The following is a 129,026-nucleotide window of genomic DNA, read 5'->3' on the forward strand; positions in this document are numbered from 1 at the left end:
CACAACTCTGGTTTTCTTTGACAGGAATGTACCGGCAGACCTGTCTGGCCCACGGCTCTTTGGATGTTTGGATGCTTTTCCACTTTGGATCACTCCAGAACCAACTTGAACATGAAAAAAACGCTTTCAAAGGAAGACGCTCAGTACTGTTTTTTATTTATTTTGAGATTAGTAGAAAACAATAAATCACCCAAGAAGTTCTTTGACTGACTATCAGCATAACACGTTAGGATCCTCCATACAGACACTCATGCTGAAGACTCAAGGTTTGCATAAAAAAACATCCTCCAAATATGTTCTCAAGATCATATCACCACCAGCCCTCATTCAACAGGAGGGCTGGCGGGGTGAAATCCCAAGAGGAAATTATTTTAATAAAGACTCATAAGATCTAAGATCTAACTAAAATCTTTGTCTTCTTTTTTTTGCTTTTGCTCTGGTTTATGGTTCTTCTCTTGGTCATCAGATTAAAACTGTTGAGAAATGATTTGAATGGGGTTTGAAAGATTTTAAATAAAGAGATGGTTGTTGAGTTTCAAAAGCTTTTTAGTCATAGCAGGGTCGTGTAAAGTAAAAAATGCAGAAGTTTGAGAATTAGTTGGCACATTAACCCCAAAGAAAAAAGTCTTTTGAGAAAGATTTAGCTGGGTTATAAACTTGCGGCATAAAGTGGCAAAACAGAAACTCAACTGCAATATTTCATGAAACACATCCTTTTCTTCCAGCCTGCAGCAGAGCTCCATTTTCAAGCGACAGAGAATTGAAATTCCAAGATGCCTTCAGCCAGATCTCTCAACCTGGTGAAACATTAGAGTAATCAGATTTGGAGATGGCTTTTTTTTTTCTTTCTTTCTTTTTTGAGGAGAGCAAGATCCCGGAGAAAGCGGGAGCCCCTGGTGATGACATGAGCTGAGCAGATTGGACAAGGAGCACTTTTTCCTGACTGACAGACAGTTTCAAACAAGGCTGCTCTCTGAGGGAACAGAAGCAGGGGGGGTTAGGGTCTCGTCCTCAGACACGATCCCTCCAGCAGCTCAGCAGAAAAAAAAAACTTTGAGGAGGAAAAATGGAGTTCTTTGTGGATCCGAGGACACGTCCGCTTGATTTGTGGGTCTGATAAGGGGTAGAAGAACTGGGAGGCTGATAGATGAATAAATCTTGGCAGTTTCTGTTTAATCACATCTTAACATGCTTGTTTGTTGTCTTTAAGGTCACTTCCTTTCTCTGTAGTAAACGTATGTACATGCACTCTATTACACGTTTTTTTGTGGCTTGTTGTTGATGTTTGTATTTCTTTTATTTTCTGAATTTCAAGACATCAGGAGTACAAATAGCAGATTTCTTTATTTTTTATTTTTTCCTAAAGCAAGTTAGAAAACTGAAACATATCTGCTGCCCTCTCTGGCAAAACATCGAGACATTTGAACTGTGGCTACATTTTCACAAAGAACAAGCTGCTGTCACTTAAGTCGGCCACTGACTGCTCATGCTGTTTAGCAGTGACGTACATTTATCTGTAGAGGCTTAATGAAACGTGAGATCTGTCATGAATGGGCAATGAAGCAATCAAAGAAGTGACTCATACATCCCAAACAAAACGTGTTTGGACAGGAGAGTTTGAAACACCAATTATGTTGCTCTATTCAAAACATAAAAGTTAAGAGGCAAGTTCGCACCAAACGTCAGGAGTTAAATTGCTTACAAGTTATTAGATCTGTGTTCGCCTTTTCTTAATTAAATTGATTGTTGTTAGAGAGCTGTTATTTATTTTATTTAACATTTTATTTTTGGGATATTTTGCACCCCTTTGTTTGGTATTTACAGGGAATTTCGGTTTTATTTCTTGTTGCTTTACCTTTTTAAACATTAAGTTAGACTAAGCAGCTCTAAAACTCGCTAACATTAAAAAAGCAACTTAACTATTTTTTTTTATTCTTTTGTTGAGACGTTGCAGCCAAACAATATTTTTTTTTTGTTTGTAAATTCTTCCAGTAAAAATAAATTGCATTGCTTCTTCAGGACATCGTGTAAGCACTCTGTTGGCTTATTAAAAAATATGTTATTCTCAATATATTTTGGCTCTTACTGACCAGTTACGATGATTTGAGCCAGTGTTCTTCTGTGGCTCTACTTTTTTTTTTTTTTTTTCCTCTGCGGAAAACAAACAAATGCTGCTGTTTTCGTTTCTAAAACGGCGATCATGCAAACACATGGTCAGCAGAGTGACAGTGTCAAACAAACCGCAGGAAGCCTTTCAGGTGATGTCAACGGCCCAGCTGTTTGTGTTCGACTCTTACTGTGCAGCGAACAGAGCCGGGGAGCAGCAGCAGTATGCAGCCGGGCAGGCAGGCAGGCAGGGCGGGTTGCTGTAATGTGGAAAGCAGCGGCGCTTTGACCGCAACAGACCTCCCTTTGCTGTGGTCACTGTCCTGCAACTCACAGAAGCACTTTGATGTCCTTTTTTTTTTTTTTTTCTTCTGCTGACTGGAGTAAAGCATGCACTGACTGCTCTGTGCGTGCGTGTATGGGGTGCGTGCGTGAAAGTGTGTGAGTATTCAGAGCCGTGCTGCGTTCTTGCTGCTGCAGAGGCAGGTACAGGTTCCGAGCACACAGAGTATCAGCCGTGTGTTTCTGCGGAATAGAGACGGACAGACAGCAGTCAGGCGAGATAAGGTGATTGGAGACGCAGGCATGTATTTACTTGATCTTATTTATTTCATTTTTACACCTTGGGGGAAAAAATGACCCAAAAGGTCAATCTGAACGCCTAACAGATTCCAGTAGTGATTTGCTGCTTCATGTGACTGTAGATCAGGCCCCGCTCGGATTGTCGTTCACCAACGCTAAAATTTTAAATCTGCAATTGAGTGGCTTTATTACGTAATTTAGCAACAGGTGATACATTCATATTTGAAAGTAAATGTTTTTATTTAATTTATATTTATGCGTCTTTAGTTGGCAAAATTTGAAAGTGTTAATAAAAAAAATACAGAAATAATTTAAGAAATATTTTATATACCTTTTATATTTTTTATTAATATAAAAAAGGGCAAAATATGTAACTATAAGTTTAACTTCGTTCATGGTAAGATATGACACGGTCATTAAAGGTCCTTTTAAGGAGGTGAAATTATAATAAATAATGTATGTTTTATGTCGATACAAAAAAAAAAACCTAACTAAAACAGCAAAAAATAAAATCCCAAATGTAAGTATATTCAAGCCACTGCAACAGTGCCAAATATATATGTGTATCTAATACCAAAAGCGTATAGTTGCTCCCATTTCATCGTATTATTTATACAGGTAAATCTCATTTGAAGTATTTTCAGAAGCGACCCAAATTGTTCTAAGGCTTTCAAATTCTAATAGATTTAGTTCTACGTGTACCTAAGACATAATAATTCAATGGCAAAGCAAATAGTAAAATACAACAGTTAATTTAAGGTTTTGTTTTTGTTTGTTTTGTCAGCAATTAATCCAAAAACAAAAAATAGGTGTAATGGCGTCCCTTATGGTAAACCATAGCATCATTTTATTCCAAATCTCTTCTTCGTATAATAATTGCAAAACGATTATTATTATTATTATTATTATTATTATTATTATTATTATTATTATTATTATTATTATTATCATTGATGGATTTAAAGGAGATTCTAACCAGTTATAATGTTAGTGAAAGCGCGCTGTCTGCGGTTCCTTAGCGCCATGCAGTGGCAGCTGAATATTTTCAATGCAGTCTAATCCACTAAATATGCTAACCGTCTTTTATTTGTTTATTTTTTTATCAATAGCAATGCTGTATACAGATGATTAATTTAATATAATAATACTCACTAATCCTTGTAGTTTATTAGAATGTTTTTACCCCCTCAACCTTCACTCCTTCCCCTTTATATATCTATTCCGATAAGCTGTGAAATGTTTACTCTGAATAAGCAATTTGTTTGCGCCCCTAAAAGAGTCGAACAATTTTTGTCGACACCAAAATCAACTTTTGTTTAAGTTAACTTTGATGTCAGCAAAGCAAACACGTCTCAACAGCAAGATCCGTTTGAGGACGAAGCGCCCTAACAGCCTAATTGGCTCTATCATGTAAAATTGATACAATAACATCCTCTCGGTTCGCTTCAAAGACAGCCCAAAGAAAACTGACACTTTTTTTTTCTTCCTCACTACTCTTTCTTTCTTTGCTCTTCTTATTTTTGCGGTGTAATGACCCTTGCAATTTTCTTCCAACCCAGAGTCATTTGCGGCGCAAGAGGAGGAAATATTACGCGGGTCCATTTGACGAGATGTGTTTTTTTTTTTTTCTTCCTTCTTTGAAACATTTTCTTCAGGTCGTTCCTGAAGGAAGTTTGAAAACATGTCGCCTCCAATTAGCGCTTCAGACATCACAAGCGAATCCAAGACTTACTCCTTTGGACTTTGACATCAATCTTGTAAAAAAAAAAAAACTAAATAAAAAAGATCTCTCTCCGCCCTCCCCCATCAGTTTAAAACCTTGATTTGTTTGTATTTTTAATCCTAACATTAGAAGTTGAAAGCAGAATATCTTTTTCAGTAAATGTATATTTTATTTATCTATAAATTTAGGAATGAGCAACCGTGCTTTGATTTATGTTATTTTTAGTGATCTGCATTTAAGTATATCCCCAAGTTTCTTGTCATTTCCTTTTTAATTGATTTTGCTTTTGTTTGTGTGAATCACATTTAATAAGTCAATATTATTATTGTTTGTAATTCAGCTTACTTACCTTGTTACTGCTGAATTGTTTTGACATCCACAAGTCCAGCCACCCCAGTGTGCTGGTGTATTAATACTTATTTAGCATTATTGAAAAGATAGAATTGCCATTTTGCAAATTGATCTGAAAACAGAGAGGATGCCATCATGCAGCATGGGCCTCCTCAGTCACTCTGCATCAGTGATGATACCAGTATCACAGCAGTCATTTAGCCCATTGCCTATTAATCACCTTCCATTAGTGTCTTTTATCAGCTTTCAGATGGCTTCCATGATCCCAGTCTGTGTTTCAGGGTAAATTAGTCATCAAGCCATGCTTCAAAAATACAATAACAGACTGCACATAGTTCCTGCACGTCACTCCAGCAGATTTTTTCATTATAGGGTGCAGAGTGTAAACAATGGAATCTATTCCCTCCCAGCCCCCCATCAGGGTCTGACGTGTGACAGTATCTGTAGGGAGGTTGGTGTGGTGTGGTCTGGGAAAGGGAAGCAGAAACACTTTAAAGAAGGAGGGTTCTTCATCTTGCTTTGTCGGGGGCGGGGGGGCTGCTGACATGGGGAAACATCTGCTGTGTAGAAATAGAGACTGATGACTCAAATTATCTGCCATCAGGAGGACTGCCAGCTTACAGTATGGAGAGTGAAATGGCACAGAGCATGGATAGACAGCATCCGTTCAGTTAAACCGGTGACCCTAAGGGGGTTAGAACTAAAGGCCTGCAGAGATGCAACCCCTCCACTATCGCGTAGAGACTGTAAAATGGATATAACACATCTATGGAGGTGTGTGTCTGTGTGAGGAGTGAAACTTCAAAGGATAGGCTGGTATGCGCTCAGCGCAAAGTGGATCCACATTATGTCAAAAGTGTAGCTCACCTTTGCGTGCTCACAAGAACAACCACAACAAAACACGCTCACACACACATTTCAGCAGAGCTGTTTGTTGCCTGTCTCTAATAATGAACCTCTGCCATTTGATCTGTGTGGCTGAGAAGTCTGCCTGCGTCTGCAGCGCCGTTCCTTGTTGTGCTCGTCCACTTGAGTGAAAATGGAATTTTTAGGGGGCACGTTTCACCTCTTGGTTTACTCCGCAACAGCAGCTCGCCAATGCTTTTATGATTAGGGACGACTAAATTAGAACCAGAGGAAGGGCAAAAAGCAGGAGAGAAAACGCTGGAAGGACCAAAGAGAGAGGATCACCTCAGAGCCAGCAAAGCCTTTTGTTTCCAAAAAAGCTGCATGTTGTCATTGTTGTAATGATAATGGCTGCATTCAGAGCTCACGGAGAAAGCCCTCCGCTCCTTGATAGCACGTCAGTTGTTATGATCATAAAGACAAACAGGCACAACACAGGATCCAGCATTGTTTCATAACATTTCTCCACCATAATAGTCTTAATTTACATGCAATTGTGAGTGCTCCATGTGAGCAACAACAGTAGAGGGGTGGGGGGAAGCTTATGTTTTAGTCATAGTAAGCCTATTCTTCCAAAAGAGGCAGATCATGTCTATATTCAATGAGAGAAAAGCTGATGGATCATTATTATACGTAACTCACGCTCTATCTTTTGGACTGCGGGGCTTTTGCAGCTCTGGCTTTGATTTGGAGCCATCTCTCCAATGTGACTTGAGTGGACTAGCTGAACTTAGATGTGATCTCCTCCAGAAGATTGCACAGTAAGTGCCTCTGGCAGGACCTTTTTTTATTTATGTAGCACTTGACTTTATTCCTCCCTCCTTTTGGGGAAACAGAGTGAGAGGGCTTTTTTTTTTTTGTTAAAGTGTTTTGATTTCTTCAAAGGATAAAAATCGTGGCTGGATTTAATGCTGCAATAAATATCAATAACCGAGTGGATTAGAATGATCCCAGTATATATCAGGGTTAGGTCAGGTTCAGACCTCTTAATTCTATGAATTGTGTTTAAAACTTATTGAGATGAAGTGACATGTTTGGCACGGAGGATATTATTCAGTAACGCAGCCAAGGTACTCATGGTAACTCTGGAGGAGCTGCTGAGAATCCACAGCTTAGGTGGGAAAATCTGACCAATCCGATTTTAATGTAAGAGGAAAGAAAACTACTGCTGAAGAAATCTTGTTTTTAGGCACACCACAGACATGTAAAATGGATGCTCTGGCCTGACGTGATAAAACCTTGTACTGTTTGGCATAGGCACAAATTCTTCTGGTGACAAACGGTGGTGGCATTATTATTCTGTGGGGAGACATTTCTTAGAAAGCTCATAAGAGTTGTACGGGAAATGGATAGAGATAATGACAGGGCAATTGTGTAATAAAAAGAACATCTAGAGTTTTGAATGGAGGTTCACCTTCCCGTAGGACAATGAACACACACATGGCTGAATCAAAGTTCAAACTAGAATTCAGCAATTCCACAAGACTGAGGCAAAAAAAGAAAAAAAAAAGATTTCAGTCTAGCGCTGCATGGTTCACAATTATGCATTACTTTTGTTAATCTATCAGACAAAATCACAATAAAATATATCAAAGGTTGTACTTGCAAATGAAAGAGAGAATAATTGTTAATTTTTGCAAGCTACTTTGACCGCACATCATTTGTGTCAGCACTTTAAAGAAATGTAATCAATTCTGTACAAATTTACATTAAGAAAATAAGTGGTTAAATTGAACTTATGCTTGTGTTCAGCTTCCATGACAAATCTTTCCAGTTTTAAGAAACTGACTGAAATAACTTTGTGTTGGCGCATATTTGAGAGCCTTGAATTCTTCCTCATGGCATGTAAATTATTGCCTAGATCTCGGGATAGTTAAATCAGAGGAAGGATCTAAAATTATATGCTTTGCCTGCAGGATTAGTTCAAACAAGCAGTTCATACATTGACTTACAACTCTCCCTTGTGGGCATGGCGGACACTACACTGGGGATTGAATAGTCTTTGAAAATGTTTTCATTGACTCTTTGTACAAGTCAAATTGCAACGCTCACTTGATTTTCTCCCATGAAATGATGCACACAATGTAAACATATCATAAGGAAAAATAAACATGTCTGACGTTTGCCAATCAGAAAACATGGCGCATTTGTTTGTTATTGTGCTATAAACGTGTATTAAATCCGATAAATGCGGTGGCCAGCAGTACAGTTACAATTAGGCTGTTGGTAAGAAAACACTGCAGTTTCCAGGCAACATCAGCAGGAGTGTATAATTACCAGTGTTAGTGGCAGTTTTCTATCAGCGTAGGAAACATTGAAATTCATAGCACAGGTGTGCTGTTGTTGCTTGCCTTCTTTTTCAGCAGCAGCAGCTTCAAACATGCCTCAGACAATCATAGCTGCCGAGTGGGACCTCCTCTTGATAATTAGGTCAAATAATTAATGAAATAATGAAACAATGAGCCTGGAGAGGCCATGTTTTACATCTCAGAGGCGTTGATAGGCCTCATCGTCATTCCAAGTGGCCGGCTGAAGTGTTGGATGGCTTATTGGTTTTGAGAATCAGCAAAACACTTTTATGTGCTTTTGTATTGGAAAAGGGAGTAAGGGAAGAGTTTGGTAAATGTTTGTTCTTTGTTATGAAAAAAAAAAATAACATTCATAATAAGTAACAGGAGGGTTTTGATATGTTTGTGATGTGATGATCAATGGCAAAACATCTGTTACAATCTTACAGATTTTATCATGGCTGTCACATCTTCTTTAACAGAAGATGTGACAAAGCAAAAAAGTTGAGCCCAAATATGTTAAAGATGTTCAGGCACATGAAAAGGCCTTGGTGTTTGCTTTGTAGATGTCTGTTAGTCAATTGTAGTGTTATTTTTTTGTTACAGAGATATAATTGGGCATTAACAAGTTAACTCTATCAAGATATAGTAAAATGTTAAATAGTTATTGCTTCAAAACAGCTAAACTATTCCATCATACCAAAATGGTTTAAAACCCTTTTAAGAGAAGCAAGCAGTTGCTATAGCAGAGGCAATACAAAGCAAAGAGTAACACATTTACCTCTTTTTTATTACCGTTTGCTTTGAATTCTGATCAGTGTGCTAAAAATGGCTTCTAAACTTTTCTTTTGGTTACAAAACAGGCAAATTTAGCTATTTGAAAATATTTCAAATCAAGAAAAACACTGTTATTATGGTAACTCCATGTAACAATCAAATATGTAATAATAAACAATAACATAATAATGTCTAGCATTTAAAATGTAATAAATAAATAAAAAGTGCAAATAGTGAAATAATGTTTTTGAACCAATATTGTAATCAAATACTACAAAATGTAAATTTCCACTTCAGTGATTTAGTATTTAAAAGTCATTAGGAAAGGTGATAACTGGAGACAAAAATGTAACAGCTCATAAATATGGCAGCATTTTTTAGATATCAAATATTTTATGGCAGTTTCAGTGCATTATATATATATATATATATATATATATATATATATATATATATATATATATATATATATATATATATATATATATATAAAGGATAGATAGCTATCGTTTAGTGTACAGGAAGAGAGCAGAGGACATCTGACCTATGTGTGTTACATAACTTCTGGCAAAACATTATATTATTGCCTTAGAAATGGCGATGTAATTTTACTACATTTTGTCCCCATATTATTTTAATATTGGCTCATTAGCTTATTACTACACTACACTATTGTTTAAAAAAATTACCAAGAAACTCACTGCAGGTGGTCTACTTGAGAAGGTAGCCAGAAATCATTAACTACTTAATAATAATTGTTTGTAGTTGTGTTACTCCATAAAGAGCAGAACTGTAAGAAACAGTTTAATATTGTTATTTGTGAGCAGTTAAAATCCACTTGGCTACAAAATTCAGTGGATGTTTCATTCTATAAAACTGTCTGTAGAACCAAATAAAAGTAACAACATGGTAATTTTGGGGGGGAAATTGCAATATAGCTGTAATGTTGAATATATGTGTTCATATTTTAGCAGTAGTGGGACAAATTAGAGCTTTCCTATGTTAAAGAGAAGCGTATAAGGTCATGTTCCGAGGTCGTTCTCACAATATCCTGAGCAGGACAAATGCAGTGTAGTCCAGCATAAAAGCACATGCACTGGTCTCCCTATTCTCCCTATTCTCAACAGAAAACAGGGGACACTTACTCAACACACGCAGCTGCCAGCTCCCCACAGATTGCACATACATAAAAGCAACAGAAAGGACACAACTGAAGTATAAATTCTGTTTTATCACAACACAACTTCATTTCTAGTGCAGCCGTGAACAACTACCCAGGTGGCACAAAATCAACAACCGCCACTAGACTTTTCCTGTATTTTTATTTGAAAAGGAAATCTGTGATAATGTGAAACTTAATGTTATTAGGTTATCATATTGGGAGAAGCTTCAGTTGGTCCAAGCTTAGTCTTAGACTGTTTAAATTTCCACTATGAGTCAAACAATAACATAATCCAACAAAGGTTTTATTGATTCACATATATGTTACCCCAAAGTCGGGTAACATTTGAGAGTTATTTAGAGGTAAGTTCTGATTGAAAATCATTATTTTTAAAACAGATAAAACGAAAGGCTCTTCATAGAAAGTAATATTAAATGCTGGAGTCTTTTTACCACAGCTTGCTAATGTTTGAAAAACGATCAAACTTTGTTCAGCACAGTAAGTAAAAATTACTTATTGTCTTTTTTGGTGCTGTTTTTATGACCTGGTGTTTTTTTTATTTTTCAAAAGTGCTATATACATTTAATCTACAATATTTGATTAGGATTTGGTGCTGCTTAGTCTTATTTTTTAGATATCAAAAGTAAAGTAAAGTTTATTTAGTAACTATCTTGTGTATGAGCACTTTTTACATTGATTTGAAAACTGCAAAGTGATGAACAAAAAATAACAAACAAAATGTTCTACTGCTGAAAATATGAGACAAAAGATAATTGAAAAGATATTTGAACATAAGGCCATGAACACTCTATCTAAGCTTTTATAAGAAATGTAATCAGTTTTGTTGTTGTTTTTATGGTTGTAAAGTTTTTTTTAAGAGATTCATCAGTAAAATTTCCAAAGATACATATTTTTTCAGAGTTGAATGTCTGCTCTTTTTAAACTCCATTTGCTGTAGACTTTGACACAACCTGACTATTCTTCTTCTACGGCATCATCTGGAATGTTTTTTCCTGTCCAGCTGGTTCACATTAGCATTTTTGAACAATCCCACAAGTCAATCTTCTCTATTTTTTTTATAATTTTTTTTTTCTTTCTTTTTTCTTTTTTTTTTTACAGAACTCATTGTGCTGCTATTCTTATTAAAAGTCTAAAAAACATTGTATCATTGTGTCCCATTTTCTTGCTTAATCAGCATTTTATTTGGAACAACTTGCAGCATTTATGATACAAAACAATGAAATGGTTCTATTTTTCATATTCCTGCCTTTAATAGGCCTGGTTCATGAAACTGTGCCACTGATTTCACTACTTCAGTAAAACATACAAGAAGTTAATGTTTATATTAAAATGTTGAGAGGAGAGCAAGACTAAGAAATCACTATATCAATGCAGTCTATTTGTGGTTATTAATAACAATAATCTAGTCATTCATAAAAAGAATCTACTTTATTATTTTTGGTTTGCTTAAAATGTTGCATTTTCCACCTACCCTCTGTGAAAGACTTGTGGCACGCAGTCATCAAGTGGATTAATGCTCCTCATAGTTTTATATTCAACGTAAATGACGGATTGTTTTTTTTCCCCCAGTGATTTGATGGTTTGAAAAAAAAGGTATCCCTTTGAAGTCTGCAGAGCTTTTATCTTTCTCTATTTACACTGGCTAAAGTGTTAAGTGGAGTTCTTGTTTGGCCTGAAGGATGAAATACTCTGCAGCAAGAGATTTACAGGAAGCAAAATTGTAATTTCTAGCATGTTCCTCTAAGGCCCTTCTAACGAAAACTATTTATGCAAATGGAAAAAGGCTAGAGATGGGAAGCACTCCCAGACAAAATCAGATGTTTTCTAAAGAGTGGCCGTGCTGAGTTGGCAGATGTTCTGTCACTTCAATGGGAGCTCCTTTAAACAAAAGCTGTCGATGGCTCTCTGGCTTGAGTGTGAGTGGTTCTGAGAGGCACATTTTTCTTGGAGCCATCTGGGAGCTGGCTGAGGATTTACTTGGATGGAGTTGTTCTACCGCAGAAGCACAGGAGAGTGAGAGGCACTAATTAAAATCAACATTGATGCCTAAGAACAGCCAGTGAGCTAACGTCAGGGGAAGATATATTAACTCCTTCAATTAAAGCAAGAAAAGAATATCAGCACTATTTGACCAAATTTAAGATGGAGTGCTTAACATAATTAAGGCTTATCTCATTGATTTGTGAAAACATACCACATATAAATAAAGTAGATTTGAAAAGTCTACAGGTTTTTGCGATGATGAAAGATAAAAAAGGCAAAAGTAAAGCCCCAACCTGAAACATACATCCAGACCTAAAATCTTAAAAATCTTGTTAATCAAACAAGTCTGTTTATTTTTGTTGTTGTTTGCTGCATCCAGTCTGACAGCATGACATTCAGAATTGTTATGTGAATCTGTTTATGTTAAAAGAAAGAGGATTAAACAGATGGGCAAGAAACAGCAACACATGCATAAATAACAGCAATGACATCCCTGAAAAGCACAAAGTATAAATTTAACGTAAGATGTATTTAGTGGTAACTGCAGCACAATATAAAGTATATCTGTAAACACCTGAATCCAAACCCCTATGAATGTGTGTGGTGTCGTGTGCTTGCGTGTGTGTGTGCCTCAGTACACGCCATAAGAATAACTAACAACGGGTCTGAGAATCCACAGATCTATTCCTCAGGAGCCGAGGTAGAAATGCGACAGATCGGAGCAAAAGATTCTATGAGTTTTATACATAGACATCAAGTATCACCACAGGAACATCATAACTATAGCGAAATATGGCAGTGCCACCACTATACTTTGGGTTTACCTTTCTTCAGACCCAGCCGCATCACATTTCTAAGTTAAAAGGAATTATGAACAACTCTTAATACTTGTCAGTTTTGGAACAAAATATTTAGGTGTCTACTAGAAAGCTACAGAAAACGAGTGGTGTTGCTTTTTACCATTGCAGTGAGTCCAAATATATGCCAAAATCAACAGGATGGTTTCATCAAAAGCAGTTTCACAAATTTAGACAACTTCTATTGTCAATGGAAAATGAAAGATTCCAACAAAACAAGACTAAATGTTTAGTTGTTACTTCATTCTGTCAGAAAGGATAAAGTGTTTGTGGTGTTCAGTTGAGGTTCGGACGACATCTTTATTTTAAAATTTCTCATTACTTTATGAGCTGAAACTATAGTTTTCCTTCACAAAGCCTAATTACACAAATGAAAGGCCTGCAACATAAACAACATAAAACTAAAATATATGAAGTCTTTGTTGTGACACTTACGAAAAGAAAAAATACAAATGAAAACAGCGATGAAAACAATAAAGTAAAACTAAATTACCTCTGAGCACATGTTTATTTTTTTGTTATTCTGTTATTTGTCTTTAGCTATGTTTTCCACATGAAAAAGTTGAGCGACCTTTTTTCCACAGTGAGACAAAGGGGAAGGTTTAATTTTGAGTGTTATAGAACAGTACTAATGATGTAATAAATCTCGTAGGTCTTCTTTCAAATTTGTTTTATTGGACACAAAAATACTCAGAAGTTAGAGTTGTGAAATCAAAAGAAAATATATCATTAGGTCTATACAATCTTGCAAAAGTATTTATCCACATTTAGACTTTAGACATTTTGCCACACAGAAACCACAAACAACAATGCTTTCCATTAAGATTTTACGCAGTAGAGCAAAGTAGCACATTGTGAAATGGTAGGAACACGATGCATGTTTTTATTTTTTTTTACTTAAAAATCCAGACTTTGGATTGTATTTGTACTCGTGTACAAACCCCCAAACAAAAACCATTGCAAACAATTTCTTTTAGAAGTTACTTCATTATTAAATACAGACCATTACTGTTTAATTTACTTGAAGTAAGGCCTTGAGAAAATCAGAGAAGCAGTCAAGATCCCCAGTGTAGCTCTGGAGGAAGCTTCAGAGCTCCACAGGATCTGCTTATAGGACAACAATAAGCCATGCAACAGACACAGCAAACATGTGGATAAAAATGAGACAGAAAATGTAGCTTGTTGACCTACAAAAAGTTACTTCTGTTGTAAAAAATGACAATGCACATCAACCTAAATGCACTGTCTCCAAGATGGTGGTGGCAGCATTATAATTCAGTAGGCACAGCGAAGCTGGTCAGCGGTGATGAGAAAATGGATGCAGCTTATGATAAAGTTAATGGTGTACGATATAATCGTAATTTACTTGCATTACCGCTCTTACTTTGTTGATATTTTTTGCACACAGACAGCAAAAGGACACTACTCAAAGCACTCACTGGTACTAAGCAAAGCTTGTAGAGGAACGACTTTGTACCTAACATAATACAGATATAATAATAATAATAATACATTTTATTTCAAAGGCGCCTTTCTGGCACTCAAGGACACCGTACAAAGAGCAAAAGTAACAGAAACAATAAAATGTAGCAATTAAAAATAGATAAAATAAATACACAACAATGTATCTATATGAAATCTATATATAAATCTATGTAAAAAATCTATATAAAGAATCAAGCAAACCAATTGTGTCATATTGAAAAAGCAGATCTAAAAAGGTGTGTTTTAAGTTCAGTTTTAAATTTAGGGTATGGTACTTATGGGTACTTAAGATATGGGACTTGTTTTAGAAATATAAAAACATGCTAACATATATATGCAATATGTTAGCCTCAATGACAGACAGGCCTTCCTTATTACAAAGTTCTATAGTTAGTATTTCTTGTTATGAAGAAGAGTTGGATTAAAGTAACATGACAGTCAACACATTTCCCCACTCCGGGGTGACATTTCAACAATAAACATGCTTACGTGTTTGATCATTTCGAAATAAATCAGATAAAATGTTGCATTAAAATATAGGTGAGGATCGTAACCTCTACCACCCACATTTCTCTAAGACCACTGAACCTTTCCTGACCTGACTGGCACACAGGAGGTCACCGATAAAGGACCCACCACGATGTCCACCCCCCTGCATGACGGCTGACTAAAGGCTTCAATGACAGACACCAGACAGAAAGCGACACACTGAGTTATAAAGTGTGTGTTATTCCTTTGCCTGTAACTTTAAAAGGATTAGAAGGCTTGATTTGCGTGAAGCTACAGCCTTCAGCTGCTTATGCTTTGGTAGGAGAGGAAATAGCAGAGTGCATCGTAAGGCCCTGCAGAATTTATGTACACAAAAGATGGATCAACAGAGTGACATTAATTCTGTCCCTTCACCAAACTTTGCGCTGTTTATGCTGCTTCCTGAATCTCAAATCTGTCAACACATGCATTTACATTACCACGATAATTACAAGTAGCATCAAATCAAAGCTTTTTGAAATGACATATGATAAACTATTTCAGTAAACTCTAAAATGCGACCATTTTGCTCTACGCTATTTTCCGGCATTCTTTTCAACCAGCGCAATTGTGAGTCAGACAACAAGGAATGTTTGAGCTCATCCATTATGATCTGCTATTATGCTGGTCAGTAATAATATTAGCTGTTTTTGTCTCTTAATAGATCTAGCATTAAAATAATGGTCAAGTTTTCGGAATTTAAGTTGTAAGCAATAGGGTTGAGATGGAATTTTAGAGCATTACTGCAAATTACAATATCTTAAAATATTATTTAAACTCCCAACTAAGCATCCCAAACCCAGATGACAGCAGGGACAAATAAACTAATCAGCTAACTGTCTGTTTTCAATGTATTTGATGGAGACAGGGAAGAAATTGGAAATTTTCCTCACTGAAGATTTTTTCTGATGGATTTAATTTTACCAAGTATCAGGAAGGCGTTAATCAGCAAAGATCAGGTTCACAGATTCTAAATGCTATGTGGTGATTTCTGAAAAAAATTTGAGACATCCTTTTGAACATGAATATGCACACCCAACTTCCTAAAAAAGGTTCTCAGCGTTCAGGTCATCTATACCCCCCCAAATTTTAGGCGGACAGAACCAAAAAAATAAAGAAAAGAAGTTATAATCAGTCCCATGTTGTTTTGCCCTTTGTATCAGATAATGCATAATGTTTAGAGGAGCCCAAGCTGTGCCACATATCCTATGTCAGACCTTTAGGCAGTATCCCAAATCTAACTGTCTATATACAGGAAGTGTTTCATATAAAAGCATGAAAGCTGTTGTCCTTCGAGGCAGTTTTACACAGAATAGTTCTTGTATCTTTCAGGGTTCCTCATTTCATTTCATGCATTTTCTTTTATATTCAACATTAACTGTCAGCTTATGGAGGTGCACCTTGTTGAGATTTGTCAAGTATTATTTTAGGCACTCATTAAAATGTATTGCCCGTAACACTAAAGCTTCTATTCAAGTCTCAAATGTCTTCAAGGAGAAATGAATTCTGCTTTCCCTCTTTGCTGAGCCACATCATGGACACTGAGCTGAATCTATTGATCCAAGATTTTTTTTTTTTTTGAAGAACCTTGACGTCTAAGGTAGTGCACTGTTGGCAGGAGAGACGCACTTGTAAAATGTAATTGACTTCTAATTGTGTTTCCAATGCTATGTCAAAGCGGCCCTTGGCCTAAATTGTCCAGTCTGTAGGCCATTTGGCAGCAAAACAGCACTTGGCAAGCCACATTACAGGTGAATGGCCGTGGTCTAATAGGTTATCTGTGGAAAACACATTGCAGTCAATTAAAGAGTCCACTTCCTTCAGTTGTGATGGCCATTAGACAGGCCCACCACAACAAGTGACTCTTCAGTGGCTTTTACTCCACAGCTAGCCAATCCTTTTCAGTCATAGTGTCCTCGAGCTGCCCAGTCCCTCAAAGACATAGATTTTGTCTGGTTTTGTTGTCCACTAAGCTTTTTTAGGTGGCTTAGAGACACAGTGTTCACTCAATGATTCTGCTTGACCCTGATGGACAAATAAAACCCTTTTAACAAGTGATTTTTTTGCTTCCACTCATCCTTAAATATTCTTCCCTGCTCACACAAAGGGAACACGGCTCTTACCTTCTTTTAGGAGGACATCATTTAGAATCATTACATTTGCACAATAAACCAATTCAAAAGTCCTTAATGTTTTCAAATTGTTATAACATACTCCAACAACCATCTAAAGCCCTCATACATGCACACACAAAATTATTCTTACACATAACAAGCAACTTACTCTTACCTCATTTCCTATTTTGTAGCTATTCCGATTTTATCCACTGAGGACATTTTGGCTGTCAGTATTTAATTTTACTGCAACATGCAGCTTCCTGAAAGTTTGATTTATGATGCACACTTCCCCTTATTATTAAGCAGCTTGCACGCTGATCTGTGGGAGCTGAAACAGAAGGCATTTCATCAGCTCTTGAGGTGAGCCAGTTGCGTGTTTATACTATCCTGCTGAGCAAGAAGACCAATGACATTTGGAAGAGTTCCTCAGGAGTGTCATTCATCAATTTTGTTTGCTCTAACAAACTTTCAGTAAATATTGGTCTTTTGCAAAGGTTGTTTCCGCATCCCAACTTTTTACACAAATAAAAAAAGAGGCAAATTGATAACAGGCCGTAATAACATGAGGTTTAAACCAGAAGTCTACACACGCCGCATAAAAAGACACATGCAGCTTTATTAAATTTTAATTTTTTTACTGTCTTACATTAGGTCAGACAAAATGTTTCTTGTTTTAGGTCGGTTAGAATTGCAACAACTATTTCTGTTTGCTACATGGCATAAATTTGAGAGATGGAATGTGTCAGATTTATTTATTAATTTCTTAAAAATCTAAAGTTTACATACGTTTCCTCAGAATTTGGTAGCATTGCTGTATGAAAAGGGTCAAATGTTTTATGCCCATGAAGTTCTGGCCCATTCTTGTCATATATTAGTGTAACTGAGCCAGGTTTGTAAGTCGCCTTGCTCACATACAGCTTTTAAAATTTACCCACAAATTCTCCATGGGACTGAGACCAGAGCTTTTTGATGACCAGTCCAAAATATTGATGTTTTGTTCTCAAGCTACATTTAACCACTTTGGCTGTATGCTTCGGGCCATTGTTAATTTGGAAGACCAATCTGCGCCCAAGCTTTAACTGGCTAGCTAACATCTTTAGATGTTGCTTCAATATTTCCATATAATGTTCTTTCCTCAAGACTCTATCTTCTTTATGAAGTGCTCCAGTTCTTCCTGCAGTAAAACAGTCCCACAACAAGATGCTGTCTCCCCCATCCTCCAAAGTTGGGATGGTGTTCACAATGTTCCCTACAAATGCAGCAATGCTCTTCATGGCCAAACAGTTCCACATCAGACGCCAGGATATTTCTCCCAAAAAGGAAGGTTTTTGTCCCTGCATGCTTTGGCAAACTGCAATCTGCCATTTAAATTTTTTTTCGGAGTAATAACACCGTCTCACCAGCATCAGCCAGCATCCTCACAAGATCTTTGGCTTTTGTTCTGAGTTAGATTAGCACATTTTGGACAAAATAAGTTTTTCGCCTTCCTGAGCATTATGGTAATCGGATATTCCCATCATGTTTACACTCGCATATAATTGTTTGAACAAATGAATGCGGCACCTTCAAGCATCCGGAAATTCTTCCCAGTGATTAACTAGTCCACCACAAATACCTCTCTCTGATATTGATGATTTGTTTTCAAATTCCCATCATATCAAACTAGAAGGAAGTATGTCTAAGGAGGGACCTTAAAATAAACCCTCAGGTGTGTCACCAATTTTCTCAAATGTGTCAGTTGGCCTATCAGGAGTTTCCAAAGCCGTGACTTCATCACTTAAACTTTTCATCAATTTTCCATGGGAAAATTGATGAAAATTGTTTGAAAATTGTTTGAAAAGAAAGTAATGAGAACCAAATGTACCAGATGATTACTCTGTAATCATCTGGTACATAATGTTCTGATAAAGAATTAAAATTGATCATCAACGTACTAAAATTTGGATAAAGAACTTTATGTGCAGGACGGTTACTAAGTAATCATCCAGTACACAAAGTTCTAATTAATGAGACATTAAAAAATACTTTCATTATTGTGGCATAACAAATAGAAAGAAATGTGTTAATTCTAACTGACCAGATACAAGAGATGTTTGGTCTGACGTAACTTCAGACATTGAGAAAGAAAGGTGTATGTGTCTTTTTATTTGGTGTATGGACATTTCTGGTATCAAGAACTTTTGTCGTTATATCCACCTTCCAGACCACTCAGGTGTTCTGGTTCAAATCTACTCTGCATTCCCAGAACCAGAACCAGACATGGAGAGGCATTCAGTTTTTATGATCCTCTAATCTGGAATAAACTTCCAGAAAATAAAAAAAATGCTGAAACGCCAGGCGTGCCGTGGTGGCGTAGGGGATAGCGCGACCCATGTTTGGAGGCCTTGAATCCTCGACGCGGCCGTCGCGGGTTCAACTCCCGGACCTGGCGATATTTGCCGCATGTCTTCCCTCCTCTCCTTCCCCCTTTCCTGTCAGCCTACTTTCATATAAGGGACACTAGAACCCACAAAAGACCCCCTGGAGGGGTAAAAAAAAAATACTGAAACAATGAGTTCTTATAAATCAAGGCTAAGAACCCTCTTCTTTAGGATTACTTTCAATAGTAATAACTGGAATATTGAATAAATTCCCTTTTTTTCTGCAACAATATTTGTATATGATCCAACACTTTAACATTTGTTCCACGGCAAGTAGATCTTCAAAAAGTGAATTTCAAAATGTAAAACAATAAACAAATGTCATGTATTAAAAAGAAGCACTGAACGCAGCATCATTCTCAAGAGTTTTAATAATTTACTAAAAAAAGAGTGTAAAAGTAACAGATCACTTCCACCAAAGATAATCTGTTTAATATTCAAAGTGATGACAGATGTAACAAACTTTTGCACTTGTCTGTACATGTGTGTACACTTACTTGGCAACTGGCTGGAATTCATTGACTTTTGCACATAATATCTCAAAAAACTCACAGCGGAAAAACAATAATCATAAAAATGATATGAATTACTTTAAAATAAACCAACCATCATGAAATGTACAGCTCTTAAAAAATAGCAAAAATAACCCCCCAAAAATCTGAAATGTGTATATACAAACATGCTTAGACACTAACAAATAGCAGACCGAGGGAGGCGGAAGAAACTGAGCCTTTTTAATGGTTTGCTTGACATCATCTAGGAAAGCCAATGAAATAAATGGGTCATTCTTAAAATATCTGATCAATTTGAACTATCAGCAAATTTTACTTCCTATTTCAAGTTTTGTCATTTATTTTTTTGGCTGAATATGAATACCTTATAAATATACAGCATACTGTATTTTCTGCATCAATTTAAGTTAAACTCATTAAATAAAAATGTCCGTAAGTTAAGAAAATAAAAAGAGGACAAAAATGCATCATAAATGTGCGCACTTCTAAAGGGTCGGCTTTGCCCACCCCCGTCTCCATCATTAAGTGCCTGTTTGCGAGAGGTAATATATATTTTTGTATTTACATTTATATATATTTATTTAGATTCATATATATCAAATTCTAAGACATGATATAATCTGTATAAATATGGCATTTTTACAATTGCATTAAATTGACATTTCATTTCGCATCCCATGACAATTAACAGTCACTTGGAAAAAAAGGCTTTGTTTCTTTCTTTCATTGTTTTAAATATTAAAAAATAAGTCTCAATTCTTTGTAAATGTAGACCTTACAATATAAATAACACATCTTTTTTTTTGTCAAATAGTTTCCATTGCGTGTGTATCTGCAACACTTTAGAAAGTGAGGAAAAAAGTGGCGTCAAAACGCTCCCCCCTCAGGCAAAAAAGTTTCCGCAACCAGCTGCAAGTCCAGTGCAGAACCGTAGAATCCATGTGTTTGTGTTGTCATGCAATCTGCTGGTTGCACAGTATGGAGTTATGTTGTCCTGCTCCGATGACCGTATTCACAGCCAGAACTCCATTCCTCAGATGCTGATGCGCTGCCCATGAAGCTTTTTTTTTTTTTTTGGGTGAGCATATTTGGAGCCATCCGTTTTGCTCTTTGCACGCCACCATCAGAGTCACTACTGACCTCACTCTCCATATGTCAGCCCTGCCCATGAAATCCAAGTCTACTTCAAAGCAACAGAGGAGCACTGGCGCTCTCTGGTGGTCATAAAGAGGCACAAAAAATTGTAGACTCCCATCGGTCCACAAAGCTACAGTATATTCAGAATGGCGTTATACATCTGGACCAGGACAGCAAGATGGACAGGCAGGCAGGACTGACGGTCTTGTGTGGCAGGCGTGCATGTCAGCCAGGAGAGGGCGTTGTACTGTTCCAACACAAACCTGCAAGAGAAATATTCAGTTTTTATCACTAGAAGTATAGAAAATTCTGACAATATTAAGGTTTATTTCATAGTTTAAAATCTAGACAGTGCTGGTTCGTGATATATATTTACCTTAAGACATCAGAGGTGGTCTTTGAGTCTAAGGGGTGAGGGGTCCGCTTGGTCTTATCAGACGGGATCTCATCTGACTGAGCTATGGAGATATGGTGGTGGAGAGATGCCTGGAGGGAAGAATCAAATTACAGTGTCAAATGCTGATTCAAATGTTTTCAAACATTAAAAAATATATATATTTCCTGCATATTTTCCCAGGGCAAAGAACCGTGCACAAACACAAGAATACCCAAGGGAAATAAAGCCAGAATAACTGGGGAGAACCGGCGCACTCATAGGGAGACCATGTAAAAGCTCAATCCCGAAAGCCCCCCAACAGTCTGCACGTTATGATTTCAGTACCTTAAGGAAGAGCGGACACTGGCTCTCAGCTTGTGGGCAAGATGCCCAGAACCAGTGAGGAAGTCCATTTGCCTGAGCGGTGGAGACATAGTAGCCCAGAGCCAGCGGCTGCTGCTTCAGCTCCTCTGGAGGGTTGTCCCTGGACAGCAGGCGCTCTCCCTGGCTCTACAGACACAAAGCAGAACCAGAAAAATTAGGACCTCCTTTCAGCTCTTCCATTATTTATCCATTGATGATGGCATGGCCTACTTTTGTAAGCTTTTGCTATTAAACTGAGGGTTTATGTTTCTAACAAAACTACTATGAATTTTAATCTTTACAGTACGATGTAAAGGCTTTAAAATACACTCAGTTTAAATTTACGCAGTTTGTGTTTACAAACGTACCACGTGTGTATAAATAAACTAAGGAAAATCTCCATAACCTCCAGAGTAATTTAAATTTTGGCTTCCTCTGTGTCAGCATTTAATTCCCATGCATGTAACTGAACTATTGCTACACAAAATAAACAAGTTCACTTTGAAGATTTAAACTAATTCCACATTTTAATTAAGACAAGGTCACACAGCACATTACAGCCCATTAAAGTCTAGTTAAAGAAAATTTTGGAAGCACATGAAAAGCCTTCTAAATTATGGGGAACTTATTTATTTTTAGTAGGCAATAGTTGGTGTTTTTTCTAGGGATCATGTACAATTTCTATTCACTTAAATATTATTTGTATAACTGATCCCTGACTCACCCTGGTATGGTGAAAATGTGATCCCATTCCAATCCCTGATGGTGACCCAGGCGAGGGCACAGGAGAGGTGTTGGGCGGTGAGTGAAGAGATGTGATCAGCATCATGTCATGGCCAATATCGTTTTCCAGTTCATCAGGGAAGGGAAGATCAGGGAACATGTCATCTGAAGAAAGAAAGAAATAGCAGACAAGACTTCGAGTATCAGAATGTAAATCACTGTCCGTAGGAGCTTAGATTAATCCCTGTTTCAGTCACATTTAACACGATTTATATCATTATATTTCATTACCATTATTGTCTTCAGTGGGATAGGAGCTGGGAGCCAGCTGGGTGGTGGCAGAAGTTGGGAAGACTAAGATATGTGTGCAGGAAGCATCCTGAGGTGTGTTCAGCTGCGACGTCTGTAGGTTTAAAGCATTGCTGCGTCCAAACACAGAGCCCATGGTCACCGCATCTAGATGCAGAAAAAAAGGAAATATGATAGTGATTTTTTCTATGTTGTGCGTATTTGCATGTGCCATTATTGCACATGCAATGGTGAGCAATGCTACAGATTAAATGATCCTTCTATAGAGGGATTTCACCCTGAAAAGCATGAGCACAGAGTACAAAATTCAGCATTAAAATGAAAAATCCAAACAAAGATTTTGTGGTACAATTAAGAAAAAAAGTTTAGCTTGGAACTGAATACAATTTATACTTTATGTTCACTATTAAAACTCACTGGATTTCTTAGTTACAATGAAAAAAGGAACATTTATTGTGCAGTTCCTACATACCTGGCATGATCACAAATGAGCCCTGGGGCTCCATGGCAACCAAGCAGGCACTGAGGATGGAGGGAGAATCAGCAGCTGAGATCCCACACACACGACAAGCCTCCCTCAGCTGCCGTCCAATTGATTGGAGGGAATGCTCCCCGAGGAGTGAACTCCAGTCTAGTTGGAAGATAAACTGAGTGAGAAGTCTTTTTCTCCCCTTATATTCCATAATATCATCTTACATTGAGAAAGCCAAATGGCCTCTAGTATCAAAGATGAACTTAGAGAGAGCAAGTTTCCCATATTTTTTCATGTAACATTGCAATTTCATCCTAATTTTTTTCTTTTTGATTCTCTGTTCATTATTGAAATTTTGAAGTATGCTTAATTCACTATGACTTTATTGAAGATAATTTCCCACAAATATGTCTATTAAAGCTAAATTTAAATATGGTAAAAATAGAAACAGAAAGACGAAAAAAGAAGTAAGGAAATATATAAACAAGTAAGTAAGAAATTGTTTTTATTATAAAATACCTATTCTATAATAGAGCTTTACATATACATACCTTTTGGTATTTTTGGTATTAAAACTAAGTAATCCAGATAGACATAAAGTATTTTTTCACTAGCCATAACTCATCACAAAAATTTTAACCAGAAAAGTCACTTTGTTCTGAGCACTTACTCACCTTTAAGCTCCCCATGACCCAATCTGCCTAATCGACCTATAACAATCCTCCAAGGCAGGGAGGTCATCTGAATGATGCCAATACACCACTCCCACACTTTCTGCAGACCCATCTTCCTTGCTGATACTTTAGGACGTCTCGTTCTGAAGTGAAGAAAATGTAGATATAGAGAATTACTCACATTAGTTACATTGGTCTGACATGTCATAAAGAGCAGCATAAACATTAACAATAATTCTCTTTTGTTATGTTTCAAGCTTGGTATTATGAGCAAAAATCCAGTAGTAGTATTTGACAGGGTTGATATAACTCTTCATCCAAGGTTTCTCTGAGGTAGGTGCCGTGATGAGTTCTATTCAACTACTAAATTGCATCTCCAGTCAATGGGGACTTAATACACTGCACTGTCATCACTGTAGGATACTACTCACATTCAGTTCACCTTGGCTAGATAAAAGTGTGGAAGTAAGCTTCTGATTTGAGATCCTTATTCAGGATTAAATTAAACGGTGCTTCACTTTTTTTTAAGTTATTTGGACTGCATTTGATTTAAAGTCATAATATCTAGACTCACCAAAGCTAGACAGGACTATTCTATGATGTACAGAGATTCTGTAAAACACAGTTTTGGTTTTGTAAAATCTCTATTCTGAAACTTAGGAAAAAGTTTCTCAATTTTAAAGTATTGAAGAGAGTGGTGCAGTTTGTAAAAGCAAAGGGAGTTTTACAAAAACATCAACAATGCTGCAAAAACATACTATTGGAAATGATTATAGCTATATTTATAAACTGGAATGTTTCAGTGTGTTCTGTTTAAGCCATAATCTGGAAGTAGAAAGAACATAATTTCACCATAAAATAGCAACAGCCTATTGGGACTCATAAGATTTCTGACAGAGGAGTCCAAGAATAATTAAAATATTTATGAATGTAGCTCTTGCAGAGAGGTTCTGAAAACCTGGAAATAACAGAAACAGTCTTTCCATGAAAACAGTAAGTAATGCACTAAACCACAATGTCCTCTATACACAAACACTACAAAACACTCCAGTGCAGAAAAAAACAGATGCTGCAGCCTGTTTAAGGTTTGCTTCAAAATATTTGGTCAAACGAATTAAATACTAGAAGAATATGATCTGGTCAGATGAGAGCAAAGCTGCCCTGGTTGGATGAGTGGTTCTGTATATCCTCCCCCAGAAAAACAAGCAGAACAGTTAAAAATTAGTAAGGAAATATGCAGGAGGGAACGACTGGTACTGTCAGACTTCATATAACTGAAGAAAGAATGAATGGATAAATGTACTTGTAGATTCTTGAAGATGAAAAAAGTATGAATTTCTAAGCAGAATAATAGTCCCAAACTCATGCTAAGTAAACTCTTAATTCGTAAAAAGTAAGTAAAAGTCTAATGATGGCCCAGTCAATTAACTGACTTGTATCCAATTCAAAGTCTATGGAAAGAAAATAATTACATGGAATGCATTGAATCGACACCCAGAATCTTAAAGATGTGAAAAATTTGGGTGCAAAACTAGATGAAAGTCACACCAGGGCAACTGCGACTAGTTTCTTCATTCAAGGTCGGCCTTTAAGTCATTTCACAAAAACCCCAAAACTTTTGTATAGTGTGTTTCATAAAAGTCAGTAAGTGTGTTCAATACATATTCCAGCATTGTACCTAGAATTCATCTTGTGGATTCATTTACTTTAATTTCTTGTAAATGTGTTTTACTTCGGTTATTATTGGCATGCAGTGTGAAAGGTCAAAGGAAAAAGGTTGAAACACATTTATTGAGAAAAACTTTGAAGTGTTCAATTCTTATTTTGCCCACTGAATACATAAATATATAAGATTGCGTGCAGATAGAGGGGCTTTCCAGGGGCAACAGGCAAACAAGGACTGCCACTGCAGACAACCACAGCTTACCTATTGGGAACATCAACATTAATAACACAGGTCTCCAGGAGCTCCCCCTGCTGGTCCGTACAGGACACCAAGATCCAGCGTTGGTCATGAGACAGGCAGTATCCTACAAAGAGTACGTTGAATTTGGGTGGGGCCTCGGCCCATATCTCTCCTGGTTCTGGATGCTTTGGACGGCTCGGCCCGAGTATGAAGGGTGGCGAATAAAGCTGGAGTGGTCTAGGATACTAAAAGAAAAAGGTGAAAACAGAAATATGAGTAAAAATATTAAAATATTGGTATAAGAACAAGTGAAAGGTTAGCTTAAATCAAGTTAAATTCTCATGTCATGCAGACCTCAGGGCTCTTCAGTATCGAACTGACTGTGGACACTGGGCCAAAACCAGTAAGAGACTTGATATACGTTTGCTGGGGTAGCAGCCGTCTGCACTGTGAATAGCAAGAGAAGGCCATGGAGCGGAGGTGTTGCAGGTACAAACGGCTTTCTCCACTCGCTGGCTGGAGAAGATACTGGCACGGCACCACCTGAAACACAGGCACAGGATGGAAACAAACTAAAACATGTGTCTTTAATTCAGAACTGCCATACTGCAAATCAAATCATTTTCCTACCTGTAGTACCAGTGCTGGTCTCATAGTCTCAGGCAAGTTTTGCAGCATTTCTGTGTAGCAGCGAAGAAGCCCGAGAAGCCAAATGCTTCCTGACTCTACTTCTTCACCCTCTTCTTCCTCCTCCTCTCGCCCTTCATGTCTCATTCCACTTGAACTGAGAAAAGCGTCGACAACATAAATAACAACTGCTGGTGGGTTTGCAATGCTGTCTGCTGAGTCAGCCTCAGTGGGGATGCCGATTCGTGTCTGCTCTGAGGAGCTGTACAAAGGAGCAAAAGAGGCATGAAGCTGAAGAACACTTGCTCGTGTTCAAACATAATTTAAATTGCAGCAACTACTCTGACACTCTGTCTCCTTACAGTTCAGCAGTATCCGCTGGTGTGTTCGCTGCTGGTGTGGAACTAGGTTGGCCCTTTGAATCACTGGATCCCCCTTGGGTTATTTCTCCGGGCTGACTTGAGATAGCTCCACCAGGGGTTGATGCATTTGATGCACTGACAGCACCTGAAGGTTGTTCTCCATCAGCACTCCAAGTTTGAGGCTGTCCAGACGAGGATGTGTTGTTTACAGGAGGCTGCGGTTTGGGAGGCAACAGAAGACTGCTGTCTAAAGTCAGGGCTGCAAGCTGAGGGCCTTAAAGAATAGAAAAAAATATATATATATGGTTTATTTATTGATAGAAACAAATGTAAGAGATAAGAAAATAATCAGCATATTAATTCTCACCTAGTTGCTGCTTCAAGGCATAAGCATATAGTTTAAGTTTGCTAATATTGTCACTGTGCTGCAGTCCAGCCCACTGTCCACTCAGCCACTGATCGACATTCAGCTCCTCCAGCTTTTCTGGCTCCACTTCCTGCCCAACTTGGACAAGGCCATCCTTGGATACCTTGGACAAAGGGCGGTGCTTTCCCAGACGGCACGTCTGCAGAATAATTCATTTTCACATTAGATAAATACATTACAAAAGTTGTTCATACAGTGCATTGAAAAGCATTTAAACTCCCTGAACATTTTTGTTTGTACTATGAAGTGCTTAATATAACTTTAGTTGTGAACTGGCACTACAAACAGAATTTTCATATTTACTGAAGACTAAAGAGTTCTGCCAGTCTTTGCAAAATGCCCCAAGTGCAGACAGATTAGATAGGCAGCATTTTTGAAGTTTTGCTACAAATTCTCTGTGGATTTGAGTATAAACGTTGACTGGGTTGTTATACTACATCTAAAATCTTTGATTTTAACACTCCGTTATTATTCTGTTAGAAGATGGACTGCCACCACAGTATAAAGTCTTTTCCAGCCTCTTCTGGGATTTTTTTCAAGGATTAGTTAAACCCTAATTAACCAAACCCTACTCTAAACTCCTTCACAACTTTATCCTTGACCTCACTGATGTGATCATCACTCTTAGGGTTGCAGCTGCTGTTGTTTCTAATTGTTACCTCATAAACAGCACTGAGCTCCTGGAAGAACGCCTGTGATGCCGCAAGCAGCGAAGTGCTACTAGGACACACCACCACGTATGCAACGTCCCTCTGTCCTCCGTATGGTTCCAGCAGCAACTTTTCCCAGAAAGGCAAAGCCAGGGGGGACAACGCCAAGAAGTCTCGTTCTCGGTCATAGCCTAATAGCACTGTCGGAATTGGCAAGGGCTCTGGTGACTCCTCAGAACCTGAGACGGATACAGATTATTATATCAGTTTCAAGGTCACTTTTACATTCGGCATAGAAGAGGGGTTTCCAACTGTCCTTCAATTGTAGGGTTGTGTTCCAGCACATCTGATCTAAACTGGTTGAAATACCTTCTCAACATGTTATCAAATTCTGCAGAGACCTGGTAATGTGTTGGAACACATCTGAGTGTAAAGCTTCAAGAGAGTGATTCTCAAGGACTGACGTTTGAGAACCCTGGCAGTAAAAAGGTGTAGAAAAGGGCGTGAATTCACCGTAGGAGCCTCTTCCAGCCATCTTGTGGAACTGCTGCCAGGTGAGCGGACCCTGAACGTGTTGGATGTTTTCCCAGGTCCGTCCTGTCCTCTTCTTTTGGATGGCATCCTGCAGGAAGGGCTGCATAGACAGCAGCATTCGAACCATATCCTGTGACGACAACCTGCTCATGTCCACCACTTTGGAAAGTGCAAACACACACAGAAACACATACACAAGAAGGTTCATGAAAAGATGCACAAACATATTAACATTGATTTTACTGATTCATTCCAGACATGTCCCAAACACTATGATGAGCAAATACACATTGACACTAGGATGAATCTATGCATTCATACATGTAAACATACATACCCATCTACACATATGCGGGAACACATATGATCAATTGTGGTCACACAATTGATCACATATGAACAGAAACTCTTGTAAATAAATTTATACCAATCGATACATCTACAGTACTTTAATGGAATGTACTAAATTATTCCGTCACTAATATTAATACTAAATTAATTGGAAATATAACAGTCACTCTCCTTACCATTTGTGTGAGGCCAAGAATGAATAGCACTGCTTCTCACGACAGTGAGGTCGACTTTCCCTCCTGTAGGGTTATCCACATACTGCAGCCCCTGCTCAAAAGCATTGAAACAGTCCACACAACCATCACTCGCATCTGCCCACTGCTTTTCAGACATCCAACTCTGGAGGAGCGCTCCCTTGCGGCCGTGACAAGATGAATTAATTGGAAGGTGCAACGAAGTCAGACAGGAAATTGGTTGGGAGCACTGTTCCTGAATAACAACCATGACCGATGGAGAGCCAGGACCAGTATCCTGGGACTGCTTAGCTCTGGAGTCTCCCATTGTTGGGTCCCGGCGACAAAGAGCAAGCCTCCGCTCGGCAGCTCTGCCTCCTTCAGAAGTCCGACCAAATATGTCAAGCTCATCCTCCAGGAAGAGCCCAGTGCCATGAGCCAGCCGCCGGTTCACGATGGCACTGAAGCCACACATGCAGCGGTACTGATCTTCACAAGTGGAGTCTGGGATGTACACCCCAACATCTGCCCCTTTCACATTCATGTTGCACGCACAGATGCAGCAGCTGTCAAAGTTACGATCCTTAAAGACGCTGAGGACAGAGTCTGAGAGCAGAAGGACTACATAGAGGCTGTGGGCCTCAGGGATAGGGGGCCCCGGTCTAGCTAAATGCTCCACAGAGCTAAGAGGCAGGCTGGTGGAGGGGGTAGAGACTGGTGAGCTGAGCTCAGTACCATCCTGCTTCACCGAACCTTGCCCTGAGCTGGCAGTATTAATTCCCCTAGGTGTACGTGGAGTCCGTGGAGTTGGCACGGAGAAGCGTGGCGTTGCCGGTGAGGGAAGGATGCCGGTAGTGGTGCTTACAGAGGCAGTGTTGACACTCATCTGGACATAGTCTTGGTCTGTCAGAGTGTTAACACTGGGAGTGTTCCTGGAAAACACACATTAGAGAAAACAAATAGTCAACCATCTGCATGATAACACCGAAAAGTCACATGGGTCTATATGCTTGTGCAACTTCAGCTGCAACCACATATTTACATGCATTGCACAAAAAGACAGATTATCTTTATTCTTCTCAATTCTGTGTCAGATCTGACAAATCTTCTGAAATTTAGGTCATTTAGGATTACCAAAACTATTTCTTTCTTTCTTTTTATGCATTTTATGTAAATATTTGGTTTCAATTGTTTTCAAAAATTGGTTCTCAAAATCTTTAGGCCTATTGTTTCTTACGTGTATCCATCCTTGGTGAACGCAACATTCTGGGGATGCATGATGGGTGTAAAATGCTCCATTTTGGGCAAAAGCGCCCAGGATGGACGGTAGTAACATTGTTCAGGGATCTTGAGTGGCGGTAAAGTTTGGCTGGGAAGGCAGGAGAGCGGCGCAAACATGGAAGATCCTATCTGTGGCTGGAGAGAAAGTCAGATGTATGTTAGTTAAGGTTTTTAGGATATGTCTCTCGCAACTGCTGCTCAGGTCAGTGGTACCAGCAACAACACATAGATGCAAACCCATAGTACCACTTGAAGGCTTAACATCCCCCCTGAAGTCCAACAGGCTGAAACCCTTAATTCATCTATTATACCTTATACAACAACATGTGTACTTCTCCAAGAGTAAAATATTTATTAATAAGAGGGCCAGGGTAAGGGGTAAGGTTAAATGTCAAAGTAACTGGCTGGTTTATAGCTTAAAGCAAAGAATTTCTGAATGGGAAAAGGACTAGATCTGTCTACTACAGTGAAAAAAGCATCTACCTTAATGTCATCCTGCCTGGGACTAGTCGCACCGTCCTCCATCTCCATCATGTAATCAGTGAGTTGGGTGGGGGCCAAAGATGGAAGGTGGTCTGTCACTCCGCTGGGTACAGGGGGCTCTTGACTGGGTGTATCTCGATATGGTGTGATGGGGGAAAATGCTGGGTGTTGCTCCAACGAAGGAGGAGTGGGGAACATTCGCTGGAGATCTGCAACTGCTAAAAGGAGACAGACATGAGGAATGAGATGAAACGGAAGAAGGAGAATGATTTAAAGATATTTAATGCAGAAGGGAAATTCTATCTGTAAAACAGTCTGGAAAATATATGGCCAATTGTATTGCAAAGATGTCTCTGAAACATAATCCCTGGTTCTTTGATAACAGAGTGAGGTGTTTCACTATGGGAATCACCTCAGCATGACAAAGGTTACACTTTTACACTTTAGTGTAAAAGTGTAATTTTCTCCACAAAATTACTGGTGGCAAATTTGTTCCCTCTACTGTACTCTCTACATTCCCTTTTGTCTCCTAAAATTTCAGAAGGCAGGAGAATCCAGAGCGAGGGATCATTTGCACATTTTTCTAGATTGCCCAGACTTCTGAGTCTTCTGAGTCCTTTCCCGTGAATTCTTCTCCTTAGCTCAAACTTTTCTGTAGGACTTGGGCCCAGTCCTATAGAACATGTACACTGTTTCTCATGAGACCCAGCTGAAGTGTTTGTTGACCAAAAAGTCTGAGAAAAAGTTTTTTTATCAGCATCCCTTAAAAACCAGCATTATGGACACACACATTAAGGATTCTTATGGAGGATTTGATTGCCCAAGGTGGCCCTTTTTACACCAGTTCTCTAACAGTGAAGGTGAGCGAAACTGAATCACGTTTTCTTTGTTTTTTCCCATTTTGAAGAGTGGCCAAGTGAAATGTCCAGTCAAATTTATACACAAAGAAAAAACAACATAATGGAGACAAATTAGAAGTTCATTGAGACAACTATAGAAACATAAAGTATGAACAACACATTGTTTATTTACTTGCTGCTCTGGGGAATTTGATAATGATGTTTCTTTCCTACTATAGGTTTATTTCTCCAAATAAATAAATACAAAGGGTTTGATAGCATCAAAGGTTGCGTTAGATCACAAATAATTGTTTTACACAGACAGGTATTTTGATGTAAACATTTTCCTTTATTTTTTAAAAAGATTTTTATGTCATTAGTGATTGCTATACAACAGAAGAGGCAGAAGACATGCAGCAAATGGCGCAGGACTGTGAATTGAACTGAGTATGTTTTACTTACTTGGAGGATAAGATACACTAACTCTTCCTTCTTTGCCACTGAGACGATCTTCTGTTGACAATAGCAACTTTGTTGAGTGTTGGTTTGGATAAACAGTCTGTAAGATATAAATCAATGATCAGTTTTATTATATCCTGCATTTTCTGCAGCAAAACTAGAAAAAAAATACAATGCTTTATTAACTTATTTTATTATATTTCCAACACCAATGGCACAATAAAACTACAAAAAAATCGAAAGCCTTGTATTGCCAGTAAACACCAAAATAATGTCAGAAAATAATGCATAAAAGGGGATGTCTTACCCCTACATCTTCTTCATCAAGTATATTTTCCAGATCTGAGATGTTGACTGCCAGATCTTTCTCTTCGGTTAGAGAAGGATTAGTTTTAGTGGGAGCATCGTCTTGACCCAAATCATCTAAAACACAAATAAAATCAGATCCAGAATTAAAATATATCCATGAGTGAGTGATGTCCAAACATGTGAAATAAAACACTAAAACATGGCAATGTTTGTGGTCATTTCCTCACCGGATTTTGGAGCAGAGTTAAAAATAGACATTGCATCTTTTCCATCAGGCAGTGAACCGTTGCTGGTGATTTCCTCTCCCTAAAGAATGAGTTAGATAAGACTTTAGATTGTTGACCACAACATAGAAAAAAAAATTGAAAGCCACAGTTTGTGAATATTATGAGTCACAGGGTGCAGCATCACAGTTCACGTTACTGCCATACAAAATAGAAATATTAATTTCAATTTTCCTTATAATTTTTTGCAAGAGTCTGGATTTTGTACTGTATACACTCATATCATACATGTAATTATGTCTATCCACAAACAACTACATCCCCTTTTACTGCCACCCTAAAAGAATGTATTTTTTCCCCTCTGCAAGGACAGTAAGCAACAGCATGCTCTAAAGAAATTGGCACAGAAGATGTATATCTAGTTTGGATTTCAAGATCTGCACCTCTATATTTTGGCCACTTGGGGGAGACAATTTTGGAATGTAATTTTTCTTACTTACACTCAGGATTAAAGTATTAATTTGTAAAACCAATCTTACACATAGCCTCATTAGCGTTCAAATGGAGTGTTGCAGCACCTGGTGAATTTAAGTCTGGTATTTACTCTCCATTTAGCTGCTTTTGATTTCACACTACCTCCTGAGGGAAATGTCTCAACCTTGTGCCGCTAAATGTTTGTCAGCACTTTCACCAGCCAGTCACTTTAGTTTATTTATTTGCTGTCACAGCAAGCAAAATTTCTGCCGTCAGAAAAAAAAACAACTTAGGTTTTCACTTTAGTTTTCACCATATTCAAACTGGTGAATTTGTGTAGCTACTTCCTGTGGCTTCACATAATAGTGGCTTTGAATTATTGTATTTAGCTTTTAAAATGTTTATTCTTTTACCTTGGCCTTCTGCTTGGTTTCTCGCCCTGAGCCCTTGAACCTCTTGGACGAGGGAAACGGGTACTCAATATCTCCTTCCTTGAAGTCGTAAGGATCGTCCCCAGTTCCAGTCTCGCGCAGGGCCTCTACGCCCGGCTGCTCAAACAGGCCCAGAGCGTGGATGTGCTCCTCCACCTTCTCTTCTGAGATTTTAAATCTCTTGTGGCTCCGACTGTACAGTCTGGAAAAGACAGAAAGGAACAAGTGAAGTAGGAGTTTATTCTTTCTTTACATTATGTCCTAGCTTTTTTTGTCTTTATGGATCTTCAACCTCATGTTTGCAAAATAAGTTAGTTTTAATGCAGAAGAGCTTCACACCAGTAGCTGTATCTCTGCCATAACTAGCCTTGTTAGAGGTTCTGTCAATAAGATGCTTCCAACACTTATTTAATCTCTTAACATTTTTGTCGAGTGTGAGGATCTACCGCAGTGTGACTCAATCCAACAGGCTGAATTGACCTGAATAGTGTAAAATCATGCCAAATGGAATGCAATAGCAATCAAATATTAAATTCTAAACTATTCATACTGTGCAAAAATAAGATTACAAATATTACATACAGTTGAAAACAGATATTTACATACACCAAATAAAAATACACACAATTTTTTTTTTCTCACTGCCTGAAGTGAAATCAGACCAAACATTTCTTGTTTTAGGTTATTCAGAGTTATTGAAATTATTTCTATTTGATAAAAAAATCAGAGAATATTTTTTTTAGATTTGTTTTGTAATGTTTTTTCAAATTTAGAAGTGTATATATAGTTCAAAGAAAATTACAAAACATCTCTAAAAATGTTCTTGTTAAGTTTTTTGGCATTTAGAAAATCTAAAAATATGTTTTTATATTTCTAACTAACCTAAAAAAGGAGCAGTTTGGTTTGATTTAACTTCAGACAGTGAGAAAAAATGTGCATATCATCTAATTTATCTGGTTTCAATTGTATTTTTCCATCATGTGCCACATTTCCTACCTTTTAAATGCATTGTTTACAGTGGATGTTTCTGTCTCCACTTGCTCTAATTTCTCAGTGGGAAGTTCAGGGGGCCTGAATTCACTTTTATCAGTCCTGGGAGTCCTGAAGCCTCTCCACCACCCAGACCCACTCTCCCTCTGCCTCAGCTGAGCAGTATAGACCGCTGTCTCGCTGGTAATCACCCCCAGACCCGAGGCCCCATCTGGACACACGAGAATGTCCACAGAGGCATCTAGAACCTCCGGGTCCTGCATCCGGGGGTGCGGGCTGAGAGTGGGCGGGAGTGGAGACATGGATGAATGAAGAAGGGACTCAGGGGCTTTTCTTTCATTAGAGAGAGACTTGGAACACTTGCAACTTGGCAGAGAGCTCAGCGGCTCCATCGGTGATTCAAGCGCAACAAGGGCACCAAGCTGGGGTCCTCCAGGTGAGTCCTGTTCCAGCGGGGACTCCTCCGTGACAGAAAGACGATGGTGAAAGGGAATCACAGCCGGCCTCTTTGACTGTTTGTCAGGCTTTTCCGGCCTCTCGCTTGTCTTGTGTTTTGGCACGGAGGTAGGGTATAATGACGGGCCTGAAGACAGTGAGGAGCTGGAACAAGGTTGAATGTTAGCTGTGGGTGTGGTGGACATGTTGAGCTTCTGCTGCTTTAACCTACAAAACAAAACAAAAACATAAAATTAAATATCTTCTACAGTAGCATAAAATATGTTTTACTGAATGTATTGCTATAAACATTTGGGTATGTTGTGGAAGAAGGGATCCTGATCAGGTGACACTAAACTTCAACTTTTGGTCCTACTTAGAGAGCATAATTTGTGGTAGAAAACGAAAATCTCGTTTCCTCTGAGCGGTACGGGTTGTTGTGGTTTGGTAGGCTATTTTGTTTGTTGCCAAGAAAGCCCAACTGGTGGAGGAAACACTCTCCTGAATACACCGGACCATAAAATCGTAAAGCAAACTGCAACAATCCCTGCTGTATCGCTCAATGGTAACGAAGCAAAACACTACTTATCATCCTGAACAAATCAACCTACATTGTGGTGGCAGAATAATGCTGCAGATATGCTAATTTTCATCGGGGAAAGGAGTAACAGGTCAGGGCTAATGGGAAGATGGATGGAGTCCAACTAGGAGCCTGTTGCAGCGGTGAACAATATTGTTCACTGAAGCTCTTCAATACCGTATTTAAGTTATTTTGCGAGAATAGTCAAATTTAAGTCCCTAGATGTGAAAAGACTAAAAGAAACAGACCCCAAAGACTTTCTGTAATTGCAGCAAAAGGTGGTTCTACAAAGTATGAACAAATTCATGCTGCACTTTCAGATTCCTGTTTGTAAAAACTGTGAAAACCATAAATTTTTAGTTTGTGTTGTCTTTCACATGAAATCCTTTTTTCATATGGTAGACCGACAGCATTGCATTTTTAGGTGTGTACACGGTTACAAATTAAATTAACATAAAAAAACATAATTTTGTTGAACAAAGTTATGCGGGTTTGAAAACTTCAGTTTAAACAATGTGTTACCTGGAGCAGCTGCAGGTTGTTCGTGCTCCAAGATCATTAAAGTTCCACGTAGCAACTGCGTTTGGCACTTCCTTTCTCTGTGACGCATCAGTTACCTGATTTGGTCTGTAGGGAAAAATCACATCCAGATGAACACTGGTTAATATAACCTATCACGAGTATTAGAATAATAAGCAGAAAAGGAAGAAAGTAATTTAGAGGTAACTTACACGTTCTGAGACTGGTTGAGATAGCATTCCCTCCAGGCCTGGTGGACCACCTGGCAGGTCAGCTTCTTCCCAGAATGCTTTGGGCTGAAAGTGGTGATCCCCATGCCGCTGTCCGGTGTAGGGACATTAGAGGCCGAGGTCACAAAGCCACTGTCCGCTGGCAAGGAAAAGAACAGATACCATCCTCTCAGCGACAGAGTTTTAATCTTAGTCAGCAGTGAAAAATGTCTTTTTCACTTAGGCCCTCCTTTTCATTAATCTGTTAGCAGCTGAAAACGTCAGGGTCATGTGTGAAAATATCCAACTGGTGCCGTTTCACAACAATTTGAAGCAGAAATGTGAGAAGGTCAAAGTGTATACTATGAACTCTTGTTACACATTAATGGCTACTTCTGTCTGTTAAAGGTGGGTAGCATCATTGGATCGTTTATACATTAGTCACTTCCTCATGCTTCACACAGACAAGCCTGGAAAAAAGTGCTACAAAGGCTACCCACTATTTGTTAATTCGTGGAAAATTGGACCGTACTCATGATAATGAGTACGGTTATCATCAAACTGTAACTCTCAGGGCATGTAATACAAAACAATATGTAATAACAATGCGACAAACCTTTGATTGACTGCATACATTAACAGAAGAAAGGAGATGAACAGCACTGATTTTTCTCATGTTTAGCTTAACTACAACTATTTGGCTTTAAATGCTCAGATGTTCCCAGCAGTCCAGGAGAGCAGCGCATTCCATAGCAGAAATCTGAGTCAGCAAATGTTATTACGTTTGAGACAAAGTTTATGAACCAGAAGAGCAGGTTTTGTCCTCACATGATTAAGGGGAACCAAATGTTACAAGCTAAATTACCAGTGAGTCGCATTAAAAGTAAATGTGAACAGTTTAGCAAACTGCTCCCCATGAAAAAGATCGGAGCTGGAGATTTTAATAAAGAATGTAGTGATTTGGGTCAAGCCAGAAAATTTTAGAAAAAAATAAAGGCATTTGCTTTATTCTATGTCACTTGATTGTTTTATCAAACAATCAACACCACAATAGCTTTCTCAATGTATTTAACTCCCTGTTAGAGAAGTACGTTGAGGCTGACCAGGAGAACCTCAAAAAAAGCTTGCTGTATGAAAAAATGTGTAGCAAAGTAATTAGGACAGACTCAAGTAATAGTGATAAACAGTAGCATTATTTTTGCTGCATGTATATAGCACTTATTTGATAGAAGAATCGCACAGATTGCTGGTGTATGCAAATGCATATTCTTAAATAACTTGGGGAAAAAAAGCAAGAAAAAAAATCAGGACATCCCGAGAACAAAGTTAAAAATACAATGAGACTAATTTTAAGTGGGCCTAACAAATCTGAATTAAACTAGAATTACCATGGAACAAAATACATTTAAAATACTGGATCTAGAAGTGTTTACTTCAAGCTGTTAATGATTTAAACCCTGCACCATGCATGTGTGTGTGTTACCGGAGCAGGGCTGCTCTGGTGACGTCGGCGGAGTCAGCGGCACGCTGCAATTGTTCAGCTCCTTGTTGAGGCCCAGAGCTGCAGGAACAGGTGGAGACTGCTCCACCGGTAGGTCCCCCTGGGCAATCAGCACAAAAGCAGCTGGGTAGGTCATCCTCACGCCGCCTAGGAAGGTAAGAAAAAGAGGATTTGCGGCACTCATTTAACAACAAATTTATGAAAATCCTTAATAAATCCTTGCAGAGATAAACTGTGTGAGCAAAACATGCTGTTTCTGTTAGAGATTTACAGCATGTTCCCAGATTTCAGCATGAATGGCCACAAATGCACTCGCGCCAAGCAGTAGCTTTGTATTGCATTAATGCAAGCACAAGCTTTCTCACTCACTGCTCTGATAAAACATGATCAAATAAGAATCCTTCTACTTTCAGGCTTCTTCTGGCTTTCCTCTTTAGCTGTAAAAGCTGCCGGTATCCAAAAGAGTTTTAATTGTAATCAGGTCAAGTCAACGCTGTGGGATCAGACTGATTAGGCTGTAAGAGAGCCTCCCTGGAGTTTATGGCTCAGCTTCCAGACTCTTCCTCTCTGCCTGTCTCACTGTATGCTCATAGCTTTCAGTCATCCCCCCTTCCAGGCATGTTGGAAGACTGAGAGGCTCATTGCAGTTAAAGCAGCACTTTTACTAGTTCCTCTGCTCAAACAAAGACAGAGAGCAATCAATGAGATGTTATTGTCTCACCGTTTGCTTTGTGAAAGCAACATCACTGAAGCCTAATGTAATTATACATTGCTATTTGCATGCTGAAAGGTTGGCAGTGTTCTTTTGTATTTGCTGAAATAAGAAGGATTGTGCAGGAGACTGTTTACTTTAATTTGGTGAAGTATCTCCATATGCATGCTGTATGTTCTTCAAATCTAGTAAATGTTTTTTTTTTTACAATTTTGTGTGATATTTTTTCTTTTTGCCATACCTACGATAACATCCACTGCCACATGAGAGCTGCGATCATAGGCTTGCCCTGATTCCTTTTGTTCCTTCTCTCCGCTCCCCTCTTTCTGTGGAAGCACCATGGGATAGAAGTAGCTCCACTCCTCTATCAGCTTCCGAGCGGCGGGGTCACTCATTTTGAAGGCCTGCCCTGTTAGGGTCCCGCTCAGGCCATACGGACTCAAAATCACTGCACAGACAAGAGCAGAGCGATCAAAGACTGCAAGGAAGGAACAATATAAAAGTAAAGGCGATATAAATAAAACGGTTAAACATGATCCAAATATGTTTCTTAAAATGTTTGTGTTTAGATCCGTTTTAGTATTTGCATCAGCATAAATAACAGTATAAAGAATGTTTAATTAACTTAAATTTTATTTTAATAAGTTTATTTACTTCTATTTATGAAAGCAATTGCAGAAAAAAGTACTTTCTAAACTAAGACACTTGTAGTTATCACAGCCTTTGATCTAAATTTAAATCCAGTAATGTCAACTCTGCACTACACATGTGGTATACAGACTATGCAATATTATAAAGCAACTTTCATATTTGGTAAATATGTGGAAGAATGCATAATATTTTCATCTTTTCACCAACGGCTGTTTTTTTAATCTCCTTGTAATTGTTCAGCATTTTGTTGGAAAGTGCTTTATAAATACTATTAAGAATATTTTTTTAATTACATGAGAACAAAAGGCTAATGTATTAATTCTGATTTAAATATATATGTGTGTGTGTGTGTGGGTGTGTGGGGGGGCGTGGGTGTGTGTGTGTTACCTTGCACTGGAGTGGAGGAGGTCTGTGCGAGTCGGATGTGGCGCTCCGTGATGTGGTACGCAGGCTGATGCTGGACGATCTCCACACTAGTGCACACGTTGCTTTCGCCGTGCAGGAAGAAGGAGAAGGAGCAGGACAGGTGTTCGCTGCAAAAAGATGATTGAAAAACAATGGAATTAAAGGCAAAACGCATTTAAATAGTCAAAGCACATACACAACTCGGAAATCAAGCCTGTCTTTGAAAACGACTGGCAACATGGGTTTGCACTCCTGTCTTTGTCCGGTTTAATTACAAGTAAAATCACCTACACAATTTAATTAAGCTCAAATTAAAATGGAACATAATTACTTTTTAATTATGTCCAATTGAGATGAAGCAGACTGAAGATGTTAAACATGCCAGGTTTTTTAGGCTGAGATCTGACAGACGAGGGGAGTTTATCTACAGATCAGAGAACGCCGTCTGACAGCATGTTCACAAAACTCTACCACCACTGATCTCACACACATGATTCTTATTGCAGGTATAAATCCTCATTTGCGTACGACTGACTGCGATGGCTACATGTTTACATATTGCGACTCTCTCTTTATTACACCAGCCAGAGTACAGTTCATCATGCATTGCTGTGTTTTTTTAATCAAGGAGGAGTAATTGTTGGAGCTTTATTGCAATCTATACAGCAGTGGGCGGGCTGGACGTCATTAACCGCCTCGACAGCTCCACTGATGTATATTTTTAATCTATAAACCACCTCACTACCTGGGTTTATATATATCAGAATTACAATAAAGTCAGCAGGTACTCTAATCGCTTTGTGATTACCCTGCTGCCTATGCAATATCCCCTTTGCCCTGAGGGAGTTGGACCTCCATTTGAGCTGTAATGGATCATCAAATTCAATAAAATGGCCAGTTCCACATGCGCAGCCAGAACTAAACACAGCCTATCTGAGCCCGATGTCTCAGTTCTGACTATGAAAGCCTCCAGATGGCGCTGGATTCACCCAAGAGGTTGAGAAGGCAAGGTTTTCTGCTTCATAAACACTCCTCAAGCTCCCTGAGAAAAGAAAAAAAAAAAAGAAAAATCCCTAATGACAGCAGGTGGTTCAAACATAAGCCTGCACAATCACAGGGAGAAGAGCACAGCTAAAGTGCATACATATGCATGCCTGTGATAAACTGGCTCTCGGGCACACAATGCTTTCTCACCCCACAGATAATATCCCAAGCGCACACACAAAAACTCAGTGGCAGTTTATCATCTCTGCAGTTCACATTTCCACAACACATGAGTCAAAAATGCTTTCAATGTCACTGCCCTCCAACCTCGTCCTCGGCGCATCGTTCCAGTCACACGAAGAGCTAAATATAGGTGCACAGGGAAGCTCGGGGAAAACAGCTGCAAGTCAAGGGTACCAATCTGCTCGGCACAAATACAAACATAAGCAAAATTAACAGGCAGGGATGTTCATCTCTGTCGCTTTTGTTTAATTTACAAGTAAAGTGAGATTTCAGCAGACTCATAGAGCTTCAAGACATTCAGGGGGTCCAACAAATATTGCATATCAATTTTTTTTTTTTTAAAACATCCAGACATAAAATAAGATAGCTGTTTTAAATATTTAATATATATTTTTTATTATTTGGGAAATATTTCAGGCTTACAGTATGAAGTCTGTACAGACTGTTGGATTAATGGATGGATGGATGTGCAGTTGTCTGTCCTGAGTGACCTGTAGAGAGTGTCCCACCTCTCGTCTAATTACCTCCAGTCTCACCCCAACCTTGGGCTGACAAGTAGGTGTACAAATTGATTGGAATTTTTTTCCAAATCTTATTTTTTTTTCTGACGTTATTGAGCCCTGGAAAATCAATTTTTAGACTTTTCAGTTGCTTTTTTTTCAGATCTGAGCCACTGATGGGTTGAAAACATTTTTTTTTCCAAAAGATGTCAACAGTTTTGCATAAATGTAACAATAATGCAGTGAAAATTAAGAATTAATAAAAAATGAATCTCTTTCCCATGTTGATGCTTGCTTATTTATGTGAGATGTAAGTGTAGACAAAGACTTTAGGGTTAGAGTCAGATTGTTCCACTAATGCTACTGTTTGCAAAAAAATCAATGTTACAAGTCTCTCTGACAATGTTTACACAAAGTTTATGTAAGCAATTACAGCCAATAAATTCATAAAGTCAACACTAAAGCACGACATGTGTAACACTAACTCGTTTATTTTTTTTTAACTGCAATAAAGTGTGACAACTTGCAAGTCAGTGAAAAAGCAGAGCTACAAAAAGCAGCATCAAACTGCAAGATGACCCAGCTGGGAGATTGATGCTCCCTGTCCTTTTACAAAGGGCATTTTCCTGCACAGTAAGCGGGTGTGAGTGTGTGGACACACCGGGCTCCACACGTCCTCTGGGGGGTTTTGTTCAGTCGGCAGGCAGAAGTATGTGTGTGAGAACGGCAGACCAGGGATGTGTGTCTGTATGAGTACAGGTATTAATAAATGAAGAGGAGAGATGGCTGAGACATAACTAAGGGTTGACAGTACAGGAGAAGATGGGGGGGGGGGGGTGGATTGTGAAGAAAGAGAAGGAAAAGACAGCAGGACAAGAAGATGGAGACATGGGGAATTAAGTCAGGTGGGGGTATGCATGAGCAGGACGGGCACAAAATGGGAAAGTAGGGAGGAGTAAGAGGAAATTAAAGAGATAAGGAAAGGGAAGACCGGAGGAGCCAGACCAAAAGCAGTGTGAGAGACAGAGGAGGAAGTGAATAATTCAGTGCCACACACTGCAAATGCTGAACACATATCGATGAGATCAGAGTTTTAATAGGAGGCTACTGAGCATGATTTTATGGTGAAATCAATCAGCTAATGTAGAGGTATAGGGGAACACACAGACATTTTACAGTCTGTGTGAATCTGTCACTTGCTCTGGCTTCATGATATCTGCAGGCTCCGTCTTGAATTTTGCATACTGAACACTGTGTGCAACAAATCTACCAATAATGCCACGCTCCTGAAACTAGACAGGTAAAAAGCAAGCACATATCCAGCGGTCAGAGCAGCATGTGGGCAAGAAGAGTGGCTTGCATGCAGTGCCTTACAAAATGATCCTTTGAAACATTTGGCATATCGAAAACCTCAATAAATTTACTTAGGATATTATGTGATAGAACAACACAACATTGTGCCTCATTTTCAAGTAGAAGTAAATAGATCATGTTCTTTTTTTAAATATATGCTAATTTTATATTTATAATTATATCCAGGCCCTCAATGCTGCAAATGTACTTCCAATGTAATTTGTTTAAGGTCAACTTAAACATGGATAAAAATGTACAAATTCTTCATGCATGATGTCCCAAAATTGACCAAGAATCGGTTCTGATGGATCTATTCTTTGCATATGTGGTGAAACAATTCAATCACACATTTAAAAAAAAGTAATGAAGAGATTCTGTATATTTATCAAAAGTAATATGTATTTTCTATGAAATTACATTTGAAAAACTAAGGGTCATATTTATGAATAACTACACTACACTAATAGTTATTAATTATTATTTTTCTAATAATGTATGTACTGGTAAGTAAAAAAACACAACTAAGCAACAATTTTAGCACTAATTCTACTTAGTACTGTAATCAGAGAACATTTAGGAATAAGGAATGCACCCTAAAATGTTCGGAGTTAACAAGGGCTCACAGCCTAAGTTGGATGCTAATATTTATCTCTATATTTTAATTTGTAAATAGAAATAATACATGATACAAAGTGACAACTTCGTATTATCTACCTCTCTTTTCAGAAGTGCCACTTTTTGTTGGTCACATAAGATCCTAATAAAATATATTGGAGTTTGTGGTTGTCACATGAGAAAATGTGAATTTAAATGGGTAAAAATACTTTGCTGAACATCACTGAAAGGGAACGAGAACCAACGTGTGTCTGTTTAGCAAAGGGGGTGATTAAGGTCTGACATGGATTATTAAGACACACAGCTGCACAGAAAATAACTGTTAAAATAGCAAGAAAGATTACTAAAACAGCAATCCACACACTAACCATTAGGATTACACACAAGGCTTATATCTCCTCCAACAGACCTATCTTAATCTGATGGCGCGATAACGGTGCTCAGCTAGCAACCACAGCCATGCGAGCTAATCAGGTATGATAGTATTTTATCTGGATTCTCTTAAATCTGAGAGGTTAATCTGCTTAAACTGAACCTTGAGTGTTCTCCCCGCCACCAGAGGAGCAGCTCCGTGAGTTATCCTCTTCCCTCCAGCTAACCCTTTTCCACACACACGTGTAGGACGCTCCACTGATGCTTGTGGACCATTGTGGAGGATGTTTACACTCTTGTAAGCTCTCGTGAGCAGCATGTGTACACATCCTATTGAAACTGCTTCCAGAGTGCCCCCACGATTGTTTAATTTATTCCAACACAAACAGAGCACCAACATGTAGACTCATTCTCGGGCTTAGTGCAGGAGAATCTAAATGCTACTGCATGTACACATTCTGCAATATGCAGAACATATCAGAAGCAACATAAAGAAAAGCATTAAGTTTGATGTTTTATTCAAGGGCTCCAGGTGGCTTTGAGGAGGACTGTTACCACAATGTTTATGCTACAACAAAATTTATATGGTTTCACAATAATAGGGAGCCAAGCTATAGGATAAAAGAAGTGCAATTACAGATTCAAGTACAGAATTCATGAAATTCAACATCCATAGGTTTCTATTTCATATACAATGCCTTCCTGTCCCACACAAAGTAAAACATCTCCACAGTATGATGCTGACAAAACTATGTTTCCCTATCTGGCCATGTGTAAAGACACTCCATGTTTTTGGTTGGTTTTTAGCCACACATAGTGTTACACAGACTGCCCAGTGAGAGACAAACTGGTGGTGGAAAGCCCAGTAAAATGATATGCTCAGCTGCCATTGTGAATGATAGCCTGAACAGTATTTTGTCAGATGTTGAAAACTTAGGATAAGACATTAAACTAATTTAATAAGACTAATTTAAATGTCTCCACAACTTTCTCCCTGGCCTTTATCTTGTATTCCTCTGTCTTCATGATGCGATTTATTCACTTTTGTTTTTTGACAAACTACTGTGGCTCTCACAGAACATTTGTGTTAATACTAGGACAGTTATGCACTTCATTGACCTAATAGTGGACTTTTCAAGGTGATCTTATTCAGTTATCATCTTGATAAGTACACAAGCAAATGCATGTGGCGTTTATTAGGTTTCTTTTTAAAGATACACATCTTCCACTACATTAAAAGAGACAACTTTAACTTAGTCTATCACAATGTTTTTATTTGGATAAAATAAAATTACTTCTTTCATAATTAATTGTTGGTATAGTTAGTCTCATAGGATCCTAATCAAAAACAATGTCAAGCAGTTTAACAACATTTGCAAGGTACTGTATTGTTGTAATTTAAAAAAAATGAAAAGGATCTGGTCATGTCTCTGTGACTTATCATCATTCTCTATTCTGCTCTACATATTTTTTTCTTTCTTATCTGTAACATCTTTAACACAATAAAGCAAAGGTTTCAGCTATCTTTGCAAAAATGCAAGTTTCAGCACCTTACATGTCGACTCCTCAGACTCTCAGAACATATGAAAGAGTAAATGTAAAGGCACCAAATTTAAGAAAATCATGCACTGATGAAAGAGTTGTGTTGAATTAATAAAGACAATGATTAAACAACACACACTAACACCTCTGCAGGAAAGATTGTACTATGTCAAATCAATCACTGAGCAATTGTGCAAACCTTTTGCACAATGAAAGCAATCATCAAATTCCCTGGGGATTGTTAAAAGTGGTGTAACTTTTCATCTCTATTCTTACAGTCACACATTATATCCAGTCAGTCACCACCTTCCAGTTCATTCACTCAGCAGCTACTTATCCATCCAGTCGGGCTGTCAGTGCATCTAGCAATCTGTGACTTGAAGGGGCATTTTTCTTGTCTGTCACTTTTCTAATTTAACCTGTCTACAACCGTTCTAACCCTTAATTACACTGTGACTTAAAGCTTACATGTTTTTACCAAATGGCAAATTGTCCTCACTTTCTCCTAATCACATCTGTCAGATTAGCATTTATTTAAGACTTAAAAGTGTATATCATCAGTGAAATTCTTGTTTTAGATAACATTTTAGAGTAATGGAACACACACAGTGAGATGCAGAAAATTAGATCTATAAAAAAAACCTTTATCTCTTTTTCTTATGGATGGGGAAATGTTTTTTCTAAGTTTCTGAATACACCAGCGAGCGCGGAGCAAAAAATACTAAGATGAGCAAAATTAGGTCAGATAATTTTTTTTATTTTTTTTGCTGGCATGAATACTTTTCAAGTGAGTTCTTACAAGCTCTGTCTAGCTTCCTTTCCCTCCCGCCGATCTAAATTTATCATGGCATTTGTTTTGTGCAAACACAGAAGAGCAAACAAACAGCACCGACATCAATGAAGTTATTCCACAAGTCTAAATGAAGATGCTGTCTCTGTACCTGCGGTGTGGTAACACTGAAAAAAATAGAGAAATGCTGTTGTGACAGAAAGCACGCTAGATTTTTAAAACATAAAAATCTTGGTGGCTGTTTTATGATTTTTTAAAATTAATTTTATCATTTTATAATTGAAGAAATTTGTAAAACCCCAGTTCTGTCAGGTCAGCAAAGAATTCCTGAGATTAATAAAGCAAAAACAAAAGGCAGCTGCCATGTTTTTCATAGCAGAGAACAGGTCTGTTACTCTGAACTACAAATATTATTTATGCATGAGTTTATGGCCATTAGTGAAATGAAAGCTGCAATATAAAAAACACTGAGCGTTACACTTGGCATGCAAAGAATTGACTGAACTAATGAGGGAGACAGACTCTAATACATCCATTCAGCCGTCTATAGTGATGATTAATTTACGACCCCCCACCTTCTCTGATCCCCACCGCACCACCACCCGTCTCCTCCCTGCTCCCCCCGCTCTTCCCCTCTCTGATGCCTCGTCTCCCCATCCTCACTCTGCATCCCTGTAACGCTCTCCCCCTACTCGTATGTTCTTCCCTCGGCGTCTGATGCAATGTGTTACCAACCCAGAGAGCTTTCCTCCCATTCAGACACAAAGAGAGAATGAGAGTTGGGTTGAGAGGAAGGAGTAAAAGGGGAAAGCGGGGGGCGGTTGTGGTTGGGGAAATCATCTCCTGGATCTAACGCAACCTGCTGTGCCCAATGGACACAAACAAGATAAACACCTGATAAGCCCTGACAAAGACAGCTATGCCAAGGCACTGAAACTGGCACGGGTGTGGAAGCATGGCATGAATGCTCGCATCAATACGCCCCCTAATGGGGAGAAAAGGCACAGTGTAGAAGTAGAAAAAAAGAGACAAAAGAGGTAATGAGATAAGAAGTCATTGTTAGTGAGAAATGTTCCCTCGTGGGCTGAAAATATTGCTGGTCGGGAATCTGGAGGTGTTCTCACACTCTCAACTTTGGGGCAACTTTATAACAATAGGAGCAAGAGGCGGTGTGGGAATATGAGTGGAGATAACAGGTGGATATCAGCACTTCTTTTGTGCCACTGTGTGGTACAAAAACGGTGTTGTAATAAAAATTCATACTCTTCACCTATGCAGCGCACACACATGATTCAGGTTTGTTTTGGTGGGAGCTCTCAGGAACATTTCTGTCTTTCTCTCTCCGTCTCTCTTCCCATCTTTGCCTTCAGGATGTTCAATAATTCACACAAAAAAAGCAAGTCTGAATCGTCTCAGTAGGAGGCATGCAGCACATTCCGGCGGAGCTTTCGAAACGAAGAGGAATTAACATGACGTACAGAAGTCTCACTGCCACACACACAAACACATATAAAGGCCTGTGAAACTTCCAGAAGAATCTCATGTTTATATATGCGCATACCCATGGAGGTGTCTTCTACCTTAATACTTTCCACTCCTGTTGCTCTATTTAAATTCATATTTTTCATGTGGCAACCCATGTTGAGATATTTCTGATTATCTCTGTCTCAAAATCCCTTCTACAGAAAATTAGAATATTGGTTGTACTTATTATTTCTTACAGCATTTTCTAATCTTCTGTAAAATAAATTAAAAGCTTTATAGTCACAAGATGACAAAGAACAAAATAAAATCTGTACGGTTTAGCTAACATAAAACATCCATGATTAATGAATATTGTCTTGGTTTTGTTGAGTAATAAACAAAGGACATTGCAACTTCAGGTGACAGAAACTTCACTCAAATAAAAAGGCTCACAATGTTATTTTAAATGTGGTTAGTAATCATGGAAAAACACACTTTCACTCAGGATAGAAAAATAATATTTGCATTGAATAGCCAGCACAATAAATATCCAGTGGACCATTAATATTTGCTGGGTTTAGGGACCACAAAATTCTTAGCTGCCTATTTTATTAGCTCAAACGCCAAAGTAACTTAATATGCATCAACACAAACAGCAAAAACTGTCTTAGTGCTACCACAGATGTTAACATCTACAGTCTTCCTTATCTCCATTCGAAACAGGAGTAAGATAAATGAATAGCATTCCTTGATTGGCTGCTTTACAAATGGCAACCAATAGTGTCGACTAGCATTGTGCCTAGGTACTTCATTTTCTTTAAATTATTTTATACATGCCCTGCAAATGTGAGTTTTCCATGGATACTTTGGAGTTACATTGAGAAATCTGTGAATACAGATTGCAGTTCAGTATGTAAATACTGAACTGCAAACTGGTTGTATTTCACTGTCCTTACATGTAACCCTCGCCACAGATTCCACACTGTCAATATTCAATTATATTATTAAACTGAGGTTCAAATGGAGAACTTTTTGAAACACAGAGGGTGTGATCTAAAAATATTCCAAATAAGAAGTGCTAAATTACGTGAGCAAAAGAAAAAATCCACATATAATAAATTGACATTTTGCAGGCGATCTACAAGAATTGCATGTGCAATCAATTGCCCTCTTTCAATTTGAATTTTGCACGTTCTACTGCAAGCCACATAGTGTGTCTGACTTATTTAAGTCAGGGATGTGGCAGCAAGACAACGCCTAAATAATACAGGACATAGGAACTTGAGAGGCAGGACTGGGAACCACTGCTTTAAAAGATCCGGCCCTGATACCCTCCAAAAAAACCTTAGATATATACAAACTGTATGAAATCCTTTAATTAACCTCAGATGTACTTGATTTTACACAATCAGATAAAGGTGTTTTTTTGGTCTATGATGGTAATTATTATCTACTTTTCCATGATAAGAGCATGTAACTTAAATTGGATCCCCTTCAGACTGAATTCATTATTGAGCCCTTGTTGGGTTAAAGGCTACAAGTAATAAAACCACATTGAGAGCCTGAAAGATAGCAGTTAAAATTTTAATAAAGCTCCAATAAACAATTTCTGAAGTAATTATTCAGCTAGTCCTCTGTCCTGGTGTCCCTCATTTGATTCTTTGTGAATGTGATCAGACTGAGCGGAATGTTATGGAAGACTAGGACACTTTCCAACTCAATTAGTCATACTTTTCAGAAAGAAAAAATATAACCTTCATTGATTTTGCTGTTTTGGTTAAACTACATAAAAGTCTTATATGCTCTGTGTTGAGGAGTGTTTACGACATAATTAACAGCAAAGGCTCATCCACAGCTCAGTCTATTAGAACAGGGTGGGAGCATGAAAACCTTGTTTTGTCTGCAGCCGCTTCCTCCAGCTGCTTCTGGGGTATCCCCAACTGCTCTGAGCCAACTGGGAGATATAATCTCTCCAGCAGGAGCTGTGTCAGGACTGGGACTCCCTCTCCACCGCTAAGGTATGTAATAGCAACCGCATCACAGCAGGAGCTGAATATAAACTCCTCCATCTTCATACATCTGAGAGGCTAGAAGGGCAAATGTACCAGCCATTACAGGCCATTATTATTTCATGAAGTCGATCAATTAAAAAAGTAGATCAAGGTTTAAGTGTTGACATAAATCCTCTTAAGTAGATAAATTCACGGCTCCCGCAGCGTATTCCCTGGTTTTATGATGGGCTTGAGATTCATCCCTTTTTATACATATATATGCATTCAGTGGGCCCTTCTACCTATTGAAACTCCAGCAGTCAATGCAATATCTGTTAAAGTTTCTGCCTTTCTTTGCTTCAGTCTGAAGCAGATTTCACCCAGACAGTGCCTTCGTAGACAGAGATGTCACCATCACATCAGCTCTGCACACCAAATTCCCCAGATATAAGCTGAACAAGTGACAAACACTCTCTCTCGACGTGTCAGGCAGTGTGCCTAAATCAGGGACTTCCACCTGCTCTCGGCTGCTGAACCTCACTATGCTATGGCACGTCACGGCAGAGTGCAATCGTGTCAGCAACTTTCTGCAGAGACAGACTTCCCTGTGCATCACTTACTTTGCACCATGCATTGATAACAAAGATAATATAAAACACAGTTATTATTTAAAGAAGCGCGTGGCTTTGCTGCCTCTAATCAGTGGTTGTACTTGGCATGAACCACCTCTTTCTGTTATTCCTGACACGGTCAAACACAAACCCAAACAAAATAAAACTTTTATTTGTGTAACATCCTACCGATAACTAAGCTATGTGTTGTGATTTTTACTGAAGTGTGGTTCTAATGCTGCCAGTAAAGCCTTGAAAATGTTTTTTTTATGCTTCTACAGTGGTAAGACATAACACAAGTTATGTCTTAGCACTGCAAACATGTATGAGTTGAAATGATCAAATTTAGTCAAAACTTATTTAAAAACGGTCATAGCCTTTTGATTTATATGTTTTTACTCAGATACCAACTTCAGTGTCATCATGTTTCTTCCAGTACTTAAGCTGTGAACAACACAGCAGACATAAATTCCCAATAACAGGATATGCAAATAAGGAATAAAAACATAGTTGATGTGCAATTGACAACTATTTTCTCAATTGTGGTACTTCTCTTGTGGTCTGTCGCCCTGGGCAGATAGCCATATTACACAAATAAAAAACCGCCACAGCCTCTAAGCAATGTATTAGTTTTTAAAATGACACCACTTTGATGGCAAAGTGGTTTCCCAGCAGTTAGCGAACTCAACATGTTTCAAAGCAATTGAAACAGTGCTATGTCAGAGATGTGAGGAATGTTGCATCCTCATTGCCCGGAAAAGTGGGCAGAGTGAGCTGTGAAAGGGATCTATAATGCCTGAAGCAACAAGTTGAACTGTCATCACACCCACCCCTCGTTTTACTCTGTTTCAGCCTCTCTGTCTGTCTCCCACGCTGACAACACTGTTATACAGCATGACATGTGCAAGCACACGCACACCCCCCCACACACACACACACACACCCCTCTTCACTCAGGGAAAGAGAGAGAGAGAGCGCTAACCTCTGGACACCATTCACATGCTCTGTTTCTCTTTTACAGACTCACACCATCGGCCTGCTGCTGGAACATCCAGGCTTAACAAATACTGAATCACATGAAAGTCAGTCACGCTGCCTCACAGAATGACATTACCACACTTTTTCTTTCTTAGAGCATCACATGTACTAATGTCAACACATAAACCCTCTTAATAAAGAGTGTGTATGCAGTTTCTTACCTGCTGCCCAAAGACTTTTCTTCTAGCTCATGTGGCTTAAAGAACCATTTTCCAATCCTCACGAAGCCCTTATCGTTCAAACATCTGGAGCATTGAGCAAAAGAAAGACGTCAAAATTAGGACATTTTTCTGACGTCTATGCATCATTGAAATAAGATCTAAATCATAGCAAACAATTCAAACACAATTATATATTAATTTCACAAGGTAAAAATTTTGATTCCAAGCAGAAATATTTTTTTGAAAATATTGTTTAAGCACTTTATGACTGTAACTGAATAATAAAGCAATTACCTTTTCTTCATGATTCATTTGAAAATGAGTATACTCATCCATACAGACATAAAGCTGTTGTAATCCAGCAGTAAACTCCCTATGATTGTTTGTAGGCATCACAAAATCATAGCAAATGATGACAACTTTGAAATAATGGTTTGTTCTTTTTCACCTCTAGCAAGTTTAAGTTCCTTTCAGGTACCATTCTGAACATAACCCAACGTAAAACTTTATATCGTAACGAGCACCTTTGGCATTTTTCAGATGACGTTCAGAAGAGTTGCACTATGCCTGACAATTTTATTCATGCATTTTGCCACAGTCAATGGAGGCTTGCACAGTAGGGGGTGGGTCTTAATTTGGAATATCATCTACTGTTCAAAGGAAGAGAGTTCATCACGTCTCTGTTCAAACTTTCTTTTTATAAAGTTATTTTTGCTGCTATTAGGGGCAAATCGTCACACTGGCTGATCCAAACTTTGCAAATTGTTTTTAATATCTTTGGATTCACATTCAAAACATCTACCGGTATATGTATCCTAAAATGACATGGAAGAGAGTAAACCGGTGAGACGCAGAACAATGAGAAAAGAACTGCTAAATGAAGAGGCCTTTTTCTTCAGCGAGCAAATTCCAGTGTTATTTTGGGTAATTTTACTAATACAGTTTATTTGTCATTTATTATTATCATTACTGATGTATTACTTTTATTTCTATGCACTCTGAAAATCCACAGTGGAACCAGTTATCACATAGCGCTTTCATGTGCTGATCTCTGAGCAGATTAAAGCGGTGGAATACTTTATATCCACTAATAAATGATAATAAACTCAAAAGCCTGCTGCAGCGGCTCATAAATCTTTCTCCATAAATCTGGTGGAAGACGTTTCCCTTTATTGACTCAACAAAACGTCTGTGTCTCATTAGTTGATTTCCTTCAGACACTGAGCACCTTCTTGTTATGAAACATATCACTGAGCGCCTGAGCCGAGCCGTCCTAAACAACACGTCTGACTCATAACGTGAAAAAACATATTTATAACATTTAGCTTCACTTCTAATTTAATTAGTTTTCTCAATTATATTAATTACAATCGCGCTGAAATCCAGCAATATTTGTAAATCACATATATTTATACGACAACATGGGATACTCATTAGATGCATTTGTGGAGATCTTTGCAGTTAAACAAGAGCAAAGCAAAAGTGATCCCTCTAGTGTTGAAACAGTAAGCTATAAAAGGAGTCAGCTCCAAGGTAATAGGAAGGTTAATTCTGCCTTTCCCCTGTGATGATCACTGAGGCTTAACTTAATAGAGAGCAAATATGTGCTGCTTCATTTAACAGATGGCTCCGACTCAGAAAGGAGAGCTTTGGGTGCTTGAGCAAGTGATTCAGCGCACAGATTATAATTTCATTAAGATGAAACTTATGACAGAAAAGGTTGCATATATGTTTAACTTTCAGCTGTTGAAATGTGCAGTAAATAACTAATGGCATATTAATTTAGAGCTACATATTATTATATTGTGGGTCTGATGAAAAATATTTAAGTGCATTATGCTATAAAATACTTCCTTGGTGTTATGCGTTGCGATAGCATTTCCTCTTTTTTTTTTTTGCTTTATTTAAAGGTGTAGTCAGTGTAAATCCCTTTCTACAACACTGGATTTATCTCATTCTTTCTCTCAGTGTTCTGCAAATACCTATCCATTTATTGTTTTGAATCTGCCAAATTAAATAACTGAAAAACTACTGGACATGAAATCCAGGGGAATTTTAATAATTTTTTATTTACTTGAAAATTAACTCTGGTTTGAAACCCACACAGCAAATCCAGTCAACCACAGAATGGAAATGAACCAAAGGATGGAAGTAATTCATGATTTACAAACATATATATATATATATATATATATATATATATAGTCTGAAAATATAGTTTGAAATCCCACCAATAACTATCTACGTGCTTGTGTGACCACAGCAACAGGTTATAGCCTCTCGTTCTTCTCAATCTTTTTCTGTCCCGCTGCCTTTGTCTCAAGTATGCAGAGCAACATGCTGATTGGCTTTTTGCCTTGCCCATTGCTCGTCTGGGGGAGCTTCTCGTGACAGCTCCTCAAACATGCAGCTGTTGTCTACGTGACATTTTTCAAGTGGCTTGGTCCTCTTTTCAGTGCAAGGTGAAAAGCCAAACTAAGTAAAGGTGTAACATTTCTTTGCTTTTTGCTGTTCAATCTAAAAAGTGTCCCAGACTGTCCTTGCATTACAAAGTCTTAAATAACTCAGCATTTTACATATCTGACCTTAGCTTTAATTTAGTTATTTTATTCAATAACTCTTACCATCCGCTTTTGGCTTTTTAAAAAATATATATGTTAATTCTGTATAGTTGTTTTGACTGAGGAATTTAGATGTCATCAGTACCAAAGCTATAATTGATCTTTGTTAAGGCAATAAAGATCAAAAGGTCCCTGTTACCACTACCAATTGTAGAGTAAGTACTGAGACTTTCAATTCTCAGATTTCAATAGTTTCCCCAAAAGTTTTTATTTCTTACTGCTATGGTGGATCTTTTTTACTGCAAAGGTTTGAAGTTGGATAAAATTAACTTTCTGTAGCAAAAAGTTGGTGACCTGTGTCTCAGCATCGACTGTCCTCGTTCTTCTATGTGGCCCACAACTTTTTGGCCGAGATCCTGTGTTGCTTGCACTATGTTATATTCCTGCCAACACTTGATGGTAGAATATTTAGTAGCGAGGTAATTGCACGACTAGACTTTTTGCACCGGTGGCGTCCTATGATAGTGCCACGTTGGGAATTGGCAAGCTCCTGGGAGCAAACTCATTTTTTCACAAATGTTTATAGAAGCAGTCTGCGTGCCAAGGTGCTGGATTTTATCCACATGTGGTTGGAACCTCTGAATTCAATGATTTGGATCGGTGAGTGAATACTTTTGGCAAAACAGAGTAAGCTGTAAAAGCAATGGACTTGCATGCCAGGGCCAAAAAACACAACTGAACTAAGTTATATTTCACTAGCCTATGCTTTTAAGTAAGCCAAATCTGAGTTAAGTAAGTTATTAAGTTAAGTTAGACTTTGCTATTAATGTATGTCTTAAATTTGAAGAGTATTAAGATGTTCTAAAAAGTCTTAATAAAACCCTTTTTTATTATGTTAACCTTAAATTATAAGAAAACACATGGGATCCCCCTGTTATTCTGTTTGTTGATCATTGGCTTTACCTTTCCAGCAGGTTGTGTATGGCTTTGAACAGGAGGGTCCTGCACTCGTAGGACAGTCCACACTCCCAAAGCCCCTCATCAGCCACTGAGAAAGAAGGGGGAAAAAAGCACTGTTAGAATTTATACGTCTCGCACATAATATCATTTAGAGATGGTGATATTAGCAATGATGATGAAGCACACATATTGCTTCTGTGCGTGTGTGTGTTTGTGTGAACAGGGGTTGCTTGGCTGTACAGCTGTCACACTGGCTGCTCTGACATCCCAGTCACCCCCCCCCTGCAGTTGTCAACCCTTGTTAGAAAGACAGTGTGAGTGTGTCTGTTTTTGTATAGGTTGATACACATGCCTGCGTGCTTAGGTTTCCACATTCACACGACCGTTTTAGCTGTTCTTCTTTGCAATTTTGGAAGTCTGAAGGTTTAATATCCTTAAATCAACTTTGGCAAAGCCTGCGAGACATAAGCAACGACTACACAGATCTGTCATGTGAACAATTCTGCAGCCTCTCAGACTTCTCCCTGAATCCACCCCAGCACCAACCCCCCTCGCCCCCCCATTTGCCCTCCCCCAAAAGTGGAGACACACACACACACCCTGACAAAAACACACACAGCGGCCAGTTAGCAGTGTTTCTCTTTGTTCTTCGCCGTATACCTGCAGGGCTGCTGAAGAACTGGAAGATTGTGGGTGGGTGTTGTGTTTGCTGATAGGGTGGTGGCAAACAAACCAAGCATCACAGAAATACACAAGAAAAAAAAAAAAAAAGGAATGAGAGGCAGAGAGGCAGTTCGCCTGGGGGATGGGTGGCACAAACCCCACTAGATGTTTCCTCTTTTTCCTCCTGCCTCTTTTTTTATCTCCTCCCTTAGTTTTTTCTTTTTTTGATTATGTATTCCTTTCTATTCCTCTGCTGCATTGTTAATACCCCCCTCTTTGTTTTTGTCTTCTTCTTCTCATACCAAAGTGAATGAAATTTCCTTACTCGCCAGAATTACCCTGTAACCATGGAAACGCTGGCGGTGAGAACATGGCGCCCTGGCATTCAATTTCAACACTGGATTCCCTCCCTCCTTGCCGCCCCTCACCCTCCTCCCCTTCTCCTCCTTCCTCTGTTCTATTGCTTCCAACACCCCCTTTCCTACCCACCCCTCATTTACTCCTGCTTCAGGGCTCAGACAGGAAGCTCGCTCCAGCCAGCTCTTCCACAGCGGAGAGAGATACAGCGAGCACCATGAGCAGAATGCAAAGTCTCTGGAAAATCCAACTCATTAGTTCTCCCTGTCTCTACATCTTCCTTCTTTCTCCTTTTCTTGAAAAAAAAAAATACCAAACTTTTTTTTTTTTTCATCACCAACTCTCCCAGCTCTCTACCAGTCATCTTCATTCCCTCTCCTTGTGGCAGCCTAGACGGCACACTCCTGACCCCCCATTAGTCTAAATCTATGTAAGTGACTCTTCACCCCTCCATCATTTCAGCACATCCTGCCAAAAAGAAACTAAACCCATATTCTTAAAGAGACCACCATAAACAGGAAAAACTTTTCACATTTGCCCCCAGAATTCCTGCAGCATTCAGCACGTGTCACCAATCTCAATAAAGTGACAGCACCATATTTTTAGGAGCCACATTTAATGTAGATTGCCTGTTTGTCTGCTTAAATCGCAGTTGTCAGCAAGCCAGCTCACTGCGCCATATCAATGCAAGGTGTGACAAATCGCTGTAGCAAGAAATTAAGGTCAGGCATCCACAAGAGCATCTGCGCACACAAAAAAATCATTACATATATAGAAAAATAGAGTGTGAAATAAAACATTTGTCTGATATTTCAAAGCAGTAATATCCCAAATGAGTGTGAAACTGACACCCCGTGAAACTGACATTTTTCCCAATAGTCAGCTAGTAACTGCCACATTTTTAGATGTTGCTTCCAGTTAATCAGAAGAGCAACGCAGTTGGCCCAGGGGACGAGCAGGCTGTAAACAGTAAATGCCCCGCTAAGTGCAGTGGCGGTTTTTATAGCATTCCAATCAATCATTAATCACAGATGGAGTTACATGAAGTAATACTAAATATTCTCTCACACTATCACCCATTCCAAATGCATGTTACTTCAAGTTCAAAGTAAACTGCTCATGACTTTGGTTTCCATTTATGCTAATTAAATGACATAGGGACTATAATAAATAGCTCATTTTCTCATGCACTCATTTTGTTTTTAAATGTGAGAACTGCAAATCAACTCTCAATATTCAGTTTAGCTCAGCTTAATTCATTTCAGTACATTTAATTTACTTCTGTTTAAATGAGTTTAATAATCTACTATCTGTGTTTACCTGCTTTGTCCAATAACTGGATGTTGACAGGATTGGTGCCTCCATTTTAATTAAATTCAGTCTAATTTACAATTCACTTATATTTAATTAAGTTCAAATTAATTCAGCCCAATTCAGCTCAACTCAATTCAGTTCAGTTCTATTGGATTTTATTCAGAATCAGCTCAGTCCAATTGAATTGAATTCATTTCAGTCTTTGTCAATTTTATTTCAGTTCTTGTTTTATTTTATTCAACTTGATTTAATTAAATTCAGTTCAATACAACCCAGATCATTTCTGTTGTGTTTAATCAACTTCAGTTGAGGTCAATTGATTGTGTTTTTGTCTTTTAGATTCAATTACACCTCGGTTTAGTCCAATTTCAAATCTCTGAAATAGATTTAAATTTAGATACAATCTGGTTTTCTATATGTCAATTTTCCAGTTTGAATTCAGTGAAATTACGAATAAATTCAGAAATAAAACCAGTTTGAGGACATTTATAGCTAAGTTAATAGAAAGGTAGTACATTCTTTCTAAGAAAAAAAAGTCAATAAAAAAGGTAGTTTAAAAAACAATAGCCAGCAGACTGCATTCAATCTTCATTTTGATTAAAGCCCCTCTCCTGAGCATACATTGAATGGCATGTAACAATGGACAGGGAGAAAATTTTTCTTTAAAAAGGAAGAGGAAGTTTCTCCTTTTGATAACATCAGGTAATGAGAAATAATCATTCTGGGAATTCCCATTAGTCATTTTCAGGCAGAGTCAACAGTTATGTTAAGGCACCAAGTGAAATAATGTTAGTACCCACCCTGCGGTCATTCAGAGGCTGGTGGATTACAGTTTTGAGACCTCAAATCTGTTGGGACTTTGTAATTTAGTGCCAGGACTTAAAATGTTTGGAAAGGAGGAAGAGAGACGAAATTGGAAGGGATAGATCATACTGTGGGTTACACCTGGATCACAAAAAAACAAAATGCCACACAAATTAAAAGCTGCTAAAAGGGTCAATAATTTACAAAAAATAAGCTCAATATACTTATAAATAGTTCAAACTAATGATTTAGGCAATACAGGCATTGTAAAAATGGCTGACAATGACATCCGTTATCTTATTACTGATTCAGATCAGGTTTTAAACTACTAATCAATAAATCTTTCAACCAATGAAAGACATTTAATAATCCTCAATGAAAGTCAGAGACCAATCGAAAATAAATTGAGCCATTTACCACAATTGTTTTCTTTCAGTGTAGCACTTTATGATTTATGAAAATGAAAGCTTAGCAACATTAATGTGCTTTGGTAATGATGTTTAAGGCTTTAAGTACCGCTAATTAATTGAATTGATTTCCATAAATACCACGATTGCACAGATTTTTTTTTTTTTGCATCCAGTTATCTGTACTCCTTTATATGTGATATTATTGTTGTGATTCCTTTTAGAAACCTCTAAAATTTGCTTTGAATTTATTTGTGCACATTTTACTTTTCATTCTTCACAGAAAGATAACCGTTTCCTCTGCAACTATCTAATGTAAGATCTCTTCTGTTTCCTGTTTTTAAGAGCTGTATGAAAGACAAAGTTTTATTGATTAAATATTCTTTGCCAAATGTTTCAATTTAGGTGGATAAATAGATGGATATTAACCATCACATGTTTTTGATAACTCAAAAAGATCAGAGAGAATTTGTGTGGGATAAACATGCAGTAAAGTATAAAAGCTGACATTTTATTAATGGGCAGTAGTCAGTACTGTCACCCAAGGTGAATTCTCATGCAGATATATGACTTTGCATGATATATGGGAGTGAGGTCATGCTCTCACAGATGCATGTTTCCTTCACACAACCTTCTCCCCCCTCATCTTCGTGCCACAACGTTCTTTACTGCCACACCGCTCAAAACACAAACAAGCAGTGATGGAACTGGGTCGCCACTTCCACTCTTTCATTTCTTTTCCACCTCTCTTTCTCTCCAGGTCTAGCCCCAGCTTTCCACCTCCCTCATGTTTGTCCTCCAGCCTCTTTCTTCCCTTCTCATCTCCCGAATGTGCCCGTCTCACACCACAGGAGAGAGTGACCGCTCACTGCTTCAACTCTGTGGAAACAAATACAAAGACGGTATTGATCTGAGACGGGGAGAAGGCGAGAGTTGAGCTGTGACAATGCTCTATCTTGCACATGAAAGCCCCATGCCCCACGTTTCCTTCCTCCACTCCCCCACCCTGTGTCTCTCATTTGTTCATTTGTCTCAGATCGATAACACCAGGTGTAGTGATGTTATGTTGTGTCTTTTGCAGGGATGCCTTCAGCTCGAACTGGGAAGTATGACGTGTGTGCAAATTCACTCGTTGTCAAAATGCTTCTTTAGTAATTAGCTGCCCTGCCGCAGGTCTGAACAAAGGTTGATCTATTTTAGCTATTCGTTGAGGGCTCGGTGATTGCTCATTGTGCTTTCATCAATAAAAAGAGGGAGAAACATTCACAAGGTTGCACAGATGGGTGGGAAGCGAAACTGAGCAAAGATTGACACAAGGAAGCAGGAATAAAGATGGTAATCATACATTTCCTAAGTGGATGTACTCATATTTTGCTCAACAAGTTTTTAGATTACAGAGAACAACTGGAGGGAACTATAAATGTGTTTCTAAGTCTGAAAGTGAGGCGCATTTATATTTGTATTTATATTTAAAATAAATAAATACTAAGTTTTACAATTACAAGGTAAAAGCTAAACATAAATTTCTTTGGTAAAGCCTCAATGATTGATGTGTAAACACTGACTGTTCTTTTTGTTTTTGTCAGGCTTATATGCTTCATATCATCAAACAAATGTTAATATCTTGCAAAGAGAACCTGATTAACTACAAAGTAGTTTTGAAAGGATGATATCTCGTTTATTAGGATACAAAAGCTCATCACTACAACATGGGCTCATTTAAAAAGTAATTTACCCTATAAACCTTGGTATTAACAACTCCATCTGAAGTTTGTAATGAGTGGCCAATGTTTCCAACAGGTTAAGTTTTCTCTCATTTGTAGAAATGTTGAAATTCAGCCAGATTGGGGGGTTTTTGAGCATGAAGACCCTGTGTGAGGCCATGCCTCTGCAATTCAATCAGATTTAATTCCAGACTTTGACTAGGCCACTTCAAGACTTTCACCTTGTGTCATTCAGTGGTGGACCTGCTGTACTGCTTCAAATTGCTTCCCTGGTGCATAACTTTGAAATGCCTTGCTGCTGAAATGTGCTATACAAATAAAATTTGATTGATTGATTGATTGATTGATAACTAAGGTGAGTCCTTAGTGATCTCTTGGATGAGATTATAATGATCTCTTGGGGTAATTTAGGTAGATGGTGATTCCTGGAAAAGTTCACCACTTTTCCATGATATCTCCATTTATGTATAATGTCTCTCACTTTGGTCACTGGACTCCCACAGTTTTACATACAGTTTTGTAACCCTTTTTGGTTAGATAAAGTGATAGATGTCAATAGCTGTTTCGCATATGTTCAGAAATTTCTGTAAATCAGGACATGATGTGATGCTTTTTGAGATGCAATAGTCTGCATCGTGTTGTCGGATTATAACCATCAGACAACACGGATTATAACCATCCGTGTCGTTGGATTGTTATCCATGAATGATTTCATGATTTAGTGGCTTGTGGAGCAGAACCAGCAGTCTGAATTAGAGAAATTCTCTGAATGAACGAGCCCATCATCTGAACACTACATTTGAATTTACTCTGGTTACTTATGTCAGATAGTATTTGTTTGACTATGGGAAAGCCTGAGGTGTGAACAAAAAAAAATTGTAAAGGTGCAAATACTTTTTTAAAAGTGATGTATCCTAACCATATAATTGAATTGGTACAATGTAATCATGTGTTAAGAATAGAAAACTACTGATATATAGGAGAAACTGTGCACATAACCACACAACTGTCTGCGCTGCGTAAAGCCCAGAGTACATTTATTACAGTCAAACTGATGAGTATAGGTAGTTTGAGAACACCCTTAGGTGCTGGATAAGGTCTTAAGATGCCACACAGGAAAACTAAGAGCCCATAAAAGCTGACTGTTATATATCCAGAAACCATTTTGCAGAGTTTTTGAATCAGCACAAATAAAAGTAATTCTCCTTTCACATCATCAATAATGCTATTAAAGCTTTCAAGTGTTGATGTATTGGCAACCTCTTTTTTGTACATTTATTGACTTAGGTAATCACCAAATCACAGACCAGCTGTTGTGGTTATTCAGTATTAGACAGTTTGCAAACGGGACATCTCAGGAAAGGGCAGTTTCACGTGCAGGGCTCAGATGAGCCTCACAATAACAGCAGGAAGGCTGTTCAGGAGAGAATCAAGACATACAAGAGGGTTTAACTCCTGATAACATGCATCAGGGTCTGGGAAATGAAACAGAGCACCAGTACCTCACTATATTAAGAGTATGTATGCGCAGAAAAAGAGCAAAGAAATGTAAACACTCAATATTCGCAAACTAAACTGTCAATTCTAACTTGGAGGAAACTGAAAGGTAATCCACATTAGCATCCTCAGAAACAAGTAAAAAATACATTCCTATTGATTTCTGTGAAACAATGCACACCAGTGCAAGACTGTGTACTTTTTCAAACCTGTACCATTCAGAAGTGTCAACGTTACTAAATGAAGCAAATGCAAATACTTCTACATCCCGGCTAACGTAGCTGCACTACTACTGAGCTGCTTTGGACGTTCCTCTTCTTTTGTTGTATTGTTCATAAAAATATATTTAGAGGGAAAGGATCATGTTTTTATTATTATTGAGGTAATCATTAGACACAAGTGGAGATTCACAAAATGACACAATACAACCTGCGTTGCAGACAGATATATATATACAGTATATATATATCTTGACAGTAGGTTATAAATCCTCAATAAATGTGCATTTAATGAGCTCATAATATTTTGACTGGGTGGAACTGAGGCTGTCATGATTGTTAAAGACTTCTGGTCATAATATAGTTCCTACTATCATGTTAATAATTTTTTTGTCACATTGTTTTAATGAAAACCAGCCAATAGTAGAAGAAATTACAAGAAAACAACAAGATATTCAAAACGGCATATGCTCAATTTGACTGTAATTTTAATAAGCCATATTTAATTCAGTGAGATGATAAGGTAATTAATATGAAGAGCCTCTTTTTATTTAAATAGCATTCATACAATATAATGATCCTGTGAATTGATTACACTAAATTATCCCTTAACTTATCAGGCAACAAATTCATCTCTTTTTTCAAATAAACGAGAGGACTGTCTTTAATTTAGTTTGTTTTAATGGTGAAATTTTCCACACAATTTTTTAAATATTTACCTTTCATCATTTGCATTCATATAAAATGTGTCCAGCAGGTTATGAGGAAGATAGGCCTTTCACTGGAATGTCAGCACACCTCTCTTGTTTTCATATTGATGAAATATCCTACAGTAAGGTGACAAAATAAATCATGAAGTATCTGTATTTCTAAATTTATATTCAAAGATGAACTCCAAAGTCAAAATTATCTGTATTTCTATAACTAAATGAGAATAACATTTAAATTTTGACAAAATCAGAAGAAAACACAGAACTCATTGGGAAAATAAAATATTTGTTTTATGTTCATAAAAATCCCTGCTAATGTGATTTTATCCAATCCAAGATTGAGCATAAAAAGGGTACATCAAGCAATGACTGTTTTAAATAAACTGTTGTTTTCTAAGTTAAATCAGAATAAACACACAACTGTCATAATTATTTAACCTTAATGCATCAATTACAAACTTAACTCACAATAAATAATTCATATGTTCTGGAAAAAGCAAGCATGTCATTTGGCATATTGTATGTTGCTTTGCACCATTAGCTTTGCATGTGGCTTGTTAGGTTTTATTATCCCAATTATTCAAATCCAGGGTCAATTTGTCAGGTGGAACTGTTATGTACTGCAACTGATGTGAGATTTGTGATCTGCTTTTTACCATCTCTTGCTTACTGAGCCTGATATTTCTCTCTGAAGCTGTGTGGAAATCTGTGAAAGTAGAAATAAAAGTTTGAGGACAAGCTAGCCTTTAGCTGTTACTTTTTATTTACGGTTTCCAGGTTCAAGATTCATGTTGTGAAAAGAAGCTGGGTCAGTTCAGTAAGCAGCATCTAACACCGGCGAAGCAGAGACTGTACCTTTTACTGAATGAAGACCTCTGGTGCTGGTTTCTAACAACGCAGTCATTTCTCTGTCAGGTTTAAGCTTTAGTCGTGCAGGAGAATAATTTTTATAATGAGGTTTTCATGTATTGTCACTCTTCTAGTTCATACAGATTAAACTTTTATTTTGCCCCATTATAAACACCAATGTGTCTTGGGGATGTTTTTTTTTTGACAAAGTAACAATTTAGTTATTGTAAAGTGGAAGAAAATGGCTTGTACAACAAAAAATCTGAAAAGTGTGATAATTCTGGAGGAGACTGAATATAAATGCGTACCAAACTTTTATGTTTTTTGTGTAAAATATATTGAAAACAATGTATAATTTTTTATTCTGTTTCACAGGGACTTTTTTTGTAAGTTGGTATCTGTATTGCTTCCATCTTTTAAGCATCTTCTTAAGTGATAAGCTTATAAATCATAAAATAAAAAACTCAAATAGAAGCAATTATATGACCACTAACCTTACAGCACTTTGAAATTCAAGCACATAAATATTGCATTATTAGCCTAAATATGGCTATGTGAAAGGATATTTAACATTGACAAATTTTAATATGCAAAACCATGTGACCATATTTTAATGATAGCAATAAAAATGTGTGCATGGAAGGCAGTGAGACCCAGCAGGCCTGGAGTGATGGAGAAAACCAAGAGCTGGGGTGACAGCAAGGAGGAGGAGGGGGAAGACGAGGGAAAGGAGGAGAAAGAGGAGGCCTGAAAGAGTGAAGGGATGAGGGGGAAATCTGGAATCAATTAGGTGACTGAGCTGGAGCTGCTTGCATAGTTGTGGGGGTGAGTCAAGTATAGAGCCAGTAGAAGAGACTGGGTGTTGTGCCATCAGAGTGTGCGTTCATATAAACACAAGCTCACAAAAATAACTACAGAATTTTTCAGCTTGACTTGTCAGTGTGAATCTTTTGTCTGCCTTAATCTTCTTTTGTAATTTATCCACCAGAATCATGTTTCTGCCAGAAAAAAAAAGACTCCACCTCTCCTCCACTGAGGTCAAAGCAGAGGGCAAGAATGGATGGCTGGCACCGATCCAGGCTATGTCAACACAGCAGCTCACACACTATTCCCTTACACAACTTCTGCTCGTTCCTTCTCTGCACCATATCTACAGCACTTTGTTTTGTATCACTGGCTCTGTCAATGGGGGAATTTGACTTGAAGGAAGAAAAAAAAAGAAGAGAGAAGCACATATTGTAGAAAAATGGCTTGTGTCTTGCTGCGAGTGGAGATTTGGCATGCAGAGGCAATTTGAATTTGCAAGCAAAAGCACGGAATATATCAAGTCTCAGCTTTAGCGAAACATGTATGGTCTTAGTGTTTTTTCTTTCCTTTAGTGAATCATATATATATATATACATATGTTTTATGCATAACAGAGTATGCAGACTGCACATCAACTGTACTTTTTTATCTCCCACAAGAGGACTCTAACTTTTCCTACAGGTACTACATATGTCAACATAATGTATTTACTTAATATAAACAAAGCCTGCCGCAAACAGAAAGAGTGCTTCATGAAAGATAATATTTTCTCCTCAGAGTTTCTGGTAAAATGTCTTACTCACAAGCAAGGCATGTCAAAAGTTCTGTTGTTGGCTGCAAGGGCAAACAAAGATTATTTATTTGATCCTGATATCAGTGGCGATAAAGCAGGTGACTTACTGTTCATGGGAATTTTCCCAGATCTTTCAGGCTAAACGGTTAGTAGCAGAGAACCACCGAGACTGATAATCAGATAACAAAAGCTGCTGCAGAAATGCACTGTAGACAAGCAATAATAGGTTTTTTGCTAACAGTAAAGAAGGCATGAGCAAGATACTGATATCAAAGTACCCCAAGGTTTTAAAAATATCAGAAATGCATTCTCTACTCTGTACCATTTGCACTCTTTAAAATGCTTTGGATGACTACAGTTGTCTCTGACTCTCTGCAGATGACCGTCCCCTTCCTGAGGTCCATTCAAATGGCTGCAATGGTTCCTCCAGAAAGCTTTGTAGGTGGGGCTGAAAAAGGAGCAACTAATAATCATGATCTGGAACAAAAAATCAAAAAGCCTGAGCAGAAATTCAGTTTTCCTTAGGTATGTTGTTAGAGCCAAAGTTGAAATTTAAATAATTTGAAAATAAAATTTTTGATTCTCATGAGTTTTTACCCTTGTCTTACTGCTACAAATCTACCTTACCTTCAAATGCTGTGGGAAAACACAATAATATAAGAAAATCCAATTCTGGCATCACTTTAAGATGCATTTTACACTGCAGCAAACGCAATTTGATAACGCGATAAACCAGAACAGTACCGATTGTTTGGCAGAATTGGCACGTCAACTCAAATATCACAATTATAACCAAATAATACCAAATGTTATACTTGTGCTTCTCTATGCTACCTGCACTGGTGAAAACTGACTTCCCTCAGCATGATGGAAGCTTGAAACTGAAAGTGAAGTGAGGATATGAGAGCATTAAAATGTGTGTTTGACTTAATTAGAAATTTTAGAGTCCACACTTTCAGAATCTGTAAAAACCTCAAAATGCCCTGGGGGAGGATTTGTTCCAAGTTTTGTCATGGCCAGTTACAATTTTTTTTTTTTTCTGAATTAGGTATAAAAATAAGAATTTATATAAAAACTTCTAAATGCAAATATTTTATCTGTAAAAATTAGTGTCTGTTATCTTAGCAGAATTTTTTTTGCATGCCTTTAAATTTTGAATAAAATAACTTAGATCTTGCTGCACATTTTTGTATTATACATTTTGTGAACAACCTGAAACTATAAGATCTATGGTGTATCAAATGTGAGATTCTCTTTTCATGTAGATAAGGGGGTGAAAAACCACATAAAAACTAATTCAAATTTAACTGAAAAAGAAAACATTTTGACCAGCTTTAATAGGTAAGAAAAAAAAAAAAAACAAAGCAGGCTGTTCTTCTGCCAACAATGAAAGTGTGCCAATTGTAAAACTTTGAAATGTTCAAGTAAGTGGTTAGGCGGTTTAAGCTTTTTGCATATTTGAGGCCTTGAAACTAACATCCCACGTGGTTCAAATTGTAAAAAAAAGAAAAGTACAAGGCAGTGTCATGTCTTTACAGAGAGAAGCATGTAGTGACATGCCAAAAAAGAGAAAACAAGCACGATACACAGCATGACTTGGCATGTTATTAATGTATTTCATGAGATGCAGCTAGAAAGAAAGAGATATCTGCAGACAAAAAAGGAATCGATAAGAAATGGGAACATGAGTGTTACTAAATAAGTGTTTCAATAGAAACTGCACAGTTAACAGAAGATTAAAGCTAACGCATACAGTGAGTCTCTAAGGATAAAAGATATTTTATCAACTCAAGAGGAAGGAAATCAGTGTAGGAAAACAGGAAATAGGGAAGAAAATTAATTATTTAAGACTACAAAGAACAATCACAAAGCGCACAACGCTGCAACATTATGCTAACAGAGAAGTACCAGCTGCTTCCAGCTCAAATTTCACATCAGATAAACAAGACAGCGCATATCACACCATGCTTGTCTTCAAATTTTAACAAGTAATTGACTTCTTGTGCATGCTTTAACATATTTTTTTTAAAGTTATGTCTAATTCAGTAAACAAAAATGACACAAGCTCTATCATTTATTTATCAGCTCACCAGTTAGCCCAACACTAATTTGGAGAGATGCTGTGAGTGATTTCAGAGTTTCCCATTAAGAAGAGCTTGTTGACAGCATCATTTATAATTTACAGGGATATTTGATGTATTAATGTAAATTCAGTGATGTAATGAGAGAAACTGAAGACAATCTAGGTGAAGCTAAAACACCAAAAATCAAAAGTCAAATGAGATAGAATGTGCTGAAAAAGCTGTAAGAAGAAAATTTGATTTGAAAAGACAAACAATAACAGAGAAGAAACAACAAGGTAAGGTGAAAAAAAAATAAACATAGTGGCAGATCAAAACCAACTCTGTATGATACAAAAATAAGGAGTGGGTTTGTGTGTGCTGCTGCAGATTCATTTCTTAGGCTTCTTGCCAACCCTGGCAATGAAAAAAGAGCAAACTGTGCAAAGGAAGGACTGCAGAAATATCCCACATCCTTACATAATTTGACAGTCACTTACGTAGTTTATCCACCCCAGCACAGACTTGTTTGTGCACACAAAGAAGCACCCCTCACAGAACTTTTTCAATGTCCAAGATGCTGTGAAAAGATGTATGCTGAGTGCTAAGCATTTCCCCTGAGGTCACAGGGAAATAAATAAGTGAATGGAACATGGTGTATGCACTGTTTTCCACAACAGACAACTCATACAAAAAAGCACATTTGTCTCTGTAGTCTCAAAGGATTATAATTAGCCTTTTGGATTTTAGCACAGAATCAAAAGAAGAAAAAAAAACTGAATGAAAATTAAACAAAAATTGGCCTCAGTACCAATCCTCAGTGGAGATGAAATGCAAATTCCCAGCCAAAATGCTGGATTATTCCTCTGTATTCCAGTCTTACTTTCAAACTAATCTTCCATCTGTGATTTAGTGCCCATAAACTGACTGCTTGGTGTTTCTGACAGGATTGTTTTTGATTCTGTACTCTTCAAATATCCCTTATAATCTGTGTCTAGTGACTTTCTTAGGGAATTGTGCAGTTAAGTAGTCATTGTTTCAAATTTTCCTTGTTAACTTGTTAACTATGTAAGCATTATTAAAGTAACATAAAATGTCTTTCAAAAACATCCCTATTCCTTAACTTTTACACATTTTATCACAATGAAATTACAAACTTCAGTGCATCTTACTTGCATTAAACATGATAGACTGACATAGGGTAGCTATGGCATAAAGAATTATTACTTTTTTTATTTTTCTTATTATAAATAAAAGTCAAACATTCAGACTGAACAAAAAAATTTAACTTTTTGGCCTACACACCAATTGCTATGAGAGGGGGGAAAAAATCCTTTACATTTTCTATAAACAATTTCCACAGAGACACACGGCAATGGGAGTGTCATTGTTTGGGCGATGCTTTTATTCAGAAGGTTGATTAGAGGTAGATCAAAGCTAAAAATTTATTGCAATGCATAAAGAAAACTTGTAAGAAGATGCAAAAAAAAAACAAAACTTAAGAGTAAAGAGTAGGTTCTGGTTCCAGCAGAACAACAACTCTAAACATTTACTGACAAAGCTTTAAAGGAATGGTTCATATCAAATCATGTTCACGCATCGGAATGGACCAGTCAAAGTTCACGCTTAAAGACAACAGAGAATCAGCAGCACTTTGCTGTTAACACAGATGCTTGCTATTACTGAGTCTGAGTTGTTTGGCGAAGAAGAACAGGCAAAAAAAATTAAGAAGTTTGTGGCTTAACATAATAAAAGCTCAAGAGGTGTAAATACTTTTGTAAGGTACTTTACTCGTGTGCATTATCTTTACAGTTTCAGGTTTAATAACTGCAGCATAAATTAGGTGTCAAACTGCCACCTCACGCTAAATTTCCTGCCGCAGTCAGTGTCTAATGCGTTCTCTCAGGCTTAATCTCATTTGTCTGAGTTGACAGGCAGTAATAGAAACTGTTTATTTCAGCTTAGATAGCTGAATGAGGTGAGGAGGACTTGGTATTTGCAGTTTGCTTTATACAGCAGCAGATGTTTATGATGACTCCCGTGGTGGTCTAAGTGGATGTGAAGGTTGGAATGTTGCTTTTCCAAAAACTTTTTAACCTTCTTCCAAACCACAGGTAAACATTGCAGAGGATTTGGAAAGACTTCTGCTCATGCAACAGCCATATTTGCCATTAAAAAGAAAAACCCACCAGGATTAACTTTTTGAAGGTATCATAAGAAAAAAATGCAATATGATGGAAAGGAAAGATTATTTGAAGCTTCCTTTATAAACAATCCTTCTCTAATTGTCCTAAGTTGTTTTTAAATAATCCTCAATTTGAGAGTGAACCTTGGCTGTACCTGTTCATACTTGTTTAACCCATGCAATTACAACAAATCAGACTCAAACTGTGCGTTGTGCAACTGCACCGTTCACACCAACACCCAACATCAGCCAGAGATATTAAGTGAATATCAAAAAAAAAAAAAAAAACAGCAGCGAGGGAGTTCCTGAAGTGGAAGAGTAGAAAGTGAGTTTATCCTAAGTGGCTGTTGTTTGTTTTAAGCAATGCCAACTGAAGTGCACAAGGTCTGTCCGGGACCTTCATATTAAAGAGTGTTGTTCAGTTTGTGTGATCCACTCAGTCTACCTGCAAATGTCAAATGTTAAGCACCCAGTGTTGCTGTGGCATGCAAATTACACCAATTAGGCAAAGGAAAACTGTTTATCCTCAACTTCAGCTGATGTAGGTGTTGAATTACGACTGCTTAATATCATGTAAACAAGCTACGGTGAAAGGTTTTGTTATTTGCGCAGGAATAAAAAAAGTTTGGCAAGCTTTGCAGATGATGCATAATAAAGTGAATCATTTGCAGATTAAAGCATAAGAGCACGTTATCATTAATCACTTAAGTGTTTCCTACAATGACAGAGCAAGCCGAGTAAAAGGGAACCGTTCCTGTGTTGACCCTTGTGTTAAGCCATAGACACTTGAGCACCTCATTAGAAGTGAATGAGCCTCGAGGTGGGAGGCAGGGCAGCTATTGAGAGGCTTAACAGGACTCCACAGGGCTTCCTAACCGCCACTAGAGGCGAATTGAGAGAGAAACAGAGAAGTGACAAGCAAAGCTCGATCTCTCTCTCTTTCTCTTTGTTTCAAAGATACAGCGAGGATGGATAGTTCTCAGCTCTGCCCTGGCACACCAAGTGGCAGTTCAAGCAATGGCTGAGTCGTCTGAGTTGGTCCCCGTCTGACCCTGGGAGCACTTGTGCCCAGAGGACACATTGTTTGTGAGGTTTTCTACTTCAGTCAGTATTGAAAATACTGAACACACACACACATCTGTCCACTAATATCATCATCATAAACAAATTATAAGAATTTGTTTATGATGATGTTTCTTTTGTTTATAAGAAACAGATTCAGTTGAGTCAGTTTATCGAACAAAACAGCAACAGTTGGATAATGTGGTTCAGTCCCAATTAATTTGTCCAATAAATTGAGACCTTTTCAGAATATGTTCATTTATGCAGCACATGTAACATTGAAAGTTTCAACTACTTTAAACTTATTATTATTGAAATCTTTGTGATCAGCACAAAGAACCACTTAGTTGTGACATGAGAAGACATTACCTAAATTCACTCACTACATTTGATAAAATGAAGGAACCGCATACTCATAGCAGAGGATATGAGGCAACATACGTAGGTTTAAGTCATTCAAAAGACAGTCTTGTGTATCCTAATTGTTTACACAAACAGCTGCAGAACCTGCAGGGGAATGAAAACCTGTTGTGGGGGCAATGATTCGCTGGCTTCTGCAACAAAATCAGAATCTCGACACTTGTGATAAAAATGCCAGGGGAAAAAATCAATTTAAATCAATTTGGCTCTTGCACTCTCTTGATGCACACTGAGAGTCTTTAGAAACTGCAGATATCAAAGAGAAACGGCTCATCTTCAAAATGCAGGCAGGGTGTAAAGAAGGACATTACTCCATCAATTTAATCCTCAATCTCCAATTTGAAACTATAAGTGCATAAAGCTCAATCCTTTCATCATTTCTGCTAATAAACTAACTTTACTTTACTATAGCAGTATTAATTTATATAGACCTTAGTTACATTTAGGCATTTATTCATTTTTTTTGTCATGAATCCACACCAACAAACACAACTTACCATGGTTTATAATATGTGTTCAATATCTTTAAACTGTCAGATGTGACTGATTGAACTCCCCACTGACAAGGGCTTTTAAGATCCTATTGTGCATCGTGATTGTGGGGAAGATTGTCAGATAAATAATGGAGGGGAAATGTGAAGCAGAAGTGTACTGTGGGTGCCAAACTGTCAGCCTGAGGTAGCGTTAACATCTATAGGCCCATCTCAGCCATTAATTTTGCATATGTACAGGCGAAAGGTGGGGTTGAGCTGCTCTTGTAAGTGCCACTGTCTGTTCATTGTTCACTCTAGTCCGCATGTAAATGCCTGGTAAAGCTTCAATAAGATTTTTTTTTTCTGAACACAGTTGCTGGATGTTGGTATTAAACTGGTAATTAACAGAGTCTGATCATTTGTGAACTTATACATTCAGTATTTATCTAGTTTGTAGTTTATTTACTGTGATTCAAGCCATAATATGTTCCTTAATGGGTATATTTCCTCATATCTTAGAGTTATACCCACACTTGTCTGATATAGTAAAAGCTTTTGGAGGCAGTCATTTATAAAAACAATTGACACCACTACAGTATGTATGCAGAGTTATGAAGTGTTATGAGGTACAGCAGAATGTGACTCAGTCGAAATAAACATTGCTATTGGAATACAGAAAGAGTTGAATGAGAGCTTTTACTTTTCTCAAAGATTTTCTATGCAGGATAAATAACAATGTTAAGAAACATATGGATTTCTACTCACTGACATAAAACAGTGTTTATTTTTTCAAAATACTTCTTGCTAAAAGTTTATTAAACCATTGTTTTAAGTATATGCAGAATCTTGGCTTTAAAAAGTAAATAAACGGTCATTTTGGACAACAATATGACAGGTCATGTCAGTACAACAACAAACAGCTCTACCAATGAGGCAGAAAATCAAAAGAGGCCACAGCAAAAAGTTTCTTAGGTAGGAAAATGTGTAGTTAATGATTTGTTGTTTAAATGTATCTTATGCCACACAAAAAACTCAGGTAATGCCTGTGGATTGTTTTTTCTAAATTATGTCAAAAAACAAGTTATCTTAACATTTCCCCAGCAACAATTAGATGTGGCAGCAAGTCATTTTCTACAGCATTCAACAAAATAAAAACATTTTACTCCACTCGGTGTCTAATTATACTTTGGTATCTTCACTTATCATTTTCACCTCATGTGTAGCATTAATCGAAGCAACTCTGCAAACCTAAACAACAAACTCTTGTCAAAACACATGTTGAATTTACAGTTTGAGTGACCTCACAGATGGTGTCTTCAGAAAAATGTTTGACAGCTTTGTTCCTACAGAACAGCTAAACCCCTCAGGAGGAAAACAGAGTTATTGAAGTTTATGTAGGGGTAAGATTTCCAGCTGCTTCCATTCACTGCTATGGTGCTTTACCAACCCACAGCACAGCTTGCTTACAGCGCATCTGGAAACTATTCACAGGGCTTCACTTTTTCCACACTTTGTGATGTTGCAGCCTTATTCCAAATTTTATTAAATGAATCTCTTTCCTCAAAATGCTACAAACAAATACTCCATTAAGAAAAGCGGGAAGCTTCTTGGAAGATTTCTGCTAATTTATTAAAAATCAATCAAGAAATTACTTATACATAGGTATTCATGAATTTTACCAGGAAGCGCAAAATGGAGTTGTTTCTGTTGATCATCCTTGAGGTGTTTCTACAATTTAAATGGCATCCACCTGTGGTATATTCAGCTGAAAGGACTTCTTTTACAAAGGAACACGCCTGTCTACACAAGATTCAACAGCTGAAATTGCATGTCAGAGGTCAAACACCAAGAAAGAAATTAAATTAATTGTCTACAAACCTCAGAGACAGGATTGTGTTGAGGCACAAATTTGGGGAATAATACGGCATCAAAAGCATAAAAGGTACATGGCTTTGCCAAAAGACACCTGAAGGTCTGTCAGACAATGAGAAACAAAATTCTCTGGACTGATGAGACAACGATTGAACTTTGGTGTGAACGCTAGGGGACGAAACTCTAGTCCTTCAGGTATCTTTCTACAGCGAAGCACAGTGCTGGCAGCGTTACGCTGTGGGGAATTTTTGCAGCACTCGGAACTGGCAGACTAGTCAGGATAGAGGAAAAGATTAATACAGCAATGTACTGGATAAAAACCTTCTGCAGAGCACTCCTGACCTCAGATTGGGAAGACGGTTCATTTTTCAGCAGGATCACTCTGTGAATATCCTGGAGTGGACAGTCTAGACTTGAATCCGACTGAACATTTCTGGAGCGATCTGAAAATGGCTGCACATATATCTCCCATCCAAGGTAACTGTCCCTGCATGCTTAAGATGCATAGCACTCTCTGCAGTTCTCATTTTAAACAACAGGCAGAGCTAATGAGGGAGATGTACAGCTAAACAGCAGAAATGACACAAGAAGTAGAGGCATACGGGAGTTAATTTCATCATATACAAACTGAATTAAACACCCAAATCAGCATTCATTTTAAGGATTTTTGTATTCATGCAACAGTCACAAAAAACTGACCCTAAGCGGGGTTCTTTTTTCCATAAGATTCCTGTAAAAACAAACCCTCCTGCTGCAAACACTTCCTGTTTTAACAGGCGCCACTGGTGGAGAATGGGGCAAGTTAGAAAAATCAGCCACCCAAAATGACAAAACCACCCTTGTGCAGTGCTGTTTGTAAGGCAGAAAACACCAGGCTTAAAATGAGCTTAAATTCACTGGTTTATTACGTTCCCTTTTTTCTTTTCCTTTTCTTAACTTATCCTACTTATGAAAATCAGCTCTTTGGCAGAGCAGATCACACAAGTAACAGTACAGGCACAATAAATGTGAAAATTATATATATTTAAAAAAGAAAATAATAGACTTTTATTAAGGCTGTGAGGTCTAAGTTGTTGATCATATTGAGCGGAAACATAAAAGTCACTCTCATTTCCCCTCCTTACCTTATACAAGCCTCTACACTCGTCCAATAATTTACCCCTCCCCTTAACTGTGTTTTACTCTTTCTGAGTCGAAGTCGACATTTAAAGACTCCTTCAACTCTCTTTTCTTTTCTCTTCTTTCTCATTTTAAAACTCCCTGTCCCCTGTCTGTCCCTCACTTTGTCTTGTCCTCTTTTCTCTCCCTCTTCTCCTCTGTACGATACACACAAAGCTCTCATTCTTTCAGTTTGTGGCTTTTCAAAACGCAGAGCTTGTGAAGGGAGAAGCCTTAGCTCCCACCCCTTCTCTGTGCAGCTGGGAAACTTCACCCCTGCCGTTGCATCTTTTTTTCTCGTGCATGCGCATGCACACCAATACACACACGTGCAACAGAGGTTCAGGAGGTCATGGGCCACGCCCAGACCGCTAACAAAAGGGGAGGAGAAGAGAAGAAGAAGCGGGAAATTAGAGATCGTCCATCCTCGGCCACATATTTAAAAAGAAGTAAACATAACTCAGGCAATTTTTTCCCTTAATTCCTGTTCTCTGGCTCATTATCCTGACTCCCTTCTACTGCCAAAGGAAAGCATCAGGACAAAGTTTATTCTGCAGAAAAATCTAGTTTTTTTTGTTTTCTTTGTGCTGTGAAATTATCAGACAGTCCACACCGTTAGAAACTGCCACAGCCGAAGAACAGACTGATCCTTTCACACTGATCTGAGACTAGAGAGATGTGAACAGGAGGTGTGAAATTTTTCCATTTTCAAAAATATGCGTATGTTGATATATTTAAATATATATATATATATTTTTTTTTACATTCTGGCAACACAGCAAATAAGAATCTTAGGGGGGAAAGAAGAAACACGTGCAGAACACCACACCAACTGCATAACCAACTTGCGGAAATCGCAGATGTTCTCCTCTCCCGCAAAACAAACCACCTCTTTTCTTCTTCTTGAAGCATGAATTCACATCAAAAAACACACACTCCTTTTCTTCCCCTTTTTCCTGCCCGCTTTCTCTTGTTCGTGGACTTTTTTTTTCTATCACTAAATTGCTGCTTTCCACATGTGACTCACTTTTTCAACAGCCTGAGCCAGACAGGGGGAAAAAAGTCAAATCATGAGTCTATTCGCAGCCTCTCAGTTTCTTTAAATCTCTCTCACTTAGGTGAAGCTACATTCCTCCGGGGGGGGGTGGCTCTTATAACCTCCACAGATCCCCCATTTTCTTTTCCAACAGAGTCGTTCCCTACTAAGACGTGTGTCGGCCTGGCGACCCAGTTCCCAATTGAAGGAAAATTTTGGGGAGGCTAATTATTCAGTCTTACTGTTTTGAGTTTCACATCTGAGAGCTTTTTTTTTCAAAGACAAATCCTGGAGGAATAAAAGAAAAGGAGTAGGCCTTGATTGGCAACCGTACACCCACACCTTTTATTTGCCAAGGAACTGAGCGTGCTCGCAGACATCCACCACCCTGACATCAGAGAGAGCGACCCCCAAAAAAACAAGGCAGGAGGGAAAAAAAAGCATCAAGCACAAAAAAGCGTGAAAAGGGGGAGGAGAAGCAGGAGGACGGGGTGGGAGGATTGAGAGGATGGAGGGAGGGCAACTTGTTGACATAGAAATGGAGATGGTGAGTCATTTTATTATTGGAAGACTGGGATTTATATTGTGTGATCATAAAATAAAGGATGAAGTCTAACCTGGGCTTCCTTGTTTTAGGTTTTATCTCACTTTTGTGGATGAAAAATACACTTAATAAAAACCTCAAATTAATGGAAAAGTGATTAATTCATGCATTACAGATGCATAAGATACATTACTGTACCATAAATATTTCTCTTTGAAACAGTTTTGCAATCAAAACATAAAACTAATTTTCCTCATATCTCTTTTACCCGCATCCCGTCTGTAAAACTCGGCTCTAATTGACCTGTCTTGGAGGAAGACTTGTTAATCTTTAACTCCAGTCAGTCGAGTCCTGTTTAACAATTTATGACAGAAGTCACAACCTTAAATGCTTTCTAATAAAACACACATGGAAATAAATTACCACGATCACCTAGGATGTCAAATCAAAGAGACGGTGAGTCTGCTGTCTGGCACTTTTTTAATCTGGTTCATATTTCAACAAGGTATCACAGTTGGTTTGGTTGGGTGTATTTTGCAGTGCAAAATATTTGTTTGTTTAATGATTCTACAGAAACAATTGGCCAAACTTCACTCTCCTTAAGTGCTGAGGAGTTGATATGTAACTAAAATCTCAGTGAAACACATTAAAATTTGTAGTTTAGATTGACAAACTTTGGAGAGGTCGAATACTTCGAAAGGACCCTGTACTCAAAATGCTACTTACTAAAACTTGGCAGAGAATAAAGTATACAGAACATTCTGATGCCTGCTGCCATCATTAAGTGATCGTCGCTCAGCTCACTCTTAAAGATGAAGAGTGGACACTTTAGCCTTAGCGGTTTCAATCCTGGCAGCGATAATCAGGGAGGTGAAGCGGACAGCAGTCACATAACAACTGAGATGCACTCCAGCAAAACACCAATGCTGCCACTGATTTGAGGTGATTCACCAGAACAAGGCTAGTTGTAATTGGGCCGTGAGCTGAATGGGTTCAGTTTACAGTCAGTTAAACAATAGCATTCAAGTGAAATATTAATACTATTTTGAGTTCTGTTTAAGTTATCAATAATAAAGATTTTTAAACATATTTTTAAGTGGCCACATATTACAGCCTCACTGAGCACGTAAAGAGGAACAATTTTATTCAGTTGAACCAAATCTGAAGTGTGACGATCAGCATTTTATTCAGATGGACATGAATTGGGCTTTGTGTTATGACACTGGTCATAACTTGTACAGTAATTGGAGGCTTTCCTTGTGTCTGGTGAAAGTATCTTGCTGCAGAGACATGATAACCAGATAACAAAGTAAGACTTAATGCCAAAACTACCTATTTGATTTACTTGAATCTTATTAAAGAGATGTCCTGGAAAGCAAGACTTGTAGATTAGGCAGCAATGTTGAGCTGAAAGGCTAAATTTAACAACCAAACAACATCTTTTGAAGATTTTATCTATTTCCAAGCCGCTGATTCTTGACTTTAGAAAGATTTTTTTTTAAACTTTTCAGTCTCCACATGTTGAGATGAAAGGGAATATACAATGGACTCGATTTAACTTGAATTGAGTTAATGAAGTGACTTGTTCATGATTACTGGACAACTAAATAAATACCTTGATAGAGGAAATCAGTGCAGTTCTGCATGAACCACAGCATAAACAAAACCTAGTCCCCTACTCTCAGCTGTAAGCATTATATTTCTCATTATATGGGGCTCCCCTTTTAATGCACATGCATAAAAGCAATCGAAAAAAAGCTATATTTTATTAAATGGTGCTTGCGTTTCCGCCGTCTCAAATTGCTTCCTGGTCAGCTGGCCATACGACCCACATCAGAAACTGCCCAGGGTGGAAGTAGTAGATTAAAGAGGTTTTTTTCTTTAGCATTTTAGCATAACTTGCTGAAGGTTAAGAGAAGGAGAGCAAAGATTTGGAATAGATTTGTTTGCAGTTTGAAGGAATATCAAGCCTTAATAGCTTTTCTAAAAATATTTTGCCTTAACCTTCTCATAGAATAAAGTCCCTTGGCCTGGACAGGACACACTCCCTCACCACCACCAACAGGTTGCTGTGCACTTCTCATCTCTTTACTTATAAGCAACACACATTGAGCTGTTCATAAATATTTCCAGTCATAAAACCAGAAAAAATAAGGATATGGAAACAGACAGCAGTTGACTGCAGGCTAGCAAAGCAGATAATCACACTATTAGCCTGCTGACATCAGCTTGTTAAAGTATCAGTGAGCCTTTGAACATCTGAATGATACGCACATTTACTTAAAACTAATACTGAACTTATTTGTTGTTTATCCAACATTGTTGTTTAAGTCTATTCAATAAAATTTACAAAAAAACCAAAAGGTAACATTATTATAACTGTAGGAATAAATATGCCATATTATTAGAGCAGCAGGTAAAATGTTCATTGTCTTTAATCAAAGTAATTGGACCATGGCATATACATTTCTTGGACTTGTTATTTGAATGTGGTACTATGGTATTTTTGTTTGTGGTGATTAAACTTGAGAATCTTACTGCTCCGTCCCTAGTGAAAACAAAAGAGCCAAAAGGGAAGTGGCAGGAAGGACAAAAGTCAGATTAGATGACAGTCATAAGTTTTGTCACAAGTTATAACTGTTAAATATTAGCTCAGCCTTCTCAAAGTCAATGACATCTGCCACTAATTTTGTTAAATTTATAGAAAGTTGGGCAAACTGAAATGTGTCATTTTTACTCCTTTATTAATTACAAGCTCAAAGAAACAAATCTAATTTTTATTCTTCATTTATTCTCTTACCGAAGCATGCTTAAATTAATTCAGAAAAAAGATTTTTAGTCATGATTGAAGACGACGCAACTGTGTTAAATACCTGTCTCTAATGAATTAATTACCTCATCTGCAAGGAGAGAAAAAAAAACACGTCCTTGTGTGTTCACATTTGCTGCCGTCTAATTTCTTAATTCTGAAGAAAAAAGGCACAAATGTTTTGAGCGCAGCAGAGGCGTAGATTGTCAAAGCCAAGCTTTTTTTGTAATGTAAGCTCTCTCAGGTGCATATAATTAGAGCAAATCAAGCAGGAGCATTTATCTGGAGCAGAAGTTACGCCCTCTCTGTGAGAAAGCACTTGACTGTTCCTTGTGTCAGGATTTGATGCTGCTACTGCAAACACTGAAAAGAACCCTTAATAAAACTTTAAGCCCGCTCAGTGTAGAAAATGTAAATCCAGAATCGGTCGGGCAGAGCCGCAAAAATAAACAGGAAATTATGTATGGCGCTTTAATAACTGAGCTTCCTCTGCCGGCAGATCCATGACAGTAATAACCTCAATCTAACCTGTATTTCTGAAGCAGGCGGCTGCCGGTGGAGAGGGTTTGTCTCCACAGGCCAGATTATGAGTTCACAGCCAGACATGGACAGATGGAGGCAGAGGTTAGTCCTCCCTTCTGTGCTCTGCCACACACACACACACACGCACATCCACGCCCCCCCACACACACACATATTTGGCAAGCACTTTTTCACATGACAATTACCTTACGACCTCTGCCAGCCCACACCCACACACCCTCACGCCCACACGCACACACACTTGGCCAATTACGAACACACTGAAGGAATGATAACAGTCACAGAGGAGCCACTCACACAACCTGTCATGGTGTGCACATACACACTCTACAACGCCTCTAGCTCTGTAAAATATGGCAAGCATCTCTGTTTCTGAAGGGCACAGTGCCCATCTGTAGCTCTAGCACAGAGAAGACAACCAGACTGTCAGAGTATTCCTGTGTTCCGTATTTATTAGATGTTTTTCTTTTACCTTATTTAAACCCTTGCCAAAAAAAAAAGAAACTCTTTCTTTCTGCTGGCTGATGAGGTCTAATCATTGTGCTGATAATGCAAAGTTGCATTTTTATTCCCTCCTAGCATTTCTCAATTAGCGCTCCCATTTATGGTAACTGTGATGACAAGAAAAATACACAGAATGAGGCTGATGATTTTAAAGTCAACTACTTTGCAAGTCTGTATTATGAAGCCTAGGCGCAAATTCAAACTGGAAGACTCTTTTATCCCCACCGGGACCCGTTAATTGAAGCGACCTGCCCACAATCGTCGACCTATCAACGCCGGACCAAGCCACGTCACGTCCAATCACCGACCAAGTCCCAGCTGATAAGGACCTTCATCCATGGTGTCCTTCGCTCTCCAGCCGAGCTCAACCCACCACCACCCCTTCTCCTCCATTCGCCCGGTCCCGAGGCCCGCACCCTTCTTCAACCTCCACCACCAGTGCCGGGCCCCGGGGGATGACGTTCCTAACAGCATCGGGGATGCTCATCTGAAGCCTATCGCTAACGCTGCGATAACCGTTATCCCCAGCCGGGGCCCGAGCGCCAAAGACTTTAAATTCTGTTTGTCAATAAACTCTTCTAATTGTCTTCTCATCTCCGTCTGAGTCTCTCCAGATTGAAATACATATAACTCCCAACATTTAAAATGATATTTTTTCTGCTCAGTCTCATGTCTATGTCGCCTGGCTTATTCTCCTTCAGATTAACTTCAATACACACAGAGGCTCTCAAAAGGTGTATGGACTCTGTGTAGAGTGCCAGGTTTTGTGATGTAAAAAAAATTGCAATAAATTATTTTAAAAGATTTATGATATAATATCACAATTTGTTCCGTAAGATTTCTAAGAAAATAAAAAATAAATCTATTAGGTGGGGAATGCAAAAAATAAAAAGGTTCAAAAGATTGGTTGCGTAAGTTTACATGCTCTTTAAATTGTCAAAATACTTGTCTGAGGTAGTTTCTGATTTACTTTCAGCAATCATTTTTCTTGAATTTATACCTACCACCTAGAAGGCAGAAACTAAAGATAAGACGGACATCATTGTTGAAGTGTTTCCGTCAGGTAAAAGATTTGAAAAGTTCCATATTTTTAGTTATACAACATGGCTCAATAAAGCCAGTCTTTGATAATCAGAAAAAAGGTGGGACATTATAAAATAATGAACATTATTTCTTTAGTTGTGTACTACATGTTCTTATGTTTTGTCACTTTACAACCGCTGTCTTAAACTTAAAGACGTGCAAATTCGTGAAATGGAAAGGATTCATCCATCCAATGTCTATATTTGCTTATTTGTGCAGTTTTGTTTGTGTGTGAGTGGAAGAGGTGAACATCTGTGACTTTCTCCCCAAGTCACAGAGAAAGTCGCAGATTTTTCCAGACTCTCCAAGGTTCTCAATCAACTTCTTCCTCTTCAAGAAGAATAAAAGAAACTCCACAACATAATGCTGTCACCACCATGTAACATGATGGTCTTGATGGTTCAGGGTGATGTGCAGTGATTTGGGAAAGACAAAAAGATTAGATTTGGTCTCATCTGACCAGAAACCATTTGTGCTGAGTCCCTGACTTGGCTTGTGGCAAATGTCAAATGCACCTACTTGTAGCCCAAAGTACCACACTCTACATGTTCTCTAATTTGGTAACTTTTAAATGACCTATTATGTAAAAACCACATAAAACCCCCATTGAAACGTACTGATGTTTATGGCTTTAACACAACAAAATATAAGAAATGTCAAAGCAAATACAAAATAGTAAAGCTGAATTCTTAGCTGTATGAGTGCTCCACAAAGATCTTAAAATATGTGATAGATCACACTTTAATTGGGAAACACCTGCTACACATGGCTTATTGAATGGCTCTCTAACTCTTCCTGCATTCACCTATATCACATGCTGTTTCAGTGGCACATAGGAGAACCACCAGCAGTGTTATCAAAGTCATCAGCTCTTAGTTTTCTGTGATTGAATCTCCTGAATAGGTGATATTTCACCCACACTCTTTCTCCTGCTGTTCGTTTTATTCATCCATTGTTAAGGAGCAAATTTGCAGGCTTATAAAACAAACTGTCACCTCATTGCTCAAGGATCAAACAGATGCTTTTATAAAGATTTGTGAATTAAAAAGGAAGAATAATTTGGATTTCATAAACTGTGAACTCAGTGTTAGGGTTGCCGTGGCTGCAAAGTAGTTTATGTGTTGCTCATTGACGAGGGCGCATAAACAAGGAAGTGCATCTGCAAATTTAATGACTGCTTAAATTTGGCGGACTAAAAAGCTCCTTCGACAACAAAAGACATTCCAAAGAGTAAATAAACCAAAGAACTTTACACCTGAAAATATAGCTGTTTGCACCATTAAGCAGATTAAGAAACTGCTGCAAGAAAACAAGCAATATATATATACAGACAGGACAATCAGTAGAAAGTTTACCAAGTTTCACCATGCAAAGTGATTATGAAGCTAAAAAAAAGTAAAAGAAAAATCATTAAATCTCACCATTAAAAAACGGCAATAATTTTTAGAGAATAAAATTATGCTGCAGTAAAACATCAAAAATATTTTAAAGATTTTTACACATCTTTTCCATGGGTGTCAGTGAATGTGGAACATGAAGAACAAAGGATGAGGAAGCCTTACACTCCATTTAGATCCAGAGTTGTGACTCAAGCCGGGGTGTTTAGGTAGAGTTCAGTTAATGAGTCATCTTTAAATGTGAAAGTCGCACCACAGGAAAGGACAGAGACTGGGCAGCTGCTATAGCGACTGGGAAAAATAATTTGGGTTTTGCACCAAAACAGAGAGGAAGGTGTCCAAGTTGTGACCTGAAAGTACTTGTTTCAGATTTTAGTAAGTTCCAACAAAATTGGAGAATTGAAACTGCATTTTTGTCTGCCAGCTGATGGATGAGAGAAGACCATCTGCAGTGATGGATGCTGTCAGATTTTTAAAATGAAGTAGACTGAAGCTGTTAAAATGTTGGTTTTGCAAAAAGCAGGCACAGAAGAGAACCTTTAACAGGCTTTGTGTTATACAGTATAACCTGTAGCCTAAGGAGTGCAAATGCAGTAAATGCATCAAGATAAACAGTGCCCTCCACAAATATTATTATACAATATAAGTAATGTGTGAATAAACCTTTAAATAAATCAGTCTTTTTAAGGAGTATAATCTCATATTTTTACACAGATCTCTAACAGTGGAGATTGACCTTCTTTACCATCTAAACTTGAATCCTTTCCAGTCTCGTCACATTTTACAGGTGTTTCAAGCTTGTTAATTACTGCTCTAACTACAGAAATGAGGAAGTTTTTCCAGATTCTCTGGCCCTTCCCCTGCATATTAGTTGTTAAAATTCACATGTTAAAGTTCAAGTCTGACTTGTTTGGAAGAGTATTGAAGAGATGCCACAACTCTTCAAAAACTCTTCAAAGAAAGATAATAAAACTAAAGTACGGATGCCTGGCCATAAAAAGAGCAATATGTTTGGTCACAAAAACCTCTAGCAAAGTGTGAAATGTGCATCCATCTGTTTGACAGTTAAAGCTTGTTTTACGATGGTCCATACGTGAGAGAACAATTCAAAACACAGGAAAGAAAATCAACAATTAAATGGTAAAAAAAAAAAAAAAGGCCTACAAATACGTCCTTTAAATCATTGCTGCTAAATGTGGTTCTACAAGCTGTCGAGTTGCAGGGTGTACTTAGTTTTTTTACTCACTGCTTTTCCTCTTTGGCTTTATTTTTATTTAATACTGCCAGCATGTAATCTGTGTGTATTTTTGTACCCTTGAATTTTAAATCAGTTCAGTACCTGGTAAAACCAGAGCCTTTTTTCATTATGTCCTGATACACAAAACCTGAGAATTGAAGCCTCTGTGTGTATTGAGGATGGATTTTCTTTTTTTCTATATCTACTGAATTAGTGTTTGTTTTCTACTCATAAAATCCTTCAAGTTAAGCTTTGGAAATGTGTAAATTTCTAGAAACCCATGCAAATCTCTGGAAAAATCACCGGCTTACGTCCTCATTTCATATTCGTTATTACCTAAAATGTACATTTCCACAGGTTAACCAGATAAGAAGCTAAAAATGCTACATTGCAGAAGGCTAAATGGGTTGTTATTTGGTTCTACTGGACATGTTTTTGGTTGGTGTGATGTGGCGGCTGGCTGCAGACAGCCATGAGTCTGTGACTAAGACCTTATCATAGTTGACTCAGACACGTTTTTCAGCTCTTTGTCTCAAAGGGGAGGACCGGTTTTATCAAGTGATACTGCTTGTTATAACCATTTACAAGGTCAAAATAGCTGGACATTTGAAAGTCTTTATACTGGTCTCTATTTGTTTCTTTTGTTCTCTGTTGGGTGCTCATTTTAACAGTTTTTTCCTATGGCAAATTAAAAGCAGATTTGAAGAAGTCCCCAAAAATACTATATTTTTAACTGTGGTCAGTTTCAAAGAACTTTAGTCATGATTCTTCAATAAATTACTGAATAACAAAACCTACAAAAATACATCTTTGATACTATTTTGGCTGGACATGCAAGAAGTGTCTGGAAGAAAAGATAAAAGTAGTGAATTGAAATCAGTCTACAGTTTTGTGTTTAAAAACCTCATTGCAGAGCAAGCTTAAAGCGGAAATCCAGATCCTGTAAATGTATGTTAGTTAGTATCAGTGTCTTTTTCCTGCAAAAAGCAGCTAAGGCTTGATTAAAAAGTCCTTCAGATTCTACAGCAGCCATTCACTCCTCACGCTGAGCGTAATTTAAGGTTGATACAGAAAGATTTGCTAAGTTCAAGTCAGCTAAAAAAACACCAATGTTCATTTGGATGTTTTCTAAATAATATGAACACTACTCAGTAAAGAACTAACTCTCATAAATTTGGGTGTAAAACCCACATTTTGACGCACAATGCAGACTCTTATTGTAAGCATAATCCTCAACCACAAACACCAACGGTACAGAAATGGCAAAAAAAAGAGAAAAAAATATTTCCTTATTGTGAGTTGACAAAATTGAGACGAGTTCTCATTTGAGATTTTGAGATGGGATTACTAAATTTGTAAATGTGAATGCACATTTACTATTGTAAAGTATAAAAATGTGAAACGATTTCTTTTAGTTTGACTATATCAATAGCATTAGCTTAAGTAAACCACAGATTCCTATACCATTGCTAATAGTCTGTACAATATTTAATGTAATCAGTTCTGATATGCTGTCAGAAGAAAAAAAGAGATCATTTAATTTAGTTATTTTCACTTTATAAAGACAAAAGATTCTTTAGTTTCTTTCTCCTTTAATTTACACCAGGGACAGACTGTTTTCAATGCAAAAAGGCTGCACTGCATGACGAGTTCATTCATTTGAACTATAATTATTAATCTCCAGATGCAAGGCACATTAAGGTGGCATGGTTTTACACAACTTGTATTAGAGAAATATTTTACAAAAATTTCTAGGGATACAACTCTCGAAGGAAGGACAAACTCTTCCTTCTATGACATTCACACACTCTTTAGTAAATCCTTTTGTTCTAATTTTTCCGTCTTATGAAAATTACTGGCTGCTTTCAGAAGACGGGAAAGATTTCCCACAATTTCCATGTAGCAAACAACGCTGGTCTTTGAGAATCCAACACTTCCGGCACAAAATATAAGTACATGAAAGGGAAAACGACAAAGCGATTTTCTTATCAGCAGAGTCTTAGGAGCAGATCTCTCCTTGTGTGAGCATTAAGTAACCTTTAGTGCCTTGGTAGTGTTATTTATTACTTTATTGATTGTTAGATTCTATAAAAGCATATCAACATCAGAGGTCTGGCATAAAAACCACTGGCGAGCCGCCATGCATTGCAATGGGTTATTCAAATTATATTACTGGATTAACCTGTGTGTTTTTTGCAATCATTACAGAATAGAAACAAGCCAATAAGCATTCAAGATGCCAAGATAGTTGAATTTTTTGTATACTGAGTTTTGAAGATACTGTGAAGCAGTTCTGTTTGAAGCTGTAAAGAGGTCCAATTATCCTGCACTGTGACTTTTGTCCAATCATTTATATTATTATTGTTGGTCAGCTCTCTAGTGCAAAAATGCAATGAACAACTTTCACACAATGGTGGTACTAAAGGATAAATAAGAATTGTTTTATATTTACCGACCCATTAAAATGAGAAGTCTGTTTTTGTTCATGTCATGATGCACAACATTGTTTCTGCATGTGGATGCAAATTTATTAGATGTTAATTGATACCATTGTGAGATTACTATAAATCTATCCATTTTATATGCTAGTTTATGCATGTGTGTCCACAGCAGCCTGTTCATTTGTGTGTGGGCGCGTGTGTGTGTGTGTGTGTGTGTGTGTGTGCATTCATATTTATGTCCCCCTGTCCAAAATATGTCACTTTCTCTCCGGCTGCGCTGGCAACACGCTGATGACTCAGCCCATTCAACACATTAATCCTGTTTCTTCGCAAACTGTACTCAGCCCACGTTGAGTTTTTAATATGCTGCATATATTTCAGACCATCTGATTTCAGGAAAGCAAGTCCATGTGAGCTGAACTTGATGTCTTAAGGCTTTTCGTTAGGAGCCATTACAGTGCTGCGGTGGCAAGAGCTGAGAAAAAAAAAAAGAGGTAATACTGGGTCAAAGTTGCACATACTGTCAAATCTATCTCAGAGTCATGATCTCTCAACCTGTATCGACATTTACACAACTGCATCGAATACAACACATAACTAGGCATTTGCATAAACTTTCATAGTCTCACTTTAATATAAATGAATACAAAGAAATTTGAAAATGAACCACTGAAAAATGGGAAGTTAGCAAAACAGACACACAGTGAGTTTCTAGTCATGGACACCAGTGATAAAGTTAGAGCAAAGGGAAGTGACTGAAAGACTTATCCTGCTTTACTGTGTATACATTACTTTGTTTTATAACTTACCATAAAAAATATTTCATAACATCCCTAACAGTCATTATTTCTGCTATTCAATTGGCCTAACAGAGAATTTAAAAACTGCTTTCAAAGCCACACCACCACTCATAAATAATAATATCACACTTTAATTATAGTCTTCAGTAAGAATCCAGAGGTGTTAATGTGAATTTTTTGCACTTGAAAAAAATATATCTCACAGACTAACGGATGAATCCTGATGAAAGAGGGCAAATTAATTTTATTGAGCTAGACTGGGCATAATTTTCATGTATAAAAATCTCAATTCACAAGTTCTTAAGGTCATACTTCAGTTATCGGTACACTACTGTAATGTTAATTATATTGTAGTGTTCAGTTTTCTAGTCTTTTTAAGCTCTGGACAGATATCAAGTATGATTTGTCCTAAATCGATAAATATGTACCAGCAGGAAGTTGCTTAGAGTTATGTTTGTTTTGATCAGACGTTATAATGCCTCACATTTCATAAGAGTAAACCAGCCCAAGATGGGATCAGAACCACGATAGCAATAGTGTATAATATGAAAGTTTTAGAAGTCAAAATAGAATAAAATGAGGGATCTTAGCATTTGGCCGTTATCCCTTAATCGATTAAAATAATTAGCTCAACTAAAAGATACTAACTGATGCACAATGTTTAGGTGCAAAATGATTTGCTTTTGGTTACAAAAGTAGATTGGGGCAAAAATGTAACACATGAGTATCAAAGAGTGAAGGAGCAGATTATTATAGGGTTTGTTTTGTTGTTGATATTTGTAGTTTTTCTTCTAATGTTTTATTGAGATTCTAGTGCAGATGTGGCGTTACTCTTCGATTTACAGGTCAGATTTAGTTACACGTCAACATTGTCCACATATTGAAAAATAAAACAGGTTATTTATCTGTGTGCCTAAATTACATTTAAGTTTCTTTAATTAAGTACAAGTTTAAATCATTAGATTTCCAATGTAAATTGCATTATTTTAGGGCCTGTTGGAGTTATTATACATCTTATTGCCAACAATCCTTTATTTTGTGTAAAATTCTGCAGTCCAATTTTGCACCATTTTGTAATGAGTGTTAAGTAACATCATGTTACCACCCAAGCAATTAAGCCTTCTAAGAATTTTCCAGACGGACATCAGTCTTCGCCTTTTCACACAGAAATCTGCACTGCTTTAATTTTCATTTATGACTCAAAACATGAAACAGCCTGCTAATTATTCACACAGCGACAGCTGTTGCCGTTCTGTCAAATCTGCATAAATCAGCCAGTCGTTTCTGAATGGAAGAGCGTCTCTGTCGCAGGAATTAACTCACGCAATTTGTGAGTGGATATGGCATCGATTAGCAACAACAATCATTAATTTGCTGCAACTGGTTCCTCTAGATATTCGTTCTGAAAACCTCTTTGGTCTTCATAAACAGAAAACATTGAATAGTAGTTGACGTAACCTCTCACAGGAGCTGATGTACATGTTGTATTATTAAAAGCTCTTTACATCTGTCTGGTCTGAAATTACTCACAAGATGTATATGAGAGCCACATTTTTAAGAGAAGCTCAGATTTCTAACACTAACTGAAACAACAGCTGATCATGAAATGCATGGAGATTATTAAGACATATTCTGCTGCACTTGAAAGACAGCAAGGCACCTTCACAAAACCAGGAGATATCAGATAAAGTTAGAGAAAAAAGGAAAACCTCATGAAGGAGACAAAAACAAAAACTGAAGGAAAGAGAAGCAAATACAGCAAACAGATGTTCAGGTGTGAAGCTTCCTAAGTCTTGATAAAACACTGATATTCCCCATGTTACGACTGATTCTAATTTGGAGAAAATCCAGCATCTTCTTAATTAACAATTACCAAATCCTGTTCACACCCTAAGTGCTATTTAAGGCGCTTAATGGGAGTTATAAAGAAAAGCCTGTGAGATTTTACAAAATAAGTGAAGCAGTCTTGTTATCATCACTGAAAGAAGACGGTGTGTGTCTGCGGGATTGTGCAAATGTGTAGGTGTCTGTGTGTAAGTGAGCACCTGTTATTTTTTCCAAAGCATTTATGTTTCTTTAGGAAACAGAAATGTTTCCTAAAGAAACATTTATGCAAATACAAGCACAGCCTGTAGTAGTAACACCTGTTTTTAGTTCAACTTTTCAGATAAGCTCAGGTTGAGTGTCATGAATCTTAATTCTTCTGATATTTTATATAGAGATGTTTGAAGAAATTAGCGAGTCAGAAACTGAAAAATCCTATCCTTTTCTGATACGTGAACATACCATGCTTAAAGGCTCGCAGATTGCACTAACACAACTCCTTTCCAATAAGGACTACTGAGCAAAGAAGAGTCAAAGTTAGCTATTTTGGTATAGGTGGACTGATTAAAGATGTAACTGTGATATAGACATGTTCAGCCATGTCTGTGGTTTATTCAAACTTTAAGATAAAAAAAAAATACAACAAAGTTGCTCTGCTTTATCCTTTGAAAAGTCAAAACAAGTGTAAAGGTCCATATTCTATAGACAGGGAAAGTTGTGTTTACAGGTAGCAATGCTAATCATGCAAAGCTTAACATTATTAGCAGTAGAATAAAAAGTCTAATTCATATATAATTTATTTACTATTTTAAAATATGAGTCAAAGCCACTTTTAAAGAGACTATTAGAGAAAATTAATGGACACTGAAGTTTGAACAACGATAATCATAGTTCTTACAAAAAACTGTGAACTCAGCTGCAAAACTCTGATAGGTGTTATTATTTGTCCAATGTAAAACATAATTCTTTGTATGTGAGCTTACCCTTATAAAAACTTTTCCGCTGCTACTAAATGTGTAATAGTATAAAGTGCTTTGGGAATTTAACTGGAAAAGCTCTATGTAAGCTTAGTCCATTTATAAGTAGTAGATTTGCAGTCGGTGAGCTTTAACAGTAATCATTTCAACAACCAACTTTGTACTTAGAAATATGTACTTTTTAATAACCTAAACATTACCGTAGGTTTTGAAACAACAAAGCTCAAACAATATAAGATTACAATAAATTTTTCCAACAGCAAAAAATTTCCATAAACCCAAGACATGGGGAAAAAAAAAAAGTCCTTCACACCAATCTTCTGGTTACGTCTTTATTGTCTGAATGAATAAACAGACAAATAAAATCACACTTTTTGAAAGCAGTGACACAACTGCAGCAGCTCCGAATCAATAGCCATAAAATGTAATAGAATTGTCTCAGTTATTATCAAGTTTACTGGACCTCAAAGAGAGTCATAATCAATATTTTCGGCAGCCATTAGCAGCGCGTAAATTGGTGAGGTAATGCTAAAATTTTGCCCTCCTACATACTCGTTTTATGGCTTCAGGTAATGAAGTTTTTGCTCTCAAAATCAAATCGCTACCTCCTCCTCTCGCCACACTGACTCATTGTGTTATTATGATAGTTAGTAGCCCGTGTGGATCTTTCAAAATCAATAAGTACGACAAAATATATTATTCAGGGAGGCCATTGTGTACCACTGCAGGACGGTGCACTTATTTGTACGTAAGTACAGCTTGATGCAAATATAACTCTCTGCTGCTCATTTGTACAGAGTAAAGGGCTCTCCCTGCAGCAGCAGTTAGAACATTTGGCAAATACTTACTGCAGCCCCTGAGAGGCCTTTTCACATCAAGTCAGCTTATTAGGTAACTGATGCTTCAACCTCTCAAACCAATATACCTGTTTTCCCCTCCTGGCTGTTGTTCTGCAAAACCAAGCCCATTATAATCCCTCTCCTTTCCCCCCGTCTCCCACTGTCTTCCTGTGGCTCGGTCGATATGTTGGACAGCCATACACGTGCGCAGGGAGATAATGCAAATGTCTCTATAAATAGGGACAATAATGCTGACAGTAGCACTCTCCAAAGTGAGATATCGCAGTGTAATTTTCACTAACACGCACCAGCACAAATCCAGGTATCCGGTAAACAGTAGCAAGGGGAGAGAAAAAAACCCCCAACTCTGTCGCTCTGTGCTTCATCACAGCGATACTCCTGAAGCAGCACAAAAATGCTTGAGTTTGCAAACCAAACACATTTCACATTTATGCTATATGAGGCTCAAAAACAGGAGCGCGCCACAGAAAACAGATCAATGTCTCCAGAACATCTTGAACAAACAGCACAGCAACTCCGATCTGCAGCCGACTAAATAACCTGAATATTGACTTTGCTATATGTTAGCCTCTGCGGCTCATGTAGTGTATTATGTTCAGGCACACTTTAATGCTTAGATCCATTTGGCACTCAAGCGGCTCACATCCCTGGCATGCACCTCCATATTATATTTTTTTGCAGCCAGTTTTTCATAAAAACCTTCTAAAACCACAATATACGTAGTTGTATCCCATGCAATATTTCCCCAGTCTATATAAGCAAGTGCAGTGTAATAAAGAGCAGCCATCAAATTATGCCTCATGTACAAGCTTCTAACCCAAACTTTGAGAGCACAATAGAAGCTGAGGTAAAGACCGATGGGATGAAAAAATAATTGAGACGGATAGAGCAGAGCTGCGAGCCTCATCCTTCATCTCTGTCACACTTTTTTCTTTCCCATCCCTTGCTTTCTCACCTTTCAGCTCATGATGAATGACATCAGAGAAGTCGGGCTCCTCGCCCCACCAGAAGATCCACAACTCCCTGGCATCGGGCTTGATCTTGCGTCGCCACACACACAGCAGGTTGGCCTGCACGCAGTGCATGAAGCTGCGCAGAACCGGGTCATCCTGGGCCGGGGCCGAGATCACGGGCCCGTACTCCCCGCCGCTGCAGAAGCTGTAGCGGCGCCATTTGATGCCCGTCAGCTCCGCCTGGAAGAGGAGAGTAATGATTAAAGCATTGCAGCAGTGAATGTTTAGGTATTCAACAAGCTAAAAATTAGTTCTTGTTAGGCAATGTTATCACTACAGTCTGTTCAGAATAATTTTTGCTTGTAGCTGTGCGCTTGTGTGTGGTGTTGCTATTATAAACAGAAAGATGCCCCAAGTCAGCTTGAGCACAGTTACCAGACACACACAGAACAATAAAGCCTTATATAAGACATCTTGCTTTAAGTAAACCTTATTTTTCCAACAAGTAGTCAATGAAATGGTACTGAAAAAAAACTCCAGTGTAAAATCTTTTAAAATATTCAAATTTTACACAATAATATCCCTTTGAGTTTGACACTAAACGTTTACCGGTGATCAAAATATGTAGGCCATGGTGCAATGAGGTTATAATTAATAAAATGTCAGATGTCACAGATAAGTATACAAAAAAGCTGAAGTTTTCAATATTAAACCAACTGGTTGTCATTGAGAACATGACGTCACTGGTGCTGACAAGAGACAAAGCAGTGTTATGACACATGCTGTGCATGGATGTTGCTGACAGAGCATACTCCAGCACTTCTCTAAACTATAAGACTGTATGGGTGAAAGTGACTACAGAGCAGCAAGCGCTGCATGAAAAATGGGACTTTCGTCAGGATGCGGCCATCTATATTGCCATGGAAGTTCAGCGAAACAGCTGTGCCCATCAATCAGTCAGTGAAACGATTTCTGCAGGTTTTCATCGATAGCAAAAAACACCTGCTAGTGTGGACTGTTAGGTAGAAAGTAATTAAAGCTTAATTTCTATGTCACTGATGTGTGTTGCACTTTAAAGGCTCTAAATAAGACACCAACTTCATATTATTAGCAATTATTACACTTATAATACTGTACAACACAGCTGGGCAAGTCTCATTGTCACAGACCTTCCATATCAGCAATATAAACATTCTGCAGGGCAAAACTGATCAATCGATTTTCCAAAATCAGGGGCTGCTCATTGGCTGGATGATGCCCTGGGCAGTGAGCCACATGGCAGAATGACTGACACTTTGAGTTCTTCTTTGGTTCATTTGCTGCCAGGCTAATGTACAAAGCACTAATGAATTCATTATTATCTCCAGAAGTTTTCACCTTTCCAAACATTTGTCCACAACTTTTACAAAAATGTTACTTTCCTCACAACATTCTACTGCAACAAAATGAACTTATCACAAGGACACAACAGCTTAGGAGCAACACAAGGTTGTTGTAAAAAAAAAGAAATAGGAGAAAAGGAACATCAGCCATCTAGTTATTGTTTATCAGATGCTTAAGAGGGAAGTTTTATTATTGTATGTAAATACTCCATAAAGTGTAGCAGGAAACTGAAACCGAGCCAGATGCTGTCATGTGTAGATACACTTGTAATGAACATTCCTCCGTTGCGTTTGTGTATGCTTCCTAAGGGGCAGGATAACAGTTTCTAAGCATGCTGTGAAGATCTTTAGAAATGTGGACTCCAGAAAGAAAGCATCAGATCTCTTTATAAACACACACATCTAACATCAGGACAGCCCTGAGACACAGCTGCTGCAAATACAAAGATCAATTTATACACTTGGTTGCATAGCAGTGAAGAGAAGTATTAGGGAATTATGGGAAGGATTTCTGGACGTATCATAACACATATCATACAGTTTGGAAAGACCAACCTTAAGCACTAGGCATTCCTGAAAGTTCCTGAAAAATATCTAATAATTTAAAGATTGTTGTGGCTATGCAATTCTTTCTGTGAGAATAAACCAGCTACCTCACACAGCACTGGGGTTAGGTTTCTTCAAAAGAAATAGGACTTCTTAAGTGAAGTGATGAAATTATGAACAGTTCATAATTTCAGTTTTTGCTCCAAACCTTCAGATTTTAGCTATAAATCCACACAGCATACACCCAAATCAAAGAAGAACTTTGTGAGAGGACAATTATTGTCTAGGAATGACCTATAGGCATTTAGTTTGGTGCTAAATTTTACCAGAAACCTGTGATATCACCTGCAGATGGCTTAGAGATGTCCTTATAATCTGAGGTATTCAGACAACTTTTGCCAGGCAGCAAGTGCAAATGTTGCTAAGTCTAGATGTGGGATGCTGATAAGTTTATGAGTGTGCAAATGCAACCAGGCCACTTCAGCTTTTTCATTCCGTTGTTTCTCACGGATGTCTCTTTTTTTAGTAGAACTGTACATCTCAAATGTCACATTATATATATATAAAACATTTTCAGTGATTTATCTTTTACATTTTTTTGTATTAAAAAACAACAGATTTTTCAAAGGTTTACAAGACTAAGTGTCTTGTAAATCCATTATCTGATTTTAGTGTGAAGTCTGCTTTTTCTTTTTTTTTTTACATATTGTGCTTTCAGATAAAAATGCTGATCAGACAGAGCTTGTTTCCATCAATAACTCCACAGTCGCTGTCAGCTTTTGCCCTCTTCCTGTTTACATGACTACAAGGCTTGTGAAAATGTTTAAGATCAGTCAGTGTCTCGCTGATAAGCTGTTAGAACCTCGCACATGGCATCGCTTCACTTGAGGAAGACTAAATAGTGTAATAGCTGCAGAGGGAGAGGAGGAGAGAGACAGTAAGGCATAAAAATGGATATGAGAGGAACAGCTGAGTGAAGTCAAGCTGAAGAACCAGCATGTTGACTCATGAAGGAGGAAGAAACAATACTATCTGGATACTGTTTGTGTTGCTTTTACCAGTAAAGGATCCAAGTTACAAATTTGCATATGCTCATCAAAGCTAATATTTATGTAAAATTTTGACTTTTAGAAACCTCTGATTCCTTTTCCAGGGGGGAATGACTATACGTAATACATATTGCACACGGCTGAGGTTTCTGTGGATTTTCTCTAATCCACACATTGTCAAAATTATACATGCATGCTCAAATAAATACAAACATCCCCCTGTAATATTTGGTTTCATGTCACGTAGCAAATTGCAGAGAAACCTCATGGCATCTGTAGCCATCAGCCAGGTTCTTGCAAAATTCTGGATAAACATTTGACAGCTTTTCTTGTCAGAACTTGGTAGATCTCTCCTCCATTTGTTACTTTCCTGGTATTCATTATTGGTTTTCAATGCAAGGTCCATAAATTTTGCAAAAGTAACACATCTGTGTTGAATAAGACACATGATGCTACCAACAAGACGCTACAATAAAACTTTTCTCCAGAGAGTGACTGCACTTTGAAACTAAGTGACATTTAAGAAAGTATTATTAGGAGTGTATGAAAAGTTTTAAAACTGTGAAAAATACAAAGAAAAAACATAAAATTCCAACATGTGCACCCAGCTCTTAATTTTAAAAATCACTGAAGTTATATTTGAATCTGGAAAACAAAGAATTAAAATTCATCAGAAAAATTTTATATGGATTTAATGCCGTTGATAAACATGGAAGTAGATGTCTTGCTACAAATGTATTTTTTTCTGTTTAATCAGAAACAGATGCCTACACCATTTTTTTCCATGAAAACACTCTTGATCCTTCTGTGCCTTGGAAACTTTTTACTATTTTTGTTTGTGTCTTTGTGTGTGCAACTGTGCATGAATGAGTGCGGTTCACAAAAGGCATTGCAGAGCAGGAAAGAGATTTGGCATGCAGGGGCGGGGGAGAAGTGGAGGGGCCGGGGTCTCTCAACACTTTGCACTGCCCTCCTCTTCTCCCCTGTGTCCACCCAGCTGTGAGGATCGTGTTTGGCACACTAGCCTGGGCACCGAGCCATCCGACGACAACCGAGAACAGAAAAATACTGACCCATTTTCACACTAGGACAGGTAGAAAGAGGCAGCTCAAAGGAAAACAAAGCCTGCAGAGTGTTTGAGTGGATGAAGAAAAGCCCGCTACTCAGGTTTGATGATTGTGGAGGAAGGCACTAAGCATGATTATGTCAATTTAAGTGCAAAAAAAAATAAAAGATCTGCATGAAACATTTGATTTCTACAGATCTAACCTTCAATTGAGCATCCTAAAGGTGAGCACACACTAAGCCGTTAGCATGACCCTTATGAGCATCCAAACAGTAGAGTGCACCCATAATTACAAGGATGTCCCTCCTGTAATGACAGCATGTGTAATGAAAGACATAAACATTGGCGCTGTGATAAGCCAAGCACTAAAATTAGCCATGACAAGGTCAAGGATGCTGTTTGTCCCAAAGCAAAGAGAAAGACATCTGCTTGCACTGCCTCGTCACTCCCAGTCAATGTCAAAAGTTCCTCCAGTGTTTGGCGCAGCTGTCTGCCAACCACTGAATGCTAAGGCAAAGACAGGGGTTGAGGGGGGCAAGCAAGACATCAGGAAATATATTCACAGCTAAGGCACACCAGTTGTGTTAAAAAGCAAAACAAGCTCTCCTTCGAACTCATTGATAAATGGGCCTCTCCAGACATGTAAGACAGAAAATTACTCATCTCGGAAACATTTTTACTCTCTCTCCTGCGAAACGGGAAGAGATGAGAGAGGAGCTGTGCTCGTTTCAGCTAGATTCCAACATCAGTCGGATGATGATGAGATATTTTAGAAGGGTAATAAATATTATATTTCAATCTTCTTCCTCTCGTTAAGGGAATCCATGAATAGGCAAATATGCTTAATTAATAGTATTTCACTAAAACTGCCTAAGCTGGGTACCAGATCATGATATGCGTGCAAACTGGTTGAAACATCTCAAGATACATCTCTCAGAATCTATATGATGCATGTTTTATGATCATAGTGAAACATTCCCCTTTCATGACACGAATGTGAAAAGAGTCTCATCCATTATTCCTCACTGTCAAATAACAATGTGAAACACTTTTTTTTTCTTTTCATTTTTGTAGTGTAGCAAAAGAAAAAAAAAAGGCTCGCTGTTAGCAGCTTATAAGATCATTTATATTTCCTGGTTTAATCGGTGGCCAGAGGCTGTGCAAACACAGGTGCTGTGTATTTATCGGCCATGTGGAAAACGCTGTCCTAACACCCTGCTGAACTTCTCTGAATAATTAGCAGGGGCACAGTTGCAGGAAAGGGAAAAGAGCTGTAGTTACATGCTTGCAGGCAGCATCCAGACACGGTAACGCCGATGCTGCACGCCCACATCCCGCTGAGCAGCTATGAGAATGAGCAGAACAGAAGTGCTTGAAAAACACTTCTGTGTTTGGGAAGCAGAGTGGTTTCCCAGCTGATGTACAGTCATGCATCAGAGAACAAAGCTGAGATCCGCCTGCCGATTTATGTTAATTTATTGCCTCTCGCAAAGGTGTTCAGGAATTTGACTTTTCATAATATTTTTGCTATTATGAAACACAAAGAATTGCATAATTTGGTTATAAAACTACTGTATATCCCACAGTTTGAACATCTTACATCAAATGTGATGCTCACTGTCATCCAAAAATAAGAAAAAGTAAAGTCGTAAAAATTTGAAAAAAAGATTGTTGAAGTAAAAGTAATAAGAATCCTTTTGTGCTTTGTCCATGCAGTGGACAAAGCAAACATGTGGAAGAAAGCTGTCTATTGACCTTTGGCCTTTAAAAATCCACCCTACACATCTCTCTGAACACACCATCCCTACAGTGAAACATAGTGGAAGCAGCATCATGCTGTGGGTGTTGATTTTCTTTCAAAGGAGATGGATGGAACTACAAACAAGTCAATTTTGAAAGAAAACCTTTTAGACAGCGCAAAAGACTTGAGAAAGGACCAGAAGTTCACCTCTCACCAGTAAAACAGCTCCAGCCAGAGTTACAATGGAATGTTTTGGATCCATTTATGTCAAAGTCCAGACCAAAATAAAATCCAGAATTTGTGGCTAGACCTAAAAATTACTGTTAAAAGATGCTTGACATCTGCAAAAATCTGCTCCAGTTCAAACTCTGGGTGTGCAAAGCTAGTAAAGAAATTCCCCAAAGGACTTACAGCTGTGATTGAAGCAGAACATGGCTCTTCAAAGCACTGACTGAACATCACACATTTATTATTCGCACTACTCCTTCCAGTTCAAACGTTTGCACTTCTTTTTGTTGGTCTGTCACATAAAATCCAAATAAAACACATCAAAGTTTGTTGTGGTGACATGAAGAATGTGAAAAGTTTTAGGGGTATGAATGCATTTGTAAAGCATAATAGCTGCGTGTTTACACGATTGTGTGTGCAGAAATAAACATCAGTGTCAAATTATCTGATAACAGACTGCCAGTTCTCATATTTATTTTGAAACCATTATCACTTGTAACACATAGCAGAAAATCTGTCAGGAATGTAAATTCATTTGACAGAATCTACTTAGAAACAGATGCAGAGCATTTACAATACCAGTTAAAATATATTAAATAGAAACAAGCTTTAATTTATCCAATTAGGGATAATAAAGACAGTGTGAAAACAAATTAAAGTGGGTTATTTGCCATATTTCAGGCAAATGCTACTAAATTGAAAAGGCATTACATCATAAAGGTTGATATGAGAAGAAATAACTTGGGGAAAAAAAGTCCTCTGTTTGGAGTCAGTTTATTTTTGATTTGCTTCATGTTCCTCATGATCATATCGCAGTCCCTGCTGCATTTCACTGTGCAAGAAGTCAAAGATCCTTCTCTGCTTCTTAAAAAAGCAGTGGCATAAAAAGGAAAAGACAAATAAGGTGGTGGATTGGGTTTCTCTGTCAATAAAACCTGAACTTCTCTAAGCCCCGTGTTCGGCAGGTCCGCCAGTTCAATCTCTGATTGAGTGCAGAACCAAAAACAAGAGCTTTTTCCTTCAATTGCCAATACGGACTGGAGCTTTGACCTTACCCTCACCTCTATTATCTTCCTCGTCTTCACTCTCACTCTCATCTCTCAGCACTCTCTTGCTGTCACAGATGCCTATTGAATACGTGGAGAATCTTCTGCTCTCTTTTTTTGCCTTTTTCTAGTCCTCTTTATGTCTTTTTGCAAAGTAAACACTGAAGGAAAAATGAATATTTTTAGGCTAAGAAAGAGCAAGTATATATCACACTGCCTCTATAACATTCAAAGAAAATTCGAACAAATGACAACATTTCTATCTTTATGCACTACATTTGTTTTACAAGTAGTTCATCAAACCTCTGACACCACCGTGAGTTCAGGATGTATCATCATTTCTATCCCAACCATGCTTAGATCTCAAGGTTCTAGTATCGTGCCTATAATCAAAAGCTGTTCATGTGTGGCATATTTTCCTCACACAGAAACTGGTGTGAGGAATTGAACATGAGGAAATAATCCAACTAGTGATTAAAATATGTGTTGTTCCAATAATCTTGAAATGAGAAGGAAATCTTCCTGTAGACAGCAAAGACAGAAAGGCTGAGAGAACAGAATCTGTGAAATGCACCTTTCAGAAATGGTTCTACAGTATGAAAACATTTCAGCTCATCTTGTTTTGTCTTTCAAAAATCTTTGCCACTTGAATTGAGGTTTTGAACAATTCAAGGTTCCAGCATACTGTATATGTGAAGTGCTTCCTGAAAGGTATTAAGAAGACTTTTGTGTCCCTGACTTCATTTTAAAGTCCCTATGAGTCGCTGTTAATGCATTTGTTCATTCAACATTCTCATAGTTTACCTTCTTAAGGTGGAAGCAGGAGACTGATCCAGCTGGTGTCAGGCAAAACGTGGGATATAACTTGGGAAGCTCACTGGTGCAACACACAGGCACATGAGATAACCCACCAATTACAATCAAACTCTCTCTTAAACTCTATATAAAATCAGTAAGTCACTAAACATGGATGTTTTTAAAACATTAAAACTCTTAACTCTGCACAGAAAGGACTGCACAGACAAGATTTGAAGTGGAAATCTCCTCCTTCTGTCAGAGAATTGTCTTGATATAAGATGAACCAAAATGTGAACTCTTTACTATGCATGAGGAAAAAGCCAAGAAAATATGTCTTTGCTTTGCTTATGTGCTGCTTAAGGCCTACACCTTACTGTTCAAAAATCTGAGGTGCTTGAATCTCACCGACAAGCACATTCTCTTAGTCATAGCCTTGTTGGCTTAGCTGTTCCAGTCAGAGAAATGCAGTTTGGACTATGTCCTTATAAGGAGCGATGATGTGTTGATTTGCACATTTATTACTCATAGAAGAACTGAAAAAAAAAAAAAAAAACAAGCTAAGTGATTTCTCACCAAGATGTTGATGCAGATTCCTTGTTCTTGTAGTTCCTGAGAGATAAATCATCTAAACGGGGATCTCCCCATACTCTACTTTTCAGAAACAATCTTCGTAGTCGTTTTTCTTCCACTCGCGATAGTGCTCACGAGTCTCTTTACCTGCTGTGTTTGTCACTTCCTTTTAAATGGGACTCTCATTGTAACTATCAATAGGAAGTCACAATCAAGTGGGGAATAAGGTAAACGAGGTATACAGTAGACCATCTACTCATGGTTCAAAATTGTAAATTCACCTATTTGAGTATTTTTCAAAAATCCACATATTCTAGTGGATTTTCACTAGATTTCTTTCAAAGAAAATATTCAAAACATTGAAAAGAAAATGTAGTGTGGGAAGTTTAAATAACTAGGCGCAATGCTACAAGACCTGCTATTGTCTGGCGTTTGCAAAGCAGCTAATCCAGAAGCATGACTTATTTTTATTTGGGCTCATAAAAATGGAGATAAGAAAGACCACTGATATTAGTACTGTTTTAACAACTCTAGTTGCATGGAGAGTAGAGTACTTTGCCTAGTGTCGTCCACACATTGAAATTACGCACTAATGGTGGCATGAACAACATACATAAACAGCTAAAGTTTTACATAAACTGAGCTTCTTAATACAGAAAATAGTCGTGATATGAGCCATTAAAGCTAGGAGCGTAGTGACTGCAGTGTGCTCATGCCTATGTGAGCATAAGCTACACTTTTCACAAATCCTGCAGTTTGGAAAAATCTCTGGTCGCAAAAAGCCAGTCGGAAACAATTTCCCCTTAACGGTAAGTTATCTCTCTGCCATAAGTACAGCTGTAGCAAACCAACGATCCTAAGCTTGTGCAAAATGCTTATGCCAAGCAGCATGTACATGAGTGTGATCAACAGCGCTAACACCCTCCTTCTGCCTCTGATTGGTTGCTTCTGACCATTCTGTGTATTTCTGCAGATAGCAGTAGCAATAGTGACAGTTTAGAGAAATATGTTTAAAAAAACAACATATTTTTAGAAAAGTTACATACTGCAGCTTTAAGAGCACTGTCTTCTTTAAGCAACCAACTGCAGGCTAGCTACCTGAGCAGATATCCTGACTAATTAACCACCTAATAACAGCTAGTTATTGATGTGTAACACTCTGCCCAGTTAGTCGTAAAAAGCAGAAGCATAAAGAGTTTCTTCAATTTGATTGTGCTAAATATTTTTGGTTTCAATTTTTGGTGTTAATATTATGAAACTATTCTTTCTCATGACTATCATGCTTACTGTGAGAATGTCACGTCAGCCCAGCCCACCCGTGATTCTGCTGTTTGAGCTTTCATACGGCCACAATTCAACGTCAAGTGCAGCTAATGCGACTGATCTTACGTCTGATTGAGTTTGTGGTTAATACGGCATCCCAGCAGATGTGCTACTTCTAACAACATGAGAGCCTCATCCTAACAAAGAAGCCACTTTAGCCTATTGAGAGGGAGACTATATCAGCAGTTTTACATACTGTGGCACATGCAAAACACTTAATATGAAAGGTATCCCTTTCTCATCCATGTCTAATCTGTTTAGATGCTTGAGAAACTGCTCATAGCTAGGGGAAGACAAGATCCGTTAAAATAATTTCGTAGACAAGTTTATTATTTCTAAGTGATATTATGTAATTATAATTGCTTAGACTTCAAAGTTTGTTTCTTTTACCAATACCTGATATGTGTGGCTTACATTTAGTTCACTGTTCCTCATTCTAGCAGTGTCAAGACTCAAGCCACCTACTTGCAATTTTATCATATTGATGTGCGCCAGACTGTTTGCTGTTCCTTCAAATAAAGTAATCAACAAGCGCGACGCTGGGTTGGTTTTAATGTGAAAGAGACTACAGACAGACAGCACATTATCTGCACAATCTCGGCTTCAGATGTTTTGTTTGTGGTGTCAGATCAGACAGTTGCAAATGCAAAATAAAAAAAAACTAAAAAACAATTAAGCTCTGCATGAAATCGCATTGCATTTTGTTTGTGCAGCAAATATACCCAGTTGATGCTTGTTCTTTACTAGCCTCTTCTAATTTGTGTTTAATTTTTTTTCTTTAAGATAAAGAAAAACGAGATTGTCTGAAGCAAAGTCTGCGCAACTAACACTGAGAAGTCACCAATTAGAACAGCCAGTGGCAGAAATAAGACCACGCATCGACTCCCTCCCTCCCCATCATCAATTAACCCGATGAAATCAAATTAACCCACAAGGAGCCGTACTCCCCTATGGCATTTTGCAACACAAATCAAGAGCAACACACATTATCACACACAGGAGGCAGGAACAAAAGTGATGAAAAGCACAATGCGTGTGAAAAAGGAGGTTTCTGTGTGGTTGCTGTGGACGCCAAACAGATGCCTTCCCTCTACCTTCTGCCACCACCTTTAAACGTCCCCCACAAAAACAAGGGGCTGTCATTTGATCTGTGCTCTGCTGTAGCATCCAGCTCTGGGAGGTGAGCAAGCCAAGCGACCTAATTAGAGCGAGCGAGGGTCCCAGGGGCTGAGTGACGGATAGACCTGCCAATCACGCGGCAGAAAGCCCTTCGCCGAGCCACGACTTCTCTCACCTGACACAAAGAGAAGCAGGCGGCAGGAGGAACAGCGGCGGAGGAACCAATAGGATGCCACAGCCATTAGCAGAATAAAACCGACTGGAGCATCGGGGACAGTCAGGTGGTCTCTGTTTAAATTATTCACATGGTAATAAACAATTTTGTTGTAATTTTTGTTAAACTAGAAGCAACGAAGGGAAGAGAGATGCAGAGAAATAAATAAAAACCCAGAGACACAAAGAAGAAAAACAAGAAGAGAGGAAAAACAGTTACTAGGCAACATAAAACATCTGTACGAATTCAGTAAGCTCAAGTTTAGAGATTTCTGTCGCCAGGGTTACAGTAGAAAAATAACACGTTAAGTCCCTTACTGTACTCTAAAAATCTGTGTGTATGTGTAGGTGTGTGTGTGTGTGTGTGTGTGTTGGCTTTTCTAGGGCAGAACAAAAAGCTCAATTTGTTCTCCTGCAGCTGGAATTCATGAGCTCAAATTTACCAGATGATTATGGCTTCATACAGCAGGATTACTGACTGAGAGCAGTTAGAGAACTGCTTAACTTGTGTTTAAAAATTACTCTGGTAATTTTAGTTCAATAATTGTGCAATTAGCACTGCATGGTGGCTTCTGAATTGGCCACAAGAAGCAGCCAGTTTGATTGTTCTTGAAACTGGGCAAATGGAGCAGAAGCAGAATGAAAAATGTCTCATTTGGCTTCTAATTTCCTGCATTGATTTTTAATTTATTTATTTTTGCTGCACAAAAAAGACAGCAAAGCAAAAGTCAGCATTTAATTTTCGTTTCTTTGCTATCAAAATATCAGTGGAAAAACAGTAAATAACCCTCTGTAGGAGCATGCAGGACGTAGTCTGGGCCGGCCTGTCAACATCACCACAGGTCACACCTGAACAAGTTCCAACTTGCAACTCGCCCGACTGCTGTCTCAAATCTGTTGTTTACTTACTAACCGGGAGTGGCTGACAATCTGAGCTTTGACGCTAGAAGTCATCTGCCGAGCAATACAAATATGCAAGCAATCCCGCAACCTATGCGCCTCACAATATATTATTCCCAAGACAACTTTCTCTGCACCTGTCTGTGTAGATCACCCTAGAAAGCCCAAGTTCACTCAGTCACGCCTGTTCAGACACTTCCATAAAACCTGTCTGCATCTCTATTGTCCTGCACTGCCCATTCATCCTGTAAAGCAAGCCAGCACTGAAATAGAGCTGTACAAATTTTCATTAGCATCTGAAAAATCATGAGCGTCTGTCTTAATTCACAACGGGAGAGAGCGCCGTTCGGCAGAGCAGAGAGAATCAATGCAACACAAATGCTTGTGAATCAACCGTCTGTGCATAATGTGTTTGTTCTCATCAAGCACCCGTCCGATCGGTTGCGGATAATCTCTCAATGGAAGATCAACACGTGATAATTAGAATTTGCAACAGCGCGCCAGGCAACGTTAATGTTTTTTGTTTCTCTCCCCCTCTCGTTCCGCAGAGCTGACATCCTTTAACCTGAGAGCGCTCTAACTGCTGCTGAATCCCAGCCAGCCATGATATCGGCAAAGCTGTCTGGCTTGCAGAAAATATTTGCCCAGTTACAAGCGGGGCAGTATCTCCCTTTAAAGAAATTGTCCTTGTCGATATGCAGGCAGTCAGGTGAGGAGACTGAAAACAGGTCTTCTGCAGACAATTCCCTGAGTTACTCCTGTTTGATAGCGAAAAAAATACCCAGATTTGCACATTTTATGGTTTTAGAAAAGTGCCTTTGAAAACAACACTGGGCTTCAGGAATTAGGCTTCATTAGAAGGCAGTGTAGCAACACTTTGAGCAGGGCTAGCCTGACAACTTTGCTACCATTTAGACCCCTGCAGGTTTCAAGAGAGATTAAAGTTCTTCAATGTTGTTCACATATACAGGGGCTGTAAATGTTAAATATCAGAAACTAAATGGGACAAAATGACAGAAAAAAGTCTGACAGTGAAACGAGAGGAGACACCGTCAAGAAAAACATTTACAAATAAACTTTTTATTGATAAATTGACTTAAGGTAAAAATAAATTGATATTTATTTAATGTGCATATCTACAAAAGCATGCTTGAAGTTCTGGGAATTACTCACACATATTACAGTTTGATACTAGAAAATCAGTGAGATTTGATAATTGTTGCATACTATTAGCAATACAAGCCAATGCCAACGTATTTCTCAACATATTCTGAATTCAAATAATGTAGCAGCATGTTTACTAATGAATGTATGGACTAGCACTACAAGTTATGAAATGTAAGCTGTCAGTAATGTAAATAAAGACCTATCACTTCATTTTACACATGAGGCAGCCATATTGGAGTTAGAATTATAACCAGTACATTAAAAAATAACAATGATGCTGACAAATAATATAAAAACATAATTTATTCAACCCATAAAATGGAAAGCTTAACTTATATGACTTAAACCCCAACTTGTGATGGAATAAGTGAGATATTTAACAGAATACTTTATTTAGCATGAGTGATATTAGCGGTTAGTATGCATGTCTTGGCTAACGAGCTGACTTTCTCGCTATCGCAGGCATTTGATGGCACCACTTCCCGCCCATTCCTGCCAATCCTTGTTTCACACACAGCCTTCTTTCGCCCTGCACACATGCTGAAACACCAGCAGGCACTAAGAATAGAACACAGCTGGCACTGCAGGGCTTACATATTTCACACTCAAGCCACCATGCTCAAAAAAAAAAAGGAAAAAAAAAAAAAAACTCCAGCCCATCCTGTCCCAATTCCAGCTCCGGGACCAGCGGTGGTTTCCCTCCCGCCCCGCGTCTCCTCCTTCCCTCCCGCTCTCCCCACTCCGCCTTTGAACTGTTCTTCACCTCTGTGGCAGGGCTCTGACAAGCCTGCTGCTCAGATAAGATCCATGACTACGCTCCGGAGAATTTAGCAGAAAAGAGATGTGTTGTAAAAACAGAAGTGAGAAGATCCCGGCCTTCCTGTTTCCAGCTTACACTCCACCCTGTTTCTCTGACCCACGGCGAGGCTGACTCACAAATCATTTTCTTTACAGCAGCCCGAATGCCTGTTTTTCTCTCTCTGTCTTTCTCTGAGTTACAATGTTCAAACTGTCGGGTTGTTCTCCCATTGCGATGACAAGGAATTCCCACAGCAGTGACAGGGGCAGATTAGTAGGAGGTACCTCATATATACTCAAGGTGAAGCCAGCTCTATCTGTCTGAACTGCAAGCAAGCAAAGCCAAGAGCACAGGTTGGGCGTAGGGGGTGGATTGTTTAGTGCGAATCAACCAGATGGAGATGCTCCGCGGGGCATGCAGCAGAAGACAAAGATGCTGCCTTGGAAACCTGCACTTTTTGTTCCCTTGACGGTGGCATGGTCTCAATGTCACCTGTAATCCACACCGTCGTAACATTTACATTTCAATCCAATTAAATCAGAAAATGCCCATACCAGCAACTTGTTCTGAGTGCTTGTATTCAAAATATTATACTTATTTGTATACAATCATTACTATATAAATTGCATTAATGCCGCAGGTGAGAATGTATAAAAAGCCTTAAAATCACTAAGAGATAAACGATGACAAGCAGGATAATGAACTATTGATTTTCACTTCTGGATTTCACTAAATACAAACATTTATTTTCACTGAAGGGAAAAAAGACAGAAAATTCTTTGTACTTAAGTTGATAACATCACAATAGGCACAAGAATGGAGCTCAATCAGCTGGCATTACGAGACATAACACCAGTTAACACTTTTGAATGAGAATTGTAATTAAAAGATAAATAATGACAAGAAATCTAGGAGGAAAATCCAATATTTAGACTCAAGCACTGCACCATATTTTATTTGATTTTACCAGAGCAATGTGTGCATGGGAGCTTGTTTTTCAGGGGGTAGATGCCATATACCTTAAATAATGTGATACAACAAAATAACAAAAATTAAGAGAAAAACTGACCATGACATGTCATCAACTTCTCCACAGGTGACAATCTGTTTCCATAATCACAAGGCTCTTACTGTCAGCTTTAAAATGTTTATTTTACTGAATTAATACAAGCATCATTTACGACAAATGGATACCAAAATAAAGCTTTTTTTATGTATTGGTATAGTTTTGTTTGTTAAAATGGTTTGACTAGACCTTCACACATTTACTTGGTAAGGAAGTAAAATCCTGCAAAATTAACAAAATTCAGGAATAATTGAAATGATTTAAAGAATTCATCTACAGAGAAAATCCCTAAAATTTTCATGTTTATCTTTAAACTTAAGATTTTGTTTATTCTAAATAATTTTTTAACACAAAACACTTAACAGTTGCTTTTCAAGCACTGAGCAGAGGAAGGTGACTCCCCCTCTGCTCTGAGAGGTTGTCATCATTTCTGCATTCCTAATGTACCTGCAACTGCTTCTCAGCATGGTTTCTAATTAGACATGCAGATGGTGAAAAAAAAAACAAAGCAAAAAAAAATACCACAACAATTTCAAACAATGTATGGTCAGCAGACGAGCTGGGAGACGGACAGGTTTAAAGAAGATGGGTCCACCTGTTTCATCGCTCTCGCTGCAGGACTGTCTCTCAGTCTCGGGTGGCCCACACCCAAGAGCGAATGTATAAAATAAATGAGAATGATCTCATGGGAGGCTCTGGTGACATCATATTAGATGAACAAATTGACTCTCCTCTCCAGAACAAGAGGCTCCTTTTTTTCAGCTCTGTTCACCTTTTTTTTCTCCCCACCAATTTCACAGTTATTTTGCTGCGTGCAACCTGAATGTAACTGATGAACAACAAGCTAAAAAAGGGAAACCTTGAATCTTGATCAAACTGTGATTTATCAAAGTGGCTTTGTCTTGGAGATTAATTGGGCATGAGAAATAAGAGCTGCTTGAGTATTTCTTTTGCATGCAGCAAAAAAAAAAAAAAAAAAAAAAAAAGCCATCGTGTCGTGACATATACATAAATTTTCCTTACTTAGCACTGAGCACACAGTCCATTTTTCAAGACAGCAGTTGCCTAACTGATTATATTCAGCCTGAATATCTCTGGTTAAATATAGACTCTTTTTTAGACTAAGCAGTTTTACTCCTTATTGCACGATTTATAAATCAAACTGTAAATATGTAAAACACATATTTCCAAAGTAATGTGAGAATCCATTTCTCTAAAGTCTGTCATAACTTAGAGTAGTTCATTTTTGGCCTAATGTTTAGAGCCACAGGCAATTTCAAGATTGCTTCTTCTTGTCTAGTACAAATTAATGTTTTTTTAAAAATTTGTCTATAAGCCAATTTAACACAACTTTTAGCAAAACTATTTACTTTTATAGTCCCTAGCAACCTGTAAACATTGACGATAAGTGTCTTAATATTAACTTTATATTGTAAGCAGCTTGAGAATTATGTTTATCTTTAAATTTGATTGTGGGTCTAATTTCAAGTAGCGACATTTTAAATGGACCAGGTCATTTCTATAAAACACTTTAAAAACTTATGCTCTGAAATGGCTCTATAAAAATTAACCATCTATTTGTCCATTTATTTTTTATGTGTTTACGTTGATGTCTATTCTATCCTTTTTCTTTTAGCTTCATAAACTGTATTTTATGGAGAAGTATTCGTCAGTTTGTACCTTTTTTAAATTTCTTCTTTTACACCCAAGTTTTTCCAGGTACTGCAGGACATTTCATACTGGCCATGCATCAAATTGCAACCTATAAATAAAAGTTTCTAGGTTCTTCTTTTCCTGTAAGAAAATGTGGTTATTTGGCTTCCACAAATATCAACTGCTTTCTCTGGGTTTTCAGAGTTATTGTTGGTTGATTGTGGTTCTTATTTCACATTATTCCTAAAAAGGAGTCAAAATCAAATTAAATGGGCACGGGTGTAATATAAAGTCTAAATTTAAATTATATGTGAAGTCTGAGTAATATTATGATTATGTATCTCTACATTTCAAGAAAATAATTAACAGAGAAGAAAAATAAGCACATGCACCACATAGACTGTATTTTCAATTGGAAAAAAGAGAAAGCAACACATTTATTTTTTTAAATTACCACTTTCCTATTTAAAACGTTTTATCCATTTGTACTTAAGTGATCATACATGACTATTAAATGCTAAAATGCTATAACTGAGCCTGAAATAAACCTGACCAAGGTAAACACTGAGACATTTTACAGCTAAATACTAAACAGTCTCAAGGTGACACACATCCCCTTTAAATGTACTTTATACTTCTACACAATATCTAATTAAGAGAATGGCTTTCCAGTATTTACACCTGATATGTACTTTCAAAGATTTACTAAAATGATTTATTATTTCAGCTGGAGTGAAACAGGGCTCTACAAACCTATTCATATTTTTCAGTGTAAGAAAAAACCTTTGTTCTGGATTCAGCTCTCCAATATCGCAAGAGCACAAGCATAACTACATTTCTAATGTTTCCCAGGTTTGCATTAACTCCCAATAATTCATCAGCTCAGCAAACACTCTGTCCAAGCACTGCCTCTTTCTCATCCCTAAGCATCCCTGCACCCTCCACCACCATTAATAAGGAGCAAATGCAAACAGGATGTATTAAAAAGGCACCACTCCTGATTACCTGCTTCTCCTTACAAGCCATGGCCACTCACCTGCCATAAATCACCACACTGCAGCTATCTCCTCAAGCCTCATCTTTGAGCACTTTATTTCCTCGCCAGAGAGTAGCATCATCGTTATACAAGCGAAGATCGCTGTTGGGATACAGTTGGGCTAATGAGCACCTCCTAGTTGATCACATTAGACCTCTACATGAGGACACTTAATTACCAGCGTTGCACTCCACGCACCTCTGTTGAGAGGAGAGGAGAAGTCCCTTAATTAAGGTCTACCTCTGTTTGCACAAACCTGCATCGTCGGGATGCGGGGTTTATTCACAAGCCCAAATATGGGCGATAAAGGGAGTGGTATATGAGTGCGCGTGTGCAAAATGCAGCACGTGCTGCGTTGTGGTACATATGTTTGTGTGGGCACCGGGATTTTTCCCTCTCCTCGCTACTTGTGTTTGTGAATGCGTCTGTGTGTGTATAATATGATGGCTGTTTGAAGTTTGTCTCCTGAGTCTGCGTGGTTTACAGTGTGCTCAGTATAAACACACGCACACAGTGAGGCTTCCTGTGTTGTGTGGCCTTTAACTGTCTCCTCCTTGCCTTTCATAATCAGCCTGGAACTCAGTGTTAAAAGGAAACCTGCCCAGTCCACAGAAAGATGTTTGTTTTCTCTGCCTCTCTCTCTTTCTGTCTCTCTCTCTCTCTTTTTCTCTCCCTCATTGCAGTCTCCCTCTTTAATTTTCTCTCGTGCTCTGTCTCATTCTTTCACTCTCAGTTTCTTGCTCAAATAGGCTGAGGCTTGCAGTCAGGAAATGCACATCAGTCATAATACTTTCCTAAAATGAAAACAGATTCTGCTGCAGTCCTTCAGTCTCTCGTTGAAAAACCTTCCTCCACCCTATCCCCTCCTTCACTGCCACTTCAACTCACCAGCCCCGGCTCTTTTCTCCTACTTACAAGGGTCTAGTTTGCTTTCTGTCACAGATGGTTGATCACCAGCACACAAGACAGTTGTTCTGTGGGTTGTGTGATTGCAGACAATCCAGAGTATCTTACACAGGCCTTGACAGTAATCTGCTGTTGCCCCCATAAAGTCCCCTCAATATAGGCACTTATGCTTTCTAGTTAGCTGTTGTTTTGCTTTTTTCTTTACTGTTGTGGGGTGCAAATCGGTGTGAGGAACAAGGTTAATGCATGCTGGAATGCCGTTTAACAGCCTGTCAAGAATTTGCTACAAGACCTTTATCTAAGAGTGCAGCCATCATGACCTACAGGGAAAGGTTAGGAAGTTTCCCACCTTATCATTTGTGGAACCCTGACAGACAAAGCTAACATCGCATTAGCATATTTTCTGAGCCAGTGGGCCATCTAATGGATGGAACATGCTTACTGAGGATTAATATCATTTGATTTTTTTTTTTTTTTAGCTTTCAAAGCATTTAATGTTGATCTGATGGCTTAAGATCAGATCAACATCTTACGCCATCAGAAAGGCTGCATGCTGGTAATAATAAGATTCCAAGAAATTATCAAGAAAAAATGTGTTGTGTTTTGTTTTGTCCAAACTTCTATATTGTGCTATCTCAAACAATGTGCATATAAAAAAAATATTTTATGGCTTTTTCTTGTAACTTCAGTAGCATATTATTGCCTATTTTACTTCCACTTGTTGTAAAATGTGAAACTGCATTAAATTCAGCCATGGACTTTGTGTCTATGTGGATTTATAGATGCGCTTCACAGTGGAAGACAGGATGCTGTAGATCCCTACGGTAAAAACTTTACGTTTGGATCCAAGTCGGAAAAAGTGAGGGATCACATCTGTGGCTTATCATTTTTATTTTGTAGATAAAAAATATTACATTTTATTAGCATATTTTGTGAACAAGTAGGTCATCGAAAACAAGCAACATGTTTCTGTGCAGTATTTATTTTTAAATGATTAAAAGTATTGAATAAAATAAAAAGAAACAAAATATCCCGTTTATCATTTCAAAGCATTAGAGGATTTTATATCAGCTTTAAAAATAAATTTAAATGCTGCATGGTGCCAATAGCAAACTTCAGATAGATTTTAAGGTTAACAGTTGAGGTACTACACAATATTAATGTGTGTTTCTTGAACATGAACAAGCTAAAGACAATGTAGAAAGGTAAAAGTACAAAATTTAAATATTCCCCAGGTGAAAAAGATCTTAACCCAGATATCAGAGTCTATAATATTTAGTAATCTTGCTCTTGCTTGTCATTTACGCAACTTTAACTGACAAAGCTTGCGTGTGATTCCTGTATTTGAAAATCAAACATGTTCACTGACAGAAATTATAATTCTGTCGAAAACTAACACCAAATACAACATGAATGATCTAATGCTAAATATCGTCAAATCATTTTATGCTTTATGTAAATGTTATAAAAAATAAATATTTATAGTTTGCAAGCTGCCAACAAGAAGCTTCAGGGGGATTACGATAGAAATAGCTTAGCTGTATTAGAACAGCTTTCTCTAACAATGTGCCAGGAAAAAAAGTGCCATGTTTAAAGATTTCTCTGGTAAAAACAGAACTTCACTTATAGATCAGTCTGAATTAGAGATCAGAGTCTCAGTGAAGTACTGACTGATTTCGCTTTACAAGCCAAACACTCTTCATCCAAACCATCAGTATTGGTTCAGATCAAGAAGTGAGTCCATATTTTCTGATCAACACAATTGCAATAAAAACTGTTTTATTTATGCCGATTTGCCACAAATGGAAACAACTTTTTTTCTGTAGCGTATTTGCAGAAAAAAGAAAGAGTTCCTTATTTATAAAGACTGATGCCACCCACACCACCGACCCTTAAAGTGTCAACATCAAGATACATGTTTCGCTGCTGTGTCCGTTTCAAACCAGTACACACGGTGTGCTTTACAATTTTGTCCTGTCTTGGACTCCCCTCTAGGAACCCCGCCAGTTAGTAACCGCTGAGGCACTTGCCAGTCATAAATATTCTCAACAAGCCGGCTGATGGATGGTCTCTTTCACCCTCAGTTTGAAAAGGATGTTCATGATGGCCAATAAAGCTGCAGTGAGTGAATGAGAGCTTCTTTTTTTTTCCACAAAGGGAATAGCCTCCTTGTCACCGGATGAGACGGTGACAAGGACACAATCACAGTTTTCAGCTGTGTCAAGCTAGGAAAATTTAAGATGCACAATGCTGCATGTGCATCAGAATCAGTGCAGAGGAATTCATGCAAGAAGCTTCTGAATAGTTAATGATGGCACTTTAAAATTCCTCTCTCCCTGGTGTCAAATATGTATGTTTTTTGAACAAAAAGTTCTGCTCAAGCCCCAAAATTTCAAAAGAAAAAAAAAAAGTCTGTGTTTCTAATTAAAAACATTCTCTGGGATGTATTTAAATAGCTTTGGTGTCACATTTAGTGCAGTGTAACACAGTCTGCTGCCGGTTCGCAACCTGCACCATCACCTGAAAAGCCCTCAGGACCCCTATGTTGTTGTGGTTCTCGGCAGTCTGAGATCAGTCTCCTGCATGCCTTTACACTTGACTGCTTACTGTGGTAAGACAGTTAACTCTCTGATTGCAGGAGGAAAACTGTGAAAAACACGACGCTTTGTCGCCTGCAACCTCAAAACCAGTGAGTTCTGCAAAAAAAAAAAAAAAAAAAACATGACACTGCACGTATGGAGTCCAACAGAGTTTTTTTTTTTTGCAGCTTCCGTTTTACGCATGTTATTGTCAAAAATTTTGAACTCCTTTTTTTTTTGCTACTCTTCAATGCTCTTCATGTCCTGCTGAAGTAATTTCACACATGTTAACCTAATTTTTATTCTTTCTTTCAAAACAAATGAAAGAAACCTGAGATAATAAACAAAGGCTTCTTCCTTGAGAGTTACTTTCTTGGCACTGCAACAGAGTTCCAGGAAGATTTCCAGCAAAATGATTAAGTAAAAGTAGAGGATGCTAATAACAATAAAAATCTGGTGCTTTTTGTGTCAATATGTGCTTGGAACGCATTGGATCTGCAAATGCATGCAAAGAAACATCCAATGTAATTTGTTAGATTTTTTTTTTTAAATGAGTTTTTCTTTATAGGTTGCACAGAAATGATTAATCTAACAGGTTTAGTGGTAAAAATGTGATAGTTTGCATGTGTGTTAATGATTGCCCAATAACAACATCACCAATTGGTCCACCTTTGTACAGCAGGCAGACATATAAGCGTGCCTCCCACGGTCTCATGACCTGTCTATCATAGCTGGCCGAGCATGATTTATTGATACTGTACCAGAGAGAAGATGTTGGAGTGGCAGTCCTCAAGGCTTGCCCCGTTAGCCACCCAATTCGCCGTTGCAGTCATAATCGTCCGCCTTTGGGGTCGCGAGCGCAGGGCATGTCGAAATCCTTACATCGGTATCCAAACACCGATCAGGGGTGACAAATCGGTTCCCTTGTACGAGTCTTACAAGAGCCGCGGATAATAGACTCGGGATGGTCGGTATGAGAGAATGGGCGTATTCAAAACGAAGTGCACAATGCATCCATAAAGCCCGTGCGTATAAATCCAAGCGTGTGTTGAAAGAGCGGGCGAGCGAGAGAGAGGGAGATGATGTGGGGAGCGGGGGGGGGGGGGGAGAGAGAGATCACAACATTGTTACAATCCAGGTCAGGCGATTCCAAATGCGATCACTGTCATATAATAGATCCATTTCAATCCACGCACAGAGGAAGATCGGCTTGTCTCCAAATCAGTCTTTCCGCATGTAGTTTCATCATTAAATCGCCCCGATCCATGAGAAAACCACTCCTTTTCTCCTCCTTTCCCAGAAAACAGCCCAAATATGTAGAAATTCTACGCGTCAAAACTTTAAATAGAAACGCTGCCAGAAAAAAAAAAAAAAAAAAGATCAACTCAATAAAAAAAAAGGCGATTGCTATGCAGGATATCTGATTCCGTGTGCTCCACAAGATGATGCACCACTTGTGATAGTTTTTGAGAATTGCATGCGCTATTTATAGCCCTTCTTTCTCTTGCCACAACCGTTCCTCTCACAATGTAAGCCAGTCTGGCTCGCACAAACACGGCGCTGCGAGCAGGAATATTTAATCCCTCTGTTGCTTCTGAACCAAACGATCCGAGGATCCCGACAGCTTTATGAATATAAAAACATAAAGACAAAAAAGAAAAGAGAAAGAAAGAGATCCACCCCCCCACACACTTCTCCTTGTTCTGCGTTGCTCCTGGCGGACAAAGTCAAGCGGGTTCCCAGCAATAACACCCAAAAATCATGGGTTAAACCATTCAGGCAAGAAGAAAGAAAAAACTATTCTGACACTCCACCAACCAGGAAAACGAGAAGCAGGCGACTGCTGTAGACGGAGGTTTGAAAAAATCCTTCCTTCCTTTCAGTTTTATATCATTACGAAACGTCCTCTCAAAGCCACAAAAGCCCCAGCGTTGCAGAAAAAAAATGTCAGATAGGGCTTTTTTTTTTTTTTTTTTTTGTGCGCGCGCGTGTGTGTAAATGTGTACACTTCCAAGTCAAAAGTCACCCTCCTCGTCTGGCGCCGATTCTGACATAAAGATTATGCTGAAAGGCTGCAGATCGCTCCTTCACAAAGCGCGCATCATCCGTGTATTTTGTCGAGAAACCGTGCGAATGTTGATTTAAATCCTCCAACATGTGCATGATTTCCTCAACCGCAGCGGCTCCTTCCTCATTGTTTATCTGTCAGAGTGCGTTATTATACTGCTCGATGGGCGTGCGCGCAGTCTGAATGTGTCACCCTCTCTCTCTCTCTCTCTCTCTTTCTCTCTCTCTGTGAATGCGTGTGTGTGTGTGTGTAGGTTTTACGTGAGCGTTGAAGCTTTTCTTTTTTTTTTTTTCCGCGAACCATAGTCCAGCCTACAAGGCATTGTAATAATGTAATGGCGGTCGGAAGCGTGTACTACAGAGACTCGCCTTCCCATTTGGCCAAGTTTGCACTCACGTGACCAAAGTCTGGGATTACAATCCTGTTAAGTATCTGTTTGATGAGACGCTGGGTAGCACGATGGAAAAGCCCATCTTACTGGGAATCCTTTTAAATCCCATCTATCCCCCTTTTAGCGAGTATACTTTCTAATATTTTGCTCAGTTTTCTCATCACTGCGTGGTGTCATTCTGCATGCATCCGTTACATAATATAACACTTCTCACAACAAGAGGGTGTGACAGAATAGAGGTCAGCATGACTTACTTAGCTTACACTGTGTTTCATAAGAGGTACAGAATCTATGTAGGTTAGTCTCACAAGCTGCAAAATTCACTCTGGAGAAAAAGACAAGATCTCTGCTCAAGATCTGGAGCTATTCAGGACTTAAAGACAATAAAACACAACGTCCATCTCTAACCACCCTGATAACCTAATTTATTCACCAGACAAAATTAGGATTCACGTTCATCGTGGCACCTGATAGATGAGAAATATCTTGCAACAAGTGAGCATTTTCTCTTAAAATGTGTTATGTTAGAAGGGACAAAAGAGGCATTGGAAATAAAGCACGTTTGACAAAAGCTAAATTGTGCTGCTTATATGGCCAGAGCTTCTTCAAACCTGCAAATCTTGTGGTTTCTGGTCTTTAAGATTCAGTTTTAAAAGTGATCCTTGGGGTTGAGGGGAGTATTGGTTCATCAGAAAAGAAGTAGTCAATCCTGGTTCTGATAACATTGCACGATGAATTACAGTTTGTTGTAAATGGAAGTTGATCGTTTCAGATCAGAGTGCCTATGCTGATCATGAAGCAATGGACGACGGCCTTCCATTTTCTAAAACAATCCCTTTCTAAGTCAATGTACAATGTTGAAGACAAACAGAGGCACTGTGGTGCTTTGGACTTTATTTCACTCAGAAACTTTGGTTCTTGTCATCCAGTTGGATGTTACTTTGACATACAGTATATCACCTAACTAAGCATCGTTGCAAACCTTGTGTATTTTCAGAAACAGTTCAAAAAGGATTTGAAAACAGGTTTAAGATGTTTACTTTGTGTGCAAATTTATTAGACCCACAAGGATGCTCTGGATAAACAAGCAGAATCTGTGGAGGCCCCACAGCCTGAGAGACTGTTACTGGCCTACAGACTCTTTTCCTACATTCAAATTTAAAATCAAGAAATAATCAACAGTGCCGAGAAGTTTCGATCACTTTCTTTTCCTTCACGCCCGGAGAGAATGGTGTTGCACCATATGATGTCGCTGCCTCTCCAGAGAGACTCAGTCTGTTGACAGACTCTGAATTTCAGCAGTCTGGAGCTGGAGGCTCTGTCTTATCCTCCAGCAGATTTAATGTAACAAGAATCTGAAGCTGGTGAAGAAACTGCTTTGTGGCATAGATCAGTTCTTTCAATGTATAAAAACTTGTGTTCCTGACTTTTGCTGATTAAAGCATTAAAGTTTTAATGAAGAACTAATTACAAACATCAATTTCTGTCTAATTTAAGAAAACACAAGTTTATAGTTATTTAGAATTGACGGCTCATGTTTCCTGTCATTCAGGCAGGAGCAACAGCTCATTAAGATCTGCAAGTACCGTATTTAAATTGCTGGCTATTATGCATAGTTATAGATATTTGTATTAGAAATGGAAATTATTGTGTATTTTTTCTGAACATTATGTAATTTCCCTACTTTTAAATCCTGTTTTCTAAGACATGTAATGTTTACATTATAAACACTGTTTGTATTTTTTTTCTCAATTTCATTAATTCCACATTTCATTCCCTTACCTCTGACTGATTTATTTTCTTTCACAAAAGTCGAGTAACTCCAGACTTTTTTTCTCCACATTTAATGTCTCCATAACACTTTTTTCTTCAGCATTTAGTGATACTATTGTTTTCTCAATGGTGAGTGATTCGATAAATTTTCTCTCAGCAGAAACTCTAATTTGTGTTACTGACACAAAGCGATTATAGATATTTTTTTTTCACTTTAAAAAAAACCCCACTGTGATGTATTATGGTTTTGCGTTGTTAGCTGCCAATAACAGCTTTTTCGTCTTTGTGCTCTTGCTACAAATGACTGACTGAACGTGATTCAAAGGGATTCTCTGGTTTTGCCCGTGGTTGTATGCTAATGAGATTTGGGTGGGGATCAAAAGAATGAGATTGCAGATACATAACAAGATTTGCTTTCTTGTTTCAGCCTAAAGAATGTATATTTACATGATGACTGCATTCTCTTTAACTACTATGGGAATGTTTCATTCTATGTCTGCAAAGAAAACTGCCGAGGCGGCAAAACTGTAAAATGTTCTATTTCAAAAGGAGAGAAAAATGAATGGAGATTTCAGTTGTTGTTTCTGAATAGCTTAAACTTTTTTTTGTATGCTCAGCATTTTTAATCCAGAATTACTTTTTTTTTTTTTTTCGCACAGGAAGTTTAAGTTCTTACAAAAACCTGAACTGACACTTTGTGTGCAGTCAGGCATTGATGTCAACATTGGGTGAAGGTTGTTGAGAAGCAACAACAGCAGAAACTGGAGTGTCAGGTATCTGATATGATTCTGTGATCCAGCCCAAAATTCAAGCAAATATTTACAAAAATTGATTTGTTATTGAAATTTGTTTTCCTCCAATAAAGTGCTTGGTGATATGTTCTAACATTTTGCATTAAATGTTTGTTAAAAATGTGAAGTAAGATTACATTGACCCAGTATTATTATTAATTATAAACATATGCAACATGTTTAAACTAGTATTCTCTGGTTTTATTTCTTTATTAGAGTAATTTTCATATGTAGCATATGAAAATTATGCTACATATGTCAGTATTAATATTAAAGAATATTATTCTGTCAGTAAGGATTCTGTCACTTTATGAAACCTCTGATCTAAAATAACAGAGTTTGTACCAGGTACAAGCCGGCACATGATCTGCGACCTCTTATTTCTTCAAAAAAGCAGGGGACGTGGAGGAGCGCTGGTAAGGGAGGGCGAGTGGTGAAAGATATGAATCAGATGGATGAGCAGGGGCTTAGTCTGGCGGTTATTGATCCCTCTGCTCCAGGAATGATCCAGATCTCATTTGGACACTTTTGTCTCCTTTTGTTCGAAACATCCTCAGCGGCTTTGAAAAGACTTGTGCTCGGTTTGACACACTTGGTATGGAGCTGATGGGATGAGATGCTTATCGGTTTGAATAAATCTATTTCAATATGCTGCTTGTTTTCACTCATCAGGCCCCCGCTGACTTCATCTGCGTGAGGAGAAGAGATGCATCTTTGTTCTGATTAAAGATAGCACAGTTGTCCTGACGCTTTGTTGAGACAGTGTGACGAGATTAAGCATATTCATATCTAGACACAAGATGAAGATATTGATGTCGATGTAGATAGACTGAATCATTGCCGCTTAATGCGGTAGATGTTTATTTGCTGACAAAACTGTGGCTTAAAACCGAGCATGGATAAAAGCCAAAAATAAAATAATAAAAACACAGAAAATACAACTGTCTGCTGAGAACATTACTGCATTGCATATTCATGAAGGTATACAGTGCCTTGCATATTTATCACATTTTGTCACATTACACCTCCAAATTGTATTTTAGGTGTTAGACCAACACAAAGTAACACGTGACTGTGATGTGCTAGAAAAGTCTTTAAATATCTTCACAAATGAAAATCTGAAAAGTGTGGCTGCATTTGTATTCAGCCCTAAAAAGTCCGATACCCCTAAACAAGTTATCACCTTCCGAGGTCAGAGAACATGATGGAACAACTTGCCTTATTAGGACCAACGAACACACCAAGCTGTGGAAAAGTTTGGAGATGTGTGAAGAAATTCACACCTGCTTGTCTTGAGACAGAGTCGAGACAAGAACTTTGTGGTAGGCAAGACAAAGGCTAAAATCAGACTAAGGCAAAAACTAAGTCTGTGATGATAAGAATCTTGTTGTTACTCCAACTTTTCGAAGTTAAAAACTTGGTTGCATTTCAGTGCAGCAAGGAGTTTCACAGCAAATTGTGGTTAAAATATGTGTTGCAGCTGTGGTCTTGAAACCAAGAGTACCACAGTACTAATTGAAGCTCAAGTGGGGGAGTGTGTGAACCGGACAACTGTCAGTTGTGCCATCTGCAAATTAGGCCTTCACAAAGGAGTGGCATGAAGAAAGTCAAAGTCCTTTTGTAGTTTTCAAAAAACCCAGCAAACAGGTGGAAGAAGGAGAAGTGATCAAATGGAACAAAACTTAACTTTCTGGCTTACATGCATGTTGTGGGAAAACTTTTCTAAAGATGAGGCAATCCTGGAAGAAGGCATGTCCTACGCTGCACAAAACTTGAGTCTGGGGTACGTGTTCATCTTTCAGCAGGACAATGACTCCACACATACAGTCTGAGCTGCAAAGGTAAAACTGGTTGACATCAGAACATTTCCACGTATTAGAATGGCTCAGATAAAGTCCAGAGCTGCGTCTAATTGAGAATCTTTGGTAAGACCATAAAACACTCTCCATGCAATCTGAATTTGTAATTATTATTATTACAGCAAAAATGAGTTCTACAAAATAATAGGATTGAAATGCTTACCATGCTTTTCAGGGTTTTATTTTCCTTCCACTTCACAATTATGCACTGCTTTGCATTCCATAAAATCCCCATAAAATGTAACGATGTATTGTTTCGCAAAATTACAAGATATGAAAAAGATCAAGGGTTATTGCTTTTCCCAGGCTCTGTGAGTGATACTCTTCAACTCTTTAAAGCCACAACTACAAAAAAGTTCAGATTTCTTTAGATACCAAACTGTTCAAACACTGCATACTTTCATTAATTTGCTTTTTAAAATTATACATGCCACATTAGACTTTTGAAGTTGTGCAAGAATCATAGTAAACCTATGATGCATGCCCTTTACCTTTTAAATATACAGTATTTTTTTTTTTTTTAGCAGCACTTTTTCTTGATGCAGAAAATTTTTGAGAAAAGTTTTAACATTATATAAGAATTATACTTCCCAGAAACCCTTTTATCAAAACTGTACACAATTTTGAGGCAAGGATTACCGGTTCAAAGTAGTTTCCTCAAAAACATACAATATGTGGCCAAATATAAAAATACTGTATCTGACTTTAAGCTATGTCAGAGTGGTTGAAGGATTTTGTGACATAGCCGATAATGAAACTACTTTCTTACTTTTCCTTCTGCATAAACATGATTGTGATGGTGAGTGGACAAAGAAAGAACCAGGACAGAAATGGAAGCAGATGGAAAAAAATTAAAACAGCATGAATGGAAGGAATTTATAATGTGCATTCAGCAATCTGACAGGGAGACAAACAGCTGGACAGTCCTGCTTCCTGAGAGTAAAACCAGAAGTGGACCGAGCAGTTTGGAAAAATAACAACAACGAGCCGCTGACAGTCTGGGACGCCTCAGACCTGCAGACATTCTGTGATTTAAAGTCTCTCGCTTTCCCTCTCTTTTCTGGCTCTGCTATAATTTTCCCAGCTGGAATGATGGATGAGGTGGTGTCAGCCCATGTTCATTATAATGCACACCATCTATTCTTCTCAGCCGCACTCTGCGCTCCAGGAAATGCCAGAGCAGTATTGGACCCACGAAGAGAAGAGGAGACTCCCATATGATTTTGTGGGGAGAATTTGCTGCTAGGTGTGTGTTAAGTCGGCGCACAGTAATCCATCAATCACTAATGAAGATACTTTTAGGCTACAGCTTGCTCTTAAAAGGAGCTTTGCTTTTGGTGAACAGCCTTTGATGCCCATCATCTCCCTTGCAATATGCTCATGTTGAATTAATAATATTCAAGACCTATTTGCCTCAGTTACCTCAGTGCAACGAAAGAGAACTTGTTCCCTTGTTAATAACTCCTAGAATTTTTTTTTCTTTTCTTTTCAAAATGACATCTTAATCAAAGAATCTATTAGAATTCATTATGCAAAAAATGTAAATCCAAAATGTAATTTATTTATATTGTTTTTGTTTATCTTATATTACTCCAGCTCTGTCATTAAGAAAATACTTATTTTCTTTTAAAAGTTAACTGTTCTTGCTTTCAGTCTAATATTTCAGGCCCTCCTAGGAGGTACTTGTATTTCTAAACACAGAGCATTTTACTGTGTAACGGTTGTCTTTTTTTTTTTTTTTTTTAGCAAAAGTCCTCCTGTTTGGTTTGGTGCCATTTTAGTGAAAATATGCAGTGCTTTCCCTGAATAATTGATCAAGCCAGGAGCATATGTTGCTTTAAAGCTATGTGTGTCACTCAGCTTTAATAGCGTCTTCACAGATGTACAAGTTACTCATGTCACATGCACTAACTGAAGCTTTGATAAGAGGCCTGAGAGTCCCTCTGTTTTGCCTGCAGGATGAAGCATTCAGTTTTTTTTTTTTAAAGATTCATGTTTTTGTTGTGTCATATCACTCATATGATGAGTTTTCCACATAGCCTCAGTTCTTCTTAAATGACCCTTGACTCAGAAAAGACAGAATTGTTTTTGTAGATTTAGGGTTTACTTGAGAAGGCAGCAACTTAAGTGTTTTAATTATAGCAGTTTAAAAACATTTGTGAACCTATTTTTACTGGTTTTGATACCCGCAAAGATATTTATCTGCTGATTTTCAAAATGTTTTGGCATTGTATACACTGTGCACTATATGCAATTTAAAAGCCCTTTCTTGAAATGATATTATGAAGCACCTTGAACAAAGACTAAAAGCTGCAAAGGAATTCATATCTCTAGATTTTTTCCCCCCTAGATTTTATCACAAAACAGTACAACCACAAATATTAATGTGTTCTTCTGGACTTTGAGTGAATCCGGAAGAGAAGGGAAAAGGTTACATTGTTTTCAAAAGGTTCTACAAATAGAAATGTGAAACATTTGGCATAAATTTGCTTTGAGCTCTAAGTTAATCTTTAGCTGCAATTTCGTCACCAAATTTATTTATATATATATGATTTTGCTATTCAACAAACCATTGACTTTACTGCATCGTAGCTCTGGCTGAGTGTTTAAAATTTATGTCTTTCTGAAAGGTGAACCTCTGGCCAAGTGCAAGTCTTTTGCAGCCTCCAGTAGCTGCGTCCTTCTTCCTATTGAGTTTGTTACTTGTCAGAAAATATTTAGAAGATTGGTTTCAGAACAGTGTCATTGCAGATTCATATTTATGTGAATGCTTGAATTAAGCCCCTTGGTAATTATATTAAGATTATGTATTTCCATATATCATGCAACAACTTAGATGTCTATGTATCAGTCACAAGTTCTAAGTCACAAGGAGTCCAAACCCTGAAGCAAATAATGCCTTATCATATAGTTTAGTCTCTAACCCTCCTGCCATATTTTTTTCTGATTAATCTAAAAAATTGCAATGACATTCACATGCCATTTTCAATGCTATGTTGGGGTTTTTTTTACTACTAAAAGAGAGGCAATGTCTGTGTATTATTGTGTTGTAAAACACAAGGTAGATAAACTTTTCTTTAATGGTATATGAGGCCAGTTATTCTCTTAAATGAGAATCTATCTTGCTTTACAGGACCCAAACATATAAGATCTTGGTTCAGTAAATATTTAATGAAAAACTGAAGAAATCTGCTATATCAAAGATAAGGTACGACAAAACAGGTGTAAAAAAACCCAAAACACATCTGAACTGATGAAGAGTTACAGATAAGGCAGAGAAGATCATGATAAGAATGAAGAAATGTAGCTAAATCCTACAAGCATTTTCAAGGATAGACAGAATCCTTTTTTTTTTTTCAAACGACAAACAAAAAAAGAAAAGTCAGTACAAGACTTGTAACATTTCTTTCAATACAGCAAAGTGGGTAAATCCTTTTTACATTTCATTGATACATTGATTTTTCAGGTTCTCTTTCTACTTTCTTTCATTTAATTGCTGAGCTGATTAAATAATACACAATAAAATCAGTTTCTACTTTTTTAATATCAAAACGTGAAATTTTGGAATTCTATGAGTGCTTTTAACTAGATGATTTTAGTCCATGTGGCAAAAAGCTAAACAATAAATCAAGGATTTAATCAAAAACTAAGCTAGAAGTTTTGAGAAATGTAAAGAAGATTTTCTTTAAATGACGCTAATTTAAAGAAAATCTTAAAGATCAATCTTTAAGATTCCCTCCCTCATTAAGTGAGTGGGAGGAACATTTTTTTTTATCACATATCTTTGCAGATTTCTGCAAAATCTCACTGCCCTTTTTACTGGATACTGACATTTAAAAAAAAAAATTCAAGGCCATGTCTATTTCCAAACATCTCTGGTTCTGAAGAAAATTGCTATTGGAATGATTCCCTTTGAAAGCTGACCCAGCGAGGATCTCCGTAGGAGGAATTATCTTACCTTCGACCTTTTAAGGATTCTATCTTCCAGCCCAGTGCCTCCATGTCTGCCTGTGTTTTCATCATACTCTGCTGCATATTGATCCCACGATGAGCAGGAGACGTGTTTACAAGCTGACCCAAGAGATGGGAAATGAGATGTTATTTAATGAGATCAGAAAATTAGCAATCATACAGCATCTTGTATGATTTGAAAAACTCACTGAAAGAATAATAAAAAAGACGTTGCTCAGAAATGTGATTAGAGTAGAGTAAATTTAATAAGATTGCAAATGCAATTAAAATCTTAAGTAACAAAACTAACACAAGTTAACATTTTGACTTGAATGGAAGCATAAGTTTTTTAATTCAGTAAAGCTGCTCTCACACAATTCAGATTCTACTGCACATTTCAACCTGCAAACAGCAGAGTGTCGTCCGAGCAGCGTTAGGCGGCTTTCAGGAGAAAGATTACTACAGATACAGTGCTTTAAGTGACCAGCCGGCATTTCCACTTGGCTGCTCCCTCTGATGCCACCTGAACAGGATTCAGCAGGAACCTTCAAGGTCCTCATACATAATGCATCAGGAGAAGGTCTGCTCAGTTTTCATGTCCTCCTAATTCATTCCACAAAGAGGCTGCGGTCTACCGGCACACAAGGTGCCCAGCTTGGATCACAAATCAGAAATTTTCACTTTACACCTGACACTCCCCTCATCCCCCTCTTTAAACAAGTGCTATCATCAGGTTGGTTTCCATTCATCTTCAGAGATCAAAATGTTACCTACAGTGCCTTAAAAAGTATTTGATTACTCTTAGACATTTTAAATTTTTTCACGTTACAACTATAAACCTCAATGTAATGTATTTTTATTTTACCCTCAACAGAAAGTCATGCATAAGTGTTTGGTGAAATGAAAATAATTAATGTTTTTCTCTTTATTTACGTATAAAAATATGACAGGTGTAACAATCATTGGTATTCAGTTTTCCAAATTCTGGAAGAAATATATTTTAAATATAATTACAACATCAAATCTTTTACTAAAAGACAAAAAAAATTTCTAAAAATTGAAACACATACTAAAAGACCTTTGATAAATGCTTCAAACTTTAGAATTTCAAGTTCTTTGTCTAATGGCACAATGTTAGACAGACAGAATGGCGAGCTCCTATGAATAATTTTTTTTAACATATCTCTTATTCTCGGTTGGGTTTGGCATAAAATTTCAGCACACTTTCATTCTTAGATCTAAGTCGATCTATTAGTTCTGACTAAATGCTTAGGGTCATTATCTGGTAAGAATATGAACCTCCACCCTAAAGTCTAGAGTCTTTTATAGATCTCACTAAAAATACAATCAAACCTTTTTTGTTCTGTGATTTAGTAGAAAAGTTCAAGGGCATTTGCAAGACATTGTAAAATACAACAAAACAATATTACTAAATAATGTCCTAATTTCATCCCCATCACAGGTAAAGCCTTTGATAGAATCAACATGGCGACTTATCCAGCATCATTCTCCATATTCTTTGTCTTCCCAATTCAGAGACACTTAGTGCTATTTATTCGTTTAATGCTCGGTGACACTGCCGTGGCCTTGGCCATCATTTTTTATCCTGCCCTCTGTGTACTCCTTTTGTGACTGGATTTGATGTGCTGCAATTGTCTTTTGTTTCTCTTTTGCTCACAGCATAAGATCATTCATGAAAATCAATCCAAGCCAGGCCCCATCATCTCCATGCGTTTCAAAACATAGCCTTCTGCTGACCTCAATAAATTTACCGGCGAACATAAAACATTTCAGTTAATGCCCTCAAAGTGGCCTTTCCACAAACACAGTCCTTCTATAAACGGGGCCCACTTAAAGCTTTCTGTGTGCCTGTGCAGACAGAGACTGGTAACGTATTCACTAACGTCGCATAATAGAATTGGGACCCATTACTTATAGCTAACGATGCCATGTGGTTCTTATATTTTATGGTATTTATGGAGCAAAGTCCTGCTGTACTTTTATGTAAAAGTCAAACAATAAAAATTCCCAATAGGAACTGTATGCAGAGATCAAAACACTTTGTCAGGAGTATTTCCTATTAATGTAACCCAGTGTGCTTTCTTATCTTATGAAACGTCAACGTCAGAGCAAGACGTTTTATACAGAACCACAGTGAAGCTCGCATTTGTATTTCTACATAAAATAATCAGAACTTGTCATTTGTTCTTGGGTGTATTCATAATTAAGGAACTATTAAACCATCTAATGTGCATTTAACACTAGAACTTAAAATGTATATACATTTAAAGAGTCCCAAGTTTAGAAAGACAAAACAAAACAAAAAAAAAAAAATCACGGTTTTTATTTCATCCTAAAATTTGTCCAAGAAGGTTAGAAAAATCCCTACAGGAAATTGTGCGAAATTTAAAAGGTTGGATTTTTCTTAGTTTAGAGCACAAGTATTCAGTTATAAGATGAAAATAGTTTAGTTCAAGACAATTTAAACCAGTTTTCATAGATGCCAATATGTCTTATAAATAAGAGACACTGTGAGCTGATGTATACTTAATTATTCATACCCCAGTCAGATTTAGGCTGAATGTATCTTTTAATTTTACCAGCATGCTAATTCTGAATGGAAGTAATATTACTGTTTTAGAGTGGCTCAACCAGAGTTGAAAATTGAATCTGATAGAGAATCTGTTGCAGGAGCTAAATATTAAAGTCTTTGAACGTCAAACACTTGAAGCTAATTCCCATTGCTAGTTCATCAAAATACCAATGAAAACTTGCTAAAAGCAGCTCAGGAACCACAAGAAAGTCTGATTCCTGTAATACCAATAAGGATATTTCCATTAATTAATGAGAAAGGCATCAATACTATGCATTTGCCATTTATTTTTTTGAACTGATACTCTTTTTTTATCATTTTATTTTGAGTGCTTGTCTCAGTTCTTGCTTCTTGGTTAAAGGACAAATAATTCTAAATATAAATCTAACAGGTGTAATAGTTTTGGCTGAAATGATGGAATAAACAGGACCGGTACACGTCTTCATCACCGTGCGCTGACCTGTTGTGAAACTCTATTATAAGTACCATGCAATGCCTCATATTTTAGAGGGAATTTTATACAAAACAGCTGTAGACAACATATACAAGCCTGGGGTCTCTTTACTTACGTTGAATGCTTTTAATGTCTAACCCCTGCAGCAATATTTCAGCTCTTGTCGTGCAGCTACAACATATGAATTGTGGACTCCTTCTCCAGCTTGTCTGTCATTAATTTGATCTTTTTTGTGAGGTTAATTTTAATTTTATGTATTTACTCTGTGTGTTATCTACATGGCTCAAAGACTAGCATCTGTTTACAAGCCTGTTTGCCTTTGCCTCTCTTTTTTGCTAAACATTGTTTCAGGCCTCCTTCATTGCATTTCTTGGTGGTGGCTCAAGTAATTACAAATTGTAAATAAATTTGTATTTTTACCTTAGTATGAACTAAAAAAAAAAACCCTGTACATTCATTTCCATTCATTCATTATCTTCAATTGAGAGTGCCTTGGGCAAGAGAACCATCTTCTTCAATGTAGTCTAAAGTAACTTCTCTTGCTTTTGGCAAATCACTTCTGCATCCACGTCTACAGTGATTACAGTTTGCGTATCCATCAGTCTTTATGTGGCAGAGCTGTCTCTTTACTTTCAATTCACCTGCAGATATTGCTTGGTTGTTTTGTTTTTTTTCTTGCTCTAGCAGCAGGTTATCTGATAAATGATTAGATCTGAATTTGTAATCAACTCTTGGCACAGAAGCACTGAAGAAAATGGATTCTCCATCGAATCACTTGTTAGCCTTAAGCAGGACAGCTTCCTTTGAAAGGAAAACTAAGAACAAAAGAATAAGGGAGTGTGCCTGAAGTTTATAAAGAAAACAACCATAACTACACATTATCTATACAAATTGGCAGGTAGCATAAAATGTAGTGCAATTCATTATTTTTTCAGGAGCCTTAATAAACCCCCCAAAAAACAAAACAACAATTCTATTTAAAGACCCCTTCAAAAATCAACAATAAACCATTTGACTAAAGCAGAAGATTAGAAAACATAAAATTGCTTTCTGAGTGCGCATCACAATGAAGAGGAATGATGAGCATTAGCTAAAACAACAAATCCTAATAGATTAAATGTTTACATGCCTTGGAAAATATAAAAACACCTTGGAAAAAAAAATCTAAACCATGTGTCTTTTTCCTATCACTTCATGTTGGTGCGTCATAACCTGGTAAATCTTTGATTGTACTTTAGAGTCCTAGAATTAGCAGATAATATATTTACTTATATTTTCTGGTCTTTTAGAGATTGTTTTCCCAATTGATGGTGTACAATGATGATATGTTAAAATGTCATGTGGATATCAATGCGTTTCTAGGCAAGTCACCTTTTTTTGTTTGTGGCAGACATTTTAACATCCTATCAGGAAAAGTCAAATAAAAATATAGCAAATATTGTGGCTCTGTTTGAATTTACTGCATTTGGACTTGGAGCTTCTAGTATTCCTGCTTTGATGAATTAAAATTTTGAAGGGATAATTGTAAAATAATCTAACGTCTGCACATCAGTGGCTTTGCTGCCACTGATGTGCAAAGTCTGCAAAAGTCTGAACAACTTTTAAAATTGTTGCATTCTGAAAATGCAACAAATTTTTAAGGTCTTCTGTCCAGCCATGCCATAAAATCTGCTCAGTTTGATTGATATTTATCATAGCTTATTAGAAATGAAAAGACTAGTTTTGCATATGGATATTAGGGTCAGTTGTGGGGTGCAAATGAGCAGCTGAGGGGTTAAAAAAAAAAAGAAATGGGGGAGACAAGTGAGAAGGAGAAAGGGAGGTCTTTTGGCCACTTGTGGCCTTCACAACACAGGCACAAATCATAGAGGGACATGGCAATTGGAGTGACAGATGAACAATGCTAGCGTTTTCCAACCCCCTGTGAACAGGCTCATCCATCACAGCAAGGGAGATTAATTCAATTCATCAGCTTTTTGTCTCCTTGGGCCCCCTAATGCCACCTGATATTGCTCAAGGAGGACTTATAAATGTTTGTGGGTTTGATCTGTGCTCGCTTGCCTGACACTGAATTAAAACATTACTCTCTACTCTTAGCAGTACACTGGTTTTTGCCAACATTCTGACAGCCACTTCTGCCATAACTCTGATCGAGATGAATTTGTATAAAGTCCAAAACGTTTGCCAGAGGCATCCAACAAGACGTTAAAGCGAAGACTAAAAGAGGACGGACTGATGGGTCCAAGAGAAAATACAGACTTGAAGAATTTATGGGAGTTGCATTTAATAACTGAAGGGAAACATTTAAATCATTGTGACAGAGAAAGATACAGAGCCTTCAGGTATTATGGTCATCTGAGGCTAAAAGTTAAGATTGACTGTTTGTTAATGAACGTCAATAAATTATGGAACAAAAAAAATTCCAGAAATTCATTATATACTTTAAATAAATTTAAAATGTTGTACTTTGATCAAAATAAGTGACTAGAGGCAGGATCAGTGCACCCTTCATTATGAATTATTGGCCAGCGTGCACAGATGGCACAAGTGTTAATACTGACATCTAGTGGCTTTTTGATGTCATGTCTCTAATATGCAGGAAAAAAGTAAATTTTCACTTTGAGATTTTTTCTTCGTAATTTAGACATTGACTAATGAATATTTAAAGGGAGTTATTAGCAAATAAATTTAAGCAGACAACATTTATGGTGTTCAAAGCTAAACGGCCTTGTAACCAACTCTGCTACTGGCAGAGAAACAGTTGCAGGAAAGAGTTTAGCCTCAGTCATCTATGGCCACAGCTAGCCTAGCATTCCCAACAGGGGAGAGAGGGTATATGGGCAACCACATGAAGATGTTGACGGCACCAACACCCTCCTTCTGGCTCCGATTGGTTGCTTCTAGATACCATTGGAAGGCAGTGCTTCTTCCCCTCCCACAAAGTTTAAAATTTCATAAGTTACATACTGCAGTTTTACTAGTGCAAAGA

The 129,026-nt window shown here is 37.9% G+C and overlaps 1 protein-coding gene across 2 annotated transcripts; it reads right to left on the bottom strand.

Moving 5' to 3' along the window:
• Window positions 1-19,659: 19,659 nt before the first annotated feature.
• On the bottom strand, window positions 19,660-114,404 carry LOC116724225 (mediator of RNA polymerase II transcription subunit 13-like). Of its 2 annotated transcripts, none has more exons than XM_032569725.1 (31): window positions 112,919-114,404; window positions 90,973-91,210; window positions 54,593-54,677; window positions 51,069-51,152; window positions 39,387-39,532; window positions 38,590-38,796; window positions 37,619-37,783; window positions 36,139-36,295; window positions 35,930-36,034; window positions 34,399-35,055; window positions 33,385-33,604; window positions 32,501-32,579; window positions 32,272-32,387; window positions 31,968-32,064; window positions 30,667-30,881; window positions 30,140-30,318; window positions 28,906-29,834; window positions 28,358-28,537; window positions 27,854-28,083; window positions 27,135-27,333; window positions 26,768-27,041; window positions 26,409-26,667; window positions 26,133-26,321; window positions 25,800-26,023; window positions 23,873-24,015; window positions 23,199-23,357; window positions 22,709-22,873; window positions 22,419-22,582; window positions 21,677-21,841; window positions 21,332-21,441; window positions 19,660-21,218 (listed from the first exon to the last, which is right to left on the bottom strand). In XM_032569725.1, the coding sequence occupies exons 1-31, from the start codon at window positions 112,988-112,990 to the stop codon at window positions 21,086-21,088; spliced, it is 6,345 nt and encodes a 2,114-aa protein (XP_032425616.1). In that variant the 5' UTR covers window positions 112,991-114,404; the 3' UTR covers window positions 19,660-21,085. The 2 variants fall into 2 exon arrangements, with proteins under 2 accessions (XP_032425616.1, XP_032425615.1); XM_032569724.1 differs by having other exon boundaries at window positions 30,667-30,884.
• Between the last annotated feature and the right edge of the window lie 14,622 nt (window positions 114,405-129,026).

This window comes from Xiphophorus hellerii, chromosome 8 (genome assembly GCF_003331165.1).
Source record: "Xiphophorus hellerii strain 12219 chromosome 8, Xiphophorus_hellerii-4.1, whole genome shotgun sequence".
Lineage (NCBI taxonomy): Eukaryota > Metazoa > Chordata > Actinopteri > Cyprinodontiformes > Poeciliidae > Xiphophorus > Xiphophorus hellerii.

What these genes read in the sequence shown, in the direction of transcription:
- LOC116724225 (XM_032569724.1), bottom strand. Translation starts at nt 112,990, where the DNA reads ATGACTGCAACGGCGAATTGGGTGGCTAACGGGGCAAGCCTTGAGGAC. An exon ending in TTCTTGGCCTCACACAAATG is followed by an intron (nt 28,538 to 28,905) that starts GTAAGGAGAGTG and finishes CACTTTCCAAAG; the next exon opens with TGGTGGACATGAGCAGGTTG. An exon ending in AATGTTGATGTTCCCAATAG is followed by an intron (nt 24,016 to 25,799) that starts GTAAGCTGTGGT and finishes TCTTCACTTCAG; the next exon opens with AACGAGACGTCCTAAAGTAT.